The 140028-nt window shown below is 40.3% G+C and overlaps 4 protein-coding genes across 5 annotated transcripts; all 4 read left to right on the forward strand.

Annotated features, from left to right (window-relative positions):
• The first annotated feature begins 63019 nt into the window (after positions 1-63019).
• On the forward strand, positions 63020-67132 carry LOC111198784 (probable pectinesterase/pectinesterase inhibitor 32). 2 transcript variants are annotated; one of them, XM_022688055.2, is made up of 3 exons: positions 63020-63483; positions 65627-66193; positions 66300-67132. In XM_022688055.2, the coding sequence occupies exons 1-3, from the start codon at positions 63168-63170 to the stop codon at positions 66995-66997; spliced, it is 1581 nt and encodes a 526-aa protein (XP_022543776.1). In that variant the 5' UTR covers positions 63020-63167; the 3' UTR covers positions 66998-67132. The 2 variants fall into 2 exon arrangements, with proteins under 2 accessions (XP_022543776.1, XP_022543777.1); XM_022688056.2 differs by having other exon boundaries at positions 65633-66193.
• A 1973-nt stretch (positions 67133-69105) lies between these two features.
• LOC111199058 lies at positions 69106-70318 on the forward strand. The gene is made up of 2 exons (XM_048734819.1): positions 69106-69920; positions 70000-70318. The coding sequence occupies exons 1-2, from the start codon at positions 69699-69701 to the stop codon at positions 70150-70152; spliced, it is 375 nt and encodes a 124-aa protein (XP_048590776.1). The 5' UTR covers positions 69106-69698; the 3' UTR covers positions 70153-70318.
• Positions 70319-79764: 9446 nt separating this feature from the next.
• LOC111199059 lies at positions 79765-82562 on the forward strand. Its single transcript, XM_022688524.1, has 5 exons — positions 79765-79909; positions 80015-80713; positions 80929-81678; positions 81802-82163; positions 82248-82562. Exons 1-5 carry the CDS (start codon positions 79765-79767, stop codon positions 82560-82562), a joined length of 2271 nt encoding a protein of 756 aa, XP_022544245.1.
• Positions 82563-107306: 24744 nt separating this feature from the next.
• LOC111198785 (AT-rich interactive domain-containing protein 4) lies at positions 107307-111876 on the forward strand. The gene is made up of 16 exons (XM_022688057.2): positions 107307-107826; positions 107901-108092; positions 108221-108274; positions 108430-108518; positions 108642-108924; positions 109018-109074; positions 109196-109227; positions 109339-109474; positions 109561-109734; positions 110073-110312; positions 110471-110773; positions 110870-111007; positions 111102-111200; positions 111296-111396; positions 111480-111570; positions 111665-111876. The coding sequence occupies exons 1-16, from the start codon at positions 107695-107697 to the stop codon at positions 111767-111769; spliced, it is 2226 nt and encodes a 741-aa protein (XP_022543778.1). The 5' UTR covers positions 107307-107694; the 3' UTR covers positions 111770-111876.
• The last annotated feature ends 28152 nt before the right edge of the window (positions 111877-140028 follow it).

Genomic DNA, 140028 nt, shown 5'->3' on the forward strand with positions numbered 1-140028 from the left:
AGACCTAGGTTTACTTTCGGTTTAAGGATTGTGCGGTGACTAACCGGCTATCGTTTTTCCTGTCGCGATTTCTTCCTGACTCGTATCGAAGTAAAGTCCGCGATAGGTTCTCGGCTTATACGACTTTTTTGATACGAATCGAGCATCTCTCCGGAGACCGGTAGTGCTAGATCAAAATTTTGGATTTATTTTATAGCGCTATTATCCTTGTGTCAGATGTAAGAGAGTCATCTCCATGAGATGGCTATGTCTGTTTAGGACGTTTGTGAGTTCGATGTGATCAGCATCGAACTTGGTTGTGCGTGCCGTTGTTTTGAATATTTTGCGCAAAATAAGTGTTAATGTGTGCATATATGTGTCCTTTTTGTGATGGAGGTTTCGTTTGTTCGGAAGAAATAACCTTTGAGGCATCTTTTGCGACGTCTCGCGATGCTAAAGGTTGCTTCTCCTAAGCGGTCGACTAATTTCCGAAGACCTCGTTCTGGTTTTACGGGTGAGGATGTTTTGATAAGTCGAAAACACCAAGAGCGTGGTAAGAAGTTTTTTCAATTTTTGGGAGTATACGAGTATACGTACCCACTCCCCCCCTTTTTAATGAGGGGGGGGGACAGCTGAATTTGTCTTTCGAAAAACTGCCTACGTACTCCTTGCGGAGATCAAGCCGTCTCGTAGTTCAGTGATTGCGAGTTGGTTTGTTTAGTGATAGTATTTTTTGAGATGCATCGCATTCCAGGTTCTAGGAATTTTTATGCCTTGCATGTTAGCTATTTCGTAAAAACCTGGTCGGACGACTTTTTCGATTTTATAGGGACCTTCCCAGTTTGCTCCGAGTTTTCCCGCATTTCGTTCAGCGGTATTTTGGAAGACTTTGTGAAGGACCAGATCTCCCTGATTGAACCTACGTTTTCGTACGTTGGAATTATAGTATTTTGCAGCGGAGTGCTGGTAGTTTTGAATTCGGATGAGCGCTCGATCTCGGCGCTCGTTAATGAGGTCGAGATCATCCAAGAGCATAGCATCGTTGAGTTCCTCTCGTTCGGGTAATAACCTTCTTCGAACACCGAGGAACTCTACTTCTGCGGGAATCATGCATTTCGTGACGTATACCAGAGCGAAGGGAGTTTCTCCCGTTGCTCGCCTTGGGGTGGTACGGTGAGACCAGAGGACTCCCTCGAGTTCGTCGGCCCATCTACCTTTTTGGCCTCTAAGCATTTCTTCAGTCCGTCGAGAATGGTCTTGTTGATTGTTTCAGCTTGTCCGTTGCATTGCGGATATCTGGGAGTTGACTTGTTAAGTCGTATCTTCCATTTTTCGTAGAATGCCTCGAATCGGGTCGAGATTAACTGAGACCCGTTATCGGTTACGATCTCGTACGGAACTCCATGCCTACAGATGATGTTTTTCCATACGAAATTCTAGACTTGGACGTCTTTTATACTTGCGTACGAGTCCGCCTCTACCCATTTTGAGAAAAAATCGGTAAGGACTAGAAGGAAACGCTTTTGCTTTGAATTATGCCGAGGTCCGACAATATCCATGGCCCAGCACATCAAGGGGTAGGGCGATGTGATGGAGGAAAGAACTTCGGCCGGTTGTCGGATGGTTGGTGCATGCCTTTGGCATTTTTCGCATTTTTGTGCGAATTTCTCACAATCTCCGATCATTGTCAGCCAATAGTATCCATGGCGTTTGATTTTCACGGCTAGTGATCTTCCGCCGGAATGGTTGCCGCAGGAGCCGGAATGTATTTCCTCCATTACTTTTCTCGCCTTTTCTCCTTCCAGGCACGTCATGAGTGGTCCGGAGAATCTCCATTTGTAGATTTCACTGTCCACTGTTACGTAACGTGCGGCCTGTGTTCGGACCTTGCGAGCTGCCCATTTTTCGGTGGGTAGTTGCCCGTCGACAATATAGTCTCGAATCGTCTGAAGCCATGGGGTATCACAGCCGAAATTGGATTGGTGTCGTATCGATGTTCGGAAGAGTTTAATCGCTACACAGCGACCGAACTTCGGCTCGAGCCTGATCGCTACGTAGCGACCGAGCGGGACGAGCGCTCGGTCGCTGGCTCGGTCGCTACGTAGCGACCAAGCTTGGCTGAGCTCGGTCGCTACGTAGCGACCGAGCGGAACGGATGTTCGATCATTGTGTAACGACCTATTTTGGGCTTTCGTCGGATGTCTCGATTCTTTCTTCCGTAAAGCTTTTTCGTAGAAAAGAATCTATTTCGAAAAGTACTCATCGGAGAAATTCTTATTTTCTTCCTCGGACGTTTTGAATGTTAAATTTGTCGCAACCGTTTTTGACCCCAACATGATATATTAGAGCTCATTCGCTTAACTCAATGATCAGCTGTCGCATGTACCACTAGTTAACAGACTAGATCTCATGTCTCAACGGTTAGTATGCAGACAACGAGAGAGTGTCGATCGATGATGTAGTAAGACGTCGACCGATACACCTTTGCCAACGTCGATCGATTGTCAGTTGAGGACATCGATCGACGGGTTCTAGCCAGGCCTATGCGCGAGTATGAAATGCCCTACTAAGATGCTAAATTGGCGGTTAGCCCTCTCTAGCAATCCTAATATGATGGATAGATGTCAGGATGGGATAACAAGGGTGCTTGAGTATGCAATCCTATGATCAAGTTCTAGTTAGCAAGGCTAAAACAAGCAATGAATACAAATCTATCATGAATATCACAACAAGGCAGATCTATAGTTTGGAGCTAATCCCACAAACCTATCTGAACCCTGGATCTAACAGTTGAACTACTCAGACATAGCAAAGCAATTCATCACAATAAAAGAATAGAAACTCATAGTATAGATGAAAAGAAATAGAAACAAGGAGTTCCAATCACAAGTGAAACTTGTAACAAAACTAGGTCTAGAAAAAGCTCTGTTTTTCTGTCGTCAAAACACTTAGGCAGTATATATTCTACTAGGTTAAAAACTCGTCAGGGCATTTTGGTAATTTGGCTTGGCCTTGGTTTTTAAGTCTGCTGAGTCCAAAATGTCGCGTCTGGTGTCTCGACATCGATCGATGGTACTTGTGTACATCAATCGATATTAATCTTCATCTGTCAAGGCATTTCCTGATATCGATCGTCAACACTGATGGGAATCGATCGATTGTTCTTCCTCTCGTCGACCTCCAAGTGGTCAGCTCGGATGAAATGTCCTTTAAGCTCCAAAATGCTCCAAAGTCATAGCTTTACTCCGAAATGCACCTGAACCTGAAAACATACCTAGAGGAGTAGAAAACATAGATATATATATAGTAAAACACCTATATACCATGGATAAAAATGGGTCAAATCCAAGGTATATCAACTCCCCCAGACTTACCCTTTTGCTTGTCCTCAAGCAAAACATACAGGCAGTCTCTCTGAAAGAGGTTTGAAAATATTTGGGGATTTAAGACTTTAAAACATAGAAATCTTTCCTCAACAATTTTGCAACCACATTTAAAAAGTCCTAATCATAAAAGCACACTATGCAATATCCTAGCTTAGCAACCATTTCTAACATAACACAACTCATCAATTCACGTCTGACATCCCCTCTACTGATTTCATTTCTTAGCATAAATATAAAGTGAATACTTTACCTTGGGAGTATCGATCACAGGATGCAAGGATTTCAGACAGGTATCAGGAGCTGCAGGTAAAAGTTATTTCCTAGTTTCTCTCTCTCTAATTTTCTCTCTTGAGTCAAAGTCTGCTTCCATTGCAAGATCAGTGACCAAGATTGGACAGGTTTTCATGAATCAAAACTTAATGGTGGTTGCCACCAAGTTCTGTTCACTTCTTTTTGACCTATATCCAAAAGTTCTTTGCGAAAGCGAGCCTTGAAGATGGCCGCCTCCAAGTCCCGTTTCGAACTCTTTTATTTGAGTCTTTATGAATCAAGCCTTAATGGTTTTAGCCACCAAGTCCTCTTCAGACTCATCCTAATTAAACAACAGATTTTATAGTATTTTTTAATTATTATTATATATATATATATATTTTTTTTTTTTGTTTTTTTAATAATACTCACTAACTAATCTAGGGTCAAAATTTAGAGAGAGAAAATGTGATAAATAATCTAAACCAGGCGTTACCTTCCAGACTTGTCTGAAGAATCCGATCCCATGTATACCAAGCCCCAAGACAAGCGGTTATGTCAGGTTTAGTGTTGGAAATCAGCTTTGGTTACTTCATACGGTTCAAGGCAAGTGTGTAGTTGATAGGTTGATCCGCTTTAGCATCTTTAGTGCTATCTGCAATTAGTAAATCTAAAATGGTGCTAAAGATTGGTTAGATATTCATGTTTAAATCAATATAAGATTATAGTCCCTATTTTCAATAGCTAAGCATAATTTATTAAAATTCCTTTTTACATAAGAATAAAATAAATTATATCAGTAAATCTCCCCCAGACTTAAATTACACTGTCCCAGTGTAACTCAGCCGGAGTTATGATGAATAGTTTACGATGTACGAAATGTAACAAGTAAGGAAGATACATCTGACCGGATTAGATATCAATCGATGTGTAAGTGTTACATCGATCGTCGTGTGGTTGTCTATGTCGAACAATGTCGACGTCTCGTCGTCGTCGATATTCAGGTCCTCCTACTTGGGTCTCCTAAATCTGAAAGAAATTAAACGAAAGTAAATAAATGCTAGCTAATAAAACCTAAATAAAATACCTAATAGTGGGTTGCCTCCCACGCATCGCTTGGTTATAGTCAATTAGCTTGACTGTGGTGGTGATTGCTATTGTGTGGAGAAACATCTGCTTGTTGGAAAGCAAGCATCCACGTCATCTCTGCACATTCTTGGCCAAGATGCAATGAAACTTCTTGTGGCCTCATCATTTCTTGTCCATTTGTCATCCATCTTCTCAAGTACATTGGAGATGTTCTGTAGCCTTTCTTGAACGTTGTCAATGCTGACCTGGTGCCAGCCTATGTTGTCATAGGCGTATGCTGAAAGATCTGACAGTTCCTTTTGCATTGACTCTACTGTCTTGTGTATCAGTTGCTCGCAGATTGGTGTAGACTCGTCGTCGATCAATGCGATTATGTGTTCGTTGGTCGATCTCGGCAAGTTGCCATCGATCGATTTCGCTAGTGTCCTGTCGATCGATGCTGATATCTGATGTTGAGTTGTGAGTTGCCTCTGAATGGCTTTGACTTCTTTTTGTAGCCATTCTGCGTGGTTGTCTAGTCCACTGATTTTGTTGTCGAATGGAAAGTAGATGTCATCGCAGCGTTTGTCAAGTCGTTCCTCCATGGTGTCTAGAGCAGTGTAGATCTTGGAAGTGATCTTGTCAACCTCTGCTGCTGTGTAAGGAAGTAACTCCACAGGTTTCATGCCATCGATCCAAGGCCCTCGTAGCTTGTCGATCGATGCTGATTTTGCCTACAAAAAACTTTGATTAGTAATGTTCTCAATATCCTTTTGGGTATGAAGTAATTGACTAGACAATTTGTTCAAATATGTCATGACTGGTGATATAAAGCGGTCATGCATGTCCTCGTAAGTCCTCAGCCATTCATTCATGGCTGAGACTTTAGCGTCGAGCGATGTGAAGGTACACATGTCGATCGATGTGGCTGGTTGTTGGTCCTTCTTGCGAATGGTGTCTAGATCTTGCTGTGGTAGCTCGATTTTAGTGCTTAGCCAGTCCACGTTGTTGTTGAGAGGGCAGAAAACGTCTTTTATCCTCGTGTCGATGTATGAGACTTGCCATTCATCCCTGTGTTATGTTGAACATTGCGGTTCTGCAGGGATCTGGGCTGTAGGAAGACTGATATCGATCGATGTTGCATGTGTTGCGTCGATCGATGTTGAGGTCGTAGCTTCCTTCTCAAGTTGCTGACGTAAACTCTCAATTTCTGTCCTCATTTCTCCCATACATCTGAAAAGCTCATTGTAGCCTCTATCCAAAGGCTGATGTGTATCTTCTACCAATGATTTGAGCTCCTCTCCCAGTTTTTCTTGAGCTCCACAAATACCAAACACCATCTTATCGATTTCATCGTTGGTGTAGAGTTCTGGTGCCAGTGTTGTGAGTGTGAAAGAAGTGGCATGTTCTGGAAGACAGATGTGGCTCTCTTCAAAAAGAGATGCTCTTTCCGGTAATTTTCTGATGTTGTCCTTTGTGACAGGTATCATCTCACCAGCTACGCCTCGTGCGTGTCCACACTCATCTCTGTAGACTCCATACTCGTCCCTTTGTTCCCAAGTGAACTTTTTGGCTCCGTACATGTCAAAAGCGCGGTTCCCACATTCATACCGTCTGTCGATCGATGTCGGGTTATCCCTATCGATCGACGTTGGTGTTACCCTGTCGATCGATGTCTCCGTTGTACCGTCGATCGATGCTTGCCCTTTTGGTTGGCGTGATAGATCTGGATTGATCTCTGTTGTGGCGACTCCTGCGTGGTTGTTAGGATCTGTTTGAATGATGTCTGGAGTGCCACGTTGCTGTGAGAATAGGTTGTCGGGTCCATTGGATACTTGAAGGGTGTCTGCTATGTCCTCTCTGGACACTTGTAAAATCCTTCCATCCATTGCACGTGCGTTGCCATCTGGGTCCCTGAAAATACCAAATTCATCAGGTGTTAGAAAACCGTAATCAATGTTTGCATAATCATTCAATTTAGAAATAGAGAGATTAGGGTTTAGAGTAGTATCGATCGATGTAGATACAGTTCCATCGATCGATGGCAGAGTAATTTCTGCAGAACTTGTGTTCTTGAGATGATTTCTCTTCATGGATTTTTCTGTTGATGTAGAAGGAACAATGTTCATCTTTTTTGCTTGTGTGTTCGCTCTGGTGTGTGTAGGTGATTTCGGGGGTGCAAAACGATTTATATAGGTATCTTTAAACCTAGTTGGAGAGGGTATATTCTCCTGCTCCTGAATTTTCGCTGCGGCGCGCAATATCGATCGATGTTCCTTTGTGGGTGTCGATCGATGTGAGCGGTTGTTTTGCTGGACGAGGGTGGGTATCGACCGATGTGGAGTGCACAGCATCTAACGATGTTGGGAACGTGTTGGTGAACTTATGTGTTTCAAGTCTTTCATCCTGCAAAGACATTTCCATTGCACGTTCTTTCCAATAATCCTCATCGTATTCCTCCGTATGTTCCTCATTAGGTGAAGTAATTACAGTGTCAACTGCAAAACTTTCTTGGAAACCACTGTCTGCCCAACTGCCTATGGAATAATCATCATGTCCTCTCTTGCTTGGAGGTTGGAAGGCAAAATGTTGGTAACAGTGACTAGGTGAAGCAAAATGGTCAACTGGGTGCATTACGTCGAGTGACGTGTTGTTGCGGTCATCGGTTACCGTTGACTCATTGGAATCGATCGATGGAAAGGTTGGGGTGTCGATCGATTCTGAGTACTCTGTTTCGTACTTCGATTCATACTCTGCTCCACAATGGCATGCGCCAATGAAGCCAAGTTCTTTCCCATAATCCACAGAATTAATGACCTTTCTCTTAGGTCGGATGGAGTAGTAGTGGATGTTTGGGTCTATGAGCGTTAGACACAATTTGTTTTTGTTCATGTCACATACAGCTCCTACTGTAGCTAGGAAAGATCTTCCAAGCAGAAGTGAAGAGTTCCAGTTAAGCTCGATGCCTAGGACATGAAAATCTACAGGGACAAGGGCATTACCAATCTGTACCTCCAGATCTCTTATGATATCTCCTGATCGTTTCTCTGAAAGATCCACGAAGGTGAAGGATTCCGTTGAGGGTTCGATGGTCAAACCAAGCTGATCTGCCATGATCCTAGGGAGGATACTAACTGATGCTCCTGTGTCACACATTGAATGGGGAAATTCAACACCTTTGACTACGCATGGTATTGCAAAACTTCCCAGGATCACTCTTCTTCGTCAATGTGATCATGTGTTTCATCTTCTCTCTGACTTGATGAAACATTCTCCTAATGTCCTCCTCAGTTACATTTGTTTCTCTGAAGAACATCCACAAACGGTGTGTGAAGTAAGCTTCATCAAAAGGTTTTTCGATTGGGATTCTGAGGATTCTTTTAGTGAAACCATCCATCTCCTTGTCGTTAGCTTCCCTCTTAAGGTTTTTAGGAATTTTCTTCTTTCTTTTCCTTAACCTTCTCCCTTCAGCTTCTTGTTCTTCTTGAACTGATTCTGGTGAACGTTTTTCCTCCGCAAAGCTTTTCATAAGAAAGAATCCATTTCGAAAAAGTATTTGTCGGATAAATTCTCATTTTCTTCTTCGGACGTTTTGAATGTTAACTTCGTCGCAACCGTTTTTGACCCCAACACAAGCGACAACTTAGGTCTCAGATTAGGCAATAGATAGTCTCAAAATATAGTAGTTCTCTATATCTCTATAATTCTGATTGTCTGAATAGAAACCCTAAGTCTAGCACCTTTCATATCTATTTGAAAACCCCAATCAATCAACCGAGCAATACTTTGCTCACCCCTCCTATTTACATTTAAACGATTCGACCTAGCTTAACCACAGAACTACTAGATCTTTTGTGTGTCTTAGCTCCCTGTAAATTTGATCTCTAAATACTCAAATATTTGCATCGTTTGGGTCTATCAGTGCTCTAATCGCCTGTGAATTCCATGTTCTTGCATTTTTATTGATGAGTGATTCCAATGTAAGGTTAGGTTGAAGAATTTATCGATTATCGTTTGCTGGTATCGGGCAAGTGGATGGAAGCCGTGGACCATTCCATACCGAAATGGAAGATCATATTCCCACCCTTTTGATTAGCCCTTTATTTATCAGAGATCTAGCTGATTCAAGGGGTGATGCGTTCCTGAAATACCGACTTTTAAAGACACGAAAAAATAGTGTACCTGATTTCTCGATCAAACGCCAAAACTGTTTTTTCCAACATTGCCATACTGGAATCCACAAGACCTTTAAATCATAATCATCCCACCTCCTTTTGTGCCACAACATTCGTCATCTTCTTTGTGACAGTCTTTGGGATTCGAAAATTACATGATTCGGTAATGATGTCACTACTGACTTGATTATCACCTTTTTTCCTCTTTTAAAAAAAATTGAAATTTCAACCATTGACTTTATTATTTTATCGATCCTGAACAAAGTTGAAAATCAGTGTTTTAGAACAACCCATATTTTCTGGCAAACCCAAATATGACTCCATACCTCCAATATTCTGGATCTCTACTACGTCCCTTAATTCTTGACGAATAGATTTCTGAAACATAAAATGTATGATGTATTAAAATATTTAAAATAGTGTCCTTCTGTTTCGATGTCTGTTATAGATTTTTTACACATAATTAAGAAAAATATTTCTCATAAGTTTTCACAAATATAACTAATGCATTGTTTTTTTGTAAGTAACTATTTCTCATAAGTTTTAACCAATATAAATTAAATAAATATAATTATTTTTTAAAAAATTTACAATTACTATTATTATTACATTGAAAATCTTTTAAAAATGTATCTTTTTGAAATAAATTATTTTTTAAAACATGAATCTTTTTGGAACTGAAGGATCACACCGTAAACTATATAAAAAATTTAAATCAACCTCAGAAAAACAATCAACAAAGTGTTTAAGAAAATAAATAGTATTTGTGAATTTCAAACCACTTGTTTATATAGTAATATATAAGGTATAAAATTTATTTAATGATGTTTAATCCATTATTTATAAAGAGAATTTATGTCCCATATACATAGAAAACCCCGTTATTAGGTATATACATTTAGTACTATTCATTTTCTAATATCCCAATATGTCCTTATTGTAGTAGCTCTCTCTCATCTTCTATTATAGCTTCTCTTATCACCTATTTTATTTCTCTTTCATCTCTTATCTTCGAACTTATTAGTTACAATTGTGATTTTGAATAACATTAAGATGGACTTCACGACCCCAGCAAAATCCAACATACATGTGCAGCAATGAAACGAAATCAAATAAGATTTTTGTTTTAGTTCAACAGATATGCTGGTTGAAACAGCGGCGACAGATGTTTCAAATACTTTGGTTAAGATTATCCCAAGAAGAATCAAACCTAAACCGATGTTTGTCAGGTGATCTCAACTAATTGCTGCAACTCCACCACTTTCCAAAAACAAAGAGATGAGAGACTTGAAGTTTGTCTTCTCACTTTTTTCGCCTTGGAACTATATTTTTTCACTAATATGCTTTGACTGGAAATTTGGGAAAATGGAAAAAAGATTTTGTTTCTTTAAACGAATTTGTCTGAAAATATCAAATGTGAAAAAAAAACTCATCACGGAGAAAGATATACAGAAATGATAGAGGTGTTCAATAGTAACCACATGTTTGTGGATTTTGCATATGGGGTGTATTAGTGTAGGGGTGAAACTGGAATGGGGAAATAAAATGTATACAATAACTTTAGATTTTGAGGCGCGTGTGGTATTTAGGTAATTTTGATTCATATCATATCATGTATAGACAACCAATTGACTCATTTATAAATTAGACTCTACATAGTTATCATTTAATAAATATGTTAACCGTAGAATAAGTTATAATGGATGTGGTGTTTATAATCTAATTTAGAAAATCGGTATTCTTTCAGAAAACTGTGATAAAATACGTGTCGGAAGGAAACTGGTTTAATCTCGGGGGACAAAGAAGGAGGTAAGAGGATCATGCATGCAAAAAGCGAAAGGACCAAGTAATTACTTTGCTTTTTTACATGAAAAGTAATCGCACGCACATGGGGTGCTAGCAAAAAAGGATTCAAACTTATAAAACGCGTTCTGCTTTCTCTTTAATTTATTTATTTTATTTTTTTTTGAAATTTGTCTTTTTAATTTTTTTTTATTGTCCCTAAAGTTATTATATATACTTAATTTCATACAACTAATAATATATTAATGAATAACCATACACAAAAACTTCTGAAACCTTTCTCTCCAACTTCTCTCTTCAACTTCAACTTTCGTTCTGCCTCTCCGCCGTCGGCGTTCGCGTCGGCGGTGTGAGAGGGCTCCGGTTCTCTTCTTTTTCTCTGTTCATCGGTGATGGAGCTTTATGTGGTTTGTGGTTACAGGTGGTCACCGAAACTCGCTCTCCCTTTCCGACGTGCGAGCTGTGGTGACTGAGGGACTACGACGGCGTGGTGGATGCTCTCGGGAGTGGGTGTCAGATCCGGCTTCTCCACTTCGGGATCTTGCTAAAGGACGGCGAGATGGGAGAGGAGACTCCTCAGATCTGAATCTCCCGATTGTAGCAGAAGTCGCGTCTTCGTGGTCTCAGCTTTGTCAGTCCTGGTGGGTAAGCACGGCGAGTGAAGATTGGCCGGTGGAGGAGGTTTGTCCCGACAATCTCCACATCTCTGGCGAGGTCCACATAAGGCTTCTATGGGTCGCGACGTCTTGGTGTGGTTGCCGCCGGAGTGGTTTCAACAGACCGGGAGAGCTCGAGATACCTGCTGTTGAAGGCGGTGATCAGGAACTCCGAGGAAACGGCGGCTTGATTATAGGACGGTCCCGCCGCGTGGAATCTACGGTTTTTGGTCGATACCTGTTTACTTCAGTTTACTAGGTTTAGTTTTCTTGGTCCAATTTTATTAATGTAACCTCTTAACCAATTCCATGTTTGGGACGAATTTTAATATAATATTTCTATTTAATAGAAACAAAACTAATAAGATAGTAACTTGAATCCAATTTCAAATCGGGTATGGACAAAACCTTAGGTTTGATTTGGAGCCAAAATAATGTGGAGTTGAAGTTGATATTCAAATCTATTCTGATTCGATTGATTTTTGGTTTACAATAAAATTAAAAGAACGATCAACTAGATGTTGACAACCGAAACAAAATCTAATATTATATATTAAAAATATCTATCATAGGTTTTATTTTTAAAATGCTACGTATCTTTGAAACAATATAAAATTGACAACTAAGAAGACATGCATTGGACAACGATAGATTAACCAAACGAATGGGATTCGGTAAGAGCATCAGCAGTGGAAAGAATTAACATGGATCTCTCAAAAAATAAGTATATCATTATTTATCTTATATAATTATTTCTTTTATTTTTTAGTTAATTTAATAAATAGAAATATGACACTTGGCAATTGGATACCTCAACACAAAAGAAAAGTCTCTATGCATAGGGACGTTTCTGTCTTCTTTCTTCCATTCATTTCTTCTCTTTTTTCCTTTTTCTTTATTTTTAATTTTTTAATTAGTAAGAGACTCTTACAGAGACTCCCACTGCTGATGCTCTAAAGATGAGCGATATTTGTAACTTTTACTCAGATTATCATTTATATTAATTTGAACATACATTTTTTGATACACATAACTCTACAAAAGCAGAACAAGTATTAATATGCAATATTCATAACAAAACCAATCATAAATGCTAATGTTTAGGAATGAATATATGATATGTTATATATATATATATCATAAAATTATGTATACAATTATATTTTTTTTATAATACTTTTATTTATTAAATTTATTATTTAGTTATTTGTGCTTAAACGCTAAATAACTTTTGATTTTTTGTGATGAAATATTATTATTTATTACTTTGGACATTCATTTTATTTTTGTGGATCAAATCATATATCCAGTTTAAAGTAAATGAAAAACATTTTAGATACCAGATAGCGAATATCTAGATAGCTATATATCATATCAAATTAGATAATTGATTATTCGATAAAATAGCATTTTTAATTAAAATATATTATAATAATTTTATTTCGTGACGGACATCGGAATTACAGCAATCACCGGCGACTATAAGAAACAACTAAGCTAGGCTACAATGCTAAAATCAACATCAGATCCTAACAGATCCAAGCAAAGAAAATGTTGGGCAATGGGAAAGAAGACGAGGAGCTATGCTACCTGTTGGGTAAAAATACTCCGGTAGAAGAATCTCTCAGGCCTCGGGAAGGACACCGGCCTCCAGGTTCCTGCCAGAAGAAAGTCCTGGTTCCTACCCAGGCTTTCGTATCCGCTTTCGGGTAAAAATGGAAGTCTTCTAAATCAGAGACTCTTCCATATTTCTGAATATGAAAGAGTTTAACCTATCTAACCAATGTCTCCATGACTATATAAAGGGAACCCATAACTTAGAACAAGGGATCGACATTCAGAGACTAAGAGATTAGAGTAAGGCGGCTAGAACTAGGGTTTATACACCAAACATTGTAGTTCCTGCTCAAATCATCAATAAAACATCTTTTAGTCTCGATTCTTGCTTGTCAACCAGCTCTTCTATTGTTCTGTAGTACTTACAGAGATACTACACAAAAATACCCTAAAAATTTGGCGCTAGAAGGAAGGGTGTAATCTTAACTACGTGACTATGGCAATAGAGGAGAACGACGAGCACGTTCGAGCCACTCCAAAGGAGATCGAGTTACATGCTCAACTCGATGCTCTTTAAAACCAAGTAACCGAGCTTCATAAAGCTTGGGAAACCACCGCCGAGAATCCCAAACTTCTCTCAGAAGTTCAAAACTTGAAGGAGACGCTAGGCGAGCACTCCAAGCAGCTCAGCTAGCTCGAAGCTCCGCCGGCTCAAAGCCAAGAATATTGTCCTCAATGACGAGAACCAAGCCCTACATGCAACGGACAACAAACGACGCCGATTCCGAACTCAGTTTCGGCCCATGCAGCCTCTCGGAAACTCTACTGACGAGGGCAACGAGATCCGACCACTGAATGGAGAAAACGCGGCTAGGGTTGGCAATGCAGGAAAAACTCGAGTCCATACTATTGAAGACAGCGACCACAAGATGGAGGACGAGGTAGAAACAATGGAAGGAGCGAAGGCATCAATCAAGGTCCACTACAACCGCATACCTCGAGCGGGTATTCTCTGAAAATTTTGATGACATCTAGTCTATGGTCGAAAAGCTTCCGGGAGTAGCTCCTCTTGTCCAAAGAAGCGATCCCAACTCCTATGATGACAACCCCTTCATGGATAAGATCGCACTAGTACATATGCCTCAAAAGTTCTCTTTTCCCAATATGAGGATGTACGACGACACGAGCGATCCGGATAGCCATGTCACCCTATACAGGAAATGAATTCTCATTGTAGAAATTCAGAAGGAGCTGAGGGAAGCAACCATGTGCAAAGGTTTTGGCACAACCCTGACAGGACCTGTCCTGAACAATGGTATATCAATCTACCCATTGGGTCCATACGCTCCTTCGCTTCCCTTAGCGACAAGTTTGTGGAACAGTTCGCAAGCAGAAGGAGTCTGGAAAAGACCTCAGACAACCTCTACGAGATCCTCTGACATCGAGCTGAATCACTGCGGGCCTACATAGCACGATTCAATCAAGAAAAGATGGCCATCCCCGAATGCAGTGCTTCTACAGCGATCTCAGTTTTCAAAACAGGCCTACTTCCCAAAGGGGATCTCTACAAAGAACTGACCAAGTATCAGTGAAAAAATATGGAAGGCGTACAATCCCGAGCCTGGGTGCAAGTTAAATGGGAAGAAGACATCGGCAGTCGGCTCAACAGTAACTAGATCAAAAAATGCTAAACAGGCAAAAGGCGATTGAGATGAAGGATCCAATGAGAAGAAAGAGGCAGGGAACATGAACCCAGGGAGGTACCAGAATCGGCCATTAGACAAAAGCTGAAGGGACGACAATATCCACGTCGCCTGATATCTCCCACCAACCCAAATCGAAACCAGAGCTGATCAATGTTCTGAGGCAGATGGGGCCCACAGTTCAAGTGGCCTCGGAAGATGAAATCACCCGATTCCTTCTAGAACTCAAACCGGTTGTGCGACTTCCTTAATGATCACGGTCACAAGACGGAACACTGCATCGCAGTAAGGATCGAGGTCAACGAGATACTGAATAAGGGACACCTCCGGGAGTTCCTCTCTGATAAATCCAAAAGCATCCTTAATAAGTATGCCAGCAATCAGCCCATTGGAGCCACTCATGCCTCTCCTCCTCGACAAGACAGAGTGATCCATGTCATCTCTAGCGGATCTGAAATAAGTGGTGTAAGCCACGTATCTGCAAAGAAAAGTACATGAAACGCTAAGAACGGTCAATAGACCGGGAACACAAAGCGCCTGCTCCTAGGCACGGATGAGATCAGTTTCGCCGTAAAGGTGCAGGAGAAGGTCCTAGCTCCCCACCACGACGCCGTAGACAAATCGCTCACTCTAGCAAACTGCCTTGTAAAAAAGATACTGGTGGATAACGAAAGCTCTAGTAACATCATCTTCCAAGCCGCCTACCAGGACCTGGGGCTGGAAGAAGGTGCACTAAAGCGTAGGGTCACTCCGCTCAAAGGATTCAGCGGAGAGGTCAAGCAGACCACCGGAGAAATCTTTCTCCTGGTATACGCCGAAGGTATCAAAACGTCTACAAAGTTCCTCGTGGTCGATTGTGAATCACAATAAGACAGAAATGTTTTTAGCCCTGCATTAAAACGCTACGTACTACAAACGATGCAGGGGGAACGAAATACATTTGAAAAATATTGTAAACAAACCCCAGGATTGATACAGGGAGAAAAAAGTGCAAAGTCTGGGAGCACACATTAGTCTCTACTTGTCCAGACGTGGAAAGTATCTAAGTCTGGTGCTTGAGTCACTACACCAGGTAGACTCACACTAGAAAATAATCGATAAGACTGGCGATTGCCTAACCCTTTTCAGGGTCGAAGTCACACCAGCACGAGATAAAAGCCTGAGAGTGGCTTTCTGCAGGAAGCAGAGTACAACATAACAGGATCTCAATAGTGGCCTACTTACGAGTGGTGATAGGCCATGGATTTTACCTACTTTTAGCCATGGTTTATAGGTGTTTTAATAACTAATCACTATATTCTAGAGTCTATTTAGTATATTTATAGGATCAAGAGTGATTTGGAAGAAAATGATGATTTTGGAGCATTTTGGATATATTTAGAGAAAGCATCCAAGCTGACTATCGAGCAAGACCATTGGTCGACATTCAGAGACAATAATTCGATCGATGCACATCCTGTGACATATGTGCATCGATCAACGGCAAAGCGCGCGGAAGCCTGTTTGGTTCCAGCCGACTTAGAGCCAAGACTTCACCAATTTACAGGATTACCCCTGACGAGTTTTAACCTAATTACATATAGCTTTCCAACATGTTAGAGGCAAAGGGTGCTTTCTTGTTTTACTATTTTCACAGCAAAGGTTTTCTAGGGTTTTTTGTAGATTGGAGAGAAGATCCAAAAAGATTTGTGATTGAAACTCCATTGATATCTATCTATTTATCTATGCAGTTTTATATCTAGTTGCTGTTATGAATTGCTTAGCCATGTATGAGTAGTTATCTTGTTAGGTTTAGGGTTTAAATAGGTTATGAGGGATTAACCTCAACTTTAGATTGCTAAGTTGTGATATTCATCATTAGGATTGTCATTAAACTTTGTTTCTAATTTAGCTACCTAGAACTTGATCTAGGAGTTTAAGGTATAGGTCATCACTTGCATCTCACCGTGAATCCAGCCTAATTGAGCTAAGATTGCTAGAGTAAGGCAAGAGCTGATCTAGGAAACTTAGTGAGCAAATAAAACACGCGCATCAAGCTTGACTAAACGCGTCAATCGATATTCCAGTCGAATAATCGGTCGGTGGTTTAACAAGTGTATCGATCGATATTCCTATAGAATCATCGATCAACACTTTTATCTGGTCGATAGACAAACCTAGAAAGCGAGAGCCGATTGGTTTGTTTGTAAGTGTTGAGCTCTATAATATCATGCAAACAACTTATTAGGCATCTGTAGGATTATAATCTTGATTACCTGTATAAAAACCTTCAGTCTAGCTATTTTCATCTAAGTACCAAAACCCCAATCAAATCAATCGAGCAACTGCCTTGCTCACCAACCTGCTATTTACATTTAATCTTAATCAACCTAGCTTAATCACTTTGATTATATTAATTAGGTTCCCTAGCTCCCTGTGAATTTGATCTCTAAGTACTACAACTGAACTTCTTATTTGAGAGAGTAATTCACTCCTTAGGATAATTTGAGTGAGATCAAGTGGCAGAAAGAGAATCCTAAGCCGAGATCAATAGTAGCCTAGCCAAGGGAGGTGGAATATGATCTCGAAGAAAACAACCTCAGGGTTTTAAACAAACAACCTCCGGGTTTAAATAAATAACCTTCGGGTTTAAATAAGCAACCACAGGGTTCAAATAAGCAACCTCCGGTTTCAATAACCATAACCTCCAGTCTAAAGTATGAAACTCTGGGTTCAACAACAGAAACCTCAGGGCTCAAAATAATAAACCTTCGGGTTTGGAGTAATAACCTCCAGATTCCAAAGAATAATCTCTGGGTTCCGAGTGGCAACCTCCGGGTTTCAATTGATAACCGCCAGGGCCACCTCCGGGTTATCAAAATGGCTTACGAGTCAGAAACAAGGGTCCAAGGACCCCTACTATTCACGTCATTAGTAACCTACCTAAGGGATGTGGAATGTGACACTTGAAAGTTCACGAAATTATATATCATTAATCGACAGCGGTCTACCTAAGGGAGGAAAAGTGCAATAAGAAAACGCCTATGGCTTAGGTGATCTCGTTCCCTAAGGATTTCCTTCAGGCTTAACACGTCCTACTACATCAATCCAGCTTGCATTCGGTAGCAGCCTATCTAAGGAAGGCGGAACACGACCAAAGACAAGGATCTCCAAGTCTCCAGAAAGGTTTAGTACCTTCAAGATAAGACATCTCCGAAAGAAGCCAAAGCAATGCTTCTCAGAGATCAAACTTCCCCCAGGCATAAATAACTAATCAGAGTTGATCATGAGTTGGAGATAATAAAAGGGTGCAGAGCGATTACTTCCTAAGGTCTTAAATCCTTTACAGAAGTCAAAGATATCGTTAATGGAAAGCTTCTTAGTTGGCCACCTACTCCCACCACGAGTAAATATCGATGGTACTCTTCCTCAGGATTCCAATGACCAACATTCTTCTCTAGCCACTCCTTCATAAGCTCCCATCGGGCTGGAGCTCTGGTCCGCTGTATGACCAACTCCTATTGGATCATCATGTCATGTATCTGGCCCCAGAGTGAGAGGACCTCATCTTGCAACCGGTGATTATCACCTCTCACCAAACATTGTCGAGGACCGATCAATCCACCATTACAAGAGCCTGTAGAAACAGTTGTTGGGAAGAAAGACGAGCCCCCGGCCGGGAACATCGCATAACCAGCCCTCGATATAGGAGGAGATAAGGGATGTCTTCTCCAGGTCTTAGCTTTGTGATATTCGTCATATACGGACGATATCGAAAGGCGGAGAACGTTTCTTGAAAAGAAACAGACCAAGAGAAGAAGTTCAGAAAGAGGATCAAAAAGTAGAAAAGAAGAGAAAATAGTCTCACCCCAAACGCGACTATGGCGCAGGGCCTCCGAGAATGTCACCCATCGGAAACGTCTGGGGACTTCCATCGCCAACCTCACCAATGCCTCGCCAGCAAAAGAAACGAGACAAGATACAACTAAAACGAGTAAGAGATTGCACGAGTCAACACGGGAAAAGTTATGTATTATTCCAAAAGAGGATCGTCAAATAACTCACCAACCGAACACCAAAACAAAGGATACCCAGAAGCTCCGTTAGTCTTCATGAACACGTATCACCTGTTGCACAGATCTCCGAAGGGATAGTTTCCCCCGAGACCTCTTGACGGCTCATCCACGAAGGGATTGCCATCTCGAGTATCGAATATGATAGAATCCTTTCTTACCAACTAGAGGAGCGAAATAGTAGGAATAGAGGATCTCGGACGCTCCAAACGAAATGCTATGAAATTCTCCCAACACTTGGATAGCAATCAGCATACGCAAAGTCATTGGAGTGAGTTACGTCGGCACAAAGCCAAAATAAGCTGATATCTCTGCTATCAAGGAATGGATGCCGCCTCTGAAGCCTGCCTCCAAGTACGCTTCGAAAATAGCTATCTCGCTCATTCCCCCGTCCGAGACACGTTCGAATTCAGTAGGACACGTCAACTCTACAGAAGGAGGGATCGAGTACTTCCTTCGAATTTCAATCAACTCCTCTTCATGAATCTCGGAACAAGGACCATCATAGTCTTCGGATAACTGGGAACGCCGTTGCCTCCATAGAGCCATCAGAACTGCCTCATCATCAGCTTCGGGAACATCCCCCCAAGAAGGTATGGGAGAAGAGAAAGGATCTCCGAAAATACGGCGAGGTCGCATGCTCCCCCCACAAACGAGGCCGGGAAAAAAGAAACGTTGGATGGATGATCCATTCTAACTCGGAGGACACAAGGTCTTAGAAGCGAGATGAGAATAATGACGTCCCGGGAGTATCTATATATAGAATTTTCTTCCCATCAGCCTGGTTGGAGAAAAGGAAAGATGGAGTTTTCCAAATTTTTCCAAAAAATAAAAGAAAGAAGATAGAAGTGAATTTCCTATGCGGAGAAAAAGGAAAAACAAGGCCCTTTGCGGGAAAAAAGAAGTTTCAAAAACAAGGGGCATTTATGGATTCCTTCGTAGTTAGACATCTCGGAAGCATAAGGAGATTCCACCAAACCCCATCTTTCCTCCAAGGCCATGCACTAGGTCCAAGGATCTAATCAAGCGCCATAACCCTCACTGAAGTCAAGGGCGTCTATCCAACTGCTTCTACAAACAGCCTGAGGGACACTTTCATACCCCGAGCCCTGCGAGATCATCTCAAAACGGGTCCAGTACCTATTATAGGCTCAGGTCTATCTAGGGGAAGCCAGCTTTCCTCTAGGTTCGAATACAGTCCAGGCCTAAGAAGAACCTAGAAGACGAAAGAATTGGAGGGATGTACCTATTATAGGCTCCGGTCTATCTAGGGGAAGCCAACTTTCCTCCAGGTTCGAATACGGTCCAAGCCTAAGAAGAACCTAGAAGACGAAAGAATTGGAGGGATTTCCTGCCTAAGGGAAGCCTGCTGAGATAGAGCAACTCCGGTTTGACTTAAGTGCACAGGTTATCTCTCGAATTCGATGACGAAATCTAAAAATAAGGGGCAAACTGTTGGGGAAAAATACTCCGGTATAAGAATCCCCAAGCCTCGGGCAGGACACTGGCCTCTAGGTTCCTGCTAGAAGAAACCTGGTTCCTACCCCTGCTTCTGTCTTCGCCTCCAGGTAAAAATGGAAGTTTTCTATATCTGGGACTCTTCCATATTTTCGAATATGGAAGAGTTTAACCTATCTAACCGATGTCTCCACGACTATATAAGGGAGCCCATACCCTAGAACAAGGGATCGACATTCAGAGACTAAGATATTAGACTTAGGCGGCTAGAACTAGGGTTTATATACCAAACGTTGTAGTTCCTTCTCAAATCATCAATAAAAAATCTTTTAGTCTCGATTCTTCCTAGTTAAAACAGCTCTTCCATTGTTCTATAGTACTCACAAAGATCCTACACAAAAATACTCTAACATTACCTCCTCCGGTTGGATCCTAGTGGTTTCAGATCTGATGACTGGAGCCTCTCAGGGCTGGGGAGTTCAATACTGCTGCCTAATCGACCTCCAATCACCATCAACGAAACCACTCACGAAGGTTTCATGCAGCCACAACTCGCCGGCTTCAACGAAAAGCGAACTCCATACCTTAATTGCCGCGTATTGTACGAGATCTGCCACATCGTAAGTCTTAGACAAAGCGAACTCCTCCATTCTCTTGGCGGAGATAAGAAGGTTCCAGACCGGAGAGAAACTTGCATCAGGAACCGCCAGCCCAAAAACAAAGAACCTCCAACACCAAAAAGTTTCCCATCAACCGCAGACGAGCTAACCAGCCCCGATGACTAACGATGCAATTTCTAGCGGCTCCTCCTCGACGAGACACCAGGAGGGCCGAGCTTTCGGAGGGGTCGACACACCGCCCGATTTGCTGACGAGAGGAGAGAAATACCACAAAATACCACCAGATCTTGAAGAGTTCCATCTTGTGGAGCATAATCCTAGAGGGGGATGAGGCCTCAAGAACCAGCGGAGCCATCGGACGTCGATTTGTGTCCATCCTACTAGAGAGAGACGCGAGTGTTACTCACTTGCCACTCAAAGGCAATAAATATTTTTTTCCGACAAAATAGATTAGATTATAAATACCTACAAAAAAATTAATACTAGATCATACCCACTTCCAGGATGAGTTGCTTGTGACATAGGGTCACTTCAAGTTTTTAATTGGCCAAGTGGGTCGCTGCAAGTTTTTATTGTCGAAACGGGCCGCGAGGGGGGAGAGAAATAAATCGGTCACGAATTTGGCCTTATGACCCGTCATGTTCTGGGCCGTGACCCATGAAACTCTTGAAAGTGACCCACACCAAACGACCCTAAGACGTAGAGACCCAAACGGCCCAGAAGTTTTCACACGTGTGAGGTCGATATTTTTTTTTTTTTGGCTGACCGATAACAAAGGTTAGAGGTAATATTAACCTTTCCTTTTCCCGCCGTTTACTGTTTTCTGATATTTGTGGTAATATTAATTATACTAATATGTTATAAAACGCTAATTGGCTAATGGTGAGAAGCAGCTAAGAACTGGTGTACAACTAAAAGAAGCAACCCTACGATAAGAAGATATTCCCATCCTCTGAGGCCGTCGATGCTTATCCACCGTAACTGAAAAGGATGGAAACAATTAGCGGTGGTCGGAACGTCGGGTCAAGTAGTGGTGGCACAGGCAGTAAGGAAATCAGGACCAACACCGGCGAAGGTACAGAGTTTGAGCTCTAAGTTTCTGTATTTGTTTTTACAATTGTGTGCTTCCTCTATTTGGCAAATGACCCTAACGGGTGCTCATGCTTGGACCGTAGGTCTGTGTAATTCTTGCATTGGGGTTATGGCTGAGAGGTGGATAATGTTTGACAATGGAGCTTGGGATTTCAAGATAGACAATGATAGAATGGGTAGAGCAGTCGAGTCGTCCAGAATTAGAGGTGCTGAGGAGTTAAAAACGTGTATTCTAGCTGCGTATGGGCTTTTGGGAAGGGAAGTGTCAGCCGAGATGTCGTATTGGCTAAATGATGGAGAGTGTGAAATGGTGGGCCTAGTGGCTTCTCCTGTCGAGATAGCAACGGACAAAGATTTCAGGATTTTCAAGGCGCTTCACCGGGCAGACAAATCCGTCAATCTCTTCGTAACATTAAGAGAAAGTGTTGGAGGAGAAATGAAATTTCAAAGGTCGGAACGAGTAATATGGGTCCAAATGAATGCACCCGTTCGACCTCCTGATGAAGATGTTGCTTTTTTGATGGAAGTTCAGCAAATCGAAGAACGCTACAAACGCAACTCTCAGTCTGGCGGCATGGTTGCGACGTCAAAGGACCAAGCCAAAAGCGGAGAAACTCTTGACGACGGGAGTGGGGCTAATTCAGAGAATTGCGAGCAAGAAAAGGGGAATGTTTGTGGAGATGACTTGGCAGTGGATAATAGAGAGAATAAGGAAGGCAAAGTCGAAGAAGGAGACGCAGTAAAAACGGCGTCAGATAATCTGCCTCAACAAATCTGTCTCATAGAAGATACGAGAACGCTAAGTGTTGAACAGGTTTCAGTGGAGAATGGAAATAATGGAGGAGCTCACGAAGATGTTGCTGCAGAAGATGAAGACGATGATAGCGATTACGACTACAATGGCTGGCATGATTATTGTAGAAACGATTGCGTGACGGACGACGACGACGATTTTGTAGAAGGTCCAGGCAAAGGAAGAAGTGGTGGACAGTCTGGTGGTAAGGGTATTCGGCGTCCTGGCGGTATTGGTGGCACAGGGGCTGCAAAATCGGCGTGTGGTAAGAAGCAACGATCACGTGGAGGTGGATATATATCCAAAAATAACGATTCTTCTGTGGAAATCACCAATCTAGCAAGAGATCTTGGATCACCCTCCAGATTGGACACAGAAGTAACAGAGACCGAGGTAGGTGTTTATGTTGTTCTTGTGACGCCCCCTCAATCTAAAAACAAACACACCCGGGTGACTGAAGATAATGATGATGATGTTGTTGTTGACACTCCTATTCCCCAGCCGGCCGCATTTCAGGGTGAAGAAGTATTGACGAAAGCCGGAGATAATGTGAGTGGTACTCCTACAGACGTTGGTTGTGCGCCCAATCAAGCAACAGAGGCCATTGAAAGTTGTAACATATGTCTCGAAACTCCCCCAAAACAATATAACACGCACAACCGTGAGCTCGAAGATGAGGACGATGTTGATCCTCCTGTCACCGGAACTAGAGAAGTTCAGGGTGGAGAAGCATTCATGAAAGGCATACAAGTACCAGAAATGTATGGATATAATGATGTAGATGGTGTGTATAATGAAATGGATGGAAGCAGCTGCAACCCTTTTGACATTGACTTCAGCAAGGAGGACTCTGACATATACGTGGGAAGGATGTTCAAAAACAAAGCGGAGTGCAAGTTGACGTTGGCTATCTACGCAATTGCGAAGGTGTGCACGTTTAAGCTCAGGCATTGCAAACGCCGACTCACGGCGAAATGCTACGAAAAAGAATGCAACTGGAGAGTAGTGGCTGTTCAACTCGGTGATTCTCCAAGTTATCTGGTTAAAAAGGTAATTTTGAATCATGTATGCGTAGCCGACGTTAGAGGGAAGTATAAAAAACATGGTACAGCCAAAGTGCTTGCAGCTCTATCGCGTTCGAAATACGAGAGGCTCTACTCTGGGCCGCGTGCTATGGAACTTCTGGAAATGTTGCGAACGGAATTCAACTATACATGCTCATACTGGAAAGCTTGGAAAGCGAAAGAACTAGCGATTGCATCTGCGCAAGGAACAGAGGAGGATTCATACAAGATGCTACCACAGTACTTCCATGTACTCAAGCTAGCAAATCCTGGAACAATCACCGATATTAAAACCGAAAAAGACAAAGAAGGAAAAACAAGGTTTAAGTATGCGTTCATGTCCCTGAAAGCATGCATCAATGGATGGAAGTACCTGAGGAAGGTGCTAGTGGTGGACGGCACCCACATGTTTGGAAAGTACAAAGGTGTTTTGCTAAGTGCCAGCGGACAAGATGCTAACAGCCGCGTATTCCCGATTGCTTTCGCAGTAGTGGAAAGCGAGAACACAGAATCTTGGACATGGTTTTTCGAGAGGTTATCTACTATTGTAGATGATGGTTCTGATTTAAGTATAATATCAGATAGATGCGCAGCAATTTTTGCAGCGAAAGATAAATGGTACCCACACGCACACCATGGTATTTGTCTCGTACACCTCCAGCGTAACGTTCAGGATAAGTATAAGGGGCTGCAACAGAAAGCAATGGTTGGCAGAGCTGGGGAAGCGTTAAGAGTTTCGGAGTTTAAGGAGATAATGGAGCTTATTAAACTGACGGATTGGAGATGCTGGGATTATTTGGAGAAGATCGACAAGAAGCTATGGACACGTTCACATTTCGAAGGGGAGAGATTTAACGTGATGACTTCTAACGCTGCTGAATCGTTGAATAATGCTCTTCTGCCCGCTCGTGATAGTCCTATAATGGCATTGTTCGAGTTTATTCGCCGGAAGCTGTGTACATGGTATGTGAGCAGACGCAGCGAGATCAGTAAGATGAAGGGAAATGTTCCAGATAATATTCAAAAGATACTGGTCGAACAGCTGGTACTGTCAACGGGCCTTCTAGTTATGCCATGTTCGACTTGGTTATTCGAAGTTACTCACAGGCCAACTAATTTTGGTTTCACGGTTGAGCTCGATAACAAAAGACGAAATAGATACAGAAAAGGTTTTTGATTGATTTCAGACTGAACCTTGTTGAAGGCTGCCTACGTACCCCATTAGAGGATCAAGCCGAACGTAGTTCAATTGATAGAGCTGGACAAGAGATCGAACTGCCTGGGCGAGTTCGTCTAGTAATTGAGTGCCAGTCATAGAAACCGAACTTGTCGAGAATAAAGCCAAAAGTTTCTAAGTGCAGAGAATTCTGAGTCTAAAAAGTTCTCTCTCCATGCATCTCGCCTAGGACTCCTTATATACTCGCTTCAAGGTCGGTTTACGCTTTTACTCTTCTGCCCTTATGATGTCATAGCATAAAATGGAGATATTCCATTTTTCCGATCTTCGTAATTATCTTCAAAATTCCGTATTTATCCGCGGAAACTTAACATTTATCTTTCCTTGCGAACCAAGCGTAAACCGTCCTACGGTTTACGGGCTTTTGGTTAAGAAATCGTAAGATGGGCCTCGAGTCGTGTCTTAGGTCCCTTTGGGCCGTATTCCGACTCGGAACGTTTATTGCGACTTCTTTCGATAAAGAACAGACTTTCCGCAGTTTTTACCGCAAAGTTTGATAAATGATTTAGAATGGCGGAAAATATCAACTGAGTTTGCTACGGTCTTCGGGAGATAGCATCGATGGATAGACGAGAATGCATGGACTGGTGTTGTATCGACGTTTTGGAAGAGCTCGGTCGCTACGTAGCGACCGAGCTTTGGCTCGAGCTCGGTCGCTACGTAGCGACCAAGCGGGATGGACGCTCGGTCGCTACGTAGCGACCAAGCTTTGGCTCGAGACCGAGCTTGGCTCGAGATCGGTCGCTACGTAGCGTCCGAGCGGAACGGACGCTCGGTCGCTACATAGCGACCGAGCTTGGCTCGAGCTAGGTCGCTACGTAGCGACCGAGCGGAACGGATGCTTGGTCGCTTCGTAGCGACCGAGCTAGGATCGGGCTCGGTCGCGACGTAGCGACCGAGCTGTGTGCATGCTTAGTGTGGGAACCGAAATTCACACTGTCGATTTCCGTTTAAATAAGGAAACTAAGAAAACTCTAGTTTCCCAGAGGACCCGGATATCTGTTAATTACCACACGTCAAGCAATCAGAACACGAGAATAACAACGATAAAAATAAGAAATCGAAAAGAGAGCAAAGTAGATCTTATTCCTAATCTGCGTATGAGCGTTACAACAAGGTATAAGCCTGGGCTCGAGAGCTGTCGGCGAGATTCCTAGTTCTAGCAACCCTAAGACGGCTAAACCTAATTGAGTCGCAGCTCGAAATAACAAAAACGGAAAATTGCCTAAATTGCTCTCAGTGCTAAGTTTGCTCTGAAAAAATCCCCTCCTCTGCTCCTCGCCTAGGACTCCTTATATACTAGCTCCAAGGTCGGTTTACGCTTTTACTCTTCTGCCCTTAAGCCGTCATAGCATAAAAAGGAGATTTTCCATTTTTCCCGTTCTTCATAATTATCTTCAAAACTTCCGTATTTATCCGCGGAAACTTGACATTTATCCTTCCTCGTGGGCCAAGCATAAACCATGCTGTGGTTTACGGGCTTTTGGTTAGGAAAATCGTAGGATGGGCTTCGAATCGTGTTTTAGGTCCCTTTGGGCCGTTTTCCGACTCGACACGTTTACTACGAGTTTTCCGCGGTTTCTAATCCGCGAAGTTTGATCGATGAATTAGGATAGCGGGAAACATGGACTGAGCTTGCTACGGTCTTCGGGAGATAGCATTCGAAGGTTTGACGAGAATGCATGGACTGGTGTCGTATCGATGTTCGGAAAGGTTCAATCGCTACACAGCGACCGAACTTTGGCTCGAGCCCGGTCGCTACGTAGCGACCGAGCGGGACGATCGCTCGGTCGCTGCGTAGCGACCGAGCTTTGGCTCGAGCTCGGTCGCTACGTAGCGACCGAGCGGGACGATCGCTCGGTCGCTGCGTAGCGACCTGTTTCGAGCTTTTCGTCGGACATCTCGATTCTTTCTTCCGTAGAGCTTTTTCGTAAGAAAGAGTCTATTTCGAAAAATACTCTTCGGAGAGATTCTTATTTTCCTCCTCGGACGTTTTGAATGTTAAATTCGTCGTAACCGTTTTTGACCCCAACAGTTAGCCCCCCAGCCCGTTAGAGTTGTGACTCTAGCGGGCGGATAGGTGATTTTGTCAAGTTTAAGTGTATTAGACGAAATTTACATTTAAAATTCCGCGGAAAAAAGTTGTCGAGACGACATTCCGAACCCATACTTCTATAAGTAGTGAGCTCTTGTCATTCATTTTCTTCACACCTTCCCTTCTTCATTTCTTCAAAAACCTCTCTAGTTTCATAACTTTCCTCTCAACATGTCTTCCTCCCAAGGTGATAAGAAAGATTCCGACGTCGAGATGGGTGAGGCCACTTCTCCGGCTCCGATTCCAACTTCTCCGGCGGAAGTGCCGGCTTGTGTTGCCGGTCATCTTTCTTTCCGAGAGAAACTAGTTCGTCGTCAAGCTGAGAAAGAACTAGCTCAAACTGGGTCCGAGCTTCCGTCTTCTTCCGCGCAGGTCGCTACCCCGTGTCATGGGATCGTCGTCGCGGCTCCTCTCCCGCAAGTCCTACCTGCGGGATCTTCCACGACTCCGATCCTCGTCGAGGACAAAGAGAAAGCCGCTGACTCTATGCCTCCACCTCCAGCCAGAAAAGAAATCGTTCTGGCATTGCGTGCTCCTAGCGCTGTCCTGGCTACCCAGCCTAAGAGTCGGAAGAGGAAACTTGCCAAGAGCGGTGACGGGGAGACTTCGCAGCGAGGTGGGTCGAGCCTTGCGTCGGGACTTTGCGGAAAGGTTTGTTTCTTGTTTGAATTCTCGATCGTCTTTCGTGTATTCTTTCCACGGACTTAGTCTAACCAATTTTACCGTTCGCAGTTCATATCGTTGATCGATGGGATGATCAGCGAATGTGGTTCTGAGACCAGTCGCCTTTCCGGGGAGTTGGTGGAGCTTCAGGGCAGATGGTCCGAAACCGAGGCTATGTTGACGGCTGTCGAGGACTCTCACTCTGCGAAAGTGTCGAAGCTCGAGGTTGCGATAGGAGAGCTTGAGAGGGACCTCGGGAAGACGGCGAGTTCCTTGCTTAAGGAAAAGAAGGCCAGGATGGCCAAATCCTCGGAGGTGCGTCGACTCCAGCGTCAGATCGAGAGTGATGCTGGACTAGCGCGCCGCGGGATCCAAGAGGCTACGGATGCCCTTCGCGCGGAGTTTCAAGCACGCTTGGCGAAGATTTCTGCTTCCCTGGGTTCCCTCGAGTGTATCCGGATTGGGGATTTTGCTTTGGCGACGATTGAGGGCGGGATGGCCGTAGTTCGGTCGTTCCAAAGTGAGACTCCCCCGACCTTGGAGGCCGAAGAGGCCCGGTTGTCCGGCTGCAAGGGAGATATGGCGGCCGAGGATGGAGATTTCGATCTTATCCTGGCCGACCTGAAATCCGCGTGCTTCCTTCCGACGTGTTCAGAAGACCCAGAGGGGAAAGACCCGATGGTCGGAGAGAACGGAAGTGACGCGGCTCCAGGCTCGGACGAGGCAGCGGGTGAAGAGGGGGCGTAAGTTCTGAGGGTGACTTGGGTTAGATCTCTTGCGAGAGATTTTTTTATGTTTTTATATTTCGGCCTTGAATGGCCTTGTTTGTATTTCGGGACTGGCCGTGTGTGGCTTTGAATCCCTGCCGCTCCGCGGCTTTATTTTTATGGTACGATAATCGGATAATGCTTTTAGTGCGAATTCGTGAATCAGTGGGGAGGAAGGTGATGAGTTGTCGTCTCATATCCTTCTTCAATTGCGAAATGTTTTATTCGAGACCTGTTTCGAGAGTTCTTCCGCGAGATGTGAACTCTGCGGGGGTGCTGAAGGTATCGAACGTAAACATAGAGGCGTGGTTTAAGAATCTCCTATCTTTCGATATCATGCCTTTGAGATGTTAGAGACCAGAGCGCTGGGTTTAGGGCAAGACCTAGGTTTACTTTCGGTTTAAGGATTGTGCGGTGACTAACCGGCTATCGTTTTTCCTGTCGCGATTTCTTCCTGATTCGAATCGATGTAAAGTAAGTTCTCGGCTTACACGACTTGTTTGATACGAATCGAGCATCTCTCCGGAGACCGGAAGTGCTAGACCAAAATTTCGGATTTCTTTTATAGCGCTATTATCCTTGTGTCGGATGTAAGAGAGTCATCTTCATGAGATGTCTATGTCTGTTTAGGACGTTTATGAGTTCGATGTGATCAGCATCGGACTTGGTGGCGTATGCTGTTTTCTTGATTATTTTGCGCAAAATAAATGTTAATGTGTGCATGTGTGTGTCTTTTTTGCGGAGATTTCATTTGCTCGGAAGAAACCAGCTTTGAGGCATCTTTTGCGACGTCTCGCGATGCTAAAGGTTGATTCTCCCAAGCGGCCGACCGATTTCCGAAGACCTTGTTGCGATTTCGCGGGTGAGGATGTTTTGGTAAGTCGAAAACACCAAAAGTGTGGTAAGAAGTTTTTCGATTTTTTGGGAGTATACGAGTATACGTACCCACTCCCCCCCCCCTTTTAATGAGGGGGGACAGCTGAATTTGCCTTTCGGCAAACTGCCTACGTACTCCTTGCGGAGATCAAGCCGTCTCGTAGTTCAGTGATTGCGAGTTGGTTTGTTTAGTGATAGTATTTTTTGAGATGCATCGCATTCCAGGTTCTAGGGATTTTTATGCCCTGCATGTTGGCTATTTCGTAAGAACCTGGTCGGACGACTTTTTCGATTTTATAGGGACCTTCCCAGTTTGCTCCGAGTTTTCCCGCGTTTCGTTCAGCGGTGTTTTGGAAGACTTTGCGAAGGACCAGATCTCCCTGATTGAACCTACGATTCCGTACGTTGGAATTATAGTATCTTGCAGCGGCGTGCTGGTAGTTTTGAATTCGGATGAGCGCTCGATCCCGGCGTTCGTTAATGAGGTCGAGGTCGTCCAAGAGCATAGCATTGTTGAGTTCCTCTCGTTCAGGTAAGAACCTTCTTCGAACACCGGGAAATTCTACTTCTGCGGGAATCATGCATTCCGTGCCGTATACCAGGGCGAAGGGAGTTTCTCCCGTTGCTCGCCTTGGGGTGGTACGGTGAGACCAGAGGACTCCCTCGAGTTCGTCGGCCCATCTACCTTTTTTGGCCTCCAAGCGTTTCTTCAGTCCGTCGAGAATGGTCTTGTTGATTGTTTCAGCCTGTCCGTTGCACTGCGGATATCTGGGAGTTGACTTGTTGAGTCGTATCTTCCACTTTTCGCAGAATGCCTCGAATCGGGTGGAAATGAATTGAGACCCGTTATCGGTTACGATTTCGTAAGGAACTCCATGCCTACAGATGATGTTTTTCCATACGAAATTCTCGACTTGGACGTCTTTTATACTTGCGTATGAGTCCGCCTCTACCCATTTTGAGAAAAAATCGGTAAGGACTAGAAGGAAACGCTTTTGCTTTGAATTATGCAGAGGTCCGACAATATCCATGGCCCAGCGCATAAAAGGATAAGGCGATGTGATGGAGAAAGAACTTCGGCCGGTTGTCGGATAGTTGGCGCATGCCTTTGGCATTTTTCGCATTTTCGTGCGAATTTCTCGCAATCTCCGATCATTGTTGGCCAATAGTATCCGTGGCGTTTGATTTTCACGGCTAGTGATCTTCCGCCGGAATGGTTGCCGCATGAGCCGGAATGTATTTCCTCCATTACTTTCCTCGCCTTTTCTCCTTCCAGGCACGTCAGGAGTGGTCCGGAGAATCTCCATTTGTAGATTTCGCCGTCCACTGTTACGTAGCGTGCGGCCTGTGTTCGGATCTTGCGAGCTGCCCATTTTTCGGCGGGCAGTTGCCCGTCGATAATGTAGTCTCGAATCGTCTGAAGCCATGGGGTATCACAGCCGTAATCAGATTGCTCCGATGGTGGTGGTATTGTAATCTCTTCTTCTTCGTCGTCTTGACCCTCTATGAGATTGACAACGACTGGTGGTCCGATACTCGGATGTTCGATGAATTCGACCGGAATTACCTTTTTGAGTCCTGGATCGGAACTTGATGCTAAGGCCGCGAGGGCGTCCGCCTGGACATTCTCGGAACGGGGGATCCGGGTAAGGGCGAAACAGTCGAAGTCTTGAGCTAGACCTTGGACTAGTTTGAGGTACGCGTCCATCCGTTCGTCTCTGGCTTCATATTCTCCGCTGAATTGACTGGCCACTAACTGGGAGTCGCAGTAAGCGTGGAGATTACGTATTTTTAAGCCGTGAGCCAAACGTAGACCTGCGATTAATGCTTCGTATTCGGCCTCGTTGTTTGAGGCATGGAATTCCAGTCTGAACGATTGTTCCAAGATCTCGCTCGTTGGAGATGTGAGACGGATCCCGATACCCGATCCTTGCTTGGATGAGGATCCGTCGACGTGGAGGAGCCAGGTAGAATTTGGTTCCTCATTGGTTATTGCTCCCGTTGGAAGTTCGACCAGGAAGTCTGCGAGCACTTGTGATTTTGCGCTCGTCCTTGGTCGGTATTCGATGTCATACTCGCTCAACTCGACCGCCCACTTAGCCAATCGACCTGATTGACTTGGGCTATGCAGAATTGTCCGTAAGGGAAAAGTCGTGAGGATGACAATCGTGTGGGATTGGAAATATGGTCTTAGTTTTCGGGCCGATGTCACGACCGCGCATGCCAATTTTTCCATCAACGGATACCTAGATTCGGCATCCAGCAAGGTTTTGCTTATGTAGAAAATAGGTTTCTGCTCTCCGCGTTCTTCCCTGATCAGGACTCCGCTTACGGCCGTTGCTGACACCGCGATGTACAAGAATAAAGGCTCCCCTTCCACGGGTTTTGCGAGGACTGGAGGAGTAGCTAAATAACGCTTCAGCTGTTGGAAGGCGTTTTCGCACTCTTCCGTCCATTCGAATTTTTTATTTCCTCGCAGGACGTCGTAGAAGGGCAGGCACTTATCTGTTGATCGTGAAATAAATCGGTTAAGTGCTGCGATTCTGCCGGTCAGTCTCTGGACCTCCCGCTTGTTCTTTGGTGAAGCCATCTCGATTAATGCGTTGATCTGTTTTGGATTTGCTTCGATGCCGCGGTTGGTGACCAAGTAGCCGAGGAATTCTCCTGATGCCACGGCGAATCTACATTTCGTCGGGTTGAGCTTCATGTTATGGGAGTTTAGTTGTGCAAAGCATTCTTCGAGATGTGACACGTGATCTCTTGCTTTGAGGGATTTGACGAGCATGTCGTCGATATAAACTTCCATCGTTTTCCCGAGTTGTTTGGAGAACATTCGGTTCACGAGTCGTTGGTAAGTTGCTCCAGCGTTTTTGAGGCCGAAGGGCATTACCTTATAGCAATAAGTTCCGCGATCGGTAATGAACGCAGTCTTCTCACGATCGTCGGGATTCATCCTAATTTGATTATAACCTGAGAAGGCGTCCATGAAGGATAAGAGTTCGTTGCCCGCTGTTGCTTCTACCAATCGATCGATATGTGGTAGAGGGAAGCTATCCTTTGGACATGCCTTGTTTAGGTCGGTAAAATCTACGCAAACTCGCCACTTCCCGTTTTTCTTTTTGACTACTACGGGGTTGGCGAGCCAGTCCGGGTATCTTACTTCCGTTATCGACCCAACTTTAAGCAGTTTTTCGACCTCATCGTTTACTGCGGTAGCACGTTCGGGTCCCAGCTTCCGTCTTTTCTGTTTGACGGGTTTGAATGTCGGGTCGATATTCAGCTCGTGACATGTTATGTTAATGTCGATTCCTGGCATATCTTCCGCAGCCCATGCGAAAGTATTAAGGTTCTTTTTAAGACAGGTTATGAGTTCTGTCCTTAAAGGCTCGTGGAGATTGGCTCCAATCTCGACGCAGCGTTCTGGGAAGGCTTCGTCGAGACAGATCGTTACCACGGGTTCGCATGTTGGCTCGCGTTTTTCATCTAGAGCTGCGATGCTGCGAGACTGCCAGAAGAATTCCGCTGAATCCTGACTTTGCGTATTTTGCTGGAGGTCTTTTTCTCCGCTTTCTTAGGAGTAACTTCGAGGATCGGTCTCTTTCGTTTTAGTTCCGCGGCGAAACAAACCTGTGAAACTCTTGGATTTCCCCAGATTACCTCGACTCCGTTAGGGGTCGGGAACTTGAGGCAAAGATGGTAGGTTGATGGGATTGCGCGCATGGTGTTTAGCCATGGCGTCCCCATGATAACGTTGTAAGATGCGGGGCGGTCAACGACTAGAAACTCTGTGATGTTAGTCACGGTTCCGGCTTTGACAGCGAGTCTAATCGATCCATAGGCCATGGTCGTTTCCCCCAAAAGTCCTAGCAATGGGCTTGGGTATTTCGCGATTTCGGATTGACTGACCCCCATCTTTTCAAGAGTGTCTTTGAAGATGATATCGGCCGAGCTTCCGGTATCGATTAGTACTCTAGCGACGTCGATATCTCGAATCGTCAACTCGATAACAAGGAGATCGTTTCGAGGTTTGGCCCGATCGATCGTTTCTCCCCCCTTGAATGAGATGACGTTCGCGCACGTCGAATCTCGCATATCGTTCCTGATCGTTGAGTGGCTTTTGCGGGTTAGATTGATCCGTAAGGCCCCCTCCTTCTAGCGCCAAACTGTGGGAACCGAAATTCACACTGTCGATTTCCGTTTAAATAAGGAAACTAAGAAAACCCTAGTTTCCCAGAGGACCCGGATATCTGTTAATTACCACACGTCAAGCAATCAGAACACGAGAATAACAACGATAAAAATAAGAAATCGAAAAGAGAGCAAAGTAGATCTTATTCCGAATCTGCGTATGAGCGTTACAACAAGGTATAAGCCTGGGCTCGAGAGCTGTCGGCGAGATTCCTAGTTCTAGCAACCCTAAGACGGCTAAACCTAATTGAGTCGCAGCTCGAAATAACAAAAACGGAAAATTGCCTAAATTGCTCTCAGTGCTAAGTTTGCTCTGAAAATATCCCCTCCTCTGCTCCTCGCCTAGGACTCCTTATATACTAGCTCCAAGGTCGGTTTACGCTTTTACTCTTCTGCCCTTAAGCCGTCATAGCATAAAATGGAGATTTTCCATTTTTCCCGTTCTTCATAATTATCTTCAAAACTTCCGTATTTATCCGCGGAAACTTGACATTTATCCTTCCTCATGGGCCAAGCGTAAACCATGCTGTGGTTTACGGGCTTTTGGTTAGGAAAATCGTAGGATGGGCTTCGAATCGTGTTTTAGGTCCCTTTGGGCCGTTTTCCGACTCGACACGTTTACTACGAGTTTTCCGCAGTTTCTAATCCGCGAAGTTTGATCGATGAATTAGGATAGCGGGAAACATGGACTGAGCTTGCTACGGTCTTCGGGAGATAGCATTCGAAGGTTTGACGAGAATGCATGTTGGGGTCAAAATCGGTCACGACGGAATCAATGTCTGAAAGTCCGTAAAAATCAGCATAACCGTTTTTACGAAAAGTAATCTTCGTAAAGATATCTTTACGAACAGCCTTGCAGTAAAATATCGTCCAAATCTCAATCGAACCACTAAATACCTATTGTCCGAAGGCAACGGACATGTATCCAAATCGGCCGCGGACAAGCTCGAGTATGGAAATAAGACCGCGGACAAGCCAAGCTCGATCGATACGCGGCGACCAAGCATGCACACAGCTCGGTCGCTACGTAGCGACCGAGCTCGAGCCAAGCTCGGTCGCTACGTAGCGACCGAGCGATCATCCCGCTCGGTCGCTACGTAGCGACCGAGCGATCGTCCCGCTCGGTCGCTACGTAGCGACCGAGCTCGAGCCAAAGCTCAATCGCTACATAGCGACCGAGCGATCGTCCCGCTCGGTCGCTACATAGCGACCGAGCTCGAGCCAAAGCTCGGTCGCTACGTAGCGACCGAGCGATCGTCCCGCTCGGTCGCTACGTAGCGACTGAGCTCAGCCAAGCTCGGTCCCTACGTAGCGACCGAGCGCTCGTCCCGCTCGGTCGCTACGAAGCGACCGGGCTCGAGCCAAAGTTCGGTCGCTGTGTAGCGATTGAACTTTTCCGAACGTCAATACGACACCAGTTCTTGCATTCTCGTCAAAACCTTCGAATGCTATCTCCCGAAGACCGTAGCAAGCTCAGTCCATGTTTCCCGCCATTCTAATTCATCGATCAAACTTCGCGGATTAGAAACCGCAGAAAACTCGTAGTAAACGTGTTGAGTCGGAAGACGGCCCAAAGGGACCTAAAACACGACTCGAGGCCCATCCTACGATTTTCCTAACCAAAAGCCCGTAAACCACAGCCTGGTTACGCTTGGTCCACAAGGAAGGATAAATGTCAAGTTTCCGCGGATAAATACGGAAGTTTTGAAGATAATTGTGAAGATCGGGAAAAATGGAATATCTCCATTTTTATGCTATGACGGCTTAAGGGCAGAAGAGTAAAAGCGTAAACCAACCTTGGAGCTAGTATATAAGGAGTCCTAGGCGAGGAGCAAGAGGAGAGCTTTTTAGATTCGGAATTCTCTGCACTTAGAAACTTTAGGCTTATTCTCGACAAGTTCGGTTTCTATGACTGGCACTCAATTACTAGACGAACTCGCCCAGGCAGTTCGATCTCTTGTCCAGCTCTATCAATTGAACTACGTTCGGCTTGATCCTCGAAAGGGGTACGTAGGCAGCCTTTAACAAGGTTCAGTCCGAAATCAATCTAAGCCTTTTAGATATCTTTTTCGTCCTTTGTTATCGAGCTGCGACTCAACTAGGATTAGGGTTTTATGTTGCTAGAACTAGGTAACTCGCTGACGGCCCCTGCGGCCAAAGCCTTTGTATTCTCTTGTAATGATCGCAACGCTCTTACGCGGACTCGAAATAAGATCTATTGTTTTCTCTAAACTCGTTTGTTATCTTTTCATGATTTCCGCATATATTCGATCACTTGTCGTTGGCTCTCGCAGAGATCTGGGACCTCTGGGAAATTAGGGTTTTCCTAGTTTCTTTATTTAAACGGAAATCGACAGTGTGAATTTCGGTTCCCACAGTTTGGCGCTAGAAGGAGGGGGGGTTACGGATTACTCTTACTCATGGCCACAAAACGCTTGATCGAAACGATGTTTGGATATATGAAAGACAAACTCGCAGCACTGACTGCTCCTATGGCCAACGCTTACGCAAACGCCGTAGTTTTCAACAAAATCGAAAACTTAGTCGCGACCATCCGCCACAGGAAGAGCACTAAAACAAGCTCGCGATTTCTCCCTGTAAACAAGAAGGGAAACGATAAATCTTATCAAAACCCCGTAAACAAATCTCGATGCGTAAGGGTTTTACCAAAACACGTTTTCCGAAAACATTTCGGAAGGATAAAACTTGTTCTCCCAAAAAAACCGCTGAAAAACCCCTACGTTAATCGTGGAAAAAGGAAACACAACAAAACGATTACACAGCTCGGTCGCTACGTAGCGACCGATCACGCACCTGCTCGGTCGCTACGTAGCGACCGAGCACGCACACGCTGCTCGGTCACTACGTAGCGACCGAGCACACAGGCTGCTCGGTCGCTACGTAGCGACCAAGCACGAACACGCTGCTCGGTCGCTACGTAGCGACCAAGCACGAACACGCTGCTCGGTCGCTACGTAGCGACCGAGCACGCACGCTGCTCGGTTGCTACGTAGCGACCGAGCACACACACTGCTCGGTCGCTACGTAGTGACCGAGCTCAAGCCAACTCTCCACTCGCTACGTAGCGACCTGTCAGACTGTCAGTCGCTACGTAGCGACCTGTAAGGCCTCAGAAAGGTCCTCCTTTGGGTTGTCTTTTGAATCCTCGTCGAAACGCTTTTCGTTTCGTCTCAATCGGAGTTTCCGTTGAGATTTTACGACAAAAACAAGTAGGACGCTTCTCGGCTTGCTTCCATTCGCTACGTAGCGACCTGTCAGACTGTCAGTCGCTACGTAGCGACCTGTAAGTCCTCAAAGGGTTCCTCCTTTGCGTTCTCCTTTGAATCCTCTTCGAAACGCTTTTCGTTTCGTCTCAATCGGAGTTTCCATTGAGATTTTACGACGAAAACAAGTGGGACTCGTCTCGGCTCCCTTCCACTCGCTATAGCGACCGAGATGACATCCTCACTTGCTATAGCGACCTGTCAGGTCTCAAAGGGGTCCTCCTTTGCGTTCTCCTTTGAATTCTCATCGAAACGCTTTTCGTTTCATCTCAATCGGAGTTTCCGTTGAGATTTTACGACAAAAACAAGTAAACCTCATCTTAAACTCCTTGGCTTGTTTCTGCTCATCTTTGCGTTCACTTTCGAATCTCGATCGAAACGTTTCTTGTTTCGCCTCGATTAAAGTTACCATTGAGACTTTACGATATAAAAAAAAAAACCGCAAAGACCTATTTTCTCGCATGGATTCAGATTAATCGTATAAAACGGCAATGGTTAACTTAACACCTTAGCCGCCCTAACTATACGATTACGTTGAATCTTTTTACAAAAATCGACGTCTTATCTAAGGAGAAGATAACAGTCAAGTTCGGAAGATAAATGTCAAGTTTCAAAGGATAAACACCAATATCGGAAATGGCGAACATACACGAGAATAGGAAACGGAAATGAGCACGCAAAACTGAGAAGGGACAAAACTGCATCTTCGAGAGAACTAAGGTATTTCCGACTTCAAATTTTTGAAATCAGACTTGGAATTTTCGTAGGAAATTACTTTGAGGCTGCCATAGAACTTTAGGGAACGTAAAACCTAGGCGGATAGTCTAGCGAACTAAGTTTTAAGCGATTTTTCCTGTCTCGATATATTGTTCCATAGTTGTTCATCCAGATCTTGCAAACCGATCTAAACTCTCCGAAAGTCGAGAAACGATCGCCACGCATATCAAGCTCGCTTCCTAAAAAGAGAAAAAGTTAGAGACACGAACGTCGTCTTAAAACCGATTCATTTCTGGCAATTTCCTCGGAACCGACATATCCCAAGTCGTCAACGTGGAAACAACCAAATCACAGTCCAAGCGTAACCTATGAAAAACGTCCCGCGACTAGATCGTGTTGAAATAAACTTCGGTAATACTCCATGGGTACCTAAGATCAAAATCACAGCGGGAACGTTTCTCGTAGAACCCGCAGAAACAATGCTACTTTGACATATGTATACATATCACTGAGTTACGACCTTCGTAAAATCGGTTATGTGATATGATAAATTATCGTATAGCCCACAGTCGGAAATCATATGATAAATTCTTCGTAACGAAAGTAAGTCCTAACAACCAAACGGTTAACGGAAAATCTAAACCTTTCGAAAAAATTGACCAAGTTCAATACGCTCCACAATTCACTTTAAGCCCGCAACGTTTTAACCATAATACGCGGCAAGTAAGGAAAAATTCGTAACAAGGCTTCTGGAGCTATACGAAACATCCTAAAAAATGCACGAAATACATCTCGGAAGGCCAACTCTTCACAAAGCACCATGAAGGAAAACGCTTGTTCCCATGGACAAATTTACACGACACCTCAGTCATAATTCCTCGATCGCAAACAAAATTATTAGCATCCGAGCAGGAACAACAATTTTTGGCTGCGAACATTCTTAGTCAAACCAGAATGTTTCTCAAACACAGGGCTAATACTAAACCCTCGCAACATCGCGAAATATCTTCAAAGCCCGCGAACATTTCAAGCACGAAACGTGGCATACGAAAGAATAACAAATCTTCAGCATCGCGAGACGTCGCGGACGCCTGAAGATTAGTTCTTCGACGAAATTTCCTTCCTCGATAAAAACACCTTCATGGAAGACCAGACAGTCATACGCACTAACATCTTCTCAAAACATATTCTTCGCGAAGACTCAAAATAGTAATTTTTACCATTAAGTTTGTTGCTGATCACAACAAACTCTTAACGTCCTAAACAGACTTAGCCATCTCGTAGAAGATGACTCTCTTACATCCGACACAAGGATAATAGCGCTATAAAAGAAATCCGAAATTTTGGTCCAGCACTTCCGGTCTCCGGAGAGATGCTCGATTCCAACCATACAAGTCATATAAGCCGAGAACCTATCGCGGACTTTAAATCGGTATGGAATCAGGATGAAACTGAAACGGGATACGTAAGTCGAATTAGTCATCGCACCCTCTAAAACCAGGAGTAAACCTAGGTCTTGCCCTAAACCCAGCGCACTGGTCTCTAACATCTCTAGGCATAGTATCAAACACCCTGATACGAGATCCCAAAATTTGTCTCTTTGCCAATATTCGAACGTCTTCAGAAAATCCCGCAAGTTTACACACTGCGGAAAACTCTCGAAACAGATTATGGATATGGCAATTCACACAGAGTTAGATTACGAGACGACAACTCGTAGTCTTCCCTCTACACCCATACAAAATGCCATCGGCAGCAACACGCCTTATAACCGCTACATAAAAACTAGACCATAAAGGTCCTACTGGAAAACTAGTCATAAGAACCTTAACTCCAAGATGAACTACGAAAGGCTTGATCCCTTCAACAAGGGTACGTAGGCAGCCGTCATAAAGCGCAGCCCCAATCTTATCGCGTTTTCTACTTTTAGGAGAGCGAGAAGATCACTTACCACAGACCTTTTCAACCATTAATTCCGCCTAACTCACCTAACTTGCCTAACTTGCCAAGCCACTCGCTAGAACCTCACGCTAGAAGCTCATGATTCTAACGAGCTGGGGGGCTAACTGTTGGGGTCAAAATCGGTCACGACGGAATCAATGTCTGAAAGTCCGTAAAAATCAGCATAACCGTTTTAACAAAAAGTAATCTTCGTAAAGATATCTTTACGAACAGCCTTGCAGTAAAATATCGTCCAAATCTCAATCGAACCACTAAATACCGATTGTCCGAAGGCAACAGACATGTATCCAAATCGGCCGCGGACAAGCTCGAGTATGGAAATCAGACCGCGGACAAGCCAAGCTCGATCGATACGCGGCGACCAAGCATGCACACAGCTCGGTCGCTACGTAGCGACCGAGCTCGAGCCAAGCTCGGTCGCTATGTAGCGACCGAGCATCCGTCTCGCTCGGTCGCTACGTAGCGACCGAGCGGGACGATCGCTCGGTCGCTACGTAGCGACCGAGCGGGACGAGCGCTCGGTCGCTGAGCTCGGTCGCTACGTAGCGACCGAGGGGACGATCGCTCGGTCGCTACGTAGCAACCGAGCGGGACGATCGCTCGGTCGCTACGTAGCGACCGAGCTTGGCTGAGCTCGGTCGCTACGTAGCGACCGAGCGGGACGAGCACTCGGTCGCTACGTAGCGACCGAGCTTTGGCTCGAGCTCGGTCGCTACGTAGCGACCGAGCGGGACGATCGCTCGGTCGCTGCGTAGCGACCGAGCTTTGGCTCGAGCTCGGTCGCTACGTAGCGACCGAGCGGGACGATCGCTCGGTCGCTGCGTAGCGACCTGTTTCGAGCTTTTTGTCGGACATCTCGATTCTTTCTTCCGTAGAGCTTTTCGTAAGAAAGAGTCTATTTCGAAAAATACTCTTCGGAGAGATTCTTATTTTCCTCCTCTGACGTTTTGAATGTTAAATTCGTCGTAACCGTTTTTGACCCCAACACTTGGTCGCCACGTATCGATCGAGCTTGGCTTGTCTGCGGTCCGATTGCCATACTCGAGCTTGTCCGCGGCCGATTTGGATACATGTCTGTTGCCTTCGGACAATCGTATTTAGTGGTTCGATTGAGATTTGAACAAGATTTTACCGCAAGGCTCTTCGTAAAGATATCTTTATGAGGATTACTTTTCGTAAAAATGTTCATGTTGATTTTTACGGACTTTCAGACATTGATTTCGTCGTGACCGATTTTGACCCCAACACTAGTCCAACAAACGACGCACATGTTGTAGCCAAGATGTTCACCTCCATCATCTTTCCAAGATTTGTAGTATCTAGAGTGGTTATCAGCGATGGTGGAACTCACTTCATCAACAGAGTGTTCCAAGGATTACTGAGCAAGAACGGCGTGAAACACAAGGTTGCAACCGCCTATCATCCCCAAACGAGTGGCCAAGTGGAAATTTCCAACAGAGAGATCAAGAACATTCTGCAGAAAACAGTCAATACCACGCGTAAGGACTGGTCCCTCAAACTTGACGATGCTCTCTGGGCCTACAGTACAGCTTATAAGACCCCATTAGGGACCACTCCCTATCATCTGGTCTACGGCAAGGCATGTCACCTACCTGTGGAGCTAGAGTATAAGGCAGCTTGGGCTGTTAGGCTGCTTAACTTCGACATCAAACCCGCCAAAGAGAGGCGAACAATTCAGATCCATGAGTTGGAGGAGATTAGGCATCTGGCTTATGAGAGCTCCAAAATCTACAAAGAAAAAACCAAGGCATTCCCTGACAAACGGATCATCAGCAGAAGCTTTGCTCCGAATGATCATGTCTTACTCTTCAACTCATGGATTAAGCTGTTCCCTGGAAAGCTTAAGTCTAGATGGTCAGGGCCTTTCACCATCAAGGAGGTTCGCCCCTATGGAGCTGTTGTGTTGCTGGACACAAGAGGAAGAGAATTTGTTGTTAATGGTCAGCGCCTCAAGCCTTACCTTGCTGATACAACAATCGCTGAAGGTATAGAGATACCCTTAAGCGATCCCCTTCAAGCCTAATCGGCTCACCAAAGTCAAGCTAGTGACTGAAAAGAAGCGCTTGGTGGGAGGCAACCCACTGGTGAGTGTAAATATTTCTTTTATCTTTTCAATAAAAAAAAACTAACTTGCACGAAGAAAATCAAGAAAATCGAGCACTTCTCAGGAGAACACTCCAGCGCTTGTTCCACCGATTGTTCCCAGGTAAGTGCTCGAAGAAAAAAAAAAGAGACAAAGGGGGAAGTAGCCCATTTAAGGCCCACTTACTTCACTCACCCATTATCTCTCACGCCGCAAAAAACTCCTACAAACCCTAAATTGAAAACTCTCATTTCCAATTCTTTTTCATCGATTTTGCTCTAATCTCTTGGATCCTCTAGAGGTCGGTTTGGTTTTCCAGGAATCATCAATCCAATCAAGGTAACCGCTCAGATCCTCTTCCCATTCGCGCATCCAAAACACGATTTGGAAGTGTCCCCTCGGATTCCCTCATCCCTTTTGCTTAAAGATTTGATCTTAGATTTTAGCTCTCGCTTTTACACTTGCTACTAGGGTTGAAATTCTGCTTGATTATACGGGATAGGAACATATTCATTGATTGAGGTTCTTGAGTAGTTGCGATTGTGTTGGGGCAAAATGTTAACCCTAAGAACTTGTGGGTTGTTTGGAAATTGATGGACTTGGGCAGAATTGAGAGATTAGAATGTCCCATCGTTTCTAGAACAACCATTGAGCAGTGCTAATTTGGACATTGATTTAGTTATGCAGATGCCTCCAAGAACAAGGAACCCGAAAGCACTCAAAGCCTCTCGCAGAGCAGCCACGCCTTCTCATTCCGTGAGTGTTCCAATCACCTATCCATGGCCGAACAAAGTTGAGGGTCAACCGATTAACATCATTGACCCACTACTCCTTGACTACAATTGTGAGGGGTGGGACAAGGAGTCCGCGGCTAGGTACAACAGGCTTCTCGCAGCAGAGATCTTGCCGACACGATTTGCTCACGCTGAGACCTTAGCTGATCTCGGTCTCGAGTCTGACGTCTTCGAGACGCTCGACGTCATGGGCCTTGCTCCTCTCTGCTACCAAGCCCAAGTTCTCTATCCAGATTTGGTTAGGCAAGTGCTCGCAACAGCTCAGATCACTTACCAGAACCCCACCGCACCAACGTACGAGAACTGCTCCTTCTCCTTGATGGCCGAAGGCAAGTTCTGCTCCATCTCTCTCCATGATCTAAACGACCTACTCGAGATCGCAGACACGCCTAGAGAGGTCTCAATTGAGAAGAAGTTCACGCCAGCAAACGCCTTTTGGGATCTCATTGCGACAGGGAAGTTCACCTCTCGCAAGGCTTATCAATCACAAATCCGGAACCCCACTCTGCGTATCATTGCCAAGATCGTCTCAAACATCCTCTTCGCAAAGGAACTCACCTCCAAGGTCACAAACGGAGAGCTGCAGGTTCTATACACGGGGCTCAAGGATGAGATCCGTAGAGATAGAGTCATACCGATCCAGGCAGTGAAGACTAACCCTGGATTCCTTCTCATCTCGATGCTCTCCGAGCGCAAGGACTCCTTGCTCCGAACTGAAGACAAGAAAGACCGCTGCGGCAGTGTTCTCACTCCCTTGTTCAAACGTTTCAACATCAACCTGGATTATAAGGTTGTTCCTGAGCTTGAGTACATCGACACCGCTTACTTGATCACATGCCACATCCTGCGCGACGAGAGCACATACAAGTTCGCTGACAAGGAAGGGAACACTCTCTACTGCAAGCTTCCTCTTCCCGGGTTAACGAACTTCAAGACCTTGGAAAACATAGTGTTCCTGCCCGACGCAGAACACTTGTGCGACGACCCACGCGCGCCAGTTCCAAATGAGAATGCTGACATGGATGATGTGGAGGATGTGACTCCATCTGCTGATAGTGCTTATGATCTGGAGGACCTCACTGATGTTACTGATGATCACGCCTACAGACGCTGGATGGTGGACTCTCAGAAGAAGAACAACAGCCTCATGAAGAGGATCCTCAGGGCGATCACTGGAGGCTGCATCGGAAGTCAAGATGAGCAGACGACGCAGGGAACAAGGCGCCCAGGCAAGGAACCAGCGGGCACCTCAACTGGAGAAGAGAGACTTACGAGGAACAGGAGAACAGCCGGTTACTCCAGTAGCGGTGATTCAGACTGAGTCCGAAAGGACTATTCCTATCCCCTTGTTTTATCCATCTGAACTATTTATTTCCCTACTATTTGCTTCTGTTTGGTGTGTTTTAGCCTCCTCCGATCTATTTTCACAACCAGGGATGGTGTGAAGTAAGTCTAGAGGAGAGTCTCTGTACGATTTCCATGCTTTTATCGACTCAGTTCCTAGGATCGAGTCAGTCAAGTCAAAACTTATTGTGGTAATCAGGACCTTATTTTGTGATGATTTCTTAACCACCTCGTGCTTTAACCTTCTTATTCAGTGACCTTAGCAGTGATGAAAGACCCACACATGGACCTGGCACACCCTGACTTATCTCATTTGACACTCCGGAAGTTCTCCACCGATCAGGTTACACTGGGTAGACTCAACTCCACTTTATCTGAACCTAATCTGGACTTTAATTCTTCTTGTTATGGGCACTAGATCAGGGAAACGAGACCTATACTCAGGACTTCTTATCCTTTATATCCATCTTGCTGTTCCTGAGTAGCTAGCTCATCTTTAGCTAGTTCCCACCTTGTACCTTAGCCTTTATTTCACCTTCAGGCATTTGTTTTTCAGTGATATATGTGCAGATATGTGCAAAAAGGTTGGAGAAGAAAGGATCAACGCAACCTCTTACTCGTTACTGCTGCAGAAGTTCAATTAGAAAGGAGAACAAGCAGATTAAGGGAGCAACAGCTCCATGACCAATGAATCGTGCAAGTGGGACAGAATGGTGAGAATCAGATCCACTAGTGGCCTCCACATGTTACCTCCTTCTTCGTCACCTCAACATCTATTTTCATGCTATGTAAGGGATCAACCGATTAACATCATTGACCCACTACTCCTTGACTACAATTGTGAGGGGTGGGACAAGGAGTCCGCGGCTAGGTACAACAGGCTTCTCGCAGCAGAGATCTTGCCGACACGATTTGCTCACGCTGAGACCTTAGCTGATCTCGGTCTCGAGTCTGACGTCTTCGAGACGCTCGACGTCATGGGCCTTGCTCCTCTCTGCTACCAAGCCCAAGTTCTCTATCCAGATTTGGTTAGGCAAGTGCTCGCAACAGCTCAGATCACTTACCAGAACCCCACCGCACCAACGTACGAGAACTGCTCCTTCTCCTTGATGGCCGAAGGCAAGTTCTGCTCCATCTCTCTCTCCATGATCTAAACGACCTACTCGAGATCGCAGACACGCCTAGAGAGGTCTCAATTGAGAAGAAGTTCACGCCAGCAAACGCCTTTTGGGATCTCATTGCGACAGGGAAGTTCACCTCTCGCAAGGCTTATCAATCACAAATCCGAAACCCCACTCTGCGTATCATTGCCAAGATCGTCTCAAACATCCTCTTCGCAAAGGAACTCACCTCCAAGGTCACAAACGGAGAGCTTCAGGTTCTATACACGGGGCTCAAGGATGAGATCCGTAGAGATAGAGTCATACCGATCCAGGCAGTGAAGACTAACCCTGGATTCCTTCTCATCTCGATGCTCTCCGAGCGCAAGGACTCCTTGCTCCGAACTGAAGACAAGAAAGACCGCTGCGGCAGTGTTCTCACTCCCTTGTTCAAACGTTTCAACATCAACCTGGATTATAAGGTTGTTCCTGAGCTTGAGTACATCGACACCGCTTACTTGATCACATGCCACATCCTGCGCGACGAGAGCACATACAAGTTCGCTGACAAGGAAGGGAACACTCTCTACTGCAAGCTTCCTCTTCCCGGGTTAACGAACTTCAAGACCTTGGAAAACATAGTGTTCCTGCCCGACGCAGAACACTTGTGCGACGACCCACGCGCGCCAGTTCCAAATGAGAATGCTGACATGGATGATGTGGAGGATGTGACTCCATCTGCTGATAGTGCTTATGATCTGGAGGACCTCACTGATGTTACTGATGATCACGCCTACAGACGCTGGATGGTGGACTCTCAGAAGAAGAACAACAGCCTCATGAAGAGGATCCTCAGGGCGATCACTGGAGGCTGCATCGGAAGTCAAGATGAGCAGACGACGCAGGGAACAAGGCGCCCAGGCAAGGAACCAGCGGGCACCTCAACTGGAGAAGAGAGACTTACGAGGAACAGGAGAACAGCCGGTTACTCCAGTAGCGGTGATTCAGACTGAGTCCGAAAGGACTATTCCTATCCCCTTGTTTTATCCATCTGAACTATTTATTTCCCTACTATTTGCTTCTGTTTGGTGTGTTTTAGCCTCCTCCGATCTATTTTCACAACCAGGGATGGTGTGAAGTAAGTCTAGAGGAGAGTCTCTGTACGATTTCCATGCTTTTATCGACTCAGTTCCTAGGATCGAGTCAGTCAAGTCAAAACTTATTGTGGTAATCAGGACCTTATTTTGTGATGATTTCTTAACCACCTCGTGCTTTAACCTTCTTATTCAGTGACCTTAGCAGTGATGAAAGACCCACACATGGACCTGGAACACCCTGACTTATCTCATTTGACACTCCAGAAGTTCTCCACCGATCAGGTTACACTGGGTAGACTCAACTCCACTTTATCTGAACCTAATCTGGACTTTAATTCTTCTTGTTATGGGCACTAGATCAGGGAAACGAGACATATACTCAGGACTTCTTATCCTTTATATCCATCTTGCTGTTCCTGAGTAGCTAGCTCATCTTTAGCTTGTTCCCACCTTGTACCTTAGCCTTTATTTCACCTTCAGGCATTTGTTTTTCAGTGATATATGTGCAGATATGTGCAAAAAGGTTGGAGAAGAAAGGATCAACGCAACCTCTTACTCGTTACTGCTGCAGAAGTTCAATTAGAAAGGAGAACAAGCAGATTAAGGGAGCAACAGCTCCATGACCAATGAATCGTGCAAGTGGGACAGAATGGTGAGAATCAGATCCACTAGTGGCCTCCACATGTTACCTCCTTCTTCGTCACCTCAACATCTATTTTCATGCTATGTAAAAAAAAAAAAAAAAAAAACTCTATCTTTCATTTTTAGCATTTGACGATGGAGAAGGAGATGAATTCAAGGGAACACGAGCCACTGGGAAAGTTAAGCAAAGAGTTTGGTACTAATTTTGAGAGCACATAGAAGGGGACGAGCAGAGCAGTTTGATGACTGTTCCCGAACGAAGAACAGCCGTTCTAGAGAGAGCAAAAACGAGTAGAGGCTGTGGACATCAATGGATTCGTCCTCTCTTGCAGTTTTGTTTGATATCCTGCATCCTCTACAAAAATTGGTAGCCCCTAAACACTCTTAACTCCACCATTAAATAGACTGTTCCATACCTAGACCGTCTACCCTGAGTAGCGCCTGTGACAAGAAGCTCACGATAATCTTAATTGAACAAATGGAGTTTTGTCTCGAAAGTGTTGCTGTTTCAGGTTAAGATGTAGAGTAAGGAGCCGATCTGTGAAAAGCGATCAGGGGTTCCCAGTAAGTGTGTGTGGTCCTAATCTACTGCTTGTATGGTTCAGAGATTTGTGGTAAGAGTATGGTTGCTGAGAATAAGCGAGTTCCCACACTTTCAAACCTTTCTCCCTGTTCTTAGTACTTGCCTTGTTCGAGGACAAACAAGGATCTAAGTCTGGGGGAATTGATATATGGTGTTTTTCACATCATTTTATAGATGTTTTCATATTGATTCGAGTCCTTAATCCGTGTCAGTCTAGTCCTTTTTTATCTTTTACAGGTCTGGAGTTGGTAGAAGAGTGAAGAGAGGGTGCATGAAGAGAAGCTGTCCTTTTGGAGCATTCCCGCGGAGAACACTCAAGGAGAACAGTCCCGAGACTGTTCTCAAGCGGAACAAGCAGACAGAGTGATCCCGAGGTTGTTCCCAACAAATAAGGAAGCTCATATTTCGGGAATTAAAGCCCTGTTGCCCTAATATATTTTCTACCTATTAGCGCCTCCATATAAAAACGCCATCTATCCTATCTTATTTCTTACGCTAGTTTTTACAAGAGAACTATTAGCTTTTGCGATCTGCAACTTGTAAGGGAGAAGAATCCATTCTCTCATAGAGAAGACCATCTTAACCCTTTGTTTACTACTCTTATTATTATGCAGTTTTATTCAGAATCTGTGTCTTTTACTGCTTGCATCATGATTGAGTAGTGATCTAGCTCGCCTAGGATTTTTAGGGTGTTGAATTATGAGCTAAACATAGATAAGCTATTCTTAATTGTTCTTCATTCATACTGTTCTTAAAGCTTCCATTAATCTGATCACTTGATGTTAGATCCTAAGTTAATCGCCTAGCTAACCACTTAGTAGATAACTTGACATGTATTGAATGAGCTTAATATCCCTAATCAGCGAAAGTAGATATTAGGGTAGTAAGTGAACTGATCGGACCTGATCTCTAAGGCTTGCAGCCGTTCTCATCTCAACGACAGTTAGATGGTGGGATCGACCAGCAAAGGGATCACCACCACGACAGTGGGGTGTTCCAGCTGAGTGATCCGAGTTCTAGAAAGCACTACATCGCGCTTGAATAATTGTTTGGCTCTCGCTCAGCACCCAATGAATTACCCTAGGCTAGCTTCTTGTTAAATTGAATCAACCTCTAGTTTACTTGTTTTCCGCGTCACTAATCGAATTGAAGACCATTTTCTTCTTAGCTTAGTATTGAAACTTATAAAAGTAAAGTGTAGACTGGTCCTCTGGATTGAATCTAAAGTACTATAATCACAACTGTTAACTTGGCAGTAGCAAGGATTCATATTTAGTGTATCACATATTCATAAAAGATATGGTTATGATGGTCTGAATAATATTGCAATAGATAAATAAACAGAATAGAGTAAAGAAACAAAGGGAGTTCAAGATCTTCCCTCTCTCAAGGTGTACAGATCTCTCTCTCCAATCCTAAGCTCTCTTTCTCAAGAATAGTATGAAGCATAGCCGTCAACAATGGCTTAGAAAACAGTAAAATAGGGTTTATGGTCGTCCAGGGGTATATTGGTAATATGTGGTGACTTCTGGGCCTAAATTGGTCATAAAATATGCTCGGCCCGCATTCTGGCATCCATATCGATCAATGTCAAGAGTTCTGCATCAATCAACATACGTTCCTCTTCTCGACAGCTTCCTCTCGCGAGGCATACTGACAACTCTCCAGTAAAACGGGCATAACTTCTGCTATAGGATGCTGATTGACCTCAAACTGGTGGCGTTGGAAAGCTAACGCAACGCTCTATCTTTTGTCAAAGATGAGCTCAATCTAACGGTGGGAAGGTCTCCATACATAGCTAAACATCTGATGCGTCTGTGCAGTTCTACACCTCAAAATGCTCTAAAATCACCATATTTCTCCATAACGTACCTGAACCTGTAAACACTCTAAATAGACTCTATATAGTGGTAAATATATATTAGAACACTTATAAACCATGGCTAAAAGTGGATAAAATCCATGGTTTATCAAAAGGCGTTCCTAACCCTGAATGGCCTCCCTTGAACAACTTTCAACTCAAACAGAAACTCCTCTAGGAGACGACTCAAAAACTCTTGCTTTCTCTCTCTACTTTCTCTCACGTTTTTAAACTGATCTGAAGTGGTTTGGATGTGTTGAAATGTGAAGGTGGGCGTGCCTATTTATAGAAGACAGCAGCCAATCACCTTCAGGTTGGTGGCAGCCCATGTGTCGCTTTGCATGGCTCCGGTTGCATGCACGGCCACATGGCGGTCAGCATGATCAGGATGTCATGCAAGGTGAGACCACGTCCTCAACATGTCTGATTCGTGGGCTGGTTGCATGCAGATCGACACCACACCACCCACATTTCGATCAACATGCTTCGATTGCAGATACAGCGACATCTCATGCTTTTGCATGTCAGTTCGCATGTGCTGCTTCCATGTGTGCCAACACCTCGTGCTTGTGGAGACCGACAGCTTATCAGATGGTTGACACCACGTCCTGATGACATGCATTGAGACACCTCGAGCTTCTCAGTTGATTTACGCAATTTCGATCCTACCGGCATATTTTCGGCCCGTGATTAAACCCGAATATTTTTCTGCTCTCATTCGGATGAGCTGAATAATTTTAATAAACTCCAGTGTAATTCTGATCTTGACGGAAAATATTTTCCGAGCCTCATGCTTCCTCGAAAAATTCCATAATACCGAAATTAGGGTTATTGCCCAATTTTGGGTTTTTCCATCGTGGTTCGATCCCGTCGTGCTTACTTCCCGTCCTTCTTAAATCCCATCCTGCTTCCGACTTATGTTGCCTCTGAATTAATATTCCGCTGATACAAAGCTTTGCGGATTACTTCGTGGTTAAGAAACGTCGTGCTTCTAAACCGTCAAGCTTCTGAACGCTGTGCTTCCAAAAATGTTATGCTTCCAAAACGTCTGTCTGATCAATTTAAGACATTGCCTAACCATGGTTGAGAAGCTTATTCGACTCATGGTTCACTCATGATGACTTCTTCGACCACCTCATTCTTCAACATTTCTCGATCGACCCTTATCGCCCGCGATTCGACCACAATGTTGATGCTCGACCAATCTTCTCTTTGCTATATGAATCATGTCAAGTTTTAGGTGATCAAAACTCAACTTTCTTCCAAATACGTAGACTCCCAAAAGCTTGGCTCTGGATTCTGACTTTTACTCTCTCGACTGTTTTATCCCGAAGGGCGGGGTATTACATTACTTCTGGGCATTCTCTAAGAATTCAACACACTTAAGAAGGCTAAGATAACGGGTATTCTCAGAATTCAACATTACCTTCGCGTTATCAGTTACTAACGGTTAGTTCCGCTCCGTCATTTTTATACTCCTGAAGGGTTGTTTGGATGAGATCGAAAGGATGTGCAGTGCTTTTCTTGTATGGATCGCCTAATTCACATCATAAGGCCAAAGTATTATGGAAAGATATATGTAAGCTAAAAATGGAGAGAGGTCTGGGAATAAGAAAATTTTGGGAAATGTCTAGAGTTTTTTTATTTGGGTCTTATTTGGAGGCTATTCTAACTTATTGGATCGCTTTGAGTTGCATGGGTTTCCACACAGCTGATGAGGGATGTAAAGGAAGGTAATCAAGGTTCATGGTTATGGAAAAAGCTTCTAAAACTTCATCATCTGGCCTACCAAGTTTCTCAAACTCGAGGTTCGAGATGGTGCTACAACTTATTATTGATTTGATGATTGGCTGAGTAATGGGAAGCATATAGAGATTACATGTGATATTGGTAATCGCTATCTGGGTATCTCTCTTATGTCCACTTTATCTGAGGCTGTGTCTGGAGCATCTTGGTCCATGCAGAGCAGGGGTAGGCATGTATATGGAGACATAAGATTGAATTGATCGTGAGCAGGTACCCAATCAGAGCTAGTGGTGGATGTGATACGGTACTCTGGAAGCACAGTGAAAATGTCTATAAAGATCATTTTAGTGCTACAAAAGGATGGGAATGTATTCGGGCAAGCAACCCAAAGGTCCACTGGTACCGTTTAGTTTGGTTTGCACAAGGTATTTCGTGTCATGCTTTTATAGTGTGGTTGTCACTTCAAGACAGACTGTCTACAGGCTCTCAATTGAGAAGTTGGGGAATTATGCAGAGTTGTGTTTTTTTTTTTGGGGGGGGGAGGGGAATGAGAGTAGGACGTTTGTTCTTTGCTTGTCCCTACACTTTTACTATCTGGTTGACACTGGGCGCCAAGCTACTTGGTGTATTGTCAATTCGGATTGGACTGTAACCATCTTGTCTTTGCTCAGACTTTATTCACTTGGTTTGGATACAGTTCTCAAAAGCATGAACTTGCATACTACTCTTTACATGTTGTGGAGGGAGAGAAATTCTCGTAGATATCAGGGGGCTTGTTTGGATACAAAGACATTGATCAATACGATTGAAAAATCGATACATAACAGAATTGTCTCGCATAACTACCGCCAAGATCACAAGCTGGAAGGATTTCTACGTCGCTGGTTCAAAGTATTCACTGGTTGATTGGCCGAGAATGATGCTGAAAACAGTTTCAACTTCTTTTTGGAAATGCCTTAGTTACATCATCTTCATTATTGTTATTCTAGCTTCACTTCTTTGCAAATGTCCATTATTTTTTGATTAATCAACCTAAAATTTAGTCCCAAAAAAAGGCAATAGATATTTCAAATATTTTTGGTATTTTGAGTATTATTCAGATATTTTTGATATCTAATTTTGAATATATATTTGGATATTAAATCTGAAAATAATAAATATACAAAGGGTATAAATCTAATTCGGATATATTCGTGTATCCAAAATATTTTAGTATAAATTAGATTCAGTTTCAATTCTCTAGATACTAAAATTTTAAATCTATTTAAATATTTAACCAATTTGGATTCGAATTTCGTAATATTTTTTCTAATCGGAATCGGTTTCGATTGTTGGGGGATCAAATTTTTTTTAGCATATAATGCAAAAAAAAAGTTCGGTAATAAAAATGAGTATATCGAATAATTAATGAACCATAAATGATTAATGTGATTGCAGACGCGAAAATAGTTTGAGAGGACACGTGTAGATGAGATCGATCACGTCCGAAGATTCCCGCCAAGATTATTTGGATCACATCACATGTTCTTCATTTTAGTTCATTATAATCACAATTATATCTTCAATGCACCGACTTGAGTAAAATTGGGGGTCCCATTTGTATTTTTTCTTAACGCCAACCCATTTGGTCCATGCTTCAGCTCTAGAGAGTTCGAGTCTAATTTATCTTTTCTTTTTTTTTTTTGCTAAAATTTGAGAGTCTAATTTAATGTAACTGCATTTTTTTTTTGACAAACCCTATCTGCTATCTAGTTGATTAAGCAATTTTAACGATATTGAATGCACAAGTTGGAAAATGTATCATTTTAGCCTAACCAAATTTAAATATCCTTTTACTAAGGATTTTTAGTTATTAAACTTTTTAACTAAAGATAAATCGTAAAAGCAACCTTCAACTAAAAATCATGTAAAATTAATCTTCAATTTTAGTTCCATTAACATATGTTATCTTCCGTCTAAAAAACCATGACAGAGGGTGTCATACATTGATGGTTTAGAAGTTGAAGATTTATAGTGTTGAAAACTTAGTTAAAGGGTATTTTTACGATTCAAAAATAGTTGAGGGGTTTTATCACATTTTTTTGACGTCAAACGGCAATTCTATTATTCAATCTTGAGGTGGTCTAGGTAACCAAACCGGAATAAAACAACCAATAAATAGTAGTTTCCTATGGAAAAATCTAATAGTCTTAGCTAAAAAATCTAAAAACTGATTGCGCGCTCGTGAAACATAAATGATGCTAAACTCCGGGACGCATATTTGCAGCGACACTATTTTTTCCAATTATGTCGCAAAGCTTGGCCATTGCTTGAGGATCCTTTATCATTGCTATCAGCTCCTTGTAGTCTGTGCTAAAGCTTTGACAGGTTGAATGTTGAAGCATGTTCTCCATTGCCCACTGCAGAGCTTCTACTTCCGAATGCAAAGCAGATTCACGTCGATTGAAATTTTTTGTCCCAAGCAGTTGAATGTTTCTTCCACTGTCCCTCCAGACTCATCCACATTCACTAAACTGAGTTGATTCTGTCTAAGATCCATGTAACAAGTATATAGTCCCCAAGTTTAAGACTTGGAGTTCCACGAATTCTTGTGCCAGTGGTTGTACGACCTCATTTACATCAAACCATGCTTGACATTCGTTTTATACATGCCGAAGTAGATCTGATCTCTGTCTATCCCCCTGAAGAGTTTGTTATTCATAAGTCTTTCAGATGTACTATATTATCCATGAATAAGGATCTCTATCACTAAAAGTGATTAAACTTCAAAATATTATATTATTTGATTAAAAATTTTTTGTATAAAAATAAACTCGCAAATCTGAGTCACGCTCAATACTAAAAGAAACTCATGAATTTATGATGCACTATGTTAATTAACTAAACCGAAATCCAGGCCCATCCCAACGAAACAACAATAAGTTTGATTTCAGTAGGATCGAACTGAAGGCCAACACGCTAAACTCTTAAAAACTTTCACCAAACTACGTGCTAATAGTTAGAATTAAGATTCACTGTGTTATATATGTGTGTTGAAAGTTAGAATTAGTTTTATATTATGACGAATTTTGAATTTCTTTTTAGTATTGAGCATGACTCAGGTTTGCGAGTTTATTTTTATACAATGCATATCGAAAATCAAAATATTTTTAGATAAAGAATATCAAATCCAAATCTAATAAATTAGAGTGCCATAACTGGAATGTCTAAATATATGAGATATAAGAAAATATAGTATTTGGATGCAAAATTTTCATCTCAAATTCATCATCTCAAATCCAAAAGATTAGATATAGAGAAATACTTGGGTTCACCTCCTATGGTGAACCTCTAGGTTCACCAACCAATAGTGATTGAGTATTTGAAATTTGATATCTTTTAAAAAAGGAAATAAAATTGAATATCCAAATTAGATTATATCTTTAAAATAAAATAATAAAAATACATAAAATAGTTACAAAAAATAAATAAACAAATATTGTTAAATCTTCAACAAAATATTAAACCCTATACCCTAAATCCTAAACCCTAAACATTAAACCATAAATTTTGGATAAACTCTAAACGTTGGAAAATCTTAAACCCTAAATCATACACTAAAAACTAAATTTTAATAACACTAAACCCTAAATCCTAATCACTAAACCCTAAACCCTTGGGTAAACTATGAACCCTTGGGTAAACTCTGAACCCTTGAATAAATCATAAACTCTAGGGTTTAATTTTAAATATTTTTGATTTAGAGTTTATGATTTATCCAAGGGTTCAGGCTATATCCAAGGGTTTAGGGTTTAGTGATTAGGGTTTAGGGTTTAGTGTTATTAAAATTTAGTGTTGATGTATGATTTAGGGTTTAAAATTTTCCAATGGTTTACGGTTTATCCAAGATTTAAGGTTTATAATTTAGGGTTTGGAGTTTAGAATTTAGGGTATAGGATTTAGTATTTTGCTAACATTTTAACAATATTTATTTATTTATTTTTTGTAACTATATTTATGTATTTTTATTATTTTATTTTAAAAATTTATATCATATTTGGAAATTCAATTTTATTTCCTTTTTTAAAAGATATCAAATATCAAATACTCAACCACTATTGGTTGGTGAACCTCTAGGTTCACCTAGGGGGTGAACCCAAGAATTTCTCTATCTTTAATACGAATAAAATTTTTTTTTCCCAAAATGCCCAAAATATATATTTTTTAACCAAAAGAATACACAAAAAAAAATCAAAACAAGTTTTAGTAAAAAGGTAAATAACAACTATACATTTCCACTATATATATAAATAACATTTAAATAAATAAAAGTACAATTTATTTTTAAATTATTCAATTCAAATTTTTTTTATAAGTTTTAAATCCTTAAATATTATTTGAAACTATTTTTAATTTTTTCGTTAAATTTTAAATCTTAATTATAATTATTTTTAAAATCCTAAATCCCACCCTCAACCCTCATCCTCAAATCTAAATCTTAAATCTAAAGTATTGTTTTTACTCTTTTAATGAAACATATTTTGGGCTGACAAAAAAAAAATGAAACATATTTTGGTCATTTTAATTTTTTTGGTGTTCCCAAATAAAAATTTTGTGCTATTTTTGTGATAACAAAAAATTTGTAATTATCTTACTGTATTTATCCAAATATAAATTTACAAAATCAAGTTTTTCGTGTAGATGAGAGGTCAAGTTTTCTTGTCAAAACTCTATATCATCAATTTTTCTTATCAAAATAATAAATCAAGTTTATTGTCAAACAAGAAAAATCAGATTTTCATGCCAAAATAAGAAAATCAGATGTTATATCCATTTCGCAAAAGCTAGTTTTTCTGCCAAAATTTATAAGGTCATATTTTCAAAGTTAAATGACAAATCATATTTTCCATCAAAATTATAAATTACATTTTAAGCTAAAATCACAAAATCAGGTTTTCCATTAAAAAAAACTTTAAATCAAGTTTTCCTGAAAAAATGATAAAAAGAGTTTTTCTACCATGATCGTAGAATTGAGTTTTTTTCGTCAAAGATAAATCATGTTTTCGTAATAAAGATAAAATCATTTCTCTACTAAAATCACAAAACTGAGTTTTCTCACCAAAATAATAAAATCTATTTTCTCTGCCAAAATCGTAAAATTGAGTTTTCACAAAATCGCAAATTTAAATTTTTCCTGTCAAACCATAAAAATTCAATTTTCTCGTCAAAACCTCAAAATTGAATTTTCTTCCAAAAATAAATTGATATTTACGTTGAAAACGGAATATTTAAAATTGTAACAAATTTTATTTTAAATATATTAATTGTAATACTATATAATTTATTATTATTAATATAAATATTGTCGTTATTAGTTTTTTTCTTTTCAAATGACTATTCTATTACTCAAAATTAAGGTGGTCTGGGGAACCAGACCGGAACATAACATCCAATGTAGTACATGTCCTTATGAAAGGATCTTTATATCTTAACTTATAAATCAGACGGTACATTTTAGGTACGAGGAATAAAACAATCGAGAACTTCGTGAATCTATACTTCAGCTTCATCAGCTCATTTAGCTCAGGTGGAAAATTAGGCCATGCTCCAGGATCTTGAATCATCGAGACTATATCCTCACAATCGATGCCAAAAGCTTGACACGTCGATAGCTGTAGCATGCATTCCATTGTCTATGAGAGGGCCTCGAGCTCCAAGTGAAGAGGTTAGATTCTTTTCCTTTGGTTTCTTGCTCTCAATAACTGAGTGTATCCTCTAGAGTTTATCCATGTCCATCCATAACCACTGAAGATTTCGTCATGTGCATGATCCATCTTTCGTACATCTCTCAGAGATTGTTGTTTGTTCAGGATGTTGTATTCCAGCTGGTTCTTCCTGTTTACGGTTAGGTTCAAACTAGGCATGTCATTCCGACTAAGTGTGTCGAACAGTTTCCTATGGATCCCTATATATCCCTCTGAATAATTTATTGTTTCTCGCTTTCCAAATGTATCATATAATCCAACGATATTGGTCTTTATCTAGCTCTGGATCCTTAATATCATTTTTTGCCAGAATAGATAGTCCATATTTGTGTATTGGCTTACTTTGGTGAACATCAATGGTGGAGCTCGGGTTGCTGCTAAGAATCATGCATGTAGAGCGGGCAGACATTCGAAGATGGCATAGTTGACGTTTTAGTCTTCTACTTGACATTGATGACAGCGATTGTCGCATTGCATATGAAGATGTGTTCGGTTACTTGTTACTGCTAACTGTCATGAGATAGACTGCCATAAAAAATGTCTGATTTTTGGTGGAACTATTATCTTTTAAAAAAAAGTTTGGAATTTGGTGATACTAGGCTTTATATGTGTCACTATCTTCTCTCTTTTGAGCAAAGTCATTTCTATCCAATAGCTAGATTTAACTGTGTAAATACCACTTTCTATTAGTATTTTTATTAGTCTTTTTAACCACTAATATTAGAATGCCATATAAAAAAATGAATAACTTAATATTTAGATGCTATGTCTAAATAAAAATATTAAATATAAAATGAATAATATATTGATTTAATATCTTGACTAGGTGACCGGTCCGCACCCTGTGCGGGCATAAGAACATGATCGGTCCGCACCCTGTGTTCTCTCTCGGCTCGTACCTCACGAGAAGGAACACAGTAACGTTAGTATGAAGAGGCAGATATTGTGTGTATGTATAATTGCAACGTCACAAAATATTTTGTGTGTTTACAAAGATACTTTCATTCAAAAAATGGAATAAATAGTGTATAGTTTTAGAAGTAACAGATTTTATATTATCATTAATTAGAATTGTATTGTATATGTTTCGTAATTCTTTATTTTAGGTGAATAATATTATTTTTCCATAAATAATAAACAAATATTTATGTAGACATATTAAAATAAAATATAATAAAAATCAAAATATTATCCATAAATAATATAAATTATGAAGTACATTTCTCGATAAAGAAAGCAAATTCAATTAGAAACTTGGAAAAAATTAAATAAATTTTGTAAGCAATTTGACGGGTTAACATTATTTGATAGATTTATAAATTTCTAAATTTTATTGAACATGAAATAATATTAAATTGACATACCGTCATCGGTCTCCTAACTCATCACAACCCATCTAGCAAATACAAAAAATAAATAATTGCAACAGTTTATTCATTTTAAAATTTGTATTTGAAAAAAAAGTAGATTAAAATTACGTACCGTGACTACGAAATATTCTGAAAAACTTGTTTGTAGACAACATTCAATATTTTTGTCTGTGGCTTCTCTTCTTTACCAGTTATTAGGATTTTTAATCCATATCTCGACTTAACTCTTGAAAGTGCAACTTTGCCTTGCATTTTGTAAGCATTTTATAAATTATTTTAAAATTATGATAAATTTATTCTTTAAACAACGATAAATAATTTAAAAATAATATTAATAAACATTTTTGGATTTTCTAATATTTAAAATAGTTATTATATAATTATATTCGAACACAATTCATCAAGTAGAATATAAAACTATTATAATTATCTTATATAAAATTTCGTTCATTGTATTTTATAGTTTATAAATATTAAAAGTAATAAATAAAACATTATTAATCTTTCTATAATACTTCCAAGGTAAAGTGGGTGGCAGAGTCGATGAAAGTGGATGGCAGAGTCGATTCATCAAGTAGCATATAATACTCCCAAGGCAAAGTGGGTGGCAGAATCGATGAAAGATGAGGAGCCTTTGCGTCTAAACACATTTTTCTTAGCACACAAGCAGCATCGTCGTAATACCTTAATAGTATGAGAGGAGAGATTTGTGAATAATACTTTAAAAAATGAAAAGAGAATGTTTGTATTTTAAGACCTTGGGTGTCTCATATATATATATATACAGTCGATTTAATTCTCATATTAATGACGCACAATATTTTGCACAATAAATAATGAAATCGTTTAAAGGAAGATATTAAATGTGTATTGTCAAAAAATGATTTTCATATGATATGATTTTAACTTGCGCAAGTAATCCATATTAGAAAGGTAAGTTATTAAAAACAAACAACCTAATTAGAAACATTAAATATTTTATAAGCAATATAATAAATATGATATCAACATGCGCAAGTTTACCATTTGAATAATAAGAAAAGTTTTTAATATTTGTCTTAATTCTAAATCTTGCCCAAGGGTAAACTAAATCAATAATATTTAATGATTTCAACTTGCGCAAGTAATCCATATTGTGAATAAGTGATTTGCATATTTAATGATTTCAACTTGCGCAAGTAATCCATATTAGAAAGGTAAGTTATTAAAAACAAACAACCTAATTAGTAAGGGTGGGCACTTTACACGATATCCGAAGTGGCACCCGAACCCGATCCGAAAATGCATGTCAAGTTTTTTATTTACAAAATTAACAAAAATTACATCCAAATTTTTTTAAAACATAACTAAATTAATGCCTTTTTAGTTTTAAATTTTTATGTCTAAATCTATTAACCATTCAATCTATTAAAAATAAAAAATTAGTTAACTGAAAGTTATATTTTTAAATATAAGAAACTTGAGAAATGAAAATTTTAATTTTTTTTTTCAAAATCTAAATATCCGAACCCGATCTGAAATAACCGAATCTGAACTAAAAATACCCGAACCCGACCCGAAGTATAGAAATACCCGAACGGGTTCCACACCTCTATACCGAAATACTCGAAAATCCAAAATACCCGACCCGAACCCGAACGGGTACCCGAACGCCCACCCCTACTAATTTGAAACATTATAATATTTTCTAAGCAAATGTAATTAATATGATATCAACAAGCGCAAGTTTACTGTTTGAATAATAAAGAAAGTTTTTAATATTTGTCTTAGTTCTAAATCTTGCCCAATGCTAAACTAAATCGATAATTATTATACCCTAGCAATATATGGGCTTAACGAAATCGACAATAGTTTTGGGCTTGTCTACATAAGCGATTGATTAAAATAAATAAAAAATAAAATTCAAAAAAATCGACCAATAGAATTATAACAATTTTTCTGAGAAGCTATATATTAATGCCATGTCAGCAGAAATCACTAAAGTGACTTCTCTTTTAATGTATAGGAGGATTGTATATGTGTCGTAATTCTTTATTTAGGTGTATAATATTATTTTTCCATAAATAATAAACAAACATTTATGTAGACATATTAAAAGAAAATATAAAAAATCAAAATATTATCCATAACTAATATAAATTATGAAGTACATTTCTCGATAAAGAAAGCAAATTCAATTAGAAACATGCAAAAAATTAATTAAATTTTGTATGCAATTTGACGGGTTAACATTATTTGATAGATTTATAAATTTCTAAATTTTATTGAACATGAAATAATATTAAATTGACATACCGTCATCGGTCTCCTAACTCATCACAACCCATCTGGCAAATACAAAAAATAAAGAATTGTAACAGTTTATATATTTTAAAATTTGTATTTGAAAAAAGTAGATTAAAATTACGTACCGTGACTACGGAATATTCTGAAAAATTTGTTTGTAGACAACATTCAATGTTTTTGTCTTCGGCTTCCCTTCTTTACCAGTTATTAGGATTTTTAATCCAGATCTCGACTTAACTCTTGAAAGTGCAACTTTGCCTTGCATTTTGTAAGCATTTTATAAATTATTTTAAAATTATGATAAATTTATTCTTTAAACAACGATAAATAATTTAAAAATAATATTAATAAACATTTTTGGATTTTGTAATATTTAAAATAATTATTATATAATTATATTCGAACACAGTTCATCAAGTAGAGGATAAAACTATTATAATTATCTTATATAAAATTTCGTTCATTTTATTTTATAGGTTATGAATATTAAAAGTAATAAATAAAACATTATTAGTCTTTCAATAATTTCGAGAATAGTTTCCATAAATTGTTATTTGTAATATTCGTTAGATTATATGGCAAGTGATGTTAAACGTCAATAAGTTAAACAATTCTTCCATATTTGGAAAACATATATATATATAACAATGACAAATTAAATGGTAGAGTATGTAAACACCTGTTTTCTACCAGCGTGAGTTAGAACACCGCCGTATTTAAGAATCATAAGGGCTTCTACAGGTCTTTATTCTTCGCCTTCACCATCCCACTTCAGCGGCTTCAGTTGAACCTTCCTGTATATCCCTGAGAAATTTCCTCCCTGCGCCATTCCAAAAGGTTCTCTGCTGTGAGAAAATGACCTCATGAATTAAATAAAAAATGCATAATGCTAGCTTACTTATAAGATAGTATATTCAACAAAAAAAATGATATAAGATAGTATTACTAAATGATACTATGTAATACTTTCCCGGACAATATTCAACAAAGAGAGAGAAAGTACTAAAGAACCTCTTCAAGAACTGCTTTAACTTGGCGAAGCTTCTCAGCATGTTCAATCAAGGTTTTCTGGATCACTAACACTCTCACGACCTGGTCTACATATAAAAAAAGGAAGACCATATTGTCGTTATCAGTATTCAACACTTGGAAAAGATAGACCAGACATGCTTTTTGGTGACAAGACACAAAGAGTTGAGTTCAGGGTTCTAAAGATGAGGAGCCTTTGCGTCTAAACACAATTTTCTTAGCACACAAGCATCATTGTCGTAATACCTTAATAGTATGAGAGGAGAGATTTGTGAATAATACTTTAAAGAATGAAAAGAGAATGTTTGTATTTTAAGACCTTGGGTGTCTCCTATATATATACAGTCGATTTATTCTCATATTAATGATTTTAATATTTTGCACAATAAATAATAAAATCGTTTAAAGAAAGATATTAAATGTGTATTGTCAAAAAATGATTTGCATATGATATGATTTTCACTTGCGCAAATAATCCATATTAGAAAGATAAGTTATTAAAAGCAAACAACCTAATTAGAAGCATTAAAATATTTTGTAAGCAATATAACAAATATGATATCAACATGCGCAAGTTTACCGTTTGAATATAAGGAAAGTTTTTAATATTTGTCTTAATTCTAAATCTTGCCCAAGGGTAAACTAAATCGATAAAATTTAATGATTTCAACTTGCGCAAGTAATCCATATTGTGAATAAGTGATTTGCATATTTAATGATTTCAACTTGCGCAAGTAATCTATATTAGAAAGGTAAGTTATTAAAAACAAATTTTGTCAATATATTTGCATATTTAATGATTTCAACTTGCGCAAGTAATCCATATTAGAAAGGTACGTTATTAAAAACAAACAACCTAATTAGTAGGGGTGGGCACTTTACCCGATATTCGAAGTGGCACCCGAACCCGATCCGAAAAACCCGAAATGAAATCCGAACCGAAGTAGCAAAATACCCGAACGGGTATTGAATAAGGAGAGATTGGATACCCGAACCCGAACGGATAATACCCGAACTCGAATGGATATCCAAAGATAACCGAACATATGTATAATTAACTTTATATTTCTAGTTTACATCTCTCATTTTATATAAAATATTTATATTGATACTACACATACTTTAAGTTCATATGATATACATATAATTACGAAAAAAATGATTTGTTACTCACTTAAAATGCATGTCAAGTTTTTTATTTAAAAAATTAACAAAAAGTTACATCCGAAATTTAAAAAAAATAACTAAATTAATGCCTTTTTAGTTTTAAAATGTTATGTCCAAATCTATTAACTATTCAATCTATTAAAAATAAAAAATTAGTTAATTGAAAGTTATATTTTTAAATATAAGAAACTTGAGAAATGAAAATTTTAATTTTTTTTTTCAAAATCTAAATATCCGAACAAGATCCGAAATAACTGAATCCGAACTAAAAATACCCGAACCCGACCCGAAGTAAAGAAATACCCGAACGGGTTCTACACCTCTATACCGAAATATCCAAAAATCCGAAATACCCGATCCGAACCCGAACGGGTATCCAAGGCTAAACTAAATCGATAATTATTATCCCCTAGCTATATATGGGCTTAACGAAATCGACAATAGTTTTGGGCTTGTCTACATAAGCGATTGATTAAAATAAATGAAAAAAAAATTCAAAAAAACCAGCCAATAGAATTATAACGTTTTTCCTGAAAAGCTCTATATGAGTGTCACCTCAGCAGAAATCACTAAAGTGACTTCTCTTTTTAATGTATTTGGGGATATTGTATTTAGATACTCCATCTAATCTAGATGCTGTATGAAGTACAAAAACAAACTTGACCTTAATTCTTACTGGTGCTATAAATGCAAGGTAGGTCGTGGTCTCCTTTCTTGCCTAACCAAGTACCCTCTCTTTCTCCTTATTTCTTTCATAAATAAAACCATACATCACTCGCCTCTATTCCTCAATCTTTGAAATATATTTTAGAGCGTGAGAAACACAATTTGTTTCATCTTTGCGATTTCACCAGAGATGATAAAGTTAGGAGGACTGGTTTCATCGACCTTTTTCCTCTTACTGACCCTCTCTCTGTGTTCTGCCCAAAATGATGTTTTTTCTTCTACAGGGTATGTTCAAATTGAGTGCTTGAGAGTACCGCCGTTGGAATTTGCCGGAGCGGCAAAAACCGCCGTCGACTTAGTCAGGAAAGCCGGAGCTTTAGTGTCGAAATTCGACAAGAAATTTGGGAACTCACGAATGGGCCATGCCATTCTTGATTGCCTTGATCTTCTTGATTCTGCCTCTGAAGAGCTTTCTTGGATCATATCTGCCTCTCAAAACCCCAACGGTATCAAACTCTTACACCTTTTCTTTTTCTTCTCCATTTTTCCATGCATAATCGTTTTTTGAATAGTCGTCTCTAAAGTAATCGAAACCACTAACAATGTAAGCATGATTACCAACTTTAATTATAAAACAAGGTTAAAACTTTACCAAATAAACTACAGTTCACGCAAATCGTATATATAACTTTTGCAACCGAATTATTACTTACACGCATATATATAATTTGAAGGTAGTTTGCAACCGAATTATTACTTATAGCATATTAGTAGAACCCTGTTAAATTTTAGTGCGATTATGTACACTTTGGACAGCAATTGACAAAATAAAAAGAAAAAAACATCGGAGCGCAAAGCATGATCTGATGGAAAAAACGATAATTACCAAACATTATTTTAGTAAACTTCATTATTTTATTTCTTCACTTGCCTTATAACAACAACTTTATTATTTACTTTAATCTTACTTTTTTTTGTTATCTCTGAATCTGCGACAAAATAGAAAGTAGTAACCGACGGCAAAGAACATTATAGAAGTCTATTGTATCGAGCATCACTTAACACGTCGACCTATTTTTCTTTACGTTTTCTTGCGAAATTCTTTTACAAAAAGAAATAAATTTGATAATTTAAACTTTTCGTCTGCTGAATCGGATTCTCAAACCTTTTTCAAAAAGAAAAAGTGAGTTGGTATATAATATCGTCGGTGATTAATCTTCGACGTGGGAATAGAATATTTTGTTCACAACTTTTGCATTTTAAGCAAAAATAAAATAAAAATTTGCATCTGTGTGGATCTTGTATGTCATATGAATGTTGTAACCTCTGTAATTAATTAGAGTGTCGTTCTTTAAATATACTCCTTGCGTTCTGAAAAAATATATGTTTTAGAAATTTTTTTTTTAAAAAATACATTTTAAATGCTGTAATTAATAGTATTTGTAAAGTTCAAAAAATATAATTATATTTATTTAAATTATATCGATTAAAATTATAGAAAATAGTTAGTCACAAAAAATGTATTGGTAATGAAAGTTTTATATGTTTTAGTGTAAAAATTTCAAAACATACATCTAATTGAAAAATGAGGAATAGTTTATAAGCGCAATTCACATGATAAGTTGTCCGACACAATATATCAAAATTAGATCTACCGATAACAGATCAAAATTATATGGATGCAATGTTACCAGCTTGATTTGCAAAATTTTCATGAGTCTGTTTATATTGATGATAAAAGAACATCTAAATTAAGATTCTTTTTTGTTTTCATCACATATCGACTATAAATCAGCACCATATGATTGAATTTCAACCGTTTCGCGTTAGTTTCTCTTTCTTTGATTTTTTATCGGTTTTATGATTTATAAGCCCAAAACTTCAATTCTCTTTTTCTATTATCTATTTCTTCGATTTTGGTCAGATTTTTACTCACTTAAACTGGGGAATGCATCCATATGGTGGAAATATCTGCTGGTTAAGGGTATCTCTAACCCAACACTAATTTTTCTTTTAAAAAAGAGTGAAAGTAAATATAGAGTGAAAAATATTCTAATTATATTTCATTTCCACTCTATAATAGAATTTATTCTATAAATAGAATAATTTATTTTTTATTTATTTATTATTCTATTACGAAATGAAAAATAGAGTAGGGTTAAATCATTTACTTCATACTTAATTTCTTTTATTTTAAATGAAAAAATAGAGTTTTACATTAGAGATGTTCTTACTGCTAGATAGATACCCATTAATTATTGTGAACTGAAAAAAAAATCCATTAATGCTTTGTTTGAACTATTAATAATCTCAAATTATTCTCTGTTATAAGTCTAATACCTAGACACAAAACAATCTCTTATGCATCCTCATACGTTGATTTTATTTTGTTTTCTTTATTTTGTTTATCGGATGTCCACAAAGGAAGTAGACGTTACCTAAAAACAAACAACTTTAGTCTGTACGAACCAAAGTTCTAATGAAACGGCTAAATCATTCTCATAGGTTGCTTTAATGCTTTCTTTGTTTGTCGGATGTAGTGTGTACACAAAGGAATCGGACGTTCTTAAGAAAAAAATATATTATTTTGTGCGAACCATAATTCTAGTGACTGTATATCCAATACTTACATTTGACTGTCACTGTCAGGTAAAGACAATAGTACAGGAGATGTTGCTTCGGATCTAAGGACATGGATAAGCGCCGCCCTTTCTAACCAGGACACCTGTCTAGACGGCTTCGAGGGCACTAATGGAATTGTCAAAAAAGTTGTGGCCGGTGGTCTAAGCCAGGTCGGTAAAACCATCCAAAATCTACTAACAATGGTTCACTTTTCCTCCAAACCAAAATCTATGACCAATATAGCCCACAAGACAACCACCGCTCATAGTGGCTTCAGTAAGTTTCCCACTTGGGTTAGACCCGGTGATCGGAAGTTGCTACAGATTGATGGCTTATCAACGGCGGCCGATGCAGTTGTAGCAGCAGATGGGACAGGAAACTTTACAACAATAAGCGAAGCAGTGCTGGCCGCACCGGACTACAGTACAAAAAGATATGTGATACATGTGAAAAGAGGTATATATGTCGAGAATGTCGAGATTAAGAAGAAGAAATGGAACATTATGATGGTCGGGGATGGCATTGATGCCACCGTGATCACGGGTAACCGAAGTTTCATTGACGGTTGGACTACGTTCCGTTCTGCTACTTTTGGTGGGTGACATACTAAACCTTTTTATTCAACTTACTATTCTATTTTTGTTAACATTTTATTTATTACTAATGAATACTTCCATTTGGTAATAAAAACATTTGGCAGCTGTTAGCGGAAGAGGATTTCTCGCACGGGACATAACGTTTCAAAACACTGCAGGACCAGAGAAACATCAAGCGGTTGCAATCCGGTCAGACTCAGATCTCGGAGTTTTTTATCGATGTGCGATGAGAGGTTATCAAGACACTCTCTACGCCCACACAATGCGTCAATTCTTTAGAGAATGCATTATAACAGGCACTGTAGATTTCATCTTCGGCGACGCTACAGCTGTATTTCAAGACTGCCAAATCAAAGCAAAACAAGGCCTACCAAATCAGAAAAACAGCATCACGGCTCAAGGACGTAAGGATCCTAACCAGCCAACCGGATTCATGATCCAATTTTGTAACATAACAGCTGATACAGACCTACTTCCAAACTTAAATACCACTGCTACTTACCTGGGTCGGCCATGGAAACTATATTCTAGAACAGTGTTCATGCAAAACTACATGAGTGATGTGCTCAAGCCCGAAGGATGGCTCGAATGGAACGGCAATTTTGCGTTGGACACGTTGTACTATGCCGAATATATGAACAACGGACCGGGGGCTAGCATTGACCTTCGTGTTAAGTGGCCAGGGTACCATCTGTTGAATACTTCGGCAGACGCTATTAACTTTACGGTGGCACAGTTCATACAAGGAAACTTATGGTTGCCTGCAACTGGTATCAAATACACTGCTGGTCTAGCTTCGTAAATTAATCAAGTTGGATATAATCTTTCACATAGAGGTTTTTTGTTTTTTTTTTCCATTTTATTTAATACTGTTTCAGTAAAAGTTGAACTACATGTTCTGTAAGTCTAATATATATTTAAAGAGTAATGTTTATTTTTTCGCACTCGTAGATTTTATTGAACATAAGAGTAACATGACTGATTACAAAGATGCGGCGAGTTAAGCTAAACTCCCACACACACTTAAGCCAAAGAAAGAGAAACATTCTGTGGAGATATAAGCCGACATAATCAAAAGATTCTAAGTAACCAAACACCAATCAAATATCTTATTTATTAAAACAGAAGTCGCAACCTTGATTCATGTGTGGTTTTTTTTTAAATGGACCTATTTCTAGAATGTCATGGTACATTTAATCTCTAATCAAGGTTGTTATTATGCCTAACTAAATGACATCAATATGCCTAAAATTCCGTTAAAAAATAACCACTAAAATCTCGACTACTATTCCATTTTAGAAACAAGCATTAATGACAAACAAAATATCAAACGATTTTTTCAAAAAAAATTGCTTGAGGATTGCTACTTAGAATATTCTAAGAATACTATCAAACGTATTAGTTAGATTTCAGTAGTTGCTATTGCCCTTAACTAATCACGAAATCTTCTATATTATCCATAACAACTAATACAGAATATCCTAATTTTATTGCAACCATAAAAAAATATATCAGTATCCACAATATATGAACAATAACAACCGAATCATAAATCTCCACAATATATTATAGATTTCACAGAATATACTCTCTACAATACCCTAAAATTTTAACCATCTATAAAAACAAACGATAAAACTCATTCTTCGACGTCAACTAATTTTTCCTTCAGCCATGACTAAAAATAAGAATATCTCTTTGCTAAACGCCATCAAGCCCTACAAACAGGGATGATGCATCCAAGTGAAGTTGATTCATTCATGGAGACAGAAAACCAACTCTGGAGGAGATACTCTTGAGCTGATCTTCGCAGATGAATTTGTGAGATACATTTATATTTATTTGTCAATATCATTTTCTCATATGAGTGTACTAATCTGTGTATATATTTACGTTTCAGGGTGCAAAAATCCTCTGTTCGTGTAAGATGAATTACATTCAACGTACTCAACGCAAGTTGAGGCTTGGTGAATGGCGACTGATAGAGACGTTCTCTGTCTCTCAAGCAGGGGGACAGTATCGGCCAACAAACCATACCTACAAGATGTCTATCATTGAGGACACTTCGATATCACCGAGTTCTTATGAGTGTGATGATAACTAAATTCTCCAGCTTTGAATAGATTGGAAATGGAACCCTCAAGACTTCTTTCCTAATTGGTTAGTGTATGAAAATCTATTTTAACTGTAACTACTGAAATACTAATATGAAACATGCATATTTCAGATGTCATTGGTCAAGTGATCAGTCTTCGTGACGTCCAAAGTGTCCAGGTATCTGGGAAAGATAAGAAGAGAGTTGAATTCCGCTTGCTTGAAACCAAGTATGTGAATCTTATCTATTCGTTATTTTCAATCTTTTATATCTTATATATTTTCTTTGTAACTCTATATTATAGACTTTAAATTTCAGTGGTCAAAGCATGGCTTGTTGTTTGTGGGGCAAGTATGCAGAACAGCTTGAAGAGCATCTACAAAAGTCAAATTATCCTAATATGGTGTGCTTGATTCGATTTGCGAAAATTGGTTTTTACAAAGGTTAGAAGAAACTTAACGAATTAGTACCTATGCTATTCAAGTGTATTGATTTATATTTATAGGAGAAATTATTTAAATTTACTTATGTTTTATAGGAGATGTGAAAGTAACCAATGCATTTGATGCATCTCTTATCCAATTCAATCCTGAGTTTCCCGAAACTCTTGCTTTAAAGCTGAGGTAAAATTCATAAATACTATATTAGGATCATTTTCATAGCCATTATACTTTTTTGTTTAATTTGTTGGTCCTTTTATATTTTTCATATGAGTATGCTCTTGCTCTTACTGATACAAAGAAAGAAAAGCATCTGACAAAGGACCACACTGTTCATTGGAATAATGTGAAAATCAAATCTATCTCCGAAATCATGATGGCACCTGTGGTTTTGTTCTTGAATCCTAGCGCATTTTATTTACCATCATATATATGTTTTGAAATCTGACAACTATCTTTACTTTGCGCTTTTAGGAGGAGGGTTGCAAGATTATCTGCTTAATCGAATGTATGGATACATATTGGAGCTGGTTTTACTTTGGCCATAACAGTTGTAAGAGCAAAGCCTTAATACTCAAATCTAAGGAAGGTGGAATTTTGTTTTCAAATGAGAAGCCATTGTTCTGGTGCACATCTTGTCATGCTACGGTCACGAGTGTAGCACCAAAGTGAGTTTAACCTGGTTTTTAACGTACTCCATTATGTTTTAAATATAATTGTTAATTCAGCCGAACTATTTATGATCTTCCTGATCAGGTACAAACTGCATATGTTTGTCAAAGATGACACAAGTACTTGCAAACTGATGATGCTTGATTCTGTTCGTAAACTCATTGTCGGATGTGAAGCTGAAGAACTTTGGGATGGCTCCTATGATGAAGTTACTATCTATTTGTTTTTTTTTGTTGGTTTAACTATGATGGTTTTATTGAGTCACAAAAGTTTTATTTTTATATTATTCTTTGAGTATGCAGATTGAAGATCCGACATATTTGCCTCAACCTATTCGAGATTTAGTTGGTAAATCTCTGTGTTTTGGTGTCACTCTTAGTTCTGAAAATGTTGCAAATGGATCAGATGTCTTTCTGGTTTCACAAGTTTGTTCTGGGGATAAGATTCTTCAGATCGAGTCAAATTCAGACCCCATGACTCATGTTATGGATGGTTCATCAATCACGTCTGGTGGAGAGGTAAAAAATTAAAAACTATGAGTGTTTATAGTTTGATTAGTGTTATTCATTTTATGTTGTTTGTGGATTTTATAATAAGGTTTATGTGTCGGAAAAGAACAGTCAGAATTCATCTGAAGGAACCTCAACCCCATTCTCAAAGCACAAAGAAAAAGATCAACTTGATCAGAATTCGACTTCAAAGAAAATTTGTTCCAAGTCTGTCAAGATGGAGAAAATTAAAGATGATTAGCTGGAAGTAGAAGGTGTCAGGCGATGGGGGTGATTTCTTTCTTGCTTATTTTTTTGCTTTTGGCTTTTTTAAGAGTTGTGGTGTTTTAATAATGTCTGTTGTTTCTTGAAACAGACAATTTGATCTCTTTATTAAACTTAATAATTATGCGTTTTGGTTTTCCTAATTAAATTTTCTAATTTCCTTAGTGATTGACGATAACGAATCTATACTACCTTAAACCGTGAAAACAATGATCCTGGTTTTCATATAAATTATGTTTCTTACCTAACCAAACCACTTAAATATTCTATCAAGCGATAAATGGTTTAAGGAACTGACCCAAGTATAAGATAACCAAAAGGAAGTCAAATGGCTTAATTTGGCGGGAGTGTTTGATATATTTCATTGTTGTGAAGATCATTACTGAAACAAAGAAAAAAGATTAAATTAGTAACTGATGAAATGTTTAATCTACTATTTACATAAATCCAAATATATTCATTAGTTTCATACCACATACTTTTTCACAAAATCTAATAATATCCCGACATAAGAAAACTATTATAAAATATAGATAGTTAATAAGAGACAAATTTCGGATATGAATATGTTTATTTACATTTTTAAGTCATAATCTTCCATTTCTAACAAGAATTTATAGATTGTAGCAACTAAATATTTTACCATCCTTTTACAGGAAAATAACTCTAAAACACTCCATTTCGTTTCTCATATGCTAGATTTTCTTAAACCTTTTCTGTATCACCGTGTTTGGTTTTCATTGAACAAGGAGCAGAGATATTTTAGACTACTTCGAAACCTGAACAGGTCAATTTTATTTCCACATGAACAGTATAATATATATCGAATTGGTGTTCAACTAATACCATTGCAGGCACAATGACACGTAAACCAAGTGCTCCCCCTTTGGTGAATTCAACCAAACGAACAGATAGGAAAGCAAGACGAAAACAGAATGATGGCAATTTTGTTCATGTTCAAACCAAACTTGGTAGAAAAAGTGCAATCATTTTGGATTTTCCCTTTACCTTATGTTTTCAAGAGATTATACGAAGGTGTTGGATACATTCCAAGTCGTGCTGTTCCAAGTCCTGCAAATCAAGGAAACTTGATCACTCCATGTACACCGACTAACAGCAGCAAGTGCTATAAAAGTATGTTTGAAAATTACGAAATGAACTTCTGATCAGGTTCTCCTTATGCATTGTTCATTGAGTTCTAAGAAAATTAAATTTTAAAATCATAGGTATGGATTGTGGGACTGGCCAAACTTCAACCGCAGGTGAACAGAGCATGTGAGTTAAAAAAAATATTTACTGATTAGTGTAAACTATAAGTGAAGATTGTGACTTACTATCTATTTGATTTTGCTTTTTTTACTAGATAAATCTGGTGTCAGAAAGAGACCACGGACTGACTTCCAATTCCCTACTAATATATCCAATTTTCTGGATCGTCTGGAGGAAGATTTATTACCTGATACATTTCAATGTGAAATGATTGGTGATACAAGTGAAGAGGATGCGAATCCATCAGCTTATGATTCTGACTATGCAGGTTATAGTTTATCTTACTTCGTCTATCTAAAGCACATCCATCCATGAATGTTTATGTATGGTTACTAACGTTACTATGTTTCAAATGGATGTAGATAGATTTGATGAAAATTTTCAAGCAGATTTAGACTGTAGTTCTAAAGAAAACACAGATTCCGATTCAGATCCAGAAATAGAAGTACTTGACTCAACTGTCACTACGCAGCCAGATAACACACTTAACAGGGGAAGAATTAAATCTCTGGCGTCCCTTTTCGAGGAAGCATTTAGTGCAACAGAAAAGCCAGCTAAAAAGTCTCTACCTAAAGAAGATGGTAATAAACCTTTAAACCACTAAACTAATATGTACAATTATAATATCGTTCTTGTACTGATTATTTGTTATCATTTACACCTTATCTAGATGAAGGGATGCTACTTACACATGTATTTACTGTGGAGCTATTATGTGGTTTGGTGAACGCTTAAATAGGCGTCTGAAAACTCGGAATCCTAAGTTTGCTCTCTGTTGTATGCAAGGACAAATGCAGTTACCATTACTAAAAGAACCACCAGAATTCCTAATGAATTTGCTGAATGGTGATGATAAATTAAGCAAGCATTTTCAGAGAAACACTAGGGCTTATAACATGGTGTTCTCATTCACTTCACTTGGTGGAAAGGTTGATAAATCTGTTCGAAAGGGAAAATCGATGTCGAAGATCGAGGATCTGGAGAGAAAAACACAAGATCGATATGAAGAATTACAGTTGAAGATGGATTTAAACTTTACGAAGTTGTGTGAGCTGATTGTGAAGAAGGACTCGAAGGCTGTGGAGGTATCGGAGCCAAGTCCACCACCGTATCGGCATCCTAACCATCAGGTACATCATCTAAACTTGGAACCTGGCCGTAGTTCTAGGTCATAGGAAGTTGTAGATCGGAATCCGATTACGAAAAAGAGGGATGGTCTACTTAAACGTGTGGAACTTCCACCGTTTTCTGGTGATGATGAGTATGGTTGGTTTGCTTTAGCTGAGAGGTATTTTCGTATTGGGGGTTATGATGACAGAAGAAAGTTGGAAATGGTTTCAGTGATTCTTGCCGGTGATGTGTTGAGTTGGTTCAACACTGAAGCGCATAGAAGTAATTTTCAGAGTTGGATTGATTTCAAGGAGAGATTGATAGCTCATTTTAGTCGAGAGAAGCTATGTGATCCGAGTCAACCTTTCTTTGCAGTGACGCAAACAGGAACAGTGGCTCAGTATATTCATTTGTTTGAAGATCTTTCAACACAGGCTACAGGGCTGACAGACTCTCAACGTGAAGGAATCTTTATGAACGGATTGAAGCCAGCTATGCGTGAAGTGGTCAATATGAGTAAACCTGTGGATCTTCCGGAGATGATTGCCACTGAGTATCAAATGGAGGAGAGCTCATTATATAAGATGGTTTGTCGAGAGAAAAATCAAGAAGGGAGGTCAGGCTCGAGACCGTTAGTTACTAAACCATATGTTGCTCCGACTACTACTATGGAGTGGCAACAAAAAAAACCACTTAAAGGCGGAAATAGTCAAGAGAAACCGGTAGGAAACAAAGCTCCAAGACCACAGCTACGATTGACGGAGAATTAAATTGCAGAAAAGAAGAGGTTGGGATTGTGTTTTACTTGTGATGAGAAGTGGTCTTGTCAACACTGGTGCCCCAATAAATACTTGCAAGTGTTAATAGTGGTCAACGGTATTGAGATTGAGATAATGGATCAATCTTTGGTAGAGGTAGATGAAGAAATAAAGACGGAAGAGTCCGCATTGATGGCATTGTCCTTTAATTCTTTCATGGGGATTTCGTCAGCAACCACAACAAAAGTGATGGGCTCCATTCACAAGAATAAGGTAGTGGTGATGTTGGATCGTGGCGCAACCCACAATTTTATCTCACCAACAGCAGTAGAGAAGTACAAGCTGCTAGCACACCAGAATCCAAATTTAAATGTCTTGTTGGGCACCGGCGTTTCAGTTCAAGGCATGAGGGTTTGTAGAAATGTGCCAATGGCGCTATCAACAATGACATTTAGTGCAGATTTCATTGTTTTGGAGCTTGGGAATGTTGAGATAATCTTGGGAGTGCAGTGGTCGCGAACGCTGGGAACGACGATGGTAGATTGGGAAAAAAATGAATGGTTTTTCTGTTATAAAGGAAAGCCGGTTACTATTACTGGTGATCCGCAATTGCATCGTGTCAATGTTTCTGTTGAAACATTGACAGCGGGAGTTCAGAATCAGAATAAGGGACAGAGATAGCATTGAGGAATGTGGAGAAAAGAAGTGCAGAGATAGAAGTGATTCCTCAACTAATGGCAGAGGAATTATTGAAGTTTGAAGCAGTATTTCAGAAACCAAAGGGCTTCTTTTATGTGTGATTTTTTTATGTGTTTGCTGGTTCTTGTATTCATGACTGCTTGTATGTGTGATTTTTTTTTTAATTTGGACCATCGTATAGAAATTTTATTAAATGTATTATATTAAGACTAATAATATATAGAATTTTAATCCGACTTTAATCATAATATATTTTGATATCTTTTCATTTTAAATATAAATATATTTGTTTTTTTTAACGAATATGTTTAAGAAGATTATAACAAGATCTTAATTTAAAAAAATATATATTTAAATATTTCCATGAACTTTGAAATTAGTTTTGAAATATTATCAAAGATTAATATATTCAGATATCGTTTATAATTAAAAATTATATCCTATTTTTATCTATTAATTATATAATCATAATTAATTATATCAAAAGAAAATTATTATTTGGAGCTAAATATGATAAAATTGTATTAAATTGATAAATTTATATATTTTAGTTTCATAAGTATCAAATATTTATGTTCAAAAATTAAAATATAATATGTTGGCAAGACGGGTTAAAATTAACAAACTATATTATACATGTATAAAATTTTACATGTATTTAATTAAAGCTAATAATATAAAATCTTTGTAACTACTATATTCATGATATCTTTTTATATTAAATATAAATATATATTTATATATTATATTTTAACAATTCTAATAAATATGTTGAAAAATATTTTAACAGTATCTTAATTTTCAAAAAGTTTATGTAAATATTTTCACTAATTCTAATAAAGCTATATTATTTTTATCTAATTTATAATCATAATATTAAAATAAAATTATCATATTGAACTAATATGATAAAAGTATGTTAAATTGATAAATTTATAAATTTTATTTTCATAAATAGAAACTATTTATGTTGAAAATATAAAATGTGTCTAATAATTGACATATCTTAACTTTTGAAGGACAGGTCAGAATTTAGCATAAATTAAATATAAAATAATTTTCAAATATTTTTTCTCTTGAATATATTAATTTTTTTAATAACTAAATACAACTATAAGATGATAAATATATAATAAGAAGTGACAAATATGATTTTAAACAATTTATTAATTATAACATGTAAATTATAAAATTATTGTATTTGAAATAGTTACATAAATATTTAAATATATGATTAACGCTAAAATATATACCACTAAGGATCAATTTAGATGGAACAGTGAAGCTCACGAAGCGTTTGGTACATTGAAGAATGCGATGGTGACAGCTCTAGTGTTGGCTCTTCCAGACTTTAATAAGCAGTTCGTTGTGGAGTCTGACGCTTCTGGTTACAGATTAGGAGTTGTTTTAATGCAAGACCGTCATCCTATCGCATATTTCAGTCATGCTTTGTCACCTAGAGAGCAACTGAAACCCATCTATGAAAGGGAACTGATGGTGATTGTCTTATCAATTTAGAAATGGCGCCATTATCTGTTGGGAAGAAGATTTGTGGTAAGAACGGATCAACAAAGCTTGAAGTATCTGTTGGAACAAAGAGAGATCACTTTGGATTATTAGAGATGGTTGACAGAATTTTCGGGGTATGAGTTCGACATTGAGTATAAGCTGGGCAGTGAAAACAGAGTTGCTGATGGTTTATCTAGAATTGATCATGCCGCGGTAGCAGAGAGTGGTTTGACATTGATGGCTTTAACGATGCCGGTAACATTGCAGTTACAGGATCTATATCGAGAGGTCGAGGAAGATACGGAGATACAGGCAGTAATTCGTAAAGTGAGAGTGGGAGAAGCGGTTAAGACAGGGTTTACAATGGTAAATTGGAAGCTGTTCTATAAGCAGAGGATGGTTATTCTGTGTGACTCTACTCAAAATTCCTTTAATCTTGCAAGAATGTCATGATTCTGTTATGGGAGGTCATGCTGGAGTGTTGAGGACGTTGCAAAGGTTAAGTCGATATTTTATTGGACTAAGGTGCGAAAGAGAGTTCAAGAATATGTTTCAGCTTGTTCTGTGTGTCAAACGCATAAGTATTCAACGCTCTCTCCGGCGGGGCTACTGCAACATATTGAGTTGCCGGTTCGTATATGGGAGGATATAGCTATGGATTTCGTTGAGGGCTTACCGGTTTCTCAGGGTGTCAATGTGATTCTGGTGGTTGTTGATCGATTGAGCAAGTACAGTCATTTCATTACCTTGAAACATCCTTTTACTGCCGTTGACGTTGCACAGAAGTTTGTTAAAGAGATAGTCAGACTTCATGGTTTTCCGAAGTCAATCATTTCTGACAGAAACAAGATTTTCTTGAGTAATTTCTGGAAGGAGTGTTTTCGAGCTTCAGGTACTAGATTGCGGTTCAGCACTGCTTTCCATCCACAGTCAGACGGTCAAACAGAAGTCTTAAATTGTTGTTTGGAGACCTATATGCGCTGTTTCGCATCTACTGATCCTAAAACATGGTCGAAGTTTCTTTCATGGGCTGAGCTATGGTACAACACTGCTTATCATACTGCTCTCAGATGTACTCCATTCAAGCTGGTATATGGTCATGATCCTCAGACTTTGATGGCTTACAAGGAAGGCGCAACACATAATTTTGAACTGGAGACAATGCTACAGGAGCATGATTTGGTCTTAACGTTGATCAAACAAAATTTGTTGCATGCTCAGTCTTTGATGAAGAACAATGCGGACAAGCATTGTAGAAACCCTTAAAAAAAGAGATTGGTCGAGTATCTTTTGGGTGGTCGAGTCGCGGACGATCAGATTGTTCTTGTCTGAACCATGAGCCAAATATGCCACTAGACAATGGTCAGACAATTTAGTAGATTGATTCAAATGACGTTTGAAGCAAGACACTTTTGGAAGCACAACAGGAAGACCGGAAATTGGGCGAAAAACCCCAGGTATTACGAATTTTTTTGAAGAAGCCGGAAGCTCGGGAAATATTTTTCCTCAAAATCAATGTCCAAGTGGGGTTTATTAAAAATACTCAGGCAATCAGAACGGGCGTAGAAAACTATTTGGGATTGATCGCGGGACAAAAATTCACCAGAAAGGCCAAAATCGGCCGAATTGACCGAGAAGCTCTAAGTGTCTTGATGTGTGTTCAGGACATGGTGGCAAGCTCCTGGCAGTGTGTGTGTCAAGGAAAGCAGGAGGTGCTACAGTACATGAAACCTGTACATGCAAGTAGACATGTGGAGCACGAGGTGGATCGGCCAAGCACGAGGTGTTGCAATGCATGCGACCGGGTCATGCCGCCAGACATGTGGAGGACGTGATGTCTCGTTGCATGGAGCCAGGCCATGCATTCAGACAGGTGGAGGGCGTGGTGTCATCCTGCATGAGAATAAGACATGCAGCCAGCCATGTGGAGCACGAGGTGTCGCCGCGCATGCGTCCGGAGCCATGCGAAGCGACACACGGGCTGCCACACGGCTTGTTCCTGATCGGTTGTTCTTTCCTATAAATAGCCCACGACCCCCTCTCATTTGAACACGTTCAGAACACTTCAAAATCAGTTCAAAGCGTGAGAGAGAGAGCAAAGAAAGAAAGATCGAGTTTCGATAGTTTTCGGGCGATTTAAGCAGTTTTCAAGAACAGTTACTCTGCCGATATTGAGTCAGCACCTGGAGAAAGTTCTGCTCAAGTGAAGAGAGATCAGTTCTAGTGGAGACCAGTTCAAGACCAGGCTGGACGTGGGTCTACTTGAGAAGGTCAGGAAGGGTTCAGATCGCAGAAGTCAAGTTTGGGGTCAAGGCCACGGTCAACCAATAACTGTGAGTTATGATCAATTATTGCTGAGTTGTTTTTAAGCAGGTTCCCGTTACTTGGAAGTTGGATCATGGCAGGAGGCCAGGTCTAACTGAGTAACGGTTTGATTAGTTAATAGTTGAGATTATGTTGATTGAGTTGATAGCATGCTTGTTATTGCTTGAGAACCGTAGTAGCATGCTAATGGTTAGGTTGATTGGTTAGTTAGCGAATGCTGAATGCTTAGATGATATCGCTAAGTTGTGGATAGTTAGGTATTCTGGAATTAGTCTTTATGCTAGATTCTGGAATATGGTTGATTGTCTTGTGATTATTACTTGAAACCTTGGTTATATTACCGGGTTTAGTATTGGTTATATTTTGGTCGTCAGCATTTGTGTAACCCACAATGCTAGGCATATTTGGGGTGAGTTAGTGTTCCTTCAGACCTCGTACACAGCGGGTTCAAGGAAACCCCTTATTCGCTGGATCGGGAAGACTCAGACGAACGGGTTCATGTCCTATGGATGAGTATTACACGACGGTGTAATGTGGCAGTGACCCGAAGGACTGTGGGCTGTCGCGCAGTGACCTGAAGGACTGTGGGCCGCAGTCGGTTGAAAGTTCCTTCTTCCGGCCTTTGTGGTAGGGAGATAGGATATTGCCGATAGTGAAGGAGGAACCTAACGTCACCGGGGCCTGAGTTTGTTATATATATTATATTGTGTTTTGGATTATTAAACCCTCGTTTACTAGAGGCATATCCATCCTGGTCGAGCATCGCAGAGTGACCTCTCAGAACGACCTACCGAGGTCGCTCCCAGCCAGAGCGACCAGCCAGAGCGACTAGCTCAAGTCACACCCAGCAGAGCGACCAGCCAGAGCGACCAGCTCAAGTCACTCGCATTTTGACGGGTCGAGACACAAAGAAACGCGTCGGGAGTGACCTCCTGGAGCGACTATGCTAGGTCACTCCACGTGTTTTGCTTGGACGATTTTTATGTTATTTCAGGGGCCTTTTGGTCATTTGTTTTGATGTTTTTACACTTTCTAAACCTAAGTTAAGTACTTTTGTAAGCCATTGGAGGCAAGATAATCTCTTTTCTAGAGAGAAGAACTAATAAAAACTTCTTTTGATTCAGATTTCATTGCTTTCATCTTGTGTTCTTGTTGTTTTCTTATCTATTTCTCTACATGATTAATCTGAAATCCAATATGGGTTTAAGATGAATCATGGAGATTAGTGAGTAATCACCTTTTGAATTCATGGGTTAGGGAGATTAAGGGTGATTAGGTTAGTTCTAGGATGTTTTAGTGTAGATCATTCTTGTTCCTTGCTAGTAGAGTATTCATAATGCATCTTCTGAGTTGGCCACTCAAAAGTTGATCAATAGACATTTCCCACCCAAAAGGTGTTTGATGAAATGCCTGAGACAACTCTCCTAGGCTTTTAGTATACTTTGCCAAAGACATTTGTTGTTAAAGATGCTAAGATAGCTAATAGACTTGTTAGTAATGATTGCTTTCATATTATTCAACCAAAGACATTTGATGTTTGAGATATGTTAGCAAATGAGCATTCATCTAGACACAGAGCTTGCTTAGAATTGTGTCTAGGATTAAGGTTGATAGTTTGATTGATCATTTGCCATCCTTAGTTCGATACTTGATCACCCAAGGTCTAATCCCTATGCCCATGAGTTCTCTTTTCCCTTAGTCAAGAAAGTATCATTCTGTTATTGCTTTCTAGTATTAGTAGTAGTTTAAACCCATCTAAATCATTGGTTGCACTTAGATTAAGTGAGTACTTGCATTCTCGGTGCTTTGATATCCCTCAGAACTGGTTCGACAATCTTTTATACTACATCATTTGTCTTAGGAGCCTTGAAAACTCCTAACATCATCAACCCCCTGAAGTTTCCAAGCTATTATATACCATGAAGAACATTGGATCCTACAAGTTCAAAGGAGGATCCGATCCGATTGAGGCAGACAAGTGGATGACCATGATGAATAAGAATTTTGAAGCCATGGAGTGCCCGGATGAGTACAAGAAGAAGATCGATGTGTACTACTTGGAAGGTGATGCCACAGGATGGTAGGACAGCATAGACAGGCAGCGTGGACACACCATCACATCATGGGAGTCGTTCAAGAGGGGGTTTGAGAGGATATACTTTCCTCCAGAAGCGAAGCATCGGTTAGAGCGCCAGTTCATGAACCTTGTTCAAGGAGATATGCCTTTAAGGAGTTATGAGTCGGAGTTCACAAGGTTGAGGCGACATGTTTTTGATGGCCGTGAAGATGAAGCAACTATGATCTGTAACTTTATGTACGGATTGAAACCGGAGCTTGGAAGTCGTTTAGCTGGAAGCAACTTTAGCAGCTTATCGGATCTGGTGGAAAAGGCTGTTAATGTTGAGACTGTATTGGAGGCTGAAGGGAAAACCATACCGCATTCTGGTGGACATACCAAGTTTAGCCAAGGAGAAATACCGAATTTCAACAAGGGTCCAAGGTCTAAGAAAGGCAAAGGGCAAAGATTCGGAGGCCAAACCAATTATCGCAGTAACACTGGAGTGTGTTACATATGTGATCAACCGGGACACATTTCTAAGGTTTGTCCCAACAGACAACGGAGTAACCAGCAAGGTTCTCCTTCGCTGAGGATGGAAGATGTTACTTGTTTCTTCTGTGGAAGGAATGGTCATTATGCATCGTCATGTCCAAACAAGCCAATCCCTGCAACCCCTCTCGCGATCCGAGCTCCTCCTAACCGTCCAGCCATTGAGCCAGCACCAAAGAAGCAAAACCTAGGAGGTAGAGTTTATGCCTTAGGTGTAGAAAACCCAGACAATGTAGGACCGTCAAGCGGTCCCATCACAGGTATTGGGTGCTTAACATCCTCTTTTATTGAATGGAATTTAGTTGTTATATTGAATGGAATTTAGTTGTTGGAATCTAGTTAGTCTTTTGGCTAGGTATAGATTGCCTGATCGCTAGGTTACACGTTTAGAAATATTTCAATTATGAATGATGGTTGTGCAGATTTTGATTAGTATTTTATGTTTGAGATATTGTTGATTGAGTTACTATGGCAGGAACCATACATGTTTCTGGTAAACCCACACATGTATTGTTCGACTCGGGGGCAACACATAGTTTTGCGACCCCTATAGTAGCTGCCCAGTTTTGGGATTGTTTTGTGGTTGACAGGGTAAATGTGGCCGTCTTGACCCCCCGCATACCAAACCCTTCAAGCAAATCAGTGTATCAAGAATGTTACATTGGTCATTCAAGGCAAAGAGTTTGTGGCAGATCTGTTAGTTGTGCCGTTGAAAGGGTACGAAGTAATCCTTGGAATGGACTGGTTATCGAGCTATGGAGTTCAAATCGACTGTGGAAAGGGAAGGCTGTTGTTGGCAGAGGTAAACGACCAGAGATGGTATACTATGGAATCAGTCCTAGTATGACCGTGTCGCTGGTAGCAGCAATAAGGGTACAAGATTTGTTTCAAGATGAGGAAGTGTATTTGGTAACTTTATCGGTTAGTGGAGGAGCCACTAGTGATGAAGTTAAGGTCGAAGAAATTGAAGTGGTCCAGGAGTTTGAGGATGTATTTGCGCCACTAAAGGAATTACCTCCACCTCGGAGTAATCCTTTTACCATTATTTTGGAGCCTGAAGGAAAACCTATAGCTAGGGCACCATATCGGATGGCACATGCGGAGTTGGCTGAACTAAAGAAGCAATTGGAAGATCTATTGGAAAAAGGATTCATCCGGTCGAGCTCTTCACCTTGGGGAGCTCCTGTGTTATTTGTGAAGAAGAAGGAGGGAAGCATGAGGTTGTGTATCGATTATCGGGGCATCAACAACATCACGATAAAAGACAAGTATCCTCTTCCGAGGATATACGAGTTGTTAGACCAACTAAAGGGAGCTAGTTGGTTTTCGAAGATTGATTTGGCATCAGGGTATCACCAAATTCCTATTGCCAAGTCAGATATTATGAAGACGGCGTTTCGGACGAAATATGGGCAGTATGAGTTTGTAGTTATGCCCTTTGGTCTCACAAACGCACCTGCGACTTTCATGCGCTTGATGAATGAAGTGTTTCACGACTACTTTGATAAGTTTGTGATCATTTTCATTGACGACATCCTGGTGTATTCGAGAAGTAAGGAGGAGCACAACGAGCATTTAAGACTGGTTATGAAGAGGTTACGGAATCAGAAGCTATTTATCAAGTTCAGCAAGTGCTCGTTTTGGAAGAGAGAGATAGGATTTCTGGGTCACATAGTATCAGGAGAGGGCGTGGCTGCTGATCCAGAAAAGGTCCAAGCCATACGAGAATGACCTCGACCTACCACTGTGACAGAAGTGAGAAGTTTTCTCAGACTTGCGGGCTATTATCGGAAGTTTGTTAAGGACAACTCCTCCATTGCAAAGCCTTTAACTAAACTTACCAGTAAAGGAGTTCCTTTTTTATGGGTGGAAGAAACCGAGAAGGCATTCAAGAAGTTGAAGGAAGCTCTCACGACCGCACTTGTGTTAGCTTTGCCCGAGCAAGGTAAACCTTACACGGTTTACACGGATGCTTCACGGGTTGGGTTAGGTTGTGTTCTTATGCAAGATGGGCGAGTCATCGCGTATGCCTCACGAAAACTACAAAAGCATGAGGACAACTACAGTACACATGACTTGGAGTTAACGGCCGTGGTGTTCGCTTTGTGAATTTGGAGATCTTACTCGTATGGAGAAGAAGTGGAGGTATACACGGACCATCAAAGTCTTAAATACCTCTTCACTCAGCCAGATCTCAACCTGCACCAGCGTAGGTAGATGGAGTTTGTGGCAGACTACGACATACGGATTCGCTACCATCCTGGTAAAGCGAATGTTGTTGCGGACGCCTTAAGTCGAAGAAAGTTTGACATAGATTTAGAGAAAGAAGTGGAGCTGTTGAACCAGGAGTTGAAACAAGTGAAGTTGGTCATTGTTGGGGTCAAAAACGGTTACGACAAAGTTAACATTCAAAACGTCCGAGGAAGAAAATGAAAATTTTCTCCGATAAATACTTTTTCGAAATAAATTCTTTCTTACGAAAAGCTTTGCGGAGGAAAAACGAGACGTCCGACGAGAACTCGAAAAAATGTCGTTACGCAGCGACTAAACGCGCCACGCTCGGTCGCTACGTAGCGACCAAGCTCGAGGCAAGCCCAGTCGCTACGTAGTGACCGAGCGTCCATCCCGCTTGGTCGCTACGTAGCGACTGAGCGTCAATCCCGCTCGGCCGCTACGTAGCGACCGAGCATTCATCCCGCTCGGTTGCTACGTAGCGACCAAACGTTCGTCCCGCTCGGTCGCTACGTAGCGATCGAGCTCAAGCCAAAGCTCGGTCGCTACGTAGCGACCAAGCGTTCGTCCCGCTCGGTCGCTACGTAGCGACCGGGCTCGAGCCAAAACTCGTTCGCTACGTATTGACCGAGCGTTCGTCCCGCTCGGTCGCTACGTAGCGACCAAGCTCTTCCGAAACGACGATACGACGTCAGTCCATGCATTCTCGTCTATCATTCGATGCTATCTCCCGAAGACCGTAGCAAACTCGGTTCATGTTTTCCGCTATTCTAAATCATCGATCAAACTTTGCGGATTAAAACCGCGGAAAGTTTGTTCTTTATCGAAAGAAGTCACAGTAAACGCTTCGAGTCGGAAGACGGCCCAAAGGGACCTAAAACACGACTCGTGGCCAATCCTACGATTTCTTAACCAAAAGCCCGTAAACCATAGCACGGTTTACGCTTGGCGCGCAAGGAAGGATAAATGTCAAGTTTCCGCGGATAAATACGGAATTTTGAGGATAAACACGAAGATCGGAAAAAATGGAATATCTCCATTTTATGCTATGACGGCTTAAGGGCAGAAGAGTAAAAGCGTAAACCGACCTTGGAGCGAGTATATAAGGAGTCCTAGGCGAGAGGCATGGGAGAGAGACTTTTCAGAGCAAACTTAGCACTTAGAGCAATTTAGGCATATTTCCGTTTTTGTTATTCGAGCTGCGACTCAATTAGGTTATTGCCGTCTTAGGGTTTTAGAACTAGGAATCTCGCCGACAGCTCTCGAAGCCCAGGCACTTACCTTGTTGTAACGCTCAAACGCGGATTCGGAATAAGATCTACTTTCCTCTCTTTTCGATTTCTTATACTTTATCATTGTTATTCTCGTGTTCTGATTGTTTGACGTGTGGTATTAGCAGATATCCGGGACCTCTGGGAAATTAGAGTTTTCCTAGTTTCCTTATTTAAACGGAAATCGATAGTGCGAATTTCGGTTCCCACAGTTTGGCGCAAGAAAGGGGGGGGGGTTACAGATCAATCTAACCCGCAAAAGCCACTCAACGATCAGGAACGATATGCAAGACTCGACGTCCGGGAACGATCTCCTTGTTGTCGAGCTGACGATTCGCGATATCGACGTCGCTAGGGTGCTAATCGACACCGGAAGTTTGGCCGATATCATCTTCAAAGATACTCTCGAAAAAATGGGGATCAATCAATCCGAAGTGGCTAAATACCCTAGCCCACTGCTGGGACTTTCGGGGGAAACGACCATGGCCTACGGATCCATTAATCTCGCTGTCAAAGCCGGAACCGTGACGAGAGTCACAGAGTTTTTAGTCGTTGACCGTCCCGCATCTTACAACGTTATCATGGGAATGCCATGGTTGAACGCCATGTGTGCTATCCCATCAACCTACCATCTTTGCCTCAAGTTCCCGACCCCTAACGGAGTCGAGGTAATATGGGGAAATCCGAGAGTATCACAGGTGTGTTTCGCCGCATAACTAAAACGAAAAAGACCGGTCCTCGAGATCACTCCTAGAAAAGTGGAGAAAAAGATCTCCAACGAAGATACGCGAAGTCAGGATTCAGCGGAACTCTTCTGGCAATCTCGTAACATCGCGGCCCTGGATGAAAAACGCGAGCCAACTTGTGAACCCGTGGTAACAATCTGTCTCGACGAAGCATTTCCGGAACGCTGCGTCGAGATCGGAGCCAATCTCCGCGAGCCTTTGAGGACAGAACTCGTAACCTGTCTTCAAAAGAATCTCAATACTTATGCCAGGGATCGACATTAACATAACGTGTCACGAGCTGAATATCGATCCAACGTTCAAACCCGTCAAACAAAAAAGGCGGAAGCTAGGACCCAAACGTGCTTCCGCAGTAAACAACGAGGTCGAAAAATTGCTTAAAGTCGGGTCGATAACAGAAGTAAGATACCCAGACTGGCTTGCCAACCCTGTAGTAGTCAAAAAGAAAAACGGGAAATGGCGAGTTTGCGTGGATTTTACCGACTTAAACAAAGCATGTCCGAAGGATAGTTTCCCTCTACCACATATCGATCGATTGGTAGAAGCAACATCGGGCAACGAGCTCTTATCCTTCATGGACGCCTTCTCAGGTTATAATCAAATTAGGATGAACCCCGATGATCGCGAGAAGACTGCGTTCATTACCGATCGCGGAACCTATTGCAATAAGGTAATGCCCTTCGGCCTCAAGAACGCTGGTGCAACTTACCAATGACTCGTGAACCAAATGTTCTCCAAACAACTCGGAAAAACGATGGAGGTTTATATCGACGACATGCTTGTCAAATCCCTCCAAGCAAAGGATCACGTGTCACATCTCGAGGAATGTTTCGCGCAGTTAAATTCCCATAACATGAAGCTCAACCCGACAAAATGCAGATTCGCTGTGGCATCAGGGGAATTCCTCGGCTACCTAGTCACATACCGCGGCATCGAAGCAAATCCAAAACAGATCAACGCATTGATCGAGATGGCTTCTCCAAAAAACAAGCGGGAAGTCCAAAGGCTGACCGGCAGGATCGCAGCGCTTAACTGATTTATTTCACGATCAACAGACAAGTGCCTGCCTTTCTACGATGTCTTGCGAGGAAATAAAAAATTCGAATGGTCGGAAGAATGCGAAAACGTCTTCCAACAGCTGAAGCGTTATTTAGCTACTCCTCCAGTCCTCGCAAAACCCGTGGAAGGGGAGCCTTTATTCTTATGCATCGCTGTGTCAGCAACGACCGTGGGTGGAGTCCTAATCAGGGAAGAACGCGGGGAGCAGAAACCTATTTTCTACATAAGCAAAACCTTGCTGGATGCCGAGTCTAGGTACCCGTTAATGGAAAAATTAGCATGCACGGTCGTAACATCGGCCCGTAAACTAAGACCATATTTCCAATCCCACACGATCGTCATCCTCACGACCTTTCCCCTACGGACAAGTCTGCATAGCCCGAGTCAGTCGGGCCGAGTGGCCAAGTGCGCAGTCGAATTGAGCGAATACGATATCGAGTACCGACCAAGGACAAGCGCAAAATCACAAGTGCTCGCAGAGTTCTTGGTCGAACTACCAACGGGGACCATAACCAACGAGGAACCAAATTCCACCTGGCTCCTCCACGTTGACGGATCCTCATCCAAGCAAGGATCGGGTATCTGAATCCGTCTCAGATCTCCAACGAGCGAGATCTTGGAGCAATCGTTCAGGCTGGAATTCCACGCCTCGAACAACAAGGCTGAATACGAAGCACTCATCGCAGGGCTACGTTTGGCTCACGGCTTAAAGATACGTAACCTCCACGCTTACTGCGACTCCCAGTTAGTGGCCAGTCAATTCAGCGGAGAGTATGAAGCCAGAGACGAACGGATGGACGCGTACCTCAAACTGGTCCAAAGTCTAGCTCAAGACTTCGACTGTTTTGCCCTTACGCGAGTCCCCCGTTCCGAGAACGTCCAGGCAGACGCCCTCGCGGCCCTAGCATCAAGTTCCAACCCGGCACTTAAAAGGGTAATTCCAGTCGAGTTCATCGAGCACCCGAGCATCGGACCACCAATCGTCGTCAACCTCATAGAAGGTCAAGATGACGGGGAAGAAGAAGTTACGATACAACCGCAATCAGAGCAATCTGATTACGGCTGCGATACCCCATGGATTCAGACAATTCGAGACTATATTATCGACGGGCAACTGCCCACCAAAAAATGGGCAGCCCGCAAAGTCCAAACACAGGCCGCGCGCTACGTAACAGTGGACGGTGAAATTTACAAATGGAAATTCTCCGGACCACTTATGACGTGTCTCGAAGGAGAAAAAGCAAGAAAAGTAATGGAGGAAGTACATTCCGGTTCCTGCGGCAACCATTCCGGTGGAAGATCGCTAGCTATGAAAATCAAACGCCATGGATACTACTGGCCAACGATGATCGGAGATTGCGAGAAGTTCACCCAAAAATGAGAAAAATGCCAAAGACATGCTCCAACCATCCGACAACCGGCCAAAGTTCTTTCCTCCATCACATCGCTTTACCCCTTTATGCGCTGGGCCATGGATATTGTCGGACCTCTTCATAATTAAAAGCAAAAGCGTTTCCTTCTAGTCCTCACCGATTTTTTCTCAAAATGGGTAGAGGCAGACTCATACGCAAGTATAAAAGATGTCCAAGTCAAAAGTTTCGTATGGAAAAACATCATCTGTAGGCATGGAGTTCCTTACGAAATCGTAACCGATAATGGGTCTCAGTTTATCTCCACCCGGTTCGAGGCATTCTGCGAAAAATGGAAGATACGACTCAACAAGTCAACTCTCAGATATCTGCAGTGCAACGGACAAGCTGAAACAATCAACAAAACCATTTTCGACGGACTGAAGAAACGCCTAGAGGCCAAAAAAGGCAGGTGGGCCGACGAATTCGAGGGTGTCCTCTGGTCTCACCGTACCACACCAAGGCGAGCAACGGGAAAAACTCCTTTCGCTCTAGTGTACGGCACGGAATGCATGATTTCCACGGAAGTAGAGTTCCCCAGTGTTCGAAGAAGGTTACTACCCGAACGGGAGGAACTCAATGATGCCATGCTCTTGGATGACCTCGATCTCATTAACGAGCGCCAAGATCAAGCGCTCATCCGAATCCAAAATTACCAACACGCTGCTGCAAAATACTATAATTCCAATGTACGGAATCGTAGGTTTAATCAAGGAGATCTGGTCCTTTGCAAAGTCTTCCAAAACACCGCCGAACAAAACGCGGGAAAACTTGGAGAAAACTGGGAAGGACCCTATAAAATCGAAAAGGTCGTCCGATTAGGCTCCTGCGAGATAGCCAACATGCAAGGCGTAAAAATTCCTAGGACCTGGAACGCGATGCATCTCAAAAAATACTATCACTAAACAAACCAAGTCGCAATCACCGAACTACGAGACGGCTTGATCTCCATAAAGAGTACGTAGGCAGTTTGTCAAAAGACAAATTCAGCTGTCCCTCCTCATTAAAAAAGGGGGGGGAGTGGATACGTATACTCGTATACTCTCAAATTCAAAAACATCTAACCACACCCCTGATGTTTCCAACTCATCTTAACCAAGCGAATTATTTACTCGCAAATCATTCAGCCGTTAGGAAGAAGCAACCTTTAGCATCGTGAGACATTGCAAGAGATGCCCCAAGAGTTATTTCTTCCGAACGACGAAAAACGGAACCTCCGTCAAAAAAACTTTCATGTACAAGTACACTTTAACACATATATTGCGCAAAAAACTCAAAACAGCGTCATCTGTCGCCAGGTCCGATGCTGATCATATCGAACTCGCAAACGTCCTAAACAGACATAGTCATCTCGCAAAGATAACTCTCGTACATCCGACACAAAGAAATCTAAAATTTTGGTCCAGCACTTCCGGTTGGCTTAAATATTGTCTCCGGAGAGATGCTCGATTCGTATCAAACCAGTCATGTAAGCCGAGAACCTATCGCGGACTTTAAATCGATACAAATCAGGTTAAAATCGCGACAGATAAATCGATAGCCGACTGGTCACCGCATAAATCTTAAAACCGAAAGTAAACCTAGGTCTTGCACTAAACCCAACGCACTGGTCTAACATCTCAAGGCATGATATCAAAAAGATACGAGATCCCAAAACCATGCCTCTATGTTTATATTCGACATCTTCAGGTATCCCGCGAATCCTAAATCTCGCGGAGCGAATCCTAAATCTCGCGGAGGAACTCTCGAAACAGATCTCGAATGAAACATTTCACAATCTAAGAAGGATATGAGACGACAACTCATCACCTTCCTTCCCCACTATACACTAACTCATAAAAAAGTACCACTTGATTATTTCATCATAAAAAGCCGCAGAACGGCAGGGATTCAAAGCCACACACGGCCAGTCCCGAAACATGAAATAAGGCCATTTAAGGCCAAAACATAAAAACATAAAAAACAAATCTCTCGCAAGAGATCTAACCCAAGTCATCCTCAGAACTCATGCCCCCTCTTCACATGTCGCCTCGTCCGAGCCTGGAGCAGCGTCACCTCCATTTTCTCCAACCATCGGGTCTTTCCCCTCTGGGTCTTCTGAACACGTCGGAAGGAAGCACACGGATTTCAGGTCAGCCAGGATGAGATCGAAATCTCAATCCACAGCCGCCATATCTCCCCTACAGCCGGACAGTCGGGCCTCTTCAGCCTCCAAGGTCGGGGGAGTCTCACTCCGGAACGACTGAACCACGGCTATCCCGCCCTCAATCGTCGCCAAAGCTAAGTCCCTGCTCCGGATACCCTCAAGGGAACCCAGAAAAGCAGAAATCTTCACCAAGCGAGCCTGAAACTCTGAGCGAAGAGCATCCGTGGTCTCTTGGATCCCGCGGCTTGCTAGTCCCGCGTCGCCCTCGATCTGACGCTGGAGCCGACGCACCTCCGAAGATTTGGCCTTCCTGGCCATCTTCTCCTTAAGCAAGGAACTCGCCGTCTTCCCGAGGTCCCTCTCGAGCTCCCCTATCGCGACCTCGAGCTTCGACACTTTCGCGGAATAAGAATCCTTGACAGCCGTCAGCATGGCCTCGGTTTCAGACCATATACCCTGAAGCTCCACCAACTCCCCAGCAAGACGACTGGTCTCAGAACCGCACTCGCTGATCATCCCATCGATCAACGACATGAACTGCGAGCAAAAAGAAAAAAAATTAAAACTAAGTCCGAGAGAGAATGTACATGAAACGATCGAGAAATCAAGTGAGCAACAAACCTTTCCGCGAAGTCCCGACGCTATGCTCGATACTCCTTGCTGCGAAGATTCCCCGTCACCACTCTTGGCAAGCTTCCTCTTCCGGCCCTTAGGCTGAGCAACCGGGACAGCCCTAGGAGCGCGCAATGCTAGAACGATTTCTTTCCTGACCGGAGGAGGAGGCATAGAGTCAGCGGCCCTCTCCTTATCCTCGACAAGGATCGGAGTCGTGGACGATCCGGCAGGTAGAGCTTGAGCGTCTGGAACGCCCGAGCCGGCAAGAATTCTTACGTCTGGCGGAACCTCGGTCCCATGACCCGGGGCAACAACCCGCGCAGAAGAAGACGGGAACTCGGAGCCAGCTTGAACCAGTTCCTTCTCGGCTTGGCGACGAACTAGTTTCTCTCGGAAGGAGAGATGACCAGCAACACAAGCCGGCGCTTCAGTCGGAGAAGTCGGAACCGGAGCCGGAGAAGTGGATTCGCCCATCTCGACGTCGGAATCTCTCTTGTCACCTTGGGAGGAAGACATGTTGAAAGCAATAGTTTTGGAGCTAGAGAGGTTTTAGAAGGTATGAAGAAGGGAAGGTGTAAAGAAAATGAATGACAAGAGCTCACTACTTATAGAGTTATGGGTTCGGAATTCATATCTTTAACACACATATTGTCTCGATGATTTTTCTTCCGCGGAGTTTAAAGTGTAAACTTCGTCCAATACGCTTAACCTTGCCAAAATCGTTAATCCGCCCGCTAGAGTCACGACTCTAACGAGCTGGGGGGCTAACTGTTGGGGTCAAAAACGGTTACGACGAAGTTAACATTCAAAACGTCCGAGGAAGAAAATGAGAATTTTCTCCGATAAATACTTTTTCGAAATAGATTCTTTCTTATGAAAAGCTTTGCGGAGGAAAAACGAGACGTCCGACGAGAACTCGAAAAAAGGTCGTTACGCAGCGACTAAACACGCCACGCTCGGTCGCTACGTAGCGACCAAGCTCGAGCCAAGCCCAGTTGCTACGTACCAACCGAGCGTCCGTCCCGCTCGGTCGCTACCTAGCGACCAAACGTCTGTCCCGCTCGGTCGCTACGTAGCGATCGAGCTCGAGCTAAAGCTCGGTAGCTACGTAGCGACCGAGCGTTTGTCCCGCTCGGTCGCTACGTAGCGACCGGGCTCGAGTCAAAGCTTGGTCGCTACGTAGTGACCGAGCGTTCGTCCCGCTCGGTCCCTACGTAGCGACCGAGCTCTTCCGAAACGACGATACGACGTCAGTCCATGCATTCTCGTCTATCCTTTGATGCTATCTCCCGAAGACCGTAGCAAACTCGGATCATGTTTTTCGCTATTCTAAATCATCGATCAAACTTTGCGGATTAAAACCGCGGAAAGTTCGTTCTTTATCGAAAGAAGTCGTAGTAAACGCTTCGAGTCGGAAGACGGCCCAAAGGGATCTAAAACACGACTCGAGGCCCATCTTACGATTTCTTAACCAAAAGCCCGTAAACCGTGCGACCGTAGCACGGTTTACGTTTTGCGCCCAAGGAAGGATAAATGTCAAGTTTCCGCGGATAAATACGATATTTTGAGGATAAACACGAAGATCGGAAAAAATGGAATATCTTCATTTTATGCTATGACGGCTTAAGGGCAGAAGAGTACAAGCGTAAAAGCGAGTATATAAGGAGTCCTGGGCGAGAGGCATGGGAGAGAGACTTTTCAGAGCAAACTTAGCACTTAGAGCAATTTAGGCATATTTCCGTTTTTGTTATTCGAGATGCGACTCAATTAGGTTATTGCCGTCTTAGGGTTTTAGAACTAGGAATCTCGCCGACAGCTCTCGTAGCCCAGGCACTTACCTTGTTGTAACGCTCAAACGCGGATTCGGAATAAGATACACTTTGCTCTCTTTTTGATTTCTTATACTTTATCATTGTTATTCTCGTGTTCTGATTGCTTGACGTGTGGTATTAGCAAATATCCGGGACCTCTGGGAAATTAGGGTTTTCCTAGTTTCCTTATTTAAACGGAAATCGACAGTGCGAATTTCGGTTCCCACAGTCATTTTGGAAGGGCAGACAAGCGAGCCATTGGGACTTCAAGCGGTGAATCAGGCCAGCTTAATTCAGAGAATTCGAGAGGAACAACTTAAGGATGAGAAGCTATTGAAGATCGCTGAGGAACTCAGAGGACAAGGCAGGCCAAATAATGCGGGATACTACTTGGCAGAGGATGGAACCTTGCTAATTAATGGGAGGATCACGGTTCCTAAAGGACAAGGGCTGAGAGATGAGATACTAAGGATTGCACATCATTCTTTACTTAGTATCCATCCTGGAAGTTCGAAGATGTACCAAGACGTGAGAAGATACTATCATTGGTCGGGCATGAAGAGGTCAGTAGCGCAATGGGTTGCTCAGTGTGCAACTTGTCAACAAGTCAAGGTCAAGCAGCATCAAGTACCAGGAGGATTGTTACAAAGTCTTCCGATACCTCAATGGAAATGAGACTCGATTTCAATGGATTTCATTACCGGATTACACACTGCTCCAGGTAGATAGAACAACTCGATATGGATGATTGTGGATAGGTTAACCAAGGTTACACACTTGTTGCCTATGCGGGACACTGATAAAGTTGAAGAGTTGGCCGAGCTGTACGTCGACCAAATCGTGAAGTTACATGGTGTACCCTCAGACATCGTCTCAGATCGCGACCCTAGGTTCACGGCATCATTTTGGGAAGCACTACAAGAAGGCTTGGGAACTAAACTGTTCAGAAGCACGGCGTTCCATCCAGAAACAAATGGCCAAACGGAGAAAACCATTCGAACCATCGAGGACATGCTTCGGATGTGTATTCTCGATTGGGCAGGAACTTGGGAGAAGCATTTACCGTTGGTCGAGTTCTCGTATAACAACAGTCATCATTCAAGCATAGGGGTGTCTCCTTATGAAGCGTTGTACGGAAGGCCATGAAAAACGCCTATTTGTTGGACGAAAGTGGGCGAAAGAACAATGTTTGGGTCACCTATTGTTCAGGAGACCATGATTAAGCTGGAGACGATTCAGGCCAACATGAAGAAGGCTCAGGACCGTCAAAAGAAGTACGCAGACCAGTCCAGAAGAGAGGTAACTTTCGAGATAGGAGATTGGGTCTATTTGAAGGTTACTGCACAGAAAGGGAAGGACATATTTGGAAAGGTCGGGAAACTTGCGGTCAGGTTCATTGGTCCGTACAAGATCATCGGGAAGGTTGGTGAGGTAGCTTACCGTTTGGATCTTCCAGCGGATATGTATCTACATCCTGTATTTCATGTTTCCATGCTTCGGAAACATATATGGGATCCAAGTGCTGTTGAACCCGAGAGAGTAGAGGAGTTGAGGACAAACCTTACATATCCGGAAGGACCAATCAGATTGGGAGAATGGCGTATCCGGAAGCTGAAGAATCATGAGATTGCTCAAGTGCAAGTGTTCTGGGGAAGACAAAACAGGATTCATGTTACTTGGGAGGATGAAGTGAGATTTTAAAACAACCCGGAGTTTTTCGAGATTACGTTGTGATGGAAGAAGGAGTCCCCTCAGACCCTTAGAATTCGAGGATGAATTCTGTTAAGGGGGGGGGGGGGGGTGGAGAATGTAGAAACCCTTAAAAAAAAGAGATTGGTCGAGTATCTTTTGGGTGGTCGAGTCGCGGACGATCAGATTGTTTTGTCTAAACCATGAGTCAAGTATGCCACTAGACAATGATCAGAAAATGTAGTAGATTGATTCAAATGACGTTTGAGGCAAGACACTTCTGGAAGCACAACAGGAAGACCGAAAATTGGGCAAAAAACCCTAAATTTCGGTATTACGAAATTTTTCGAAGAAGCCGGAAGCTCGGGAAATATTTTTCCTCAAGATCAGAGTCCAAGTGGGGTTTATTAAAAATACTCAGGCCATCAGAACGGGCGTAGAAAAATATTAGGGATTGATCGCTGGACAAAAATTCACCGGAAGGCTGAAATCGGCCGAATTGACCGAGAAGCTCGAGAGGGCTTGATGTGTGTGTTCAGGACGTGGTGGCAAGCTCCTGGCAGTGTGTGTGTGTGTGTGTGTGTGTGTGTGTGTGTGTGTGTGTGTCAAGGGAAGAAGGAGGTGCTGCAGTACATGCAACCTGTACATGCAAGTAGACATGTGGAGCACGAGGTGGATCGGCCAAGCACGAGGTGTTGTGATGCATGCGACCGGGCCATGCGGCCAGACATGTGGAGGACATGGTGTCTCCTTGCATGGAGCCAGGCCATGCATTCAGACAGGTAGAGGGAATGGTTTCATCCTGCATGAGACTGAGAAATGCAGCCAGCCATGTAGAGCACAAGGTGTCGCCGCACATGCGTCCGGAGTCATGCGAAGCGACACACGGGCTGCCACACGGCTTGTTCCTGATTGGTTGCTCTTTCCTATAAATAGCCCACGACCCCCTCTCATTTGAACACATTCAGAACACTTTAAACTCAGTTCAAAGCGTGAGAGAGATAGCAAAGAAAGAAAGATCGAGTGTTGATAGTTTTCGAGCGATTTAGGCAGTTTTCAAGAATAGTTACTCTGCCGATTTTGAGTCAGCACCTGGAGAACGTTCTGTTCAACTGAAGAGAGATCAGTTCTAGTGGAGATCAGTTCAAGACCAGGCTTGACGTGGGTCTACTTGAGAATGTCAGGAATGGTTCGGATCGCAGAAGTCAAGTTTGGGGTCAAGGCCACGGTCAACCAAAAACTGTGAGTTATGATCAATTGATTGCTGAGTTGTTTTCATGCAGGTTCCCGTTACTTGGAAGTTGGATCATGGCAAGAGGCCAGGTCTAACTGATTAACGGTTTGATTAGTTAATAGTTGAGATTATGTTGATTGAGTTGATAGCATGCTTGTTATTGCTTGAGAACCGTAGTAGCATGTTAATGGTTAGGTTGATTGGTTAGTTAGCGAATACTGAATACTTAGATGATATCGCTAAGTTGTGGATAGTTAGGTATTCTGGAATTAGTCTTTATGCTAGGTTCTGGAATATGGTTGATTGTGTTGTGATTATTACTTCAAACCTTTGTTATATTACCGGGTTTAGTATTGGTTATATTTTGGCCGTCAGCATTTGTGTAACCCACAATGCTAGGCATATTTGGGGTGAGTTAGTGTTCCTTCAGACCTCGTACCCAGCGGGTTCAAGGAAACCCCTTATTCGCTGGATGGGGAAGACTCAGACGAACGGGGTCATGTTCTATGGCTGAGTATTACACGACGGAGTAATGTGGCAGTGACCCGAAGGACTGTGGGCTCTCGTGCGGTGACCCGAATGACTGTGGGTCGCAGTCGGTTGAAAGTTCCTTCTTCCGGCCTTTGTGGTAGGGAGATAGGATATTGCCGATAGTGAAGGAGGAACCTAACGTCACTGGGGCTTGAGTTTGTTATATATATTATATCGTGTTTTGGGTTATTAAACCTGGTTTAAATCAAGTTTGAGTTTGGTGATGAGCTAGTAATTAGCATAATGCTAGTTATCTTGCTATTGTTTACCGCTGCGTATTTCGAATATTGCTTATTGTTAGTGAATTGTGTTATTAGGTGAACTTCTCGCTTTAGATTGTTTGGGGTGGGATAGCGAGGGGTTGTGTTTGTTAGTGGGGGATTGTAACTCGCTGAGTAATGCTAGATTACTCACTCCTAACTCGTTGTTGTTTTCAGGTGACCAGTAGTGAGCTCGTAGAAGGCGCGGGAGGCTAGGCTGGCTGGTGTAGATTTGCATCTTTTTCTTAAGACGCTTTCAGACTATAAGTATGTACTTTCGCTTTCTTGGCATGCCACCACTTGTATAATATTTTGTGTATTGTAAACCAGATATTATATAAGATAAATAAAGCAAATGTTTTGTGCCTTGTTGTTCTGATATTAGCTTGTCCGAGCTAACACAACGTTAGATTGGAGTACGGGTTGAGAAGCCTTAGGCTTTGGTCTGACGGGACGTATTAGTGGGCGTCCTGGCCTAGTTACTAATTGCACTTTTTGTGACTTTGGCTAGATTGCCCGTTAACCCATCTTGTAGCGCTCTTGAACCTTGGTAGATGGTCAGGCCGTCGGTCATGTTCTTGTTTGATTGTTGGCCGGTGGTTCGACCTATGCCTAAAACGGTTCAGGGGTGTTACAAGCATCGTCGAGATTTGGAGTTTGCGGTAGGAGATAAAGTCTATTGAAACTCAGACCGTATAGACAGCAATCAGTGAGTAGGCAGTTGTTTCAGAAGTTGGCAGCGAGGTTTTAATGACCTTTCGAGGTGCTTGCTAGGATTGGTAAGGTGGCTTATAAACTGGTGTTACCTGGTCATTCAAAAATTCTACCTGTTTTCCATGTGTCGCAACTCAAACAGGTAGTGGGTGCAGCGGATGTGGTGACTCCGTTACCACCAACATTGTCTGATACTGATGATCTCGTGGTGGAACCAGACACGATTTTAGATAGACGTTACGATGATCAAGGTTTTTTGGAGATGCTAGTAAAATGAAAGAATTTGCCGGATCATGAGTCGTCTTGGATTCGTGTGGGTACATTGAAGCAGCAGTTTTCACAGTTTTCACTTTAGGACAAGCTGAATCTCAGGGATGGGGGTATTGATATGCCATTAAGAGTTTACGCGAGAAAGAGGAAGGGATGAGTTGAGGAAGAGAAGAATAATGTGATGAACAAGGATGCTGAGCTGGCAGTGGCTTTTACCGAGACTTAGTGAAGTTGTGATATGGTTATTGGGCCTCACTATATAAGAGGATCCAGTAGTTGATTTGAGAGTTAGTTAGGAATTGGCTTAGGCCTGGTTTGTAATCTTGAGAGTACTTTGTAATTGGCTTGAATCTATCAACATGCAGATTGTCATTTCCTCTGTGTTGGGAAACCTCTGTCTTCTCAATGGCTCAGTGGGGCTGTTTTGAAAGATAGCTTGGGTCAGAGATGGTCATTGTTTCTTTAGGAAGAAAAGACTTGTTGGCTCAGTTTCCGTTTGCGACAGTCGTTGGTTGCCTCCCTGGTTTGATCAAGTCGAAGGATCTATTTGTAGGGAAGACGAGCAAGACAAGAGGGCTAAATCCTAAACTTGTTCAAGATTGAGTCATTTAGTATGTATCAGAGGTTTCATCTTGTGTGTGTTTTTTTTCTCTTTCGTGCGACCTCTTTGTTTCATTGTGGAGTGAGTGTAGGTTTGCTCATGCTGTTTGTGTGTTGTATCTTTGATGTACTATTGATATTATTTGAATCAAATAAAAAACCTGAAGAATAGTTAAGCAAACGGAAACCATTGGAATCGGCGGTCATACAATATTTATATATATTCATAAAATTAGGGATAAAAATGATAATTAGAGTTTTGATATAAAATATTTATATATATAATATTTTAGGGGTTGTATATTTAGTAAGATACTAGTATATGGAGTTTGGTGTACTTCAGACCCTAACCCCAAATCCTTACATCATACTTCAAACCCTAAACCCCATAACTTAACCCTAAACCATAGACATATATATATATATATATATATCATACCCCAAATTGATCATATACCCTAAACTATTAACTAAAAATCTTAAAACTCTAAATGTATACCATAAATCATATACCCTAAATCATATATATATCATATACTCTCTTTTTTTGTCATCATCTATATCATATACTCAAAACTCACACCTTTAACCTCTAATTTTTAAATACAAAAATAAATATAATCAATAATTACAAAAATAAAAATTTATATAAATCTAACTACTAGATAATACTTAAAAAGGTTATGTAAAAAAATGAAAATCTTAACCTCATACTTTATATATCTAAACTTTAAACCCACAAATTTTAAACCATATATCATAATAAACATAACCTTTAAACTCAAAATTTTAATATTCTAATTCATACTTAAAATAAATTAAAACTATGATATATAAATGTTATATTGTCTAACATATATATTAATAAAACAATAAATCAAATTTCTATATATGTTTACCAAATATAAACTATCAAATAACATAAATAAAAGAGAGAAAAAGAAACATTGTCATTGACCAATAATATAACACTACACGGATCACAATCCTTTACCATTACATTAGATTTAATCCACAGCTTTCCTTTCTCTAACTTCTCTCCAACTTCTCTCTAGAAAGTAACCGACCTAAGATTTCCGTTCCAGTGGCCGGTGGCCTTCCGCCGCCGGTCGCCTTAGTCTCTTTGTTTTTGTTTTTGGGTTGTATCATATTACTAATCTTTGATCTTACGGTCGATTTACTTCCTTCGCTAAGGCGATTCTCAATTCGGGTGGGCGATTTTGTCGTGTAGCTTCATCCAAATCGGAGTGTTTTTCATTCCTATCTTCTCTGATAAGGTTGAAGATAAATAAAAATCTATGGAAGTTTTGCCTTCCGCAGTTCTTCAAGTTTATCCCATCAATTATTTGATTGGATGCTTTTTTCTTTGTTTCAACTTAACATTTCTCCATGAGAGTCAGTCTTTACCATTTTAATTAGCCACTAGATCTTGACCCGCACCTCCGCGCGGGTGTTGGATTTAACTTGCGTTCAATGTAAATTTATAAACCATTGGACGACAAAAACAAAATTATAAACCATTGATTTTATAAAATGTCCATTTATATTTTTATGTTTTGTAAAATATATTTAGTGTAGAATATATTATATTATAATATAGATGTTTGATAAAAAAAATTTATATGTACATAATATTATATTAATAATTTTATAACTTGATGCAATTTGATGTAATTGTTATATTCATATATAACCCTTTTTTTGTTTATTTATTTAAAAATGATTTAATTTTTTACTGTAGGTTTTTATGAATTATTATTAATTTTATGATATTAGGTTTTCTTGAAAATTGTATTGTAGCAGATTAAATATACTATATATTACAGTTTGTGATTTTATTTTCAGCAAAACGAAATAACAATTCATTGTAATTAATTAATTTAAATTTTTGATTTTAAGTGAAGTTGCAGATTTGTAAATAAGAAAGAAATGCAATGACTAAATGTGTAAATAAAAAAAAAATTTAATCTGCTATCTGTGTTTCCAAACAATTCTCATTTAATTTGCTATCAAAGTTTCCAAACGACAGAATCTGTAAATGAGAAAGAAATACAGTGACTAAATATATAAATAAAAAAAATATTTAATCTGCTATCCTTGTTTCCAAACAATTTTCATTTAATCTACTATCTAAGTTTCCAAACATTACCAAAAGGTATTTCAGTTTTAATAATATAGATAAAAAGGCGTTTCTGGGTAAAGCTTTTTATTGAGGGATGATTGAGTTCTATTGGGATTCTTAGGTCTTTTGAGGAAGGTTTAGTAGAGTTGGCATTTTGATAACGGTCCAACAAAAGATCTATCTTCATCTAACTGAAGTTTCCTCTGTTTGAATCAACAAGGAATCAAGTTTTTTTGATGAAGTAATTGAGGTTTGACGAAAGGTTCATTGGCATCGGCGTTTTAATCAAGTTTGACAGAGAGAGTCCCCAATAAAATCTCCAGGAGATTCATGGTGCTTGAATAGAGTAAAGGCTAAGTTTGCAATATTTGCTTTACTCAAATTTCAGAGAGATGCCACGGTGGGGAGAAGAATTCGAGTTGCAGTACAGAGAGCTTACGGCGATGGAGCTCCGAAGCGGTGTCGTACCAGCTGCCAGCTGCATGTGAGACGCATGTCAAAGACAGAGAACGGCGCATAACTTCTGAAGCTTCTCGAGTTCTTTTTAATATGGGTTGTAATTTACTAATTCTCTATTTGGGCTTTTAAGTTGTAAAATTCTGATGCCAAATTGTAAACAATGCCTTATGGCATAGTTAATAAAACTTAAAGTTGACAAAAAAAAAGATTTAATCCAACGAACCAAATCTAACAATACTCATCTCTCTCTTTTTTTCTCTGTGTCGATAGATTCTTTGTCTATCTCTTTGCCTTTAATTTTTTTCTTCTGAAAACTCATCTCTCCATAGATTCTCTCTCAATCTCTTAATCTCTATTAACAAAATCAAAACTTTTTTTCCTCTTCCTCATTCATCTCCTTCATCTTTGTCTCAGTCAAAACATATTCTTCAAGCCATGGCTGGAGGAAGACATGACAACAACGCTGGATCTGTCTCTATCTCTCTCTCTCTCTATTAGTTTGAATCTGATTTTATTTGTTTTGTTTGTAGGGTCGATTCAATACATGAGAGGCTGAAGAAGACGATGGTACATCCGCGCGTTACCACCACCATCGCTTCGCAGATCCATCCGTCTTCACCGGTCATTCTCAATGAAAGTCCTTGTCTTTGGCTGGATGCCATTCAAAGGAGATATCTTGCCGGAGTCGAAGAGGGAGTGTAGTCGGAGCTGTGTCGGATTCTGTAGGTGGAGGAAGACGGTGGATGATGGAAGAAGACATCAGATGGCATAGCTGACAGAGTGTTTGAAGCGTCGATGGTGGAGGATCCAGTAAAGTTGGAGGCGGAGGCGGAGGCGCGAAGAGTTAGAGATTTTTTGAGGTTTTTTTGGTTTACAATTAAACCAAACTTGTAAACTGATCTTATTTGTAAACCGGTTATAATTGTAAACCGGTTATAATTGTAAAACATTTAATGTTTTTTTTTGGTTTAATGTGTAAACTGATCTTATTTGTAAACCGGTTATAATTAATAAAAAAATTTAAATTTTTATCTCTAAACTAATTTTTAATTTAATTTAATCAATTATTTTTAATTAATTACTTTTAATCAATTAATTTATTTAATTTTAAAAAATTGCATAGAAACTATCGCTATCAATATTTATTTAACTATAGCATCTGAAAGATCCGTTACCAAAAGGATCAGACCTACGATAAATGGCGTTGTCAGAGTGTTTTAGGGAGCACTATTAAAACGAACTAATAGCGTTTAACGACCGCTATTAATACTCACATTTCCTGTAGTGATGGTTATGCAGAGTGATTCAGACCATTTTATATTTGTGAAGGTGTTTAGTAAAAATGATTTTATCATTTTGCTGCTAGATTATATGCTGGTTGTGAGCATGAACATGGACAAAATTCAGAAATTGTAAGAGTAGCTTAGCATATCCTTTGATATAAACATATAGGTATAGTGAAATAGATTATTTGTAAAAGAATTGTTTGAGATAGAGGTGAAAAGCTGATTTACTTATCTCAGGAGTACATTGAAAATACTTAAACAGTTTCATATAGACAAGTCTAAAGTGTTGAGCACTCCTCGTGCTCCACACTTAATACTGAACAGTCAACAAATTCTAAAGACATATGCAAAGAAGGAAGATATGACGAAAGTTTCATATGCTTCTACAGTGGGTAGTTTGATATATGACATGGTATGTACAAGATCGGATTTAGCCTACGCTGTTGGAGTTGTCAGCAGGTTTCTCTCTAATTCGGGAAGAGAACATTGGAATAATGTAAAGAGGATTTTGAGACATCTCTTAGGCACTTCTGATTTAAATATTACATTTGGAGGTAAAAAGAAATTGCTTGTCAGTTACACTGATTCTAATATGTATGGGGATATTGTTTCTAGTAAATCTACTTTGGGTTACTTGGCAACATTTGTGGATGAAGATGTGGCTTGACAGTCAAAGCTGCAACGTAAGCTTGTAAAGAGTTGTTGTGGATGAAAAATTTCCGTGAAGAAATCATTTCAAGTAGGAAAAATATGTGTTTCTTTGTGATAGTCAAAGCGCCATTTGTCTTGGAAAGAATTATACATTTCATTCGAAGTTGAAATGAATTCATAGGAGGTATCATTTGATATAAGATGTGGTTGCTTTTAAGGAACTGGAACTTGTAAAGGTTCATACGGATGATAAGAGAGTTGATATGATGACAAAGTCATTGCTGAGGGTGAAGATGCAGAGAGATAGATGGAATGGTGGTTTCCTCCAACTAGTCGGAGGGGGAGTTTTTTGGCTTCTCCTAGATGGAGGAAACCCAATGAGCTTGGTTGGTGATAACCAAACTTGAAGTTGGACTATTGGTATTAGTCGATGAGATTAATATTGGACCTTGGGGTTAGTGAGACTATATATAAAGTCTCTTAACCTAATTTTGTGTGGTTGGAAGACATAACACAATAAAAGAAAGAAGAGTACTCAAGAAGACACTTAAGACATAAGAGAGAAAAAGAGAGAAGAATGCATAGTTCGTCTAGGTTTGTCAAGGCAATTTTGGAGGGTCAAACAGATCTTGATCTGGCTAATATTTTGTGGGATGCTTTTAACTCAATGAATTATAGGTTCACTGAATGGATTTTTGATTTCAACGGTTGGATATATGTTGTGTGGGTTTTAGTAAAATTAGTCGCCAACAGTGTCATCTTGAGTGTTCGGAAACTCCAACGCTGAGATTTTTTCTGATTAAGATGAGATTTGGCAGAGGTGTTGTCTACTTGATCATCTTGGATTTGTACGGTGGGATTAGTCTCTAGTTGCTGCAATCGTTATGAGCTGATGTCATTTTGTTGTTGTCGGTCTTGAAGCTTGTATTTCTCTCTTGTTGCTGTTGTTGTTGTTCTTGTGTTGGACATAGCTCTTTGTAGCTAGAGTCTCTGTTTGCTGAGGTTGTTGAACATTGAGGATATGGTTGTAATCATCCCCATTTATATAGTGGATTTTGATTGTAATACGGTCTCGTAATTTTCTCCTTCTCACATCGAGGAGGTTTTCTTACGTAAGAAGTGCTTGTCTCATTTAGTTTTTGCTCATAGTATATCATGGTCCACCACCAACCTTCTTTGTCTCTCTTTCAACAATCATTTTATTATTCATTTACATACTTTTCTTTTATTGACATTTTCCTACAAGAACTAGCATCCAATTCTGTATTCCATATGAATTATTAGTCATGTTACCCACTTATATTTCTCTTTGACATTGTCCTACAAGAACTAGAATCAAATTTTGTATTCCATATGAATTATTATTCATGTTACCCACTCATATTTCTCTGATGTTCAATCACTTATGGTTGCTACCATTAGCTTTCTTGTTTTTCGTCACCAATTTTTTATATGTATTCCATAAATGAAACTATAGAAATCGCCTCTACTTTTTCTCGTAAAAAAAAATTCGGTTACTCTATTTGTATTTGATTCCTTGCATCTATAACTAATTTATCATACATGATGGTCAAGCATTGGTCTTGGGATCTCTTTGAATCTTATTTGCCGAGATACAATCACGGCTCTGGCAGCAATGAGACATTTTATTTGTTGTTGAGCATCAATTTGGAAGGGAAGATGCTTGAGGTAATTATAATAAGGGTTTAAATTAATTTATTTGGCTACATGTATCACCAAAATACACTTATTTTTTTGGTCTCACTTCCAAAAGAATTCTAGAGATTAGCGTGCTTCAGCTGAAGTAGTGGAATAATGAGTTATCTATTGGGAAATGATTCGCGATATCATGTGAGTGAGGCCAAAACACAGAAAAAGATCATGTGGTGATTGCATTGTCAGTAAACAAGTATTTTGAATCTCCCAAAAATTAACACACCGCCTTTCACACAAAATGTGGCCAACATGCCGAGTGAGCGGGTGTGGGAGACCTATTAGCCATGGACGGTGTGGACAAGTGGTATCAAAACCAAATTTAGATTAGTGTATAGTTTTGTGCAGACTCACACTAACATAGATTGCGTTCCTCTGGCGCAACAAAGATATTGCATTCCGTGAAAAGGTAAATGGTAACATCCCAATTTGTAGATTTAAAATAATTGATTTAACTAAATATGTCATCTAAATGCACTTACATTTTCAGTTAGATATCTAGAAAACTCTAAGGGAGTGTTATTGGATTGAATAATTCATTGGAGATGCTAATTACCTAACTCGACTTATAAATATGTGATGGATTCTCTTGTTTTTATTTTAACTAGATTTTAACCCGCACGTCCGTGCGGATAATTTTTCATTCTATAAATGTATTTGATTTTATTACAAACGTCTTAAAAATAGAGTTTCCATTTTAGTGTTATGTATTGTGTAACTCTATAATATTATTGTTTATATTTCTTATTTGCCATTATTAATATATATTGATTTGTTTAATACATTTTACTTTGTCATTAATTTTTATTACTTACTAATAATTTTCAAGTTAGGTAAAATAAAATAACAATGTGAAATAATCAAATAGAGAACCTCATTCAAAATATGTTTTTCCGTTAATCTATATATTTTGCATATAATACATTTTAAAATTTATTTATATTATACAAAATAAATATGGTTAAGATAATTTATATTTACATGTTGTGTTAAAAAAAATACACTGTTAACATCTATCATTTTAGTATTTTACGGAATTTATAAGTAAAAACACTATTTTGTTTAAATAATATAACCCTATTATTTTAGAAAATCTTATTCATAGTAGCATCTAACATATTATTTTAGTAAATTTCATTGATATATGATATTTTTGAATGTTATGATATTAAGTTTTATTTTTTAATTAATATTTTAAAATATTATATTGCTTTACTTCTTATAACACATATAGTTTTTTTGTGTGGTGCATTTCAAAAAGTTATTCTTTATTATCTACGATTTTATATTTTTAAAAATTTTAAAAATTATCATTTTGATTTTGAATATTTATTTTCAAAATTTATATTTTGTCAAGAAAACTTTGGAAAATTATACAACTATTTTTGAGTTAGAAAGATTACATGAATTCTGATTCTTTTTTGCTACTAGATTAATATATTATGTTATAAGAATATTTGAATTTTCGGTAATATTTACTAATATTTTCTGAACATTTTTTGTTATAATTAAAATATAAAAATAAATTTATGATTAAATTTTGATTTTTTATTAATATTTTAAATAAATTACTAAATTTTTAAAGTTTTCTAATAACATGTTTTTTAAATTGCATATGAACTAAATGTTATTGTACTATTATATTTTTGTATATAAACATTTTTAAACAATATATTATTGAGAGTTTCAAAATAAATAAAAAGATAATATATAGTTGTAGATATAAAAGTTTAACCTATGTTAAAATATTTGTTTTCTTATAAAAGATTATATATTTTTTTTTGAAACACTCTTATAAAAGATAATATAGTTTACGAATTTTAACTTATTTTAATGATAAGTGATAATTTATTTAAATGGAAATTTTAAAAATAAAATTTGTTAATTTACCTATTTAATATAATTTTGTCATATTTAATTCATATGGCATTTTTATTTTACATAATACAAAATATAATTATAAAATTTATAAAAATTGTATTTAATTGTTCTTTTCTTGTTTCTAATAAGATTTTAGTTATCATTGATTTATAATAATATTAAATTATTAATTAGAAAATTAACTAATGTGTTATTTTATAAAAATATTTAAATTTTTAAGGAAGATTTTGTTAGATTCTTTCTCAACATAGTTTGTTATAATTAAAAAAAATCAAATTTATAGTTTGTTTATTAGTAATCTAAATAATCTAATATGTTATATTAACTAATTCGTTAAGCAGTTCTACTATGACTTATTAATGATATATAAAAATAGAACCTTAAATTAATAGAGATTCTTAGGATGAATATTAAGGGAATTTATTATAATTCTTTTACGTGAATCTTTCTTCTTCCGAGTCGTGAGATTCTCCACTAGCGAAGCACTTATGGTGGTTAACCATACGACATTATAGATATGCAGTAGCAAATGCATGTGTTGTTGCTTAAATTCACCTATTGTTTTCTAGGTGGGCTGGAGTTAGTGAGACAAAAAGAGATTATCCTTTCAGCCACCATAAGCTTACCGTCCAGTTTTATGAACCATGCAATCAGTTATAGAATTAATTGCATGGTTATTAAGCAAGTATTTCTTGCAACTTCCTCTGTTCTCTGGTCGTCTCTGTCTCTTCTCGGTGGGTGGTGTGGTGTTGTTGCTTTCAGTCCGGTGCGGCTTTGCTAGATCTGCTGGAGCTCGACGGTTGTGGAGGCGCGTGAGGACCGCTCCTTCCTTCCCTCGGTGACGACGTTTGGTCTGGTTGCTTCCCGACAGTTTTCTCTTGACTGCAGCGGCCCTCTCCATAGTTTGGCAGCGCATGTGGCGTCGTCTAGGTTTCGAAGGTGCTCTCTCTGTTTCCGGCGTGGCAATGGTTGGAGGCGTGATGTGCTGTCGTCGGGCTATGGCTCGGTTTCCATTCCGTGGTGGTTCTGAGTTGTTGCTCCTATTGGTAGTCTCAGGATTCTTCTTGCGGCTGTGCGTGTAGTGTGACGGTGGTCGAGCTCGACTCTTCTTCTCTTCTATGGTGAGGCGTTGGCGGTCTCCGGCGTTTGTGACTCCGGTGTTCTGCCTCCAAGTGGATTCGACACGACGATGTGCTCCATCGTGTTGTCTTTTTCTCCCAATAAAAGCTCTGGTTGAAGCTTGTTATTGGGTTAGGAGTTGGGTTCTTGGTAAGTTGTTGGTTCTATAATTAGGCATCGTTCTAATTCCTGGTTTGGTCGTGGGTTTTGCTGGAGGATTTGTCCACTTCCGGTCCGTTTTCTCTATATGAGTCTTCTGCTAAAAGGGTATATACGGTCACCGTAGTTTGAGCTAGAGGCGGTAATCTCCGGTTATTTCTTCCGAACAACGACATCGCCGGTTTGTCGGTTTATCCTCGTACCGCCAGCGTCTCCTTGACCAGGTTGGTCTGCAGGTCCGTGGTGGATTCTAGGCTCGATTTGTTGAGGTTTAGTGACTTGGAAGCTGTAGGAGCCGTGCTTCTGGGGTTTGAAGGCGCCCTATCTCTCGGTATCTCGTGGCTACTGGATTATCTCTTCTAATCTTTTCGGTGTTGCTTGGTTCGCCATTGCCTCGTTAAACTCTCAACTCTGTTCGATCGAGCCCCTCCTCTTTCTAGTTTATTGTTTTGACTGACGTGCGTTGCTTCTTGTTTAGTTTCATTTAATCTGCTTCTTGTCATCTTTGTATTTATGTCAAAAACTGAAAATTTGGTATAATAATCTTAACATCTTACCAAAAAAAAAGTATTTCTTGCAACATCAAATTTCCATGAAGACTCATCATGTAAGCAAATTAACGAATTTGAAATTTTGAAAAAACAGAAACAATATCATTTTAAAAGTCTCTGAATTTAGAGAGAGCATGAAGGTCGATCACATGATGTTGTTTGTTTTTTTCTGCTTGTGTGAGTGAATGATGAAGCGAAAGCTATAATTATTCGAGGATTAAAAACCATGTTAAAAAAAAAACTGTATCTGCTTTAGGAGGAATTAATCTGAACTGTTATTAGAATCATCGCGTGCCCAAATAAATAAATTCGAGCTTTGATTTTCTTTTGTTGGTTTAATTGTGCTTTGATTTTGGGGTTTCGATGAGAAACAGAAACACTGTCTAATACTAAAATATATAATTTTTTTCTTTTTTTTTTAAATATTGTTCTTGAGATTTCTAACTTTAATCTGTGTGTACTAATCATCAAGTTGCTTCCTTTTTGACGGTCATTATCCCTTTGTGAATGAATGATGGGCCTCTTCGTTTAGGTTTTCTTTATTCCAATAATAATAAAAATCGTCTGTGCCTCTTCCTCCTCCTCCTCGCCTTCTTCTTTTCTAGGTCTCCTCGATTTCTCCCTTCTTCTTCCTCCACGAGTTACAAATTAGGGTTTACGCGTTCAAAGGATTTCGATTGGGTTGATTTCATAGAAGCTCGGTAATGCTTTGAATGATGTTTCATGCTCAAAGCCGTTGTAATGTTTTGGCTGTCGTCTCCGGAGAGCATTGCGACAACCAAAAGGGTGAAGCTCATCAGCCCAGATACCCTTTTCCGGATCTCTCTTCTTCAGGGCGACTTAAGGTTAACTCTGTTCTTTTTTTTGCAGTGTCGTCTTAGCTCAGTTAGTTATGGTTGTTGCTTTTGTCATGTTATAGTTTCAGGTATTGAATAACCCTACTACAGAGGAGTTCCAGGTTGCAATTAACTCTTCAGCACCGGATATTGTCTACTTGCAAGGGGAGCAGAGTGGAGATACTGATCAAGTTGGTCCATTAGCGTTTAGATATGCTGATTTTTCTACTCCTGATGCCTTGTTTACTCTTTTTGGTTCCTCAATACCAACCACGGTGAGTACATTCGTCCTTTACATTTCTTACCAGCTGAGGCTATAGGATCTTTGTTTCCTTAACCAGTTAATATTTATTAGGCTCTTGGTACCTGGTTAGTAGGGTTTGATTTCGTATTGTTGTCTCAGGTTTACCTTGAGCTCCCCAATGGTGAAGAATTAGCTCAAGCACTCTACTCTAAGGTAGGCCATTCTTGATATGCATCTAGCTCTGTTTTTCTTTTCTTTTCTTTTCTTTGCGTTTGCTTTCCCTTCTTCTTTATGACTTCTTTGTCGCTATCAATGGTGTTAAAATTATTAATTGTTTCTCCATTGATGTTATGCCTTTTTTTTTGCAGGGAGCCCAATATGTGATTTATTGGAAAAAAGTCTTCTCCAAATACGCAGCCTGTCATTTCCGCCATGCTCTGTTTTCAATCATACAAAGGTAATTATTTACTCAAACATCAAAACAAGCCTTCATTTTCTTCTTATTTAATCTAAGTTATATTTGTCCCAATAGTCGTCTATAAATTTAGCTGTCAATGATGTGTTTGTTTCGGTAATGCAGTTCCTGCAGCGATACATGGGATGCGTTCCAGGTTGCAGAAGCATCTTTCCGTCTCTATTGTACGAGTAACAGTGACTTACTCTCTTCTGACATGAACCGTAAAATAAATTATGAGATGGGACCCTGTCCCTGCCTGCTTGGAGACCCTCCAAAAATTGATGTGGTTACACCGGGCGCCGATGAACTAGAAGATGAAAATTCATTAGAAAGTCTCCCGTCAATAAATATATATGATGAAGATGTAACCGTGAGATTTCTTTTGTGTGGGCCACCATGCACAGTGGTACGTGTTCTTGACCTTCTCGCATATTTTATGATGCTTAATCTAAGTACTTCTTTATGATATCCTCAGTCCCAAAGCTTTTTGCTATTTCAGGATACTTTCTTACTGGGATCTTTGGTGGATGGACTCAATGCTCTCTTGAGAATAGAAGTGAGTGTAGCTCCTTAGTTTATTGTCTTCCTTCTTAGTCATCAGTGGGCATACTAAAATGTGTGCATGTACATGTATTTAGTCCTTTTCAAAACATAACTTCATTATTTCATTGTTGCAGATGCGAGGAAGTAAGCTTCATAACCGTTCTAGGTATGTGTTTATTTGGCCTAGCAACCGTTCTGTGAATTTTTGCCTAAGGATTTAGTCGAAGACATACTTTGTTTATTTTAATATTCTTGCTTATCTGAATTAATACTGCAGTGCTCCAGCACCTCCTCTTCAAGCAGGGACATTTACTCGTGGTGTAGTCACCATGCGCTGTGATATCTCGACCTGTTCTTCAGCACACGTATCAATGCTGGTGTCTGGAAATGCGCAGACCTGTTTCAGTGATCAGGCAAGGGATTATATCTATTAAAAGCTGAGTTCTTCTCTGCATACATGTGCAATGGGATTTATTATTTTCTTATTTTTAAATCTTAGCTTTTGGAAAATCACATAAAACATGAGGTGGTCGAGAAGATTCAATTAGTCCACTCAGTGGTGAACTCAGAAGAAACAAAGCAGGTCTTCTCTGAGCCTCGGAAATCTGCCTCAATAGCTTGTGGGGCAAGTGTGTACGAAGTTTCGATGCAAGTTCCAACATGGGCTCTGCAGGTTAGTAATCTCTTTTTCTTTTTTTTTTTTGCTCGCCTTAAATGTGTTATAGATAATGTCATTTATCTGATACACCATTCTTACCAAATTTCTTGACAATATTTAATCAGTTAGATTAGTGACAATTCAACTTTCCCAACTTCTTACTCAAGCTGTGGGATATCCCAGGACCATTTTACCTACGTTATTGCTTTTATTTATATATATATATATATATATGATGATTTTACATTTAGAGTTGCTCACATTCTCTGTGGCTTCTGAGGAATTTGTGGGTTTCATGTGTTTTTATTTGCTGATGGTTAGCTAAGAAAACGTTAGCTTTTGCGTTTCGGCAGGTTTTAAGACAGCTGGCGCCTGATGTGTCATACCGCAGCTTGGTTGTCCTTGGAGTAGCCAGCATTCAGGGGTTGTCTGTTGCTTCCTTTGAAAAAGATGATGCACAACGTCTACTTTTCTTCTGCGGAAAACAGATCAGTGATACAACAAATCATGATGCTCTTCTATCCCAAATTCCTCACTGGTTAACGCCTCCTTTGCCAAGCAGAAAAAGATCCGAGCCATGCAGAGAAAATAAGGTACTGTTTAGGATACATAATGTTTGATTTAGACGTTCTTTGTGAGCTATATTAGTTGATATCAACTCTAATTTGGGTGAAGTTTTGTGGCCATTTTCATGGAACATATTACATCTTACTGATTTTGCATCCTTCGGGGAAAAATATATTACATCCAGGAAATGGAAAATGGACGACCTACATCGAAGAAAATCAACGTGGCTGCTCTGAGACCAATACCTCACACCCGTCGACATAAGATGATACCTTTCTCTGGTTACTCTGAAATTGGAAGGTTTGATGGTGACCACACCAAAGGAAGCTTGCCCATGCCTCCAAAGCATGGTGCATCAGGTGGTACTCCGGTAACTCACCGTAAAGCTTTTTCTGGTTCCTACCAGAGGAAGCAAATCATCTCACTGAACCCTCTGCCTCTCAAGAAGCACGACTGTGGAAGAGCGCATATTCAGATTTGCTCAGAGGTTTGCATCATTTTTCGTGGATTGTGAGGTTTTAACTTTTAAGCCATTTGATATGCTTATTTCTTTGGGGCTTTTATGGATTCTGTCTCTGTTCAGGAGGAATTTCTAAGGGATGTGATGCAGTTTCTGGTAATACGAGGACATAGCCGGCTTGTTCCTCCTGGGGGCCTGGCGGAGTTTCCAGATGCTGTTCTCAACTCCAAACGGCTTGATCTGTTCAATCTGTACCGAGAGGTAGTTTACATTATGTTTTTGGTTTCAATCAAACCCAGACAGCATTATAGATTTGGTGAGGTAATGGGATTTTTTTTTTTTTTTTTTTTGGCAGGTTGTATCACGTGGAGGGTTCCACGTAGGGAATGGGATCAACTGGAAGGGACAAGTTTTCTCAAAGATGCGGAACCACACACTCACAAACAGAATGACTGTAAATGATTTGATTTTTAATCTCATCACTTGATTTATTCTTAAAATTCATGAATTTGGTCTTTAGAGACTAGCTTTGGGTTTATTATATGGCAGGGTGTTGGCAATACGCTGAAAAGACACTATGAGACGTATCTACTGGAGTATGAGTATGCTCATGATGATGTAGATGGAGAGTGTTGTTTAATATGTCGAAGGTACATTTAAGAACCAACCCTCTTTTTCTCTCAGACATCAGTAGAATACATGCTAACATTCTCCTTGCTTTTGGTTGAAACAGTAGCACTGCAGGTGACTGGGTGAACTGTGGATCGTGTGGAGAGTGGGCTCACTTCGGATGCGACAGAAGGCCAGGCCTCGGCGCCTTCAAGGTAACCAAACAAACACCCATGCACTCGTAACTATAGCATTAATGGCTTGAGTGTATGCATACTGATTGATGCTTATACTGATATAATATGACAGGATTATGCAAAAACGGATGGGTTGGAATATGTATGCCCAAACTGTAGTGTCTCTAATTACAGGAAGAAGTCTCAGAAGTCCTCTAATGGCTTGCTTGTCCCTTAGCTTCAGGTTTTTCTATTTGTTTGTACTTTTATTCGCTTTGGAGACCAAAATGATTGATTCCTCCTATGATATTTCACGAGTTATGCAATGAAGTCTTTCTTGTTTTTCTTCTTTTCATTCTACTCCAAGCCTGTGCATTTTACTCTATATGCTGAGGAACAAGTATGAATTTGTAGAATGAAATACATAATTTAAAAATAGGTAAAACAAGCCTTGAATATATTAATCAATGTAAAAGCTTACATGGTTCCAGAAAGAAACAATTGATATCAAGTGATGAGATTAGAAAGCTTACATGGTTCCACACACTTACATGTTACTTTAAAAAAGTTTTGAATATTTTAGACGAATATGAAAATTAAAAAAAGTTATATACTTTTTTTTTGTGCAATCGAATATGAAAAATAAAAGTTTTAAATTTTGGTATTTTTTTTTTTTTGTGAAGAGGAGAAAAATATATACAAAGAGTTGTTTCTAATGTGAATGGAGATCAATGGCGTGAACCAGCGTAGAAGTAGTGCAGTATACAATGGCTCAGCTGCTTTGGGTTGATCCACCATCCCAAGCAGTGCCGGTCTAGACCAATTTGGCACCTAAAGCATACCATAAAATTATGCCCCTTAAATATAACTAATTTTACTGTATTTTTAATATATAATCAACATACATATTATTAAAACTTAATTAGTATACAAAAATAAATATAAAACACAAAATATTCTTGCAAATTCATTTGATCAATTTTGAATAACCATGTTGCTGTCAGCTTGAATTCTTATTCCATTGACAATCATCCATTTGATTGATTCTTAGTTCAATTTTAGCATTTTTGTTAAATAAAAAACATTAACTGTATATTATAGCAATACACATGATCAAAATAACCTTGATATTAACAACAATTTCATTTGAGAAATGTCTCACAGAATATCAGAGCATCATTTATGATATTTTTCTTTTCAATTTTAGAATTTTTGTAAAAAAATATTAAAATTTACAGGAAAACAGAAGAACAGAGAAAAAGTGGTACACTGGATATTGAGAGAACCAAGATAAAAATATCTCCTTTAAAAATAATTAGGATTTAACTAGTTACATAATTTATTAATAATATATCATCTGATACAGTTTTGTAATAAAAATATTTAAGTTTGTTAGGAAAGGAAACCAAATCGTCAAAGTCAAATCTTTATTACTACTTTTCAAAAGAAAAATAAAGTAACAGGGCGTCGAATCGGGCAAATTGGACGTGGCTTATCCAACTTGCCCGCTGGCGGGTTGGACTATGCTGGTTTGGTTGCTTTGGTGCTCGGGAATTGTGTGTTCGTGAGCTTTTATGATTCCTTCCGAGGAGCTTTGTAGTGTAATACTCTTAAAAATACGAAGCTTTAGTTTCCCGCATTCTTATTTCCTTTTAGAAAAGTTACTCGAGAATGTTCCGACATTGATGTCGTCATTACCAATTTTGACCCAACATCCATCGATGCTAACCTTTTAGACTTATGGATCACACGTAAATAAACATGTTACTACTCTAAAAGACCCAAAAAATCATCTTCTCATTGCTTCCTGGTACTGAGATATATGTACCTGAAACACAAGAAAAAAAATCAGTAAAACTAAAATAATAATGTAGATGAAATCCAACACTTAGTCTAATGGTGATCAAATTCCCTGGCAACGGCGCCAAATTTGTTATGATGAAATTAACCTTCAAGCTACTATCTTAAATAAGAAGTTTGATGTAGTACTTGAGGATCAAATCCACATAGGCTCTATCTTTCACACAATAGACTTGAGTTTTAGATCAAGCTCGAAAACAATATAAAAACTAGTAAAGAAAACAATAAATAAATAGAAGTGTTTGTAAGATATTAGAAAAATCGAGAGATCTTGGTATTTATCAATCAAGAGATTCAAAACTAAGATCAATAGATGTTATGAGTTTATTAAGTTCGTTTCTAGAATTCGAATGCAATAGTAAGATTTCAGCTCTCGCCGTCTGTCTTCTGATGCTTAAACCCATATCTTGCGCTCGCATAAATACAGAACGAGTGTCGATCAATACACGTCTAGTGCTGTCGATCAACACGTCTAGTGCTGTTGATCGACACATATTTCAAACAAGCATTAATGTTCAGATTGATAACATTCTACTAAATTCCTAGACCTACTTTCTATTGCTCCTAGGTATCTAATGTATCAGAGTTCGGGTTTCGTTAATTGATTGCACTCTCGTGCTTCTCAATCGTCCTATGATTCTAGGTTCAAATAATTAGTCACAATCTAGTTTTATTCCAACTACTCTAGATCCTAGTATTACAAACCGCTCTGGGGTAGAATTTTATGAACAACCCCAACAATCCTAAATCTAACAGGTGATCTACTCAGACATGATAACATAAACACAAATCATAAACTGAATAGAAATAATATGTAAAACCAATGGAGTTCCAATCAATTTCTGAAGGAGAATTGATTTTCTCTCCAAACCATAGAGAAAACCTAAAATAAAACAATAAAACAAAGCAGAACCGTCAACAATGGCTTAGAAAACTATAAAAACTAGGTATCAAGTAGTCCATGGGCAATTTTGTAACTTGTGGTGACTACTGGGCTTAAGCCGGTCATGAATTAGACTCGAACCGTCTTCTCGCTTCTGTGTTTGATGGACACCAAGGTATTTGTCTCAATCGACACTCCTTCATATCTTGACAACTTTCTCCCGCGAGTCAGATGTACCACTCTTTAGCAAAACGGGCATAACTTTAGATCTAACCATTAGATATACCTCAAACCGGTGGCATTGAAAATCTAACGCAAATATATATCTTGTGTCAAAATATGCGCTCAATTTCACCATGGGAAGGCTTCCATCTATAGCTAAACTTCTGAAGCGTCTATGCAGTTCTGCACCTCAAAAAGCTCCAGAATCTCTAAAGTTATCCAAAATACACATGAACCTCAAATTACTCTAAAACAGAATCCAAACATATATAATAGACTCAATAAAGGACATATAACATGGTCTAAATGTCTTAAAATCCATGGAATATCTGAAAGCTCAAATGCACTGAATGCAATGGAATTGGATACAATATATTAGAATTCCCGAGCCTTCAAAAAAGAAAAGAAAGATATCTTTTATGCTTCAGTGATACTGAATATCAGGATGATCAACAAGTTGAGGAATTGTTGCTGAATTTTATAGCTCTTATGGCGCTAGAAGAATCATTACATGAAAGTGATAGCTCAGATTCGTATAATGAGAAGGAAGTAGATGTTAAAAAGCAGCACCGAGAACTGTATGAACAATGAGTCAAATTAAGCCAAGAGAACCTACAAATTATGAAGGACAGCTATGCTAAATCCTCTGCCAACGTCTTATAAATTGATCAACACTCATCCAGTAATAAAGAGAAGGATATTTCAGATCAAGACTCAACAGGGAAGATAAGTGCTGATATTACCCATTATCTATATGAGGTTAAAACTAAAAACTAGATTCTCGAGGATAGTTGCTAAAATGTTGAAAGCATACACTGAAGAACAAACCAAAACTCACTTTCTAGAGTAGAATCTAAGTGATAATCATAAGAAAATTCATATGATGAGCACATGTTTTAAACGTCATTATCAATTGCTGACTATATGATAAATACCTAAGGCTAACATGGGTTTGGGTTACAACGAAGCATCATCTTCAAATCTAGACACTACATTCATTGTATCTGCTAAAACAAGACTCAAGAAACCCGTGAATACTATCAAGAAAAATACTGATAATGTGGTCAACAGATCAATGCACATGAGCAAAATCCAATGAAACAAAAAGGATGTAGTATGTGCAGAAAGACAGGTCACAAAAACCCTTCTTGCTATATGTTCTTGAGAAAATCTGTCAGACATGGAGATCTGGAAAATGCTTTCTAGAACGAAGTTGGTTTGGAAAAATATGGATCACCAAGAATGACATATATCCAACATTTGACAAATGACAGATTTTCTCTAATCATTTGTATAATCATGTTTTTATCACATAGTTCCAAGATAAGAGTGAAGATTTTGTGGAACCTTGATATCACTCAAATTATCCCAATGACTGATTTTTACTCTCTCAAATAAGAGGTACAATCGTAGTACTTAGGGATCAAATCAACAAGGAACTAGGACACACAATATATCATAATCATTAAGCTAGGCACACATAGTAAATAAGTAAACAGCAGAGGCGAACAACGTAGTTTTTCAGTTGATTGATTGATTAAGGTTGTAAACAATTATGAGAAAACAATTAGATCTAAGGTTTCACGTAATCAGGATTATAATGCTATAGAATGCTGATACCACTCAAATTACCCTAAGGAGTGTTACTCTCATCAAAAGAGGTTCAGATGTAGTACTTAGGGATCGAATCCATAAGGAGCTAGGGAACAATTAAATCTAGTGTTTATTAATTCTAAGAGTTGTAAATGTTTAAATGAAATAGCAATAGAAACAAGCGAAGTAAATAGTAAATGTAACTTGGTTGGAAATGATATTAGATGCAGGGCCACTATTCAGGTGTTATAGATTATAATATCTATAGATGCCTATTTTTTGCATGCATGATATGTTAGAGCTCAACCGCTTAACTCAGTGATCAGCTGTCGCATGTTTCACTGGTTAACAGGCTAGATCTCGTGTCTCAACGGTTAGTATGTTGACAACGAGAGAGTGTCGATCGATAGTCCTATTGGGACGTCGACCGATACACCTTTGCCTACGTCGACCGATAGTCAGTTGAGGACATCGATCGACGGGATTCTAGCCAGGCCTATGCGCGAGTATGATATGCCCTATTCGGATACTAAATTGGCGGTTAGCCCTCTCTAGCAGTCCTAATATGATAGATAGATGTCAGGATGGGATAACAAGGGTGCTTGAGTGTGCAATCCTATGATCAAGTTCTAGTTAGCAAGGCTAAAACAAGCAATGAATACAAATCTATCATGAATATCACAACAAGGTAGATCTATAGTTTGGGGCTAATCCCACAAACCTATCTGAACCCTGGATCTAATAAGTGAACTACTCAGATATAGCAAAGCAATTCATAACAATGAAGAAATAGAAATTCATAGTATAGATGAAAAGAAATAAAAACAAGGAGTTCCAATCACAAGTGATCTTCTCTCCAAAACTCTCTCTTCTCTCTCAAAGTGAAACTGTAACAAAAAGCTCTCTCTGCCGTCAAAACACTTAGGCAGTATATAATCTACTAGGTTAAAAACTCGTCAGGGCATTTTCGTAATTTGGCTTGGCCTTGGGTTTTAAGTCTGCTGGATCCAAAATGTCACGTGTCTAATGTCTCGACATCGATCGATGGTACTTGTGTACATCGATTGATATTAATCTTCATCTGTCGAGGCATCTCTTGGTGTCGATCGACAGTACTGATACGCATCGATCGATTGTTCTCCCTCTCGTCGACCTCTACATGGTCAGCTCAGGTGAAATGTCCTTTAAGCTCCAAAGTGCTCCAAAGTCATAGCTTTACTCCGAAATGCACCTGAACCTGAAAACATACCTAGAAGAGTAGAAAACATAGATATATATATATATATATATATATATATATATATATATATATATATATATATATAGAAAAACACTTATATACCATGGATGAAAACGGGTCAAATCCAAGGTATATCAACTCCCCCAGACTTACCCTTTTGCTTGTCCTCAAGCAAAACATATAGGCAGTCTCTCTGAAAGAGGTTTGAAAATATTAGGGACTTCAGATTTTAAAGCATAGAAATCTTTTCCTCAACAATTTTGCAACCACATTTAAAAAGTTCTAATCACAGAAGCACACTATGCAATATCCTAACTTAGCAACCATTTCTAATATAACACAACTCATCAATTCACGTCTGACATCCCCTCTACTGACTTCATTTCTTAGCATAAATATAAAGTGAATGCTTTACCTTAGGAGTATCGATCATACGATGCAAGGATTTCAGACAGGTATCTGGAGCTGCAGGTAAAAGTTAGTTCCTAGTTTCTCTCTCTCTAATTTTCTCTCTTGAGTCAAAGTCTACTTCCATTGCAGGATCAGTGACCAAGATTGGACAGGCTTCCATGAATCAAAACTTAATGGTGGTTGCCACCAAGTTCTGTTCACTTCTTTTTGACCTATATCCAAGAGTTCTTTGCGAAAGCGAGCCTTGAAGATTGCCGCCTCCAAGTCCCATTTCGAACTCTTTTATTGGAGTCTTTATGAATCAAGCCTTAATGGTTTTAGCTACCAAGTCCTGTTCAGACTCATCCTAAGTAAACAATAGATCTTATTTTTATTATTTTTTTTTATTATTATTTTTAAATAGAACTCACTAACTATTCTAGGGTCGAAATTTAGAGAGAGAAAATGTGATAAATAATCTACACAAGGTGTTACCTTCCAGACCTGTCTGAAGAATCCGATCCCATGTATACCAAGCTCCAAGACAAACGGTTATGTCAGGTTTAGTGTTGGAAATCAGCTTTGGTTACTTCATACGTTTCAAGGCAAATGTGTAGTTGATAGGTTGATCTGCTTTAGCATCTATAGTGCTATCTGCAATCAGTAAATCTAAAATGGTGCTAAAGATTGGTTAGATATTCAAGTTTAAATCAATATAAAATTATAGTCCTATTTTCAATAGCTAAGCATAATTTATTCAAATTCCTTTTATATAAGAATAAAATAAATTATATCAGTAAATCTTCCCCTAGACTTAAATTACACTGTCCCAGTGTAACTCAGCCGGAGTTATGATGGAATAGTTCATGATGTACGAAATGTAACAAGTAGGGAAGATACATCTGACCGGAGTAGATATCGATCGATGGGAAAGTGTTACATCGATCGTCGTGTGTTTGTCTATGTCGAGCGATGGCGATGTCTCGTCGGCGGTCGATATTCAGGTCCTCCTACTTGGGTCTCCTAAATCTGAAAGAAATAAAACAAAAGTAAATAAATGCTAGCTAATAAAACCAAACTAAAATACCTAATAGTGGGTTGCCTCCCACTCAGCGCTTGGTGATAGTCATTTAGCTTGGCTGTGGTAGTGATTGGCTATTTGGTGGAGAAACAGCTGCTTGTTGGAAAACAAGTATCCACGTCATCTCTGCACATTCTGGACCAAGATGCAATGAAACATCTTGTGGCCTCATCATTTCTTGTCCATTTGTCATCCATCTTTTCAAGTACATTGGAGATGCGCTGTAGCCTATCTAAAACGTTGTCAATGCTGACCTGGTGCCAGCCTAAGTTGTCATAGGCGTATGCTGAAAATTCTGTCAGTTCCTTTTGCATTGACCCTATCATCTTGTGTATCAGCTGCTCGCCGGCTGGTGTAGACTTGGCGTCGATCGATGCGATTATGTGTTCGTCGGTCGATCTTGGCGACTTACCATCGAGCGATTTCGCTCGCTTCCTGTCGATCGATGCTGATATCTGGTGCTGGGCTGCGAGTTGCCTTTGAAGGGCTTTGAATTCTATTTGTAGCCATTCTGCGTGGCTGTCGAGTCCACTGATTCTGTTGTCGAATGGAAAGTAAATGTCATCGCAGCGTTTGTCAAGTCGTTCCTCCATGGTGTCTATAGCAGTATAGACCTTGGATGTGATCTTGTCAACCTCTGCTGCTGTGTAGGGAAGTAACTCCACAGGATTCTTGCCATCGATCCATGGCCCTTGTAGCCTGTCGATCGAAGATGAGTTTGCCTGCAAAAATTTTTAATTAGTAATGTTATCAATATCCCTTTGGGCATGAAGTATTTGACTAGACAATATGTTTAAATCTATCATGACTGGTGATATGAAGCGGTCATGCATGTCCTCGTAAGTCCTCAGCCTCTCATTCATGACTGAGCTCTTAGCGTCGAGTGATGTGATGTTACACACGTCGATCGATGTGGCTGGTTGTTGGTCCTTCTTGCGAATGGTGTCCAGATCTTGCTGTAGTAGCTTGATCTTAGTGCTCAGCCAGTCCACGTTGTTGTTGAGAGGGTAGTACACGTCGTTTATCCTTGTGTCGATATATGAGACTTCCCATTCATCCTTGTGTTCTGCTGAACATTGCGGTTCTGCAGGGATCTGGGCTGTAGGAAGACTAACGTCGATTGATGGTGCATGTGGTGCGTCGATCGATGCTGAGGTCGTGGCTTCCTTCTCAAGTTGCTGACGTAAACTCTCAATTTCTGTCCTCATTTCTACCATACTTCTGAAAAGCTCATTTGTAGCCTCTATCTAAAGGTTGATGTGTATCTTCTACCAATAATTTGAGCTCCTCTCCCAGTTTTTCCTGAGCTCCACAAATACCAGTCACCATCTCGTTGATTTCATCTTTGGTGTAGAGTTCTGGTGCCAGTCTTGTGAGTGTTAAGGAAGTGGCATGTTCTGGAAGACAGATGTGACTCTCTTCAAAAAGAGATGCTCTTTCTAGTATTTTCCTGATGTCGTCCTTTGTGATAGGTATCATCTCACCAGCTACACCTCGTGCGTGTCCACACTCATCTCTGTAGACTCCATACTCGTCCCTTCGTTCCCAAGTGAACTTTCTGGCTCCGTACATGTCAAATGCGCGGTTCCCAAATTCATAACATCTGTCGATCGACGTCGAGTCATCCTTATCGTTCGACATTAGTGTTACCCTGTCGATCGATGTCTCAGTTGTCCCGTCGATCGATGTCTCAGTTGTCCCGTCGATCGATGCTTGACCTTTTGGTTGGCGTGATAGATCTGGATTGATTTCTGTTGCGGCGACTCCAACGTGGTTGTTAGGATCTGTTTGAACGACGTCGGGAGTGCTGCGTTGCTGTGAGAATAGGATGTCAGGTCCATTGGCCATTTGAAGGATATCTGCTATGTCCTCTCTGGACACTTGTAAGATCCTTCCATCTATTGCACGTGCGTTGCCATCTGGGTCCCTGAAAATACCGAATTCATCAGGTGTTAGAAAACCGTAATCAATATTTGCATTATCATTCAATTTAGAAATAAAAAGATTAGGGTTAAGAGTAGTATCGATCGATGTAGATACAGATCCATCGATCGATGGCAGAGTAATTTCTGCAGAACTTGTGTTCTTGAGATGATTGCTCTTCATGGATTTTCCTGTTGATGTAGATGGAAGAGTGTTCATCCTTTCTGCTTGTTTGTCTGCTCTGGTGTGTGGAGGTGATTTTAGGGGTGTAAAACGTTTTATATAGGTATCTATAAACCTAGTTGGAGAGGGAATATTCTCCTGCTCCTGAATTTTTGTTGCGGCGCGAATATCGATCGATGTTCCTGTATGGGTGTCGATCGATGTGAGCGGTTGTTTTGCTGGACGAGTGTGGGTATCGACAGATGTGCAGTGCACTTCGTCGAACGATGTTGAAAACGTGTTGGTGAACTTATGTGTTTCAAGTCTTTCATCCTGCAAAGACATTTCTATTGCACGTTCCTTCCAATAATCCTCATCGTATTTCTCTGTATGTTCCTCGTTAGGTGAAGTAATTACCGTGTCAACTGCAAAACTTTCATGGAAACCACTGTCTGCCCAACTGCCCATGGAATAATCATCACGTCCTCTCTTGCTTAGAGGTTGGAAGGCAAAGTGTGGGTAACAATGATTAGGTGAAGCGAAATGGTCAACCGGCCGATCAACGTCGAGCGACGTGTTGTTGCGGTCATCGGTCACCGTTGACTCATTGGAATCGATCGATGGAAAGGTGGGGGGTGTCGATGGATTCCGAGTACTCTATTTCGTACTCCGATTCGTACTCTGCACCACAATGGCATGCGCCAATGAAGCCAAGTTCTTTCCCGTAATCCACAGAATTAATAACCTTTCTCTTAGGTTGGATATGATCATAGTGGATGTTGGGGTCTATAAGCGTCAGACACAATTTGTTTTTGTTCATGTCACATACAGCTCCTACTGTAGCTAGGAAAGATCTTCCAAGCAGAAGTGAAGAGTTCCAGTTAAGCTTGATGTCTAGGACATGAAAATCTACCGGGACAAGGGCATTACCAATCTGTACCTCCAGATCTCTTATGATACCTCCTGATCGTTTTTCTGAAAGATCCACGAAGGTGAAGGATTCTGTTGAAGGTTCGATGGTCAAACCAAGCTGGTCTGCCATGATCCTAGGGAGGATACTAACTGATGCTCATGTGTCACACATTGAATGGGGAAATTCAACACCCTTGACTACGCATGGTATTGCAAACTTCCCCGGATCACTCTTCTTCGTCAATGTGATCCTGTGTTTCATCTTCTCTCTGACTTGATGAAACATTCTCCTAATGTCCGCCTCAGTTACCTTTGTTTCTCTGAAGAACATCCACAACCGATGTGTGAAGTAAGCTTCATCAAAATCGTTTTCGATTGGGATTCTGAGAACTCTTTTAGTGAAACCATCCATCTCCTTCTCGTTAGCTTCCCTCTTAAGGTTCTTTGGAATTTTCTCTTTTCTTTTCCTTAACCTTCTCCCTTCAGATTCCTGATTTTCATGAATAGGTTCTGGTGAACTATTAAAAGAGTTGGGTTTTGGTTCGGGTGGGTTAGCTAATGGTTTTGGTGGTGGTCTGAGTGCGTTGATATAATCATTATCGATTGAGGGTAACCGCACTCGGTATGTCAGAGGTGCCCGTCGATCGATGGGGGTGTGTTGTGACGATCGATGTCGGACTCACTCTGTCGATCGATGGTTGGCTCAACCGATCGATCAATTTTATCATAGAAAGGGGAGGGTGGGTGAGGATGCTTAACTTCGAATTCCTCATGAGTTAGAATTCGAACTGCATTGCATTCAGTCGATTCAGCGGATGACGTTGATTGATGACTGGAGCAATCCGTCCATCGATCTTCGTCATGGTCTGTCGATCGATGCGAGTTCATCGACATCGGTCGACACTATTGGTATCCGCCGAGACTCATGGAGCTTTCGATTACGAAGTCTCCTTCCTCAAGCTTTTCATTTCTCACCACTTGCCAGAAATCATCATCTATGATGGCATTTACGTGGTGTTTTCCTTTATCGGCTCCTGCCTCTCTAGCGAAAGCTTCTTGCCTCTTTATTGTCTCGCCAGTCTGAATTACTTGCGTTTCAAGTTTTCTCACCTGAGTCCCTAAGGTCTCGATTTTGGTGTTCAGATTGTTGTAGGCGGAGTCTATTTTACCATTGAAATCCACGGTGATTTGTTGTTGTCCCAACAGTACTCGATCAAGAATCTCTTCGATCTTGCTTTCCTGAGTCTGGGGTGGTGGGTTCTGGTAGTAAGAGTTTGAGTTGCTTTTGCTGTTGTTGAAGGGTTTTTGAAATTGTGAACTCTGGTTACTTCTTTGACCATTTCCAAAGAAGTTTATGTTTTCGCCCTGGTTTCCAAATTTCTGGAATCCGGTACCTCCGATGTAGTTCACATTTTCTTCTCCTTCCGTATCTGCTACTTCTCCTTCAGCTGAACAGACTTGCTTCCTAAGAAGCTCGTGCACCACATCTAACTTAGCTCTTACTTCGTCCATCTGTTCCTTCCCGATAGAGGCTACAGACTTCTTCCGTTCAGAGTCAGTGTTTTTGGTGTTGCTGCTGTTAGCAAGGTTTTCGATAAGTCTCACAGCTTCCAACGGATTCCGAGTAGTGAAGTTTCCTTCACTCGTCATATCAAGAGTCATTTGATATTGTAAGGCGAGACCTCGGAAGAAAGTGCTTAGCAGCTGCACTTCATTAAATCTGTGGTGTGGACAGTCTCGCTGGAAGAACATAAATCCAATCCACGCATCTTTGAAGGACACTACAGCCTCCTGCGAGAATGTGGAAATTTTGTTCCGAAGTTCTTCAGCGCACGCCTCATCAAAGAAGTTTCGTAAGAAAGCATTCTTGATGTCGGCCCAGGATGTTAAGGATCCTGTGGGTTGCTGCCTAAGCCAGTGCATCGCTTCTCCATTCAGCGTGTATCTGAAGAGCTTGCACAGCAGGTAATCTTCGGGGACTCCTTCCATCCGAATAGCAGCGATTAAATCCTCGAACCGTTCCAGATGGTCCATAGGATGCTCGTGCGGTAACCCAAAGTAGGGTATCTGCGACACGAGAGTGTAGTATTGAGACTTCAGCTCGAAATTCTGTTTCTGGATCTCTGGAAGTCGAATAGCTGATCTGTTGGAATAGTACTCATCTGGGCGATTGTAGTCGGCCAGTGGTTTCGATCGAGCGTCCTCGTCTACAGGTTGAGTAGTTCCTGTAGAATCAACATCAGGGATTACAGTCCCCCCTGAGCGTCTATTTTCTGACCTGTTGCATTACGCAGATGACCATCCTGGTCATACATGTTTCCGTTCTCGTCCTGTGTTAGAATAATAATGTTTACCATTTTTTGCGACACGGTATCGATCGACGTACGCGGTGTAGTATCGATCGTTGTCGAACGATTTGGATCGATCGACAATGAAGGCCTGGTGTCGGTCGACGGTTGGTTGTGCGTATCGATCGACGACGAAGTTGTTGCGTCGAGCGATGTGGAACGTTGACCTCTACGGATGTTGCGTTCCAAATGAGCAGGATCGTCTGAGAACAGCAAGTCTTTCTCCTTGTTGCTTCTGGTACCGCTGGGCATGCACCTGAAAAGACAAGAAAATGATTATGTTAGAAAGGGGTAGAGAAAAGAATAAGAATCAATAAAACTAAATCTAATAGCGATCAAAGCTCCCCGGCAACGGCGCCAAATTTGATACCACTCAAATTAACCTAAGGAGTGTTACTCTCATCAAAAGAGGTTCAGATGTAGTACTTAGGGATCGAATCCACAAGGAGCTAGGGAACAATTAAATCTAGTGTTTATTAATTCTAAGAGTTGTAAATGTTTAAATGAAATAGCAATAGTAACAAGCGAAGTAAATAGTAAATGTAACTTGGTTGGAAATGATATTAGATGCAGGGCCACTATTCAGGTGTTGGAGATTATAATATCTATAGATGCCTATTTGTTGCATGCATGATATGTTAGAGCTCAACCGCTTAACTCAATGATAAGCTGTCGCATGTTTCACTGGTTAACAGGCTAGATCTCGTGTCTCAACGGTTAGTATGTTGACAACGAGAGAGTGTCGATCGATAGTCCTATTGGGACGTCGACCGATACACCTTTGCCTACGTCGACCGATAGTCAGTTGAGGACATCGATCGACGGGTTCTAGCCAGGCCTATGCACGAGTATGATATGCCCTATTAAGATACTAAATTGGCGGTTAGCCCTCTCTAGCAGTCTTAATATGATAGATATATGTCAGGATGGGATAACAAGGGTGCTTGAGTATGCAATCCTATGATCAAGTTCTAGTTAGCAAGGCTAAAACAAGCAATGAATACAAATCTATCATGAATATCACAACAAGGCATATCTATAGTTTGGGGCTAATCCCAAAAACCTATCTGAACCCTGGATCTAATAAGTGAACTACTCAGACATAGCAAAGCAATTCATAACAATGAAAAAATAGAAATTCATAGTATAGATGAAAAGAAATGAAAACAAGGAGTTCCAATCACAAGTGATCTTCTCTCCAAAACTCTCTCTTCTCTCTCAGAGTGAAACTGTAACAAAAAGCTCTCTCTGCCGTCAAAACACTTAGGCAGTATATAATCTACTAAGTTAAAAACTCGTCAGGGCATTTTCGTAATTTGGCTTGGCCTTGGGTTTTAAGTCCGCTGGATCCAAAATGTCGCGTGTCTAATGTCTCGACATCGATCGATGGTACTTGTGTACATTGATTGATATTAATCTTCATCTATCGAGGCATCTCTTGGTGTCGATCGACAGCACTGATGCGCATCGATCGATTGTTCTCCCTCTCGTCGACCTCTACATGGCAGCTCGGGTGAAATGTCCTTTAAGCTCCAAAATGCTCCAAAGTCAGAGCTTTACTCCGAAATGCACCTGAACCTGAAAACATACCTAGAAGAGTAGAAAACATAGATATATATATAGTAAAACACTTATATACCATGGATGAAAACGGGTCAAATCCAAGGTATATAAAATGCTTAGGTTGTCAATCTTAGAACTCAAATTCTAATGAGAAAGTATTCCAACTTCCGCATGTGAATCAATCCTATTGACTAACTCCAATATCTCAGCTTCCGCTTGTTGATACAGATCGAACGTTAATCGATGCTATGTGATTAGTGTCGATCGATGTTTGCTTAGGTAAGCTTTAGCGAGTTGATCGATAGGTTCACTAATAATAACTAAATCAGCTGCCGCTTGTTTCTAGCAATTATAGCTCAAGGGAATCTATTCAGGTGCAGAACCTACCATCATAGTTGTCCACAATGCTAAAATCATGATTTTAGTTAGCTACTCTAGAACACAAACATTACAAGCAATTCCTTGAAAGATGTCTATCACCTTAGCTGTTCTATAGTTTGGGCTAATCCCTCGTAACCTTACTTAAATCTTAAATCTAACAAGTGAATTACTTGGACATTATCAAGCAAGAAATGATATAAATCTGAATAGAAAGCATATAATAGAATAGAGTATTCCAACTTCCGCATGAGAAAGTATTCCAACTTCCGCATGTGAATCAATCCTATTGACTAACTCCAATATCTCAGCTTCCGCTTGCTGATACGGATCGAACGTCAATCGATGCTATGAGATTAGCGTCGATCGATGTTTGCTTAGGCAAGGTTTAGAGAGTTAATCGATAGGTTTACTAATATTAACTAAATCAGCTGCCGCTTGTTTCTAGCAATCCTAGCTCAAGGGAATCTATCCGGGTGCAGAACCTACCATCGTAGTTGTCCACAATGCTAAAATCAGGATTCTAGTTAGCTACTCTAGAACACAAGCATTACAAGCAATTCCTTGAAATATGTCTATCACCTTAGCTGTTCTATAGTTTGGGCTAATACCTCGTAACCTTACTTAAAGCCTAAATCTAACAAGTGAATTACTCGGACATAATCAAGCAAGAAATGATATAAATCTGAATAGAAAGCATATAATAGAATAGAGAAGAAAAACTGGAGTTCCAATACAAAGCTCCGAAGGAGTCTTAGATCTTCTCTCCAAACTACTACAAACCTTAAATATGTTTGCTGTGAAAATATGAAAGTATGAAAAGTGTCTGTTGACCAAGATAATGGCAGAGTACATACATATTAGGTTAAAGTCGGCCAGGGGTATTTATGTAATTTCTGTGGAACTTGGGCTATAAGTCGGCTGGGAACCAAGTCGGAGCTTGCGCGCTTTGCTGTCAATCGACGACACGGGGTATTTTGCGATCGACGTTTGACTCTGAATGTCGACTCTGGACTTGTTCGATGGGCAGCTACGAGTTTCTTCTAACTTTATCTGCAAAATGCTCCAAAATTACCACATTGCTCCAAAAACACTCTTGAACTTGTGAATACTCTATAAAGACTCCAAAACATAATAAATATGTTCTAAAACACTTATACCATGGCTAAAAACTGGTAAAATCCATGGTATATCAAACTTTCATATACATTAGATGAAGTATGAAGGCCTGAAGCATTGTATTTTGACAGAGGACGCTCACGACATATGACTGGAAACAGAGGAAGCTAAATGAAGTCGTCCCCATGACAGAAGGAAAAGTCACTTTTGATGATGGTAAACTTGGAAAGATTCAAAGTGTTGGACCTACTGACATTTCAAATCATCTTCAACTTGTCAATACATATTTTGTTAAAGGATTGAAATCTAATCTCATTAGCATAAGTCAACTACGTGATCAAGTTTGGTGGTATTCTTCACAAAACTAATTTTTAAGTTATTGACAAGCACCTGAAACTCCATGGGATTCACTCTAGGAATAACTGCTACATGTGGAATGCATCAAACAAATGTATGACGTCAGCTAAGTTGCAATTGGATCTTTGCCACAAGGAGTCGGGACATTTGAGTTTCTATGGTCTGAGCAGATTAATTAACGAAAATTTAGTCAGAGGAATATCTGAGCTTGAAGTATCTTCGGACACTTCTAATGATTTTGTATAAGTTGCCTTTGATGATTCTGAAACTGTGTTTGAAGTATTGAATGATACTTAACACACTCAATGAATTAAGAGCTCGAGCAAGTTAAACGTTTTGAAGTCTGGAGTCTATGTCTGAAACCTGAAAATGTAAATGCTGATGGGAATGATGTAAAGTCTGACTGGTGACCATTCGGGAAACAAGAGGAACAAATAAAAAAAGAATGTTCGGGAATAAAATAGCAGGAATGAAAAGGAATGGTTGTTCCTTATCAATTTTAACAAGGAATAATTTTGTTCTTTAATTCTCTACAAAAAAAGGAATGAAAGGGAATGAGGAGGAATTATTATTCCTTGTGAATGGTGATTTTTTTAGGAACGTTAGGGAATGCATTATTCCTCACCGTTCCCTGGTCACCTTTCATACCCGTAGTAAATATGTCTCATCTAATTACTTAAGGATATTCTCAGATGAAAGAAGTTACAATTAAATAATTGTGTACTATCTAAAGAGAGCTTTGTATGAGTTGATGCTACCAAAAAGAACTGTCGTCAGAAGAAATTGACAAGTTATCATCAAAATGGATCACAACAGAAGAAACGTCGACCGGACCTAACGATAAATGTGACAATCTGATTATTGATAATATTTTGGAGCGATAAGTCAGATGCTGGTTGGTATGTTTTGTTACAAAAATGACTAAAGAGTTGGAGAACTTAATTATTTTCTTGGATTTCAAGTCAAATCAACAGAAGGTGGCATGTTTGTATCTCGGAATACCTATGCACGAAATCTGGCTAAAAGGTTTGACAAAGAAACACCAACTGAGCAGAGATGAAGAAGGGGTCAAGGTTGATGAATGAATCTACAGAGCTATGATTGGAAGCTTGGTCTATCTCACTGCCAGTCAATCCAATCTCTTAGTATAGGTCTGTGTGCATGACATGAAGCCAATCCAAAGGTCTCTCATTTTCAGGCGGTTAAACGTACTATCAAATACGTTCGAAGTATTCAAAACTATGAAATGAAGTACTTAGAACTATGAAATGAAGTACTCTACTTAAACTAACACAATCTTACATGATTTTGTGATGCTGGGAAAGTTGCTTGCATGATCGTAAAAATACTACATGAGGATGTTTTTCTCTAGGAAACAATGATGTCTCATGGTGCAGCAAAAAGCAGAAATGTGTAACTCTCTCGACGGCTGAAGCAGAGTACATTTTACTCTGAAACTGCTGCATACAACTCATGTGGATGAGACATAAGATAAATAACTACGATATGTTCAAAGACTAAATTCTTGTTCATTGTGATAGTAAGAGTGGCATAGATATCTCAAAAAATTATCTGCAACATTCTAGAACTGAGCATGTAGACATTAGACATCATTTTGTTTGAGAACTGGTAGAGGAGAAACTTGCTATCAGTTAGCATTTACCTTCTGAAAACTAATTGGCATACATATTCACCAAATCCTTGGATCGCAATAGTTTTTTTAATTTATGAAAGGCGCTTGGGATCTGTGAATAATATAGATTAAAATCTTCTCTTAGATGATTGTGCTTGAGGAAGTATAAGTTCCATTTGATAATAGACTTTGTGTTTCACTTGTGGTAAGTCTCAAACTAGTGTGGCTTTAGTAAGACATATTGTTTCAGTCACTACAAAAAAAGTCTACATTGATAGCACATTGTTATAGCACGTTTTACTGAACTGCTGTCGTAGATGATTTAAATATTTATGTATTATATTATAGCATTAGATAAACGCTATGGTAGAATAAAACCTAAAATAGCACTTAATTAATGTTATTTTAAAAATTAAGTGAGCGAGAATATAAAGTCACAGATACCGCCAACACTTAGCCAAAGATATTTTTAAGCGGCTTCAACAATGCTATCAAAGACATATAATAGCATTTTTATAACGCTAAGAAAAGCTCTTTGAACCCCTAAACTCTAAACATGGTTTTAAACTCTAAACATTGTTTTAAACCCTAAACTTTAAAGACAACCTTTAAACCTCTAATCTTTTCATACTATAACTTCAAATCTTAAAATTAAAATCAAAATTTAATCTTTTTAATCTTAATCTATAATTTCCTAAACACATATCTTTAATCTTTAATCAAACTCTATATCTTAAATCTAAACTTCAAATGTAAACTAAACATTCAATACTCTAAATATAAACTTCAAATCTAAATTATTAAATATTTAACTACAAATCGTCTAATATTCAAATCTATTATTTTTGAATCTTAATCCAAAACACTAAATTTTAACCCTAAACCTCATATTCCAACATCAACACCTTAAATCATAAAACTAAATTTACTCTTAATCATTTTTTTTTGTAAATCATAAAATATAAATTTAAAACTTTTTCAAATTTTGAATCAAACATACAAATTTATAAACGGATTATAAATCAGTTTTTTTATAAACATGCAAATTTAAAAATGATGACCAAAATCATAATGATGATATTAATCTAATATTTTCAAACTTAAACATCAATTCATAAAATAAATATCAGTTTATTAGGTTCAAAAAATAAAAAATTTAGACTTAAATTATAAACTACAAAATATTAATTTTGAAATAAGATATAACTAATAAAAATCACTTACAAAACAAATTATCAAATATGGAAAGACAAAACAAAAATAAAAATAAAAAAAACAAAAACAAAATTGTCTGGGCAATCAGATTAAAGTACATGGATCACACTTTTGAACCGTTAGATTAACTTAGATCTGAAGGTTAAGATTTATTCCTTTAATTTTTATTTTTATTTTCTCCTCTCCCTCTCTCTCTCTCACTCTCAACTCCACGGATCTGGTCTTCATGTTCTTCTCCTTCATTCTCATCTCTCCCATCCCTCTCCAAGCTTACTGTTTCTCTCATCTCTCCTATCTCTCTCCACGCCTCTCTCATCTCTCCCATCTCTCTCCCACCGCGTCTCCTCCTCGTCTCACCACCACCAGGGTCGCCCTCTCACCACCACCACCACGGTCGCCCTCCCACCACCACCACGGTCGCACTCCCACCACCACCACGGTTGATCTCTCTCTCTCTCTCTCTCTATCTCTTTGTATCTGTGTATCTTCTCTCTGTTTCTGTAGTATGAATCTGTTGTTGTTTTGTTTTGGTAAAGATAGTTGGGGAGCTTTTGGTATCAGAGCTCAAAGCTCCTACACCTTCGGTTGTATCCTATCCTTCTGGCTTTTGTTAATTGCTTGTTTCAATCCTTTGAACTTCAAAAAAAATTGCATTGTGTTCTTGCTGTTCTTGGCGAGTTCAAAACTGTTTTCTTTTTGGCATATCTTTTGATCCATCGATTTTTTTTACTTTCCTTTTTCGGATTTCCATTTAATTGCATTTAATATTTCCTTAGCTTGCACTTCAAGTTTTTCCAATTTTTTTTTAAAAAAGAAAGATTGTACTTTCCATTTTTTTTAATTTTCGAAACTTAACTTAAAAAAAAAGGAAGTTTTACATTCATTGCATAACTATTTAGATATCCTTTCCCCTTTCTCTTTGATCCCTTGCAGATCACTCTTTCTTTCTTCCTCTCTTGTCGCAGGAGACATGGGAGACCTAAATGGAGCACCTACACAAGCCGAGATCGATGCTCAGCTGATGGCTAACCATGCTGAACTCCAAGAGACATGGGAGACCTAAATGGAGCACCTACACAAGCCGAGATCGATGCTCAGCTGATGGCTAACCATGCTGAACTCCAAGCCGCACTGGCTACTGTGACTGAGCAGCTGGCTCATATAGCAGGAAGGGACCGAGCTAATGTGCCACGGCCAAGGAGGAGAAACCAACCCGTTCCAGAGGAACAACAGTCCCAATCCAGTGAGGACAACTCGGACACTGACCGTACCGAACCAGAAGAGCCGCGGCGTGAACGAGCCGGACGTGGGAACCGACGGGAGTATCGGGTCCAAGGCGATGCAAGCCCGGTCCGAAGGAGATTCCGAGACGATGAAGTTGCTTGGCAAGGAGGCAAGGATCTCAAACTTACTCCTCCAACCTTTGCTGGAAAGGTTGACCCGGACACCTACATTGAATGGGAGAGGCGCATGGAGTACATCTTTGAGTACTACCGCTATACCGAGGCCAAGAAGATCGCCTTAGCCGCAGCCCAACTGACGGAAAATGCCCTAACCTGGTGGGACAGGGAAGTAGCCGAGGTCGGCAGAGTCTATAGGATTGAGACTTGGGATGAGATGCGAGCTAAGCTCCGTGCAAGGTATATTCCCTCATACTATCAGCGGGACTTACTAAAACGTTTTCGCAAGTTGTCTCAGGGTACTAGGTCCGTAGAGGAGTACTTTGAGGAGTTTGAGGCTCTCAAGAACAAGCTCAGGACGCGCGAGACCGAAGAGGTTATGATGGCTCAGTTCTTGGAAGGCCTTCAAGACCGCATCGCTCGCAAGGTGGAGAGGCAGACCTACGTCAACTTCAATGATCTCCTCCACTATGCCATTCAGGCCGAGCAGCACATTAAAAGGAAGAACGCCTCTAGTGCCAGGAACAAGACGCCATGGGCTTCAACCGGGTCCAAGGGGGCTGAGAAGAACAAATCCATTGAAGTGGAAAACCGGTTCAAGAAGAGCCAAACCGACCAGTCTAAACCAGGTTCATCCGAACCAGGTAAGGTACAAACACAAGCTCAAAGAACTCGTGATATTACTTGTTTCAAATGTCAGGGGAAGGGGCACTACGCCCGGGACTGTCCGAACAAGCGTGTCATGATCCTTAAGGCAGACGGCGAGTATGAGTCCCAAGACGAGGCCGATGTAGAGATGGCTGACTCAGGAGACGAGATAGTGGACTATGCTGAAACTGGTGAGCTACTGGTGGTCAGACGAGCTCTCAGTGCTCTCTTTGATCCAGAAACCGTCCAACGAGAGAACATCTTCCATACTAGATGTAGCGTGGAAGGCAAGGTATGTAGTCTAATTATTTATGGTGGCTCTTGCACAAACGTGGCCAGCAGGTACCTTGTTGAAAGGTTAGGACTAGCAAAATTGCCACACCCCAGGCCATACAAGCTCAAGTGGCTCAATGATGAGACGGAGCTTAAAATCTCGGAGCAAGTTGTTGTTTCCTTTTGTATTGGTAAGTACCAGGACCAGGTGAAGTGTGATGTGGTTCCTATGCAAGCCGGACATCTACTGTTAGGGAGGCCTTGGCAGTTTGACAAGGAGACTATTTACCATGGGAGGACTAACATCTACAGCTTTACCCACAACAACAAGAAGCACAGCCTGGCTCCTCTCAGTCCACAAGAGGTGTACGAGATGCAGAGGGCCATGGATCAGTCTGGATTGTTTAGTAAAACTAACCTTTACATCTCTTCTAGTAAATTGATTAAATCATTGCAGCAAGACACACAGGTGCTACTAATGGTTTTCAAGGAAGGTTGTTTTGCAGGTTTTGAGGCACCAGATTGTCCAGCTGAGATGCAAGGTCTAATGGACCAGTACAAGGACGTGTTCCCTGAAGAGATACCAGCCGGCTTACCACCCCTCCGAGGCATCGAACATCAGATAGACTTTGTGCCAGGCGCCCCACTTCCAAACCGAGCCGCATACCGAGTCAATCCGGAGGAGGCTAAGGAGCTGGAGAGACAGGTCCAAGACCTCATGGACAAGGGGTACATTCGAGAGAGTCTCAGCCCATGTGCAGTACCCGCCCTATTGGTGCCTAAGAAGGATGGAACATGGCGTATGTGTGTTGATTGCCGAGCCATCAACAACATCACCATAAAATATCGGTACCCCATTCCTAGACTTGATGATATGTTAGATGAACTGAGTGGTTCCACCGTGTTTTCCAAGATTGATCTTAGGAGTGGCTATCACCAAGTTCGGATGAAGGAGGGAGACGAGTGGAAGACTGCTTTCAAGACCAAGCAAGGCTTGTATGAGCGGCTGGTGATGCCCTTTGGTCTTACCAACGCCCCTAGTACCTTCATGAGGCTTATGAACGAGGTTCTAAGGCCTTACATTGGTAAATTTGTGGTTGTCTATTTCGATGACATATTGATCTATAGTCAGTGCTTATCCGATCACATTAGTCATGTAGAACAGGTTTTGAAGGCTCTCAGGCAGGAAGGACTCTTTGCCAATCTCAAGAAGTGTGTATTTTGCACTGACCAGTTAATATTTTTAGGCTTTGTTGTGAGTTCACAGGGTTTGAAGGTCGATGAGGAGAAGATCAAGGCCATCCAAGACTGGCCCACACCGACCACTATTGGGCAAGTCCGAAGCTTCCATGGCCTAGCCAGCTTCTATAGGCGGTTTGTCAAGGATTTCAGCACCATTGCTGCACCCATGACCTCAGTGATCAAGAAGAATGTATCCTTTGTTTGGGGCCCTGCCCAAGAGGAGTCCTTCAACAAGCTTAAATATAGTTTAACTCATGCACCCGTTCTTACACTCCCTGATTTTAATAAAACTTTTGAGATTGAGTGTGATGCATCAGGTACAGGCATTGGAGCTGTCCTCACTCAAGGGGGCCGACCAGTGGCATTCTTTAGTGAGAAACTGAGTGGAGCTGCCCTCAACTACCCAACCTATGACAAAGAGCTATACGCTCTAGTAAGGTCCCTTGAAACTTGGCAGCATTACCTTTTGTCTAAAGAATTTGTTATTCATACAGATCATGAGACACTTAAGCACTTGAGGGGACAGACCACACTCAAGAAGAGGCACGCCAGATGGCTCGAGTTCGTGGAGACCTTTCCCTATGTGATCAAGTACAAGAAGGGCAAGGACAATGTGGTGGCCGATGCACTGTCCCGGAGACACACTCTCATTGTGACCATGGAGGCCAAGATCATGGGTTTCGAACACATTAAAGAATCTTATGCCACTGATCTTGATTTTAATGAAGTTTTCAGGAACACTGAGAAGGGGGCTTTTGGGTCATACTACCAGCATGAGGGGTTCCTGTTCAAGGGAAAGAGGCTGTGCATTCCCAAAGGAGCCATGAGGGAACTGCTGGTTCGGGAGGCCCATGGTGGCGGCCTCATGGGACACTTTGGTCGGGACAAGACCTTGAGTGTCCTAACTGAACATTTCTTTTGGCCAAACATGAAGAGGGATGTGGAGAGCATATGCGCCAAGTGCACTACTTGCCTCAAAACCAAGTCCAGGTCACATCCTTACGGTTTACAAATGCCATTACCGATTCCTAACCACCCTTGGGTAGACATTTCTATGGACTTTGTGCTGGGTTTACCCAAGATAAACCAAAGGATTCCATTTTTGTAGTGGTAGACAGGTTCTCCAAGATGGCCCATTTCATAGCCTGTAACACCACTAATGATGCCACTCAGACCGCCGACCTATTCTTCAAAGAAGTGGTCCGACTACATGGTGTTCCTCGAACCATTGTGTCTGACCGTGATGCCAAGTTCCTCAGCCATTTCTGGAGGACACTATGGGGCAAGTTCGGAACCAAGCTACTATTCTCGACCACTTGCCATCCCCAGACCGACGGCCAGACTGAGGTAGTAAACCGTACGCTTTCTCAACTGTTGAGAGCTACGGTCGGTAAGAATTTAAGAAATTGGTTGTCTTGTTTGCCTTTTGTTGAGTTTGCTTATAACCATGCTAGGCACTCTACTACTAACCTGTCACCTTTTGAGATTGTTTATGGGTTTCAGCCAGAGACTCCTTTAGACTTCACCGAACTGCCCAGCTCCATGTACCGCAGTCGTGATGGAGTCGCCAAGGCAGAGTTTGTTAAGAATATGCACTTAAAGGTCAAGGAGAGGATAGAAGCCAAGGCGGCTAAGGTCAAGGCCAAGTATGACCAGAAGAGGAAGGAGGTACTGTTCGAACCCGGGGACTTGGTGTGGTTACACATGCGGCCCGAGAGGTTTCCAGAAGCCCGGAAGTCCAAGCTCTCTCCTCGTGGGACAGGACCATTCCGCATCCTAAAGAAGATCAACGACAACGCCTATATCCTTGACCTCCCTGCTGAATTTAAAATTTCACATACTTTCAATGTCTCGGATTTGTCTCCTTTCCATGCAGATAGTGATGACTTTGCAGATGATGGTGTTCTGAGGCCAGAACCTCTTCAAGAGGGAGGGAATGATGAGGCCATCCAAGTAGAGGTTCCCATAGTTAGGCGCGGTCCGACTACCCGGAGTGGAACCAGGGCCTTGCGAGAAGGTTTCACCAAAGCTGTCCAGCATATCCTTGATCAAGATGGACAGACCGACCAGGACCAGCTGCTGATTGAGAAGATGGTCCAGTTGAAGATTCAAGATCAAGCCGGCCCAAAGGAGGTTCAGGACGCGGCCGACCCGATCCAGTTCAGACTCAACCAAGCCGGACTTCTCATCTCCACATCCGAGCTTGGTCCAGACTCAGTTTCCATTTCATCCACTCCAACTCTTTCCGGTTCTGAGATCTAGCCGACCACCAAGGGGACTAGCATGTGTTGTACTCTTTTTCCTCACCAGGTTTTGTCCCATTGGGTTTTCTTGGTAAGGTTTTAATGATGCAACATGCAAGCATGCTATTAGCCTTGGTCTAAGCCTTCTCAAACCGACAACCAGATGTCTGGTTTATTTTAATTTATTTGGTTAAGACTTTGGGCTAATGTTTCAGCCTCATTTTCGGCCAGCTTGTTTAAGGCCTTTTATCTTTGAGTCTCATAAGGGGTAAACCCTATATAACTCCATGAAGTTGGCGATTTTTGCCTAAGTCTTTTTATGAAATAATTTTGCCTTTGCAAACCTAAAACCCTAAGTCTTTTTCTGTGAGAAACAAGAGAGAGCAGCCGAATCTTATCAAGCTTCAAACCACCAAGCTTGTGGCGATTCTTCACCTCCATTCCATCCACCGATTTTCCTTGAGAGTGATACACATCCAGCAAGCCAAATCCCATAGCTATCCACCTCCATCCACTGTTCTTGTTGAGAGAGATACACATCCAGCAACAAGGATCCATCCCCCATACTTCTATCCTTCTTTTGTTTTGTTTTATCTTTCATCATATAGTTCTAGCTTTTTCCATTCATTATAAAAACTCATAAAAAGTCATATCTGCTTCTGTTCTTCATTGATCATATTGTTTTCTTCCTGTTCCTTATTTTGATTCATAAAAACTCATAAAAATAGCATCCTTTTGTTTCAGGAACCAGATCGGCCAACTCCCAGCCCATCGCGACCGTCTAGCCGTCCCATAGCCGTCCGTCCGTCCTGTCCAGTCCGAGTTCCCGAACCTCAGACTGTCCGTCCGTGCAAACTGTTTCCCGGGCTGTATCAGCAAGGTTCATGGTGGCTGTAGGAGGCAAGGTCCATGGCGGCTTGAGGACGGAAGTCTCGTGGCGGCTGGAGGAGGCAAGGCTCATGGCTGTTGGAAGAGGGGCAAGGTTATGGAGGAGGCGGCTGCAGTCTTTTTTTTTTTTTTAGGTTTAGATTTGGTTTAGTGTAACCGGGTTAGAAAAATTGTAGTGGTCTGAGTTTATGTTATAATTTCTGGTTAGTTTTGTAAACCAGGATTAATTTGTAAACCAATTTTAATATATAAATAAAATTTATTTTAATTTCATTATAAAACAATTTTCGGTTTAATATTAATTATTTTATTTCGAATTATAATTAATTTTAGTTTATTGCAGAAAGATCTATCATAGCACGAAAATATAAATCGTAACCAATTTATAACAAAAAAATAATGTTATGTTTAAGTTAATAATATCATTCAAATATTGCTATCGTATCTGCACAATTCATAGCATTTAAAAAAATGTTATCGTAGAGGGGGTACCTATGATGGCTGCCGATGACATAGCATTTCAAGTTTCGCTATAAAAGCCCTACCATAGCGTTTATCGTGTGCTAAGAATGCGCATATTTCTTGTAGTGAGTCTCTGAAAAATAAACTCTCATGCTGGACAAGGCTGCTGCAACAGTTTGATTTTAATGATGATCAGTGTTTGGATTAAGATCGAGTTTGCATTAGTACAGTTTATATCAGCTTCAGTAATAAGTCCTCCTCTACAGGATTTGTAACCAGTGATGGCATAGTTGAAATAAATGTTATGAAGATTTATATTGCAGTCCCAAAAAATGACAATCTTAAAAGTTGTAGTGTACAAAAACCATAATCCTTCTTCAGGGATAACATGATATCTGTCGATGACATGAGATAGCTATACTTGTGAAACTAACATTATTCTTTGAATGACATGTTTGTTAGCAGTGCCGGCTCTAAGCACGTGTGGACAGTGCAAATGCACAGGGTCCAAAAATTTTGCTTAATTTTTCTTAAAGAAAAAGGGCCCATAATTTCGAAGAAAAACAAATATCTCTGGAAATGTAATATTGCGGCGGGTGAAGAGCAGTCCGAAGCAAAAAATTAGGTTTTGTCCTTTTGATGAAGAAGAACACGTGATGGTTTAAAAATGCACGTGGGACTTTAAAGGGCCCATATTTGTTTTTTTTGTAACACCAAAATGGTTCCATATTTAAACGAGGTTTTGAAATGGACCTAAAACTTTTAGGATTTATTTATTGTAGCACCGGGTATGTCATAAGTTTGAGCCGGACCTGCTTGTTAGAACCACAGGAAAAAAGCAAAACACGAGTTTCTTGATATGACATCATCGCAGCTGCTATATCTCGTTTGAAATACATCAAAAATAATTATCTGGTGGTGACAAATATTTTTATCCGGAAGTGCAAAATGATTCATATTTTTTAGAGTATTAGGTCTTATTAGGGGTTTGAATAGTTTTAATAATTGAATACATATGTCGTGTTTTTGATTTGCTTGGGTCACTTACAATCATTTTCAAATAAGGCTTTTGTTATCAAGGCTTATAAGGGATTTTATTTCTCTCTGGTCGAGATATAAATTTGGGTTTGCTCTTTTGTCACTAACAAGTTTTGAGGTCATGTGTAGATGGTTAACTATGATGGACCTCTGAAGAAAGCCTAGTGTGTCGATCAAGATTCCCGTGTGCTTAAGAATTAGTGATTTGACATTTGAGTTACTCATCACGACTTTTCACTCTCGAAAACCAAAAAACAAGTCTCTCTCTCTCTCTACCTTAAAACAATCAATGGCGAACTCGTCATCTTTTGGTCCGCCGCCGCCGAAGTTGTGAAAAACGTGATTCTCTTCAAGGTTCATTTACTCGATTTTTCTTTGAGGATGATTGTGACAAGTATAATGATCTTTGCATGAGAGGGTTTCCTGGTCAAAGAATCATGTTCCACATAGAGGTAACTCTGGTTCGTGACATCATAGACAGTGTAGCTTGGGGGAACACTGTGACAAATCTTAGGGTATTCTTAATATACCATGGATTTTACCCACTTTTAGCCATTATATATAGGTGTTTTTAGATACATTGTAGTTGTTTTGGAGTCTTTTTAGTTTGTTTTCAGGTTTTGGAATGATTTAGAAGAAAGTGGTGACTATGGTGCATTTTGGAGATAAAATAATAAAGACCCGTAGCTGACCACTGAACAGCCCAGCGGTTGATGATTGAAGACGATAATCGATCGACATACACTCTATGTTGTCGATTGACAGCGAAATGCGCAAAGGCCAGATTTGGTTCCAACCGGCTATAAGTCCAAGTCCCACAAGAATTACCTTGCCCCTGACGAGTTTTAACCTAATATTTATGTGCTATGCCATTGTTCTAGGCAACGCACACTTTCTACACTTTCATACATCAAAATACTTAGAGTCTTAGGTTTGGAGAGAAGATACAAGAATTCATTCAGAGATTTGTGATTGGAACTTCAAGTTTTTCTACTCTTATCTATTTATGCAGTTTTCTTATTCTTTGTTATGAATTGCTTAGCTATGTTCTCTTTGTTAGATTTACGGTTCAAATATTTATGAGGGATTAGCCCAAAATATAGAATTGCAAAGTGTTAGGATATCCATCAATTACTTTTCTGTAATGCAAGTGTTATAGAGTAGCTAACTAGGACCTTGTCAATAGATATTAGGGTGCAAGCGGAAGCATGGTACTTTGTCTGATCTAGTTTACATTGTGCTGGGATTACTAGAAACAAGTGACAATTGATTTAGTTTAGCTTAGTGAACAAGTCAAACCCATGCGTAAAGCTTCCTAGAAGGTACGTCGATTATCAATCGATAATTCATAATTGGTATCGATCGACACTATCTCAAGACCATCAAGCGACAGCTAACGTCTTAGATCCGACAATAGATAGTCT

This window comes from Brassica napus, chromosome A6, assembly GCF_020379485.1.
Source record: "Brassica napus cultivar Da-Ae chromosome A6, Da-Ae, whole genome shotgun sequence".
Classification (NCBI taxonomy): Eukaryota; Viridiplantae; Streptophyta; class Magnoliopsida; order Brassicales; family Brassicaceae; genus Brassica; species Brassica napus.

Bases quoted from the DNA above. Each gene is read 5' to 3' on its own strand.
- LOC111198784 (XM_022688055.2), top strand. From the start codon at position 63,168: ATGATAAAGTTAGGAGGACTGGTTTCATCGACCTTTTTCCTCTTACTG. The intron at 63,484-65,626 runs GTATCAAACTCT...TGTCACTGTCAG, and splicing joins TGCCTCTCAAAACCCCAACG to GTAAAGACAATAGTACAGGA. The intron at 66,194-66,299 runs GTGGGTGACATA...AACATTTGGCAG, and splicing joins GTTCCGTTCTGCTACTTTTG to CTGTTAGCGGAAGAGGATTT.
- LOC111199059 (XM_022688524.1), top strand. From the start codon at position 79,765: ATGAAGAACATTGGATCCTACAAGTTCAAAGGAGGATCCGATCCGATT. The intron at 81,679-81,801 runs GTATCGATTATC...ATTTGGCATCAG, and splicing joins GGAGGGAAGCATGAGGTTGT to GGTATCACCAAATTCCTATT. The intron at 82,164-82,247 runs GTCCAAGCCATA...TATTATCGGAAG, and splicing joins TGGCTGCTGATCCAGAAAAG to TTTGTTAAGGACAACTCCTC.
- LOC111199058 (XM_048734819.1), top strand. From the start codon at position 69,699: ATGCAGATTGAAGATCCGACATATTTGCCTCAACCTATTCGAGATTTA. The intron at 69,921-69,999 runs GTAAAAAATTAA...TTTTATAATAAG, and splicing joins CAATCACGTCTGGTGGAGAG to GTTTATGTGTCGGAAAAGAA.
- LOC111198785 (XM_022688057.2), top strand. From the start codon at position 107,695: ATGATGTTTCATGCTCAAAGCCGTTGTAATGTTTTGGCTGTCGTCTCC. The intron at 107,827-107,900 runs GTTAACTCTGTT...GTCATGTTATAG, and splicing joins CTTCTTCAGGGCGACTTAAG to TTTCAGGTATTGAATAACCC. The intron at 108,275-108,429 runs GTAGGCCATTCT...TTTTTTTTGCAG, and splicing joins CTCAAGCACTCTACTCTAAG to GGAGCCCAATATGTGATTTA.